Source organism: Rhamphochromis longiceps, linkage group LG18 (assembly GCF_057381845.1).
Source record: "Rhamphochromis longiceps isolate RC_006_pf linkage group LG18, R_longiceps_female_GT1.1, whole genome shotgun sequence".
NCBI lineage: Eukaryota > Metazoa > Chordata > Actinopteri > Cichliformes > Cichlidae > Rhamphochromis > Rhamphochromis longiceps.
Window position 1 is genome coordinate 15,817,045 of NC_140574.1, and position 142,947 is coordinate 15,959,991.

Here is a 142,947-nt window from a genome sequence, read left to right on the forward strand (position 1 = left end):
TTTATTTTGTTTTCGTGTTGGTTTCATTTTGTACATTATTATTTTTACTAAAATAATTTTAATACATGGCAATCATTTTGATACATATTATAATATCAGGGTTTTAAATCTTTTGGTGATGAACATTTATATAGTGCCATTTAATTGCTTCACTAATTTTCCAATCAGAATGACAATTTAAACTCTCCCACATTCTAATTTAAGTGATTTCACTAGTAAAGAACAACAACAATAATTATAATCATAATGACGATCATGATCATCGTTATTATTATTAGTAGTAGTAGTAGTAGTAGTAGTATCTTTCAGCTTCTTCCTTTATTGGATTTCTGCCTTCATTTCACATCTCTTTAATCCTCATCTGTTACACAAACTCTCTGGATGTCCTCCTTCGCTGTTTCTCCCCTGCACATGTCCACACTATCTCAGCCTCTTTGTTTCTCTAACTTTGTCTCCACATTGTTCATCCTGAGATGTCCCTCTGAAGTACTCAAATTACCAATCCTGTCCATCCATTAACATCTTGAACGCTCTAACCTCCAGCTCTGCCTCCTGCCTTTTTGTTAGCCTCCCAGTCTCCAAACCAAACATCATAGGTCTCACTACCATATTGTAAAACTTCTTTCACTCTTGCTACTACCCTTCTGTCACAAATCACCCCGGACACTCGTCTCCACCCACTCCACCCTGTCTGCACTCTCTTCTTCGACTCTCTTGTGCTGTCTATTGCTTTGGATGGTTGTCATTTACCTTCATGCACGTTCAGATTTCCACCTGTCTCCCTCCTGTTCACACACATGTATTCAGTCTTGCTTCTACTGACTTTCAGTCATCTTCTCTCCGGTACCTATACCTCTCCCAGTTCTCTTCCACCTGCTCCCTACTCTCACTACAGATCACAGTGTCATTTGCAAACATAATGTACTGAGACTCCTACTTGACCACATCTGTTATTACTACTGCACAGGACACTCACTGTCTCCATACATGTCCTGCACCACCCTCACATACTTTAGTGCCTCTCCTGACTTCCACATACAAGACCACAGTTCTTTCAGTTTTTTGATTTTTGGTGGGCTTTTTGCAGCCATATGAATTGACACGAATTTAGAACAAAATGGGATCCAACACACAGAAAATGCATAAGTCATGAATGGGTAAGTCAGAGGGCACCTTTTTTAATTGTTTCAACTGAGTAATAATGTATACTGTAGTTATCAAGACACATATTGATTGTCCATTTATTTATTATGATTTTTAGAGTTTTTCTTTCTGTACAGTCAAATACCAAATATATTGATAGGATAGTGAAGAATTACTGAATGAAAACTAAGCTCACCAATAAAAAATGTTAAACTACATTTACCTACACTAGAACATATTTAAGGTAACTTCCATATTCATTGTAAGCAGTTTCAGCCTTACAGGTACTCATCAGCTTATGTTTTCCTTGTATACAAAATTATGTACCAGATTGTCAAACTATTAAACTTTAATCACCCCAGATTACATTTTAAAATGTGAGATTAGATTATTTTTTAATTGTCTGTTTAAAAATTGAAAGGACTAATTCTCATATGAATATGTTCTACTTTATCCCAAAAACGTCTCTCGTGTTATTAGCGCGCTAGCTATTTTCATGGTGATCTAACATTTGTTTGTACTGGAGATTTTGTTCCTTTTTATTTACACTCCAAGTGAAAGAACAATTCTTTAAATGATTGCTCTCTTGGGTCCCGAGAGCAAAGCCTTCCATAGGGTACTGCAAGTAAAAAGTACTGCAATAATGAGCATAAACATGCACAGAAAACACAGCATCTCACACAATATACCAGTACTTTGTGTAAGCACTGTTTTTGAAAGGCTGTTTGATCAGGTCAGTTGCACAAGCTGAATGTACAAAATGCATTTATTCACAGTAAAAACATCTTTCTAAAAAATTTACATCATTTCATTTTTTATTTAAAGGTAATCCAAAAACAATCAGATTAGATTACACTGGTTTCCAATCCAGCTGAATATACATATTCAATATACTGAATGATTGTAACCCTTTGTGTGGCCCTTGGATCAAAAATGCTCTTTAAGCCCAGTGATTCCCTGTTTTTGGACTTGTGAAAAACTGAAAATAATAATAATAATAATGTATTGAAGTTTGTTTGTTTTTTTAGCCCAGGTTGCCTGTCTGTGGGAATAGATTGGAAAACAGTTGCCATAAGTCCCCTCCAATTAAATTAAACTATACAAATTTCCACAAGGTAAACACCTCCACTGGTCCCCATGGAGGTGTGTACCCGCTGGGGCATTTGCCTGTTTTGCTTGGTAAGTAAATTAATTTCACCCTGTACTTCCACAGCAGTAAGTGTATTTTCTGGAGGTCAATGTGCACAGTGATGTTGCTGCTGTTTTTCCAAACACCTTTTTATTGATTTAATTCGCCAGCTTTAGTTTCGCTTTAGTTTTTGGCTGAACCGTCAGCTTTCCAATCCCTGTGCTGCACTGCGGGTCTGTGGACTGCAGGGGGCGCAGGGATGATTCTGAGTTCCCTGTTCTGCATAGCCGGTCAAAGAGCGCCACCTGTCGCTGATACCTATATATCTCTGTCCTCATCGGGTCCCCTTGACTGTCTCCTTCACTGTGGGCTCGCAGGCACACACAGCCGCGTATCACCAGAGCTGGCCGCTGTCCTCGCAGTACCTGAAACACCAGGGACCTTGCAATGATCTCGCTGGACTTAAATTTCAACATTTTGACTCGGGACCTGTCGCATTACCTGGAGAACCAAGTGAAAGTTGGGCTGTTCGGTTCGGGAGTGGGTCTGTCTCTGGTGCTGGGCTTCAGCGCGGCGTACACCTGCTACTATTTGATCTCAGTAGCGAAGGTAATTGACATTAACTTAAGGGTCTGTGTCTTTTGAGGGGAGTCTTCACGGTATACGGCTTGTATATCACATAAATCCCCGTGTGCGGTGTGTGGTCTTTCGCGGAGAAGCATCTTAACTGCCAGGGACTGGTGATGGTACTCGGCGTAGGTGCTGATGGAGGTGTCTGTTAGCTGGCATCAGTTTAACTGGAGGGATAACGCCGCAAAGCAGCACGTGTACGTCGGATGTCAGGCGACGGAGCAAACACTAATCCGTATATAGACCCAAAATGGGTGTTATCCATATTAAAGTTTAGCTCGTATGTAACGAGAAAAGGACTGCAGTTAGACGTCGGCATTAGGGAAGCTAGGCTAGCTTTTACTGTAAGCTAGAAATGCCGGTAGAAGGTGTTATGTAACGCCCGCTGAGCTGCCGCCGTTCATTTGTAAAGGATGGAGACGAACAGCGTTCACTAAATGAATAAAAAGAAGCTTTTCGTCTGTGACTTTAGGGTTTGAATGCATAAATGTGGTTAAAATAAACGTGGATCTGTGAAATTGCCAGTCAGAATCTCTTAAAGCGGTGGTGTCAAACATGAGGCACGGGGGCCAGAACCGGCCCGCCAAAGGTTCCAATCCGGTCTACTGGAAGGGTGGAAGTTTTTCTTTTTGTTTTTTCACTTTCTTCTTCACTGTACTACACAGGGATGAAAAACGTATGGCTGTTTAAGTGTTGGTAGAGCTAAAGTTGTTTAGCATAAATAAAGATTAAAATACTGTAGGTTTTTTTTCTTGTTCCAAAAATCATTATTTTTTATTGTTTATTTTATTCTTAATTTGCATTTATTTATTTCTGCTTGTAGCAGAAGTCACTTGACCTTTGAATACACCAGAAATATTGTAGTTCTGTAACTTTTATTAAGTTTTTGTGACTCACAGTCTTGTGAGTGGCAAAGTTTCAATAAAATGTCAGTTTTGATTTTGTTTGGGTTTTTTTTTTGCCAAACTAACAAACACTAAAACTAAAGATATTGCCTTTATAATTTTATTTTATTTTATTTTAGTCAGTTTTTTTTTCACATCTAATTTTGTTTTGTTTAGATTTAATTACCTAGATTAACATTTGTAAACAACACATAAAAACCAATCACATCAAAATAATGTAAACAATATACACACACTTTCTTCTGCTTTCAGAGGTTTGATGGCTTGAGACAGAAAAGACAGTTTAGACCTATTTTTTGTGAAAGGGGGGGGGGGGGGTAATTGTGCTGTGGAGATGGTAGTAGTTTAAAGGAAGAGGTCTCATCACTCACAATGTTATTGTGAGTGATGAGACACACACACAGTCCGTATAAATGCTTTCTAAACTTGGTAATGCAATTCCCAACAACATGTAATGGAAATGTAATAAAACCTGTAGCTTAAATTGCTTTAAACTGACTTCCCCACCATAAGCGATGTGATACAACCACCAGGTACTATTTGTCAGTGGATCCCGGAGGTTGCTGGCTCTCAGTAGAGGAAAACCTTTAGCAGATTGAAATGGTTGAAAATATTTGTTTTGCAGCACAAGCTGGAATTGGGGAATGTTCGCCTTCAAATAGAAGTTGTGGCTCTCTGCTTTTGCACTGAAGGCAAACAGGATCTGTTTCTAGTTTGCACTACACTTTTCACCGTTTCACTACAGCTCGGGGACTAGCTGGCCAGTGTTTGTGGATAAATCTGCCACTTCCATTCAAACTACACCAGCTACTAAAGAAACACCTATAGCCATTTTTCCTAGTGAGAGGTGGTTGCCAGGGGGTGAGTGACTGGTCTTTAGACCTGCGTTGCCATGGAGAGTACCCGCAACTAGGGCTGCTCAATTAATCGAATTTTAATCACGATTACGATCTGGGCTTTCAACGATCATTAAAAATGACTGAGCCGATTATTAGCCCCTCCCTCATTTATCCGCGACACCTTAAAGGCCGGTCCGTGAAAATATTGTCGGGCATAAACCATCCGTGGCGCAAAAAAGGTTGGAGACCGCTGATTAAGAGGACCCGAGGGAAGCTCGGAAAGCTAAGCAGAAGTTATTTGGAGAGGAGAGTGACTGCTGTTGGTTGAAAAGAGGTAAAAAAAAACTTCAGTGGCGTTGCACACTATTTTATATTATTTTTTAAAGTCATTGTTAACCCTTTAAATCCGGTCAGAGCAGCACGCTCCGTTTTGTGTAACTATTTTTAAATCCCTGTAGAACCTGAACCCTGTAAGCTAGCGCAATAATTTGTTTTGCATATGAAACCAGAGGAGTTGTACTTACATCTGATGCCATCAGCTTGTCCTCGGTCACGGTTTCCTTCCACATATAGCTTTGCAAAAATTGCATAAAAAGCGCTTGCAGGAACAAAAACGTAATATTCCAGAAACACGTTTTGCCGATCCGATCAGCTGTTCGTAACACTTCCCACATTGAAAAAGTCGTCAGCCCGAACTGTTGCATGTCCGCCATTTCCTGGCCGAAACCGGAAGTGACGTCATTTTCGCGGAAATGTAGTTTTTTACTTGTAGGCCTTAAAAGCCTACACTGGTCATGTTTGACTTTTCTGAATAGTTTCTGGGATGCTTAGAGCTCGAATTGCACTGCTGGAAATAGTTTATTTTTGATGCACCTGCTGTTTTCTTTGCAAATTTGCATCATAGGATTGTTTTTTTTGTTTTTCCTGCAGTATATAAAAATTGGTGTATCTCCAAAATAAAACTATGAAGACACTCACAATAAGTTTCCTGTTGTTGTAAACTATTTTTTGCAACTTTTTTGTATTTAAAGTTTTGAGGGATAAACCTCTTAAATTTCTCCAAGTAGAAATATATGTAAAAAAAAACAAAAACGATTTTCAATTTTTTTTGTAATTTATTGCACTTTTTTGCAATTAATGTAGTTACTATGGACTTAATGCATACATATTATTAAAATATGGGCTATAACAGTTATTTAGCAACTTGAAATGCTCCCACAAATGGCACTACAGCATGTAAAAAAATAATATAAGCTCTGGCGGACTTGGTTCTATAGTAGGTCTTAAAGGGTTAAATAAATATCGTCAAATAATCGAGATCTCAATTTCAGTGAAAATAATCGTGATTACCATTTTTGCCATAATCGAGCAGCCCTACCCGCAACCTCCAGCAACCACTTTTATACCCTAAGTCAGGGAATGCAAATTGTGTGTGTGTGTGTGTGTGTGTGTGTGTGTGTGTGTGTGTGTGTGTGTGTGTGTGTGTGTGTGTGTGTGTGTGTGTGTGTGTGTGTGTTTATTTCTTTACATTAAAAGGTTGGTTATTATGCAGTTGTTTAACTAGGCCAGCTCACTTGAGATTATATTGGGCCATGTGTGGCCGATGAGTTTGACACCCGTGACTTAATGCAAAGTAAGCAGCTTGCTATGCTTGAACGTGGTTGTGCACATTAATCATGCACAACTGTAGGTTTATGCACTCATAAAGCAAACTCTGTCACAGTTAGATCTGTATTGGTCTGTATTAGATGTGATTTGATGATAATGAATATATTTAGATTTAGCTTTACCGCATGTGACAGTAAATTTATTATTACAGTAATGGGTCTATTATTAAGACTAAATAACAGCACTTTAAATTAGTCCTGTAGGGAGACGAAGTCTCTTATATGATTTTAACCTGTGCCATCCTACATTCACGTCTGTTTTGCAGAAGCCACAGCTGATCTCTGGAGGTAAGAAGTTCTACCATTTTCTGAGGGAGCAATGTCCAGTAGTGTCAGAGACCTACTACCCCACCTTTTGGTGTTGGGAGAGCCGCATCCAGACTCTGCTGAGACCTTTCGTCACAGCCAAACCGGGGGTCATCTACAGAAAGTAAGTCCCCGCTGTGACTGATGTGCCAATTGTCACTTTCATCCTCTAAGCTTATATTTTATTTCTCCTTTGAATCAATTTTGTTCCGCAAGAGATTTCAGCATTACTAAATGTCAGGGAAAACATTTTGAATATTTTGCTGCTGACTGTGCTTGGCTTTATCAAACTTGCTCACTGAGAAATTGCTGTTGGTCGTTCTTTCCAGTGCCACAACTGGAAACAAATCCGGCTCTTGTTCTTTGTCAATCTCCAAAGCCCAGAGGAGAAAGAGATCCTTTGTGTCACCGTGCTGGCTTGGTCCGCCAGGCCTGCTCCTTGAAAATGTTCATTCTGCTGAAGATTAATTGGCACTGCATTCCCTACCCCCCACATATCTCAAGATATGAGATTAGAATGAGTGAAGACAGATTTGGTTTTAATTATAACACATGTATAACTTATTTATTTGTTTTCACTTGGGGAAAAAAAGACCCTCATTTTTCACGTACATGCGTTTTGCCCAAGTCTGTGTGTTTATAACTGTAAACTGTACAACTGATCTGATGTCCTTATGTTTAGGTGTCTGTACCATGTACTAGACATTAGAGTAAAAGACAAAAATACAATCTTTAATATTCTTTTTCCTTGTTTTCTTAATTCCTTACATAAAACCACAGCTGATTTTGTTTAAATATGACTTTTAATTCAAGGGAAACGGTAAAGAATTAAGAACTGTACACCATTAATCTGCCACAAGGACTTTGACACTGCCTCTGCTTTTCACAGAGATCTTTGTCAAGGAGAAAAATGCTCCCATAATGCCCCTGGGTGTACAGATGCTAGTGGAGGTCTGTGCTACCGCATCAAACCTAGAAAGACTGATAGTTGCATTCACTCAAGTTATTATCACATGGCCTCCGGGGACAGCAGGACACTCCTCCTATAATGAAGTTATACAAGGTTGACCCAAGGACGGACAGCGTGAAAGATGTCCGATGTATCGTAGGCTGTCTGGGTGAAATTCCACTCAGCTTGTTGTCATAGCTGGGGATTAGCACCACGGACTCTGCTGGTTTCTCCGAATTGGCCTTTCTTGACTTTAAAGTCTCGCCTCAGGTGCATATTTCATGGCCGTTCTGTAATTTCACGCTGTCTCTCTTAACCGCCGGACGGCCAAGTTGGGCTCAGCGGCTGTTGCGTGTGTGCGTTTGTGTGTGCGGAGCAGGTTTAAAAATGCACCGAGACTGAATTACATCATCTGCCACGCACGGGTTGTGCATCCACGAAATTGATTAGCTATAAGAACCCATTGGTGCAATGGCCTCCTCTTTATTTGAATTTGCTCTGTGTTGCAGAGTCTGCTGACAAGGTGCTCGCAAGGGAAATGAGGCAGCTGTCAGTGAGTGTTGTGCTCACATATCCAGTCCCCACTTTAGCAGCGTGTGTAACGGATGCAATGAAGTAATCCCGTTACTTAAAAGTATTAATTGTGATGTGAAAGAAGAAGTGGACTATTTCCACTGTTTTTATAGCTATTTCATTAGCAGATATGCTTTTTAATTCAAATTTCACACCAGTGTTGTCCCATGCTTGTGTCTGACTGTATATATACAATGGATGAAACGAAGAAGACGATATATACAGGCGCACAGAGTGATCATTGTCAGGAAGACCGGTGTTGCTGACTTGCGTGTCCTTCTCGTCTCTGCAGTGAGCTCATTAAAGCAGCAGATGGAGGACAGATCTCTTTGGATTGGTTCGACAACGATGACAGCCTTTCTCATCCCGACCCTGCCACCAGGCCCACAGTCCTCCTCCTCCCCGGTCTGACCGGCACCAGCCGAGAGTCCTACATCTTACACATGGTCCAACAGAGCCGGGATCTGGGCTATAGGTGGGTGGTCTTGGCTGAATAGCCTGGCTGACTCAAAGAACTGACAATTTCTCTGCTTTATGTTCTAATTTGCTATCCACACAGACTGCAGATTTCATGTCCAAATAAAGTGAAAGAACTTTCACTGGCTTTCATGATTGCAAAGTAAAATCTGCAACCAGTTCTATAGTGCTTTTGCAAGATTTTTTATACCTTTATATAATGGGTCCATGAGTGACAGGGGCTCGGGGTTATTTGAGGTGAAATCACAAATAAAGTGGGCAGCTAAGCTCCGTGTCGAGAGCTGCTTTTGTAAATAGCCAAATGTAGCCCGAGCTTGAAGAGTTGCAGAGGGAGGCACTTTTTTCCCCCTCCACTTTCCTTCATCTCCAATAGGCCCTGTCTATGTTCTCTCTGCACTCATTCTTTCACACAGATTTGGAAAGGCATGGGAAGAGAGCCGGCAAACTCAGCATCTTCCACCCCTCTCCCCTGTCTGTGTAGCTTAATTAATTACAGCTTATCCGGGTACAAGCTTTGCAGCTTAGCCCGGACCAGCCTCCGAGTGTATGCTGCAGCGTGTGTTTAAGCACTCCACCACCACCACCACCACCTCCTTCTCCCCCCTCCTCTCGCCCAGCACCCTGTACAGCTCTGCCCTGCTGCTGCTGCTGCTGCTGCTGAGTTATGCCGATTATAAAAACAGCAGGTCTGACTCCAGCAGATAATAGATGACTGGCGAGATGCTGATGCCTTTGCTTTGCAGTACAAACACAGTTCCTTCACACAGCTGTGCCTCCCTGCGCACTTCATCGTATACACAGTTCATTTCTTTTATGTAAGAAATGTTTGTATAAAGAAATCTGGGCTGTTGCTTTCATTTGGACGTGAGCTTTTATAGGCTTTTGATTAACTGTAAAATCCTGAAATTGGAAGGAAATGTAAAAAATAAGCCATTTACTAGCGATTTAGCCAGTTTGAAATCTGAAGTTGGTTAGTTTACACCAATCGAAGGCACATTTGAGGATGTTTTATCAGCAAACTTTGGATTTTCTTCTGGAAAGCTGAGTAAAAGAGCTAGTCAGTGGTTGTTTAATGCACTAATCAGTTCAGATCTCCTTATATTACATACACATGTACAACATAGACAATTACTTTGCAACATGCAGTTAGTTTTTATAGTAATAAATCCAAATATTATGTATAAAATGTCAAGAAACAGCACTACATTCTCGACAAACTCAATCTAATATATTCAAAATGTAACATTTACCTGCTGCCCATTAAATTTGACGGTGATTATTAAAATTATATATGTTTTGTGGATTTCAGATGCGTGGTTTTCAACAACAGAGGAGTTTCTGGTGAAACATTACTGGTAAGATCTGTTCCAACACGTGTCAAAGATTTCATTCTTTTTTTTTTCTTCTTTTTCGTCCGTGAGCGCCGTCCATGTTCACAGCGTCAGACACGACTGTTTAGGACAGCTGACCTCCCTGTAGAGTTGCTCTTTTTCTTCTGTTGCACACGTGTCGCAGAGCCCACAGGGAGCCTCAGTGGACGCCGAACAGACAATGTTGCTGCACAGCAGGGATTAAGTTACAGACAGATACTGTATTTTAATGCCGAGCCACAGAAATATGAGCTCGCCAAACACGTGCTGTCCCGACACCTGGCTTAATCTCTCCTCTTGCACTCGGGTATATTGAGCTAATACAAATTAGCTCAAACTTGGATATTGTATTCCATGCACATTGCATTTAATGGCTCCACTCTCTGCACTCTCTGCATGTCTCTGCTTTAGAATAGAGATACCGTCTACTACCTGCTACATTTACTATCACCATTGCATAGAGATTTTAGTCAAAGTGGTGTTTTATCACCTGGAGAGAGTGCACAAAATCAAACCTTCAGATTTGAAACAAGAGCAAAGGATCCAGTGTCACTGTGTTTGATTGGGGTTTACATCCAGAACTCAGTTGGTTCAGCTGTTATTACATTTGAGCTGGACCCTGTAATCCTGGCACCGTACCAGGTCGTTGGGGCAGTTTTCTCCCTCTGTCAGTGGAGAAAATGGTGCGATATTCAGTGCAAATGCTTTAGCACTTGTATGCTTCTCTGTCCAGTAAGTGTGAATATCCTCCATTGTTCAACCAGGCCAGTTTTTCCAAATGGCCCACTGTGTGAAAGATGCACACTGATACAAAGATTATTCCTAAGTGCTATAGCCCTATTTCCAGACCTTGAGAAAACGCCTATTACATTACACTCTCCTGTGGAGTTGCTTTGCAGTGAATATGTTCACTCTGCTAAGTCTGTTCCCCTGAGACATTATTAATTTGTTGTTTTGTTATATATTCAATATAAAAATAAGCATAGTAAGATCTGGTGGCCTATTAAAGTTCTGCTCTTGTCCAGAACTATTAAAGGAAGCATAAGAGAACAGAAAAGCAGGAATATAGTTTGCCTGAGCTTCTTCTTGAATCCTAATGAGCAGCCTTGGAGAGCTGAGAAACTGGACTTGTTAAATAGGCTCCTTCAAGTTAGAGCAGGCTTGTTTTAAATGTTAAGTAGCCTGCACTGAGTGATAACACTGTTTCAAGTCGAATAAAATGTCACCCCCACATACACAGAACAGCATTCTTATCATACTCAGAAATTGCCAAATAAACAATAATAATGAGTCTCAGAAAAATGGGTTATCCTGTGCTGGCCTGCTAAAACATTTTTTATGTAGATACACAGCGTGAACAGGTAAATGTGAATCCACTTTTCATGGCTTTATAGAGAGGAGATTCTCGTGGTCTACTGAGCAAATGACTGAAGGTTTCAATAGAGTTCACTCACTGGATACTTCATTATGTACACCATGCTATTACTGAATTGGAATGCCCTTTGCCTTCAGAGCTACCTTAGATTCAATAAGGTGCTGAAAATATTCCTTAGAGATTTTGGTCCATATTGTTGTGATAGCATCACCCAGTTGCTGCAGATTTATTTACTGCACATCTTTGGTTCCATCACAGGTGCTTTATTGGATTGATACTGACTGTTAAGGGCATTTGAATACGGAGAACTCTGTGACATATTAAAAAAACCCAGTTTGAGATGATTTAAGCCTTAGTGATAACACGGTGCGTTATCCTGCTGGAACCAGCCATCAGAAGAATGGTACACTGTGGTCATAATGGGATGTACATGGTCAGCAACAATACTCTGGTAGATTAGGGCATTTAAACAACACTCAGTTGTTACTAAGGGGCCCAAAGTGTGCCAAGAAAATATCCATATTATCATGAGATCACTGGCAAAAGCTTGAATGATCGATACTAGGCAGGACGTATCCATTGCTTTCAACTCATCAGACCAGGCAACACTTTTCCAATCTTCTGTTGCCCAATTTTGGTGGTCCCAATGGGAGCCTCTCTTTCTAGTTCTTATCTGAGAGGAGTGATAGTCATTGTGGTCTTCTGTTGCTGCTGTAGCCCATCTGCTTTAAGGTTTAACATGTGTGTTTAGAGATGCTGTTCTGCATGCCTTGTTATTTGAGTAGCTGTTACCTAAATGCCAGTTCAAAGCAGTCTGGCCTCTGGACAAACATTTTCACCCAGAGAATTGCAGCTCATTGGATATTTTCTCTTTTGAAGGCCCTTCTTTGTAAACCCTGGAGATGGCAGTGTGGAAAAATCCCAGCAGATCAGAAATTTTTGAAATACTCAAACCAGCCTTTCTGGCACCAACAACCACATCACATTCATTTAAATCACCTTTCTCCTCTATTCTGATGCACAGTTTGAATTTCAGTATGTCTGTGGACTGTCAGCCTGTCTCCATAAAATCCTTTAGAAGAAACAGCTGCTCTACCAAACTAATAAACTGTAATGTCATCTAAGTTTTTACTATACTAAGTTTCCAGTTTTCACTTTTGTTGGGTCTTCATCGTGGTTTTGACAGAGACAAAGAATCAGAAAGCCAGGAGTGACTGTGTTATGTTGCTGTCATACCCAGACCCCAAGGACCTACTGTGCAGCCAACACAGAGGATCTGGAGACTGTTCTTGAACACATCCAGAGGGCCTATGAAGCTGCTCCACTCATGGCTGCAGGAGTGTCCATGGGCGGGTAATGGAGCCACTCTTTACAAGCTAGCTTGCACATACTGCTAATAAAAGTCAGAATAAACATTAAAGCTACTTTTCACGATGCAGCTTTAGTAAACTGTGAGATATTGAACATTTACTGTGTGTTGGGGACATGTCAGTGCTTTGTTTTATTATTTTCCAGTTGTCTGCCAAATAATGTGTTTTTTATTGCACAACGGTAATCCTCTGAATTGGGGGATTGGTCATTCAGTTTCCCTCTGTCCCTTCATCTCTCCCTCTCTCCATATTCAGGATGATGCTGGCAAACTACTTGGGGCGCAAGGGCCGGGAAACCTGTCTGAAAGGGGTCGTGGTCTTCTCAGCGGGCTGGGATGTGTTTGAGTGCACCGCTTCACTGGAAAAACCCCTAGACCGTTTCCTCTTCAACTCCTACCTCACCAGCTGCCTACAAGCCTCTGTGCACAGGTCAGCCAGGGCCAGAGCAGGGATTAACACAGCCACTAAGTCACTGCCAGTGCTAGATTCTAAACAGAGGCTTGAACAACTGGGTTTCAAATATTTATGTTTGGTTTGCTCATTTAAAAGTTGTGGGGGGGAGGGGTATGCTTTATTATTTGTTAGGTGATGAACAAAACATTTAAACAAAGCCTGACTACATATCCACAATATATTCCTACTTGTGTGTTAATATGAGCAATGACATATACATATATATATATTTACCTAGTGCTGCCTCATCATTTTTCTTATTGGATATCACTGAGTTTTTCCTAAGTTATTGTGTTAGAAGAAGAAGTAAAAGAAGATATTTTTTATTAATCCGGTTAGAAAATTTAATTAAAACTAAATAGCTCAAATACGTAGACTAGTGACAGCTCGATAAATTACAATATGACAAAACAAATATTTTAATAAGGTAAAAGCCTAATCGGAAATCAATAAATGCTTAATCATACTTAAGTAAATAATAATTATGATGATGTAGTGGTTTGCGCTGTTGCCTTCCAGCAACAGGGTCAAAGGTAAAGGTCAAGGCTGAACCACCTTTACATGGTGTCACTCTGGGTAATCGAGACTTCCCCTCGCTGTCTCACTGTCATTTGCTGTGTAACCATATGTCAAATGCAGGATGGATAAATAGCTGAGTGTAAACCTAAAGAGCACCTTTATTGCATTGATGATGATGATGATGATGATGATGATAGTAAATCCAGAAATCCAGACTAATAACAGACTAAAGGACTAATAACTGATTTAATAGCCAGGGACAACACAAGGGTGGATTGATAAACACTGAGGAGAAGACAGTGCTATTTCTACACATGAGGGTAATTAGTAGAAGTGGACACAGCAGGGTCATGAGGCACATGTGATTGTAATGAAAGACATTGAGGCATGAGGTGAAGTAAAACTAAACACAAAACACAAGTGAGAAATAACGCCTAAGATAAGGCAGGAAGTGAGAAACAATAAACAGGGAAACGCAGACACGGGACTGAACTAAACGAAGAAGAATTGACACAAACGCAGAAGACGGGAAACACTGAGGAAACAAATGAAACTGGAAAAATAAATTATAACAAGAACTAAAGGCTCCAAAAATGCTAGAGAATAAATTAGGATCAATAGTCACCATTATGAACAGCTAATGAATTCAATGCCAAAAGTTCAAAAAGCCACAGTCCAGAATTAATAGATGGATAAAAATATTCTTATATAATACACAAATGACATCCACAAATGGCATCTTCATGTTGCCTAGCAACTGCAATTTTTTCTAGCATTTGTGCAATTAACATTTAACAAAAGCATCAACTCATTTAGATCCACAAAAGTTGAATTGAAGCTGCCTAGCAACGGGCTAAAACGGCCCATTTTTCGCAGCCTCTACAACCCCCACGTTTTTTACTCCTCTTGATGCGAATGAGAATATCAGTTCATGCTTATTTTAAATAAATATAACTGATATTAGCTTATCATCAAGCCAATTGTGTTCTTTAGAATATTGCTATTTAAGACAAATACTGATGACAACGTTTGCACATCTGAAACCGGGATCATGCTGAGAGGAAATGAAGGCTATGTGTGAGGAGCTGAATTTCATTAGCAGGAGGAATGTTCTCATATCGATGTTGATGTTTTATTGAAAAAAGCTTTTTTGAATTTATCTTTTCTTTTCCGGGGTAGATTATTATATTGTTACAACCTTGTCAGCATTTCTGGGGAATATTTTCAAATGCAAGTCATGTAACCTAACAGCAGTTAGTGACCTGTTTTTTGTTTTTGTTTTAAATCTGCCCCGCAGGCACAGACCAGTGCTCGAAAAATGTTACGACATTGATCATGTCATGAAGGTAGGGGATTATTTTCAGCGGCGTTAAGCCATGCCAATTTCATTAAATAAAGTAGACCGAATAAATCGTTTTACCGCATTCCCACAGGCAAGGACCATCCGAGAGTTTGACGAGAGGTTCACCTCCATAATGTTTGGTTATCCTACCAATGACGACTACTACCGCGATGCCAGTCCTGTCCACAGGCTCAAATCTGTGCAGGTGCCAATGCTATGTCTCAACGCTGCTGACGATGTCTTTTCTCCATCTCACGGTGAGTCTCCAGTCCAAAGTCCAGTTCATGGGTGAAAATACTTCAACTACGTGAACTAATGATAACATTCTGGCATGTCATGTAAAGACATTGCACAGAGATTAAGCAAAAAAAACCAAAACAAAACAAAAAGTGAATTCTGTGTTTTGTTTGCAGCCATTCCAGTGGAGGCAGTGAAACAGAACCCTAACCTGGCCATGCTCATTACCCATCACGGCGGCCATATTGGTTTCCTGGAGGGCCTGTGGCCACGTCAGAGCACTTATATGGACCGAGTCTTCAAGCAGTTTGCAAAGGCGGTCATTGAGCAAAGCAACCAACTCAAAGACCTCTCCTGATAAGAAGATGTAACTGATGTTCTAGTTTTACATTTTTATTATGTCTTCTTGATACATTCTGTCCTTTATTTCTTCCATTTTAAATCCCATTCTTGTTTTTTATACCTTATTCAGCCCTTTCTGCAATACATCTACCTTTTCCTCTCTACCAGACCAGTTCTGCAGTTTTTCTTTCTTCTGATGACTTCTTCTATCCTTGCCCTCCATAGGTCTGTTCTATTTTTGCTGCCACAAGCAAAAAAAAAAATCCTCATTCTTTCTCATTTTAAAGGGCACATTTTATTGAATGCAGCATTTGTGTTGCACTCAGCATTAATTTATTGATTCCATACAGTTAAAAGTCTGTAGTCCTGCAAGCAAAGCTGTTCATGTCACAGCTGAAATACTGAATCTGTGCCCATTTGTGCATTAGCTAGCTAAAGAATTATGTGATTACCGTGTGCAATCATCAGTACTGTACATGAGATTCCAATCATTTTTGTTTATGAAGCATCCTCTATTGCTTTTATCATGAAGACATCTGTAGGATTTTAGCCCTCAGGGATTTTTTTTTATTTCCTTAACTTCATTTTCCTTAACTTCTTTCCCTCCTTTGTACTTTCTCAGTTATTCTCCTGGAGTTTGAGTTTTTCTAAGTTTACGTCCACACAAAGTTATTTATTTTCTTCTAAAGTAATAGTTTCATATTTTTGTCTTTTGAGTTGTGAAGCTTGAATTGACTTTCTTTTAAATATGATGCTAATATCATGAGATGAATAGCTTAAAGATTGGAAGCATAAAGATTGGAAGCAGAGGAAAGCAGCGCCTCTGAAGCTCTAAATAAAATGCAGTGCCGTGAAAAAGTATTTTCCCTCTTCCTGAGTTCTTAGGGTTTTTTTTTTCATATTTTCATACTTCAGATCAGCAAAATAAATTTTAATATTTAACAAAGATAACCAGAGTAAATACATAAAAATCTGTGTGATGATCTGAACCATGTAAGTAATGTAATTTAATAAATGTGCAAAAAAAATAAACAAATCAGGAAGAGGGAAAATACTTTTTCTCTGCATTTTAGTGTAATGTTACTAAGGGATACTTCCCTCTCGTTGCCAGGAGAAGAATTGTCACGGGAGAGGAGTACCCACAAATTAAACATGAAATTGCAAAGCTCTTATATTTTGGCATAATTTTTGTCGCTGTTAATAAATAATCAGAAAGCACTCATAAAGAAACGTAAGTCCTCGAATGCAGTAGTTTGAGCTCGCTGCATAGTAATTACACATTTTAAAGCAAAAAAGTGCAAATTTAATTGGTTTTTATCTTATTTATTTATTTATTTGTTGCATAGTTGACATTTTGCTACATCAGATGGTCTAAAATAAGTATTAAAATATAGGTTTGCCTAAAATCTGTCCAATAATAATAAGTACTCACCTTTACCACACACAGACAGATAATGTAGTGCCTGGACTAAAGCTTTGTTTCTTTTACCTCTGAGTTGTCAGAGGTAGGAGTGACGCCACTCTCGAGTTGACCGTTCCAGCTGTAGTAGTAGTACGTGGAAAATATCGTATTTTGGGTTATTTCCAAATTTTTTGTAGTTTATAATTTTGACTTCTCAGATGCATAACTCATAATTTTTGAGTTATTAAGTAATTTCGCTCCCCCCCCCCCCCCAAAATTAAAAAATAAAAAGCTTGTGTAGAGTTCAAATTGGAAAGTCCTACATCAAAGTTGGGATTTCCAACTCTTCAGTTGGAACACAGTATATTTCCTAGTCTCATGAGTGACTTTAATGTGTTTGGTTACCCGTGTAACCCTGGTTCTCTGAGGTATCTCATGATAGGATATGCCCTCCGACGTAACGAAAAGCTCCACTAGCACAAAGTCCTTCTACGATCTTAATTGCTGATCTATTTGGTTCAAGTCCACTGGATGTCTTTGTCATCAGTGCGTGCGAACATCTGTGTGGGCATCTGCGTACCTGCCTGTTTTTTGTGACTGCACGGAGTCGTCTGTGAAGAATTTAAATAACAGTGGACCAGCTACCCATCTATCCCAGGCAGTGGGCATAAAACAGACTTCAGAGAAGTGTAACAGAAAAAACTACGCAGCTATTGAGTCTCGAACTGTAAATCAATGTCCATCTCTGCAACAGAGTATAATCAATGCTTAAAGCCTAGGTTATGCTCTGTTAGTTCATTATCATGTAAACTGTCTGCAAAAAGAATAGGCAGACACACGGACATCCACAGAAACCTGCTAACCATCTGATGACGAAGGGCTCATTTATAATAGCCCTTGGCCTCAATGTATAAAAGCAATGTATATTTGTCAGTCCGCTAGTTGAGGCTGCCATTTTAATAAAAAAATTTTTAAAAAACAGGAAAAGTCTACCTAAATCAACCTGTTTTAGAGCTTTACAGGGATAACCAAGCTGAGTTAGTTTCCCCCTTCTTTCATTCTTTATGCTAATCAAGTAACCGGCCTCTGGCTGCAGCTTCATATGTAGCAGACCGAGAGTGGAGTGGTGTCAGCCTCCTTATCTATCCCACACTGCGAAATCGAACAAGCATATTTTGAATTGTTCCTGTCTGTATGTCTCCTGCATGCACTTTTATTTTGACTCATTCTTCCATTCATGCACCAAATAGTTTTACGACATGGAGACAAATTCATCAATGACGAGGAATGTAAAATTGCACTATGTAAGTTGAAAAATTCCTTAATGCAAAGCACTTCATTTCATGAGAAAAATGAAAGTGCATCCCAAAGGTTGAACAGAGCAAATGAGAGTATGGAAATTTCACAAGGTTTTCTTTCTTCAAATGTTGAAAACGAGTCCTTAACGTAGGTCTGAGGGTGCTAGACTCAGTGGATGTGAATGAAATAATGCACACGGTGACTGAAAGTGTTAGATGTTGCTTTACTAAATGCAAAGCCTGGTTTCCAGTCATTTTTTGTTTTCTTTTGCCAACAATGATCAAGGGGCTGGCTACCATGTATGAGTTAGTATCAGTGAAACAATCAGATCTGACTGGAAGCCAGACTTTCAGTAATGCACTGCGTGAAGGATTTTTCCTGTTCCTGTGGAATTATTATTTTTGTGTTTGTTTGTCCTACCAAGTGTCCATTGTGCAGCATGTGTCTTATCAGTGTCATCATGTCCTGAACGTTAACACCACTTTGTAATATGTAGCACAAAGGACATGTTTGTCTGTTCATAGGATTCATTTCATTTTTTTACACTGTATAAAAAGAAGAAAATTAAACATTCGGTTTAACATGTGCGGCAATAAAGAGTTTAACTTTAAAACAATGTCTCGATATAAGTACTAGTATATACGGATTATCAACATGAGTGTAATATGCTGTATTTAATAAATAAATAAACAAATTCTAAGTCATTTTGGCTCCTGTCTCCAGATTTGTTTCTTTTTTCTTTCTATTCTTTTAAACTTGTTTTTTCTGTAATAATTACATTTAGAACACAAAGTTGGATAGCCTTCCCAAGAGTTGCGTGAGACTGCCTTCATCATCGTCCTCTGACGCCAGGACATTTGACAGTCCACCATTTGAGCTGGCTTACTGCGTGACCGCTGTGTCACCAAAGGGTCACACTGTCTCTCCTCTCACACCATCGGATTGGGATTTGGGCCTTAGAATTGACTCGCTCCACACTCATGAGCTTAGCCGTTGATAGGATATGCATGACTGCAGTAGTGGATGTGATCCACCAAAAGCCAACTGTAATCCGCCAGCACTCCACTTCCCCACAGACCAAGCCCTCAATAAGCCCACAGACAGATGAGCTTCGGTTATATGAAAACCTGTGATTAATTAGAGTAGACTGCCAAGAAGGGTGAGTAATTTTGTCTATCTATCTAATATAAATGTCCCACTTTGGACTTTACCCTCCGTATCTGATCCAATTGTTGCTTTTTCTTGACATATCTACTGGGATTGCCACCAAAAAAATTTAAAAAGTGGCAAATTTCATATACATACATATCTCTGAAGCATAAGCAATAAGCATGTTTGTGTGTGCTTGTTTCTTCTTCTACACAGTCATGAGTTGAGCCCCAAACTTGGCACACAGGTGCATAATAGTCCCCTGGTGGTTTTTTATCTACAGTAGATATTATGGCATCATCAAGTTGCCTGGCAACCACATAGCAATGGGCTAAAATGACATGGTTTTAGCATTTGTGCACCTGTAACGCCTTATAATAGCATCATATCGTTTTTATTCTGTGACAATAACTTCTCATTTATATCCACAAAAGCCATCTTGTTGCCTGGCAACCACCTAGCGATACTGTACTTATTTTTTGGTCTTTATTCACCTGCAACGCCTTGCAAAAGCAGCTCATCGTTTCAATTTCACCAAAAACATCTCATTTGTATCTTTTTGTTTTACTTTTCTTCAGTTTAACCATTACACAGTCTTCATAGGTCATGATTTAACAAAGTATTGTAATATTCTGACATTATTAACTGGATGACTAATCCTTAATAATATTTCAAAGAGCAGGAAGAGTATATTCTTTAGGTTTTACGATACTGTTTTGGAAAAACAGCATCTATCCCCCAACAGCATGCCCTTTTTTACCTAAGTCATGAAAACACAACAGTAATGATGGCTTTAATATATTTTATTGAAAATGAAACTTGGAAGAACAGTTAGGAGTTATTATTATAACCATCTATAACCATTACAACCATTAAACTCTGTCCTCAGGGCTATATCATAAAAAATATTCATACCTATCATTAACCATTCCATTATTTATATTAATTAAACCCAGAATAAATGCTTTCTAATTTGGGTATTGGTTATTATCTATTGATTGGTATCCATGGGTGTGGCCAGGAGCAGCAAATTTGCATTTAAAGCTACATGCACCTGTGAGCGATCGGTGAGGTATTGCTGAGCTGAAACTTTGAAGATACATTCTGGGAATATGTGAAACTTAATTTAAGCTGATAAAATGGGCTACAGTAGGAGAGAGAAATAATTTAAATGCATTTAATCTTCTGACCTTGCAGAATTTGGAAAAATATCACCTCAAAGCCCAAATTAAACAATGAAACCAAACAAGAAAACTGTGTACCACAGGAAGCTAATAGCACTGTAAATTAATAGCCTTAAAATAGTGAGTTACCCCTCTGACATCTTTGCAAGCATCAGATTTCAAACGCATAAAAATCATTTAAAACTTTTCCATGAAGAACAATCATGAGGTGCCAGAATCAGCATCCCAGGCGCCCTTTCATGCCTTTACTTTCTTATCCAGTCCTGACAGCCGCTGGCTGAAAATAGCCTTGTGTTATATCACACAGAGGTTGTAGGTTGATGGAAAGCCTGCTCTAATATTACCTCACAGGAGCTGAAATAGTAATGTCCCTGGACCAACAATGCCCCTGTGCCCTGACAGTGATGATGCCAGAAAGAGCCCAGCATTCATTATGAAGCTATTTCTCTTCTTGATAGTGAGAAAGGTCATTGTACATTATTCACAACAAAGATACAGAGGTGCTGAGATGGAAAAAAAAAACACATCAGGAGAGATGTTGCTTCGGAAATAAACAAGACCCCGGGGTTTACTCTTGCAGAATAAAAATATCTGGCATTGTGTGGATGAGAGTGAGGATACTGTTAATCACAGGCTAAAGACAGGGAGCCACATGCTTGAAGAACCCTACTTAAACTTTGTATCAGTCCACTTGTCTTCAAAATACAACATGAAAGCATCAAAACCAATGGAAATCAGAGCTTATAGAATTCAAACATGCAGCCCAAATGATAAGAAGTAATGAAGGAGTTATACAGTGATCAGAAGTTTCCATACACTCATCATGGGTATTTCTTTGAACTGTTCTTTTTCCAGTATGTATACATACATATAGGATCAAAAGTATACATACACTCCCAGCAATATATTTGATTAAATGTCACTTAATCAAATGTTCTTGCTGGATAGCTGACGACTCTTCTTGGCAGAATTGGCAGAGTTCATTTCAACTGGTTGGTTTCATTGCACAGACCCAGCTTTTAAGCATAGTCCACAAATTTTCAACGGGGCTGAGGTCGAAATATTCCAAAAGCTTCATGTTATCCTGCGTTATCTATTCCAAAATCAGTTTTGATGTATTTGGGATCATTGTTCTGTTGGAACATCTGATTGTGTCCAAGTTTCAACCATCAAGCTGTTGATTTGAGGTGAAGTGAAAAATCTTTCCATCACTTTCTGCAATGCATCAGTACAAGTGTCAAAAAAATAGTCCCAGACCATGATACTGCCACCACGTTCCACAACCGGAACGCTGAAAACTTTACTCGCTCCGGTCCTTGTTTTGTCTGAGCATAAAACTTTTTGGCTTGTCCACATGAGCAGTGGCAAATTTCAGTTGAGCTTGAAGGTGTTGATTTGGAAGTACGAACTTCTTTCTTAGTCGGCGCCCTCTCAGTCCATGCCAATGTAAATCTCACTTCATTGTGGACAGTGATGCTGGTGTTTCAGCAATTTCCAGTTCATGGCTGGCTTGAGGCTTAGTGGTTCTTTGGTTGTTCCTAAACATCTTAACCAATTTCCTCCAAAGGGTGACAGTCTGGCTCTTTGTCCAGACGTTGGCAAGGCGATTACACATCCATGTCAATGTCAAACAAATCCTTTTTATGCTGGCAAAGATAAAGTTGTAGTTAATCATGATCTGATGTTGAGTTAAAAGACACAGTAGAACTTTCAGGACCACTTTTTAAAAGACTGAAGTGAGTGTATGCACAATTTGGACCCTGCAGGGATTAGAGAAAACACAAAATAACATCAAATTATGCAACCAATTCTTGGTTTTTTTTAAAGTAATTAAAGATACATGCTCCACAATCCCTGGAAAGGGAACAAAAATGATCAAAAGCCCCAAATTTCCATAACATTCCTGCCCATGATGAGTATGTAAACATCTGACAACATGTGTATAATGTCTTGCAACTTTGCTGGAGCTCGCCAATTTTTGGTATGCAACTCACTCTACTGTCTTTGTGTCTGTTAACAGATTAAATCACAGAGTCGGGCACTGAAAACAAAGAGGAAAAATAACAGGATATGTTTAGATGCCATTTTATTACATTCAGACATTTTAAACAACAACAGCATGGCTCGAACATTAAGATATTCACAGCCTGCAACCACAATGGTAAACGTGAGGTAGATCAACCAGGCACCAAGGCTACCACTGTGCTGCACATAGTTATCAAACACATTTCAGTTAAGATTGTGGGAGCAAGTTGCATATTAAGTATTAAAATCAAAGAGGAAAAACACTTTCTACGGACCATTGTTTTGATCATCACTATTACATTAAATCTAGGGGTTAGGGAACATAACCGTCTTCTGGAAATAATTCTTTAAGCTGGCAACTTGTATAGTGCAAGTCCAACATTTGCAAAACCCCCAGTGACATTCAGTAGATCCAAGAATCATTCGTTTGTGTCTTGTGCAAAGCCTTCGCGACCGGTTTTGAAGAGGGCACGCTCCCTTGGCCCAAGTGAACTTAGGCCTCAATCAAATTATACACTCCAATATGATTATCAGTCCCAAATGCTTTTCAAATAAATAAAAAAAAATCCTCATGGACCTGATTCTCATTTTCAAAAAAAGAAAAAAAGAAAAGGAAAAAGCCCCCAAAAAGAATAAAGACATAAAAGACAAATCTAGGTAGATTCTTCTTGCCTTTGCAACATAAAAATGCAGAAAGACATCACCAAAATACACTGGCAAACATTACACAACATTAAACACATCAGTAACCCTCAGTGGGTAAGAGGATGATCGAATATATTAATAATGTAAACAAAGCTTTAAACAGTACAGTAGTACAAAACCCAATTATTTGATCTCTCTACACACAGAGGCAAACAACATTCTTTCGCCTCACAGTCAAAAGGTTTCTTCATTCTCATTGGTCCAAAAACAAAACAAAACCTAAGCAGACACTGTGTGAAACATCGCTTAAGGCATATTCTTTGGACAACCACGTGCAGAAACTTAAAAACATTCAAGTATATGTGTAAACCTAATTTTCGCCCTTTAATTCAGGACTGGAAACTGGGTTAATCAAAGTGGATGGTAGCAAACATCTTCAATAAACAATCAGGACACCATAACAGGAGGTGACATCTCAGGCACAGGCAGTAGCAGGACAGCTGGCAGTGAGAGAGCTTGCCTGTGGTACACTTTGCGCGACTATGTGAAAAATTACTGTCATAACATACGACTAAATCAACTGCTCGGTGTCCATGTTAACAGAAAGCATGTAAAAATAAAAACATTGTGGCAGATCATCTAAAGCTGTGTGCACGCTGGAAACTATTCTCTCATCGAGCATCGCTTGCAGATATTTTGAGCTCTGGTTTCCTAGGTAACCCTCTAAAGTATTTACAACCCAGTAATATGTCAATCAGCAGTATCATACGCTTTCAAAGTCTCTAAATTTCCTGTCACTGTAGGTTATTTTGGCTACAGTTGCAGAACGACACTGACTTCTTCTATGGTTTCTGGTTGTCACATCGCTTCCTGCGTGGATGTTGATTCACAGCGGCGTAGCGACCGCAAACCGTAGAAGAAAGTGAGTGAAATGTGTTATGTGACTACATGTCACGTTTCACCTGCTGACAATGCTAACTGGATGAATCCCAAGATAAACTGTTCTCAACTTTGAGGCAAGGAATTGAAGTAACTACCAATGAGAACGCAGGATTCCATGCATTAGTGGGTTACCTAGGTAACAAATCAAGCAAACTGCTTCCTGTGTGGATGCAGTTTAATAGTGTTTCAGAAAAATTGACCAGCTTCACAGATTTCTATTGAAACTGAAACAGTAAAATACCGAAGACACAACTCGTATGTTCCCGTAGTTTTCCAGTCGCTTTGGATAAACTCGCATGAAATGTAGTCATGTGACAACATGTGTCAAATCCAACGGCTGCTTATTGTTTGATTCCCACAGCTTCCAGTACAGATACTCCTGATGACCTGAAATCCAGTAATGACCAAACTCTTGGGTGTGTCTTTGTAACGTTATGAGGAAACATAAATGGGCTTTGTGGATTATGAGAGGCAAAGCAGGTGAGAAAGGTCAAAGAAAGCAAAGGAAAAAGGAAAAGTGCAGCTAAAGGCGTCTTTGGTGCTTAGAAAAATTAATGGCAAACTTAAACTGTTTTCATGCAGATGCACAAACATTAACAAACACAGATGTTACCATGGTCTCAAACCTGCCATGTCCCTGTTAAAATATATTCCATTGATGCTGGTAGCGCGACTCCTTAAAGCCACCTCCCTCTGACCCCCTGAACATCCAGGACTGGACAAAGTGGGTTCAAAATACATTCTTCAAATAGTCACATTATCCGTCGCGAGTCCAAAAAAAACCAACACCAAAACAAAATAAGTTCAGTTTCAGCTGTGCTTTTTTCCCCTCACAGCAAAGTCTTTTTCACTACGACACAAACTTAACTGAAGACAAGCCGACAAGCGAGCAAAAGTCAGAAACATTCACCGACCCTCTTTGGAGTCGGGCACAGTGCACACTGGCAGTACAGAAAGCTGTGTCAGGTGGTCCTCACACCTCGTGCTCCAGCATTTCCCTGCTGACCTGTCTTCTGCCTGATCAAAATTTGATTGCAGGTCTGGAACTAAATCTCAGTTCTGATTGGGTTTCTTCAGCAGCGGCATAGATTTGAGCAGGTTTAAACGTGGCGGCCGGTCAGAAAGTAGAGGGACCGATCCTCGTTGCAGTTGGCCGTCTGAAACTCGTCCCGCAGGCGGAACTGCCATTCGTCCTCCAGCTCCAGTCGGGCGATTGTCTGACGCAGGGAACTGCGGTCCTGACAGATCACACAGAGGGTGGCACCTGTGAACAAATTCAAGATCAAAAGTTAGATAGTAGGACATGCAGTGCCACTTTAATTATCAAGTTTAGCTGTTTAGTTCTCTATTGTGAGACAGATTGCATAATTCTATCATGTTAGATTTAACAGGGCTAGAAAGACATCCACGTGTGGCATAGTTTGCATCTAAGACACCAACTCATACGCAAGAACTGTCACTGCCTTCCAAACAAACTACAGGTGACCATGGCAACCTATTAGCAACCAAACCAACTGCAAGGACGTTTTTGGTGCAGCATTTTTTATATCTTTGTAACAAATTTCACCTAGCAACAGCGCACAACTTCCAGTAACCACTTACCAATCGGTTCAGGGATACAGATTTTCCCTTAGCAACCACTGGTTGCCAGGCAATCACCAGCTGCTCTCTATGCTTGCATGACTGGGATGTAAGCTACTGTAGTCAGGAACTGATTCTTATTTTGTAGAGACACCCAAACCTTGCCAATGTCCTTTTAACATCTGGAAGCTTTTATTTTGACAGTCTAGCACAGAGGAAGGTAGGGGGTGAAAATCTAAGAAAACAACCAGGTCATTTCCTATAACTATGTGTGGGGTCTTGGGAAAATATGAGCAACAAAGCATCCCGATCCCTTCCTTTAATCGTGACACTGATTTCATACCTTTGAGGAAGTCGAATTTCTTCAGGAGTCCAGAAACAACGAAGGAGTCACAGAGGTAAAGCAGCAGGCCACTGAACACCAGCCCCTGATGGTTCAGGTTGGTGGAGTGTGGACGAGAGTTGATGTAGCACACAGAGATCTGCAACAACAACAACAACAACAACAACAACAACAACAACAACAAAAAAAGAGACAAACTTCATTAATCACAGTCGGGAAAATGAAACTAACATCACGAACTTGCCTCGAAGTAACTGAAAGAAAACATTACGACTCCCTGACAGTTCCTGCTGGGAGCTCCCGAAGGTGTCTGCTCAAGCAAATTTAAAGTCGCCTTGTGGGTAAAAGTTTAAAACAAAAGATGTGCAAAAACTTGAGAAGACTGTGTGTACAGATAGATGGTCATTGCCTCCTATGCACAAATGTGCAGTAAATGCATTGTTAGCATTCACTGTGTGCACATGTGCGTGTATGCAGGTCAGAATGTTCTAAGAAGAACAGATGGGAAAGTCATGCAACATGCTTCTCTGTGGGTTAAAAAAAAATCTACATTAAAGTCGGGGAGCAAGTTTGCCTCATTTCTCTATACTATACAGATTAGAGCACCTTATAAAGTATATAACTCTGCATATCAGACAGAGAAGCACTCGATTTCTATCCAAAATGTGTCTATCACAGTAGTCTGGTATTTAAGCCTTGCCCTAAGTTTGAAATAGAGATTATTCTACTGTTCCTGCTTTCAACTGCAACCTCCAGGGAGCTCTCACCTCCGGGCTGAGGTTGAGGTAGCTGTCAATGGACAGAACTGGGTTGTCTCTGTTCCTAACAGCTTTCGGAAATAGTCTGTGACTGCAGCTCTGGAGGAACCTTTCCAGTAGGAACTGGGCCGGGGCGTCGAAGAGGGTCTGTTCGCTGTCTGGTGCACAAACATACTGCAACGGGCTGATTAGAGCGGGGTTTTCAATTTCCTTTGGAGAGAAGAAAGAAGTTTCATGTGAGCTGGTGTTACGCACAGAAAGACAAGGACATAACAAAGCGAATAATTTTAATCACCTGAACACCCACCATGAGTTTAGGTTTGACCAGGAATTCTTTGTTTCTTCCCCCAACTGGAATGTGCTTCTTCATCAGGAAGAAGTTGTTGAAGCGGCACAGCAACAAGCCACTGCTATTAACCCTTAGATTAAAGTCCACCTCCTCGCAGCCATACCTGCACGGGACAGCAACGTCAGGTAACGGTGACAATGCACACCTCAGACCAACTGACTCACATGGCTTTCTCTGAGCTTACCGATTCAGGTCGTACTGGACGTTCTGCGTCAGGTCCACATTCAGCATGACAAAGTCATGGAGGTGACACCGACTGAAGGGATTGCTGGGAGACCTGCGAGCCAGGCTGCTGCTCCACTTGCGTGTGCCGCACACGGCGTACTGGGAGATCTTGGGCGTGTTCTCCATGTGCTGCAGCACCGTTTTTAGAGACACGTTGCTGAGACATGAGCCTCCATCTGATGTCTCACTAAGAAACCAATAGGGGAGGGCAATTTTACATATTTTGAACATATGTAAAATTGATTTTGAACAGAGCTTCGTTAACCGTAGCAACCAACTCCACTCTTACACTTGGGAAGCGCTTATTACCTTCCTTCTGCTGATTGGTGGGCGTTCCACTGCACACAGGAGTCGTCCATCATGACAATGAAAGGCCATATGTCTTGTCTCTTGACACCTTGCTCCTCCAGTCGGTTCCTCTCCAGCTCGAGGTTATGGTATGACAGCTCTTTGATCAAGAAGCGAGTTGCACCTTAAAACAGACAGGATTGTTTTTGTTAGGTTTTCACTTAAGATTTGATTAAAACTGATGCACCTTTAATTAACTTTGATAAAAGAAGTAATCTTTTCAAATCCCATGTAAGGGATATATTTGCATAGAGCTTGTATACATTTGCAAATTTACAAGTCTGATAGTTTAGAAAGACAATGAGGTACACTCTGTTGGGCTTTTTGTTCTTCTCTGTCACACGAACCCTCTGCATGTCCTCCTACACTACATTCATGAACCTCTTCTGAGGTCTTCCTCTTTCCCTCCTGCCTGGCAGCTCCATTTAGCCACTATCCGTCCTCTGCACATGCCCAAAACCATCTCAACCATTTTTCTCTAACATTTTTCCTCCAAATTGCTCAACCTGAGCTGTCCCTCTAATCTGTCCGTTCTGATAACCGAGTAAAAATCTTAACATCTTCAACTCTACCATCCGTCTATTTATTTTTTCCAGTGCCCCGCTCTCCAAATCCTACATCATCTCAGGCTTCACTACCATCTTGTAAACCTTCCCTTTCACTCTCCTCATCTCTACCCACTCCAGCCTGCCTGCAGTCTCTACACTCTGTCGGGCACTGCAGATAAAAATATGTTTAGGTATTCAGCAGAGAAGTCTATCCTGATTAGAAAGCAGTCACACTGACATAAAGGGTCATCTTTAGCCCAATGCCATCTGCTTATCTGAGAGAAATGTTGTTTAGTTACACCCACTTCAGAAAGGCCTTGCACCTAATTGGCTGCACTACAAATCAGACTGATACAATAGATGGCTGACCTTCTCGCGTTGGGTAAGGCAACAGGTAACCTTTCGCCTAGTTTAAACACAGCACTAAAAACAAGTTGAAAACACAACCATGGTAGATAATACACTGCAACGAATTACTCATTATCAACAGAGTGATAAGCTGTCATGTAAAGGCTGAACGCCACTGTGTGGACTTTCAACCACTAGTAGTGCTGTGGAGAAAGGCTTTCATAAGAGGGTCTCCATTTAGTTATTTTTGCTCATACAAGAGCGAGTGAGCAATGTAACACAAGTTCCTGCTATTCTTTTTTTTTTTAGCATCTGCTGCCATGCAAATCACGACAACAAACACAAGCGAGGGCAAGAAAAAACGATGATATGGGAAAAAAAATTTATATCGACTGCAAGTAGAATGAAATATTTTAAATATATTTTAGTTAGGATCAAAAAACTGTCAGGTTTAACAACAGAGATAGCTCAGCTGCTCACCAACTCCAGCGTTGTTGAACATGGCGGGCAGGACGAGCAAGATGTGGTTGGGCCAGTACTTCCTATAGTGAGGCATCTCAAACTGTTTGACCACGAGGATGTGCAGATGTGCTGCGCCCTCCGTGGCATGGAAAATGTTGAGCAGGCCGTGTTCTTGGCGTCCTGTGGTCGGGGTGAAGATTGGACTCCTGAGAAGGTCGGGGTCCTGCAGACAGATAAACACGGTTGAAGCAAAAGTAAACATGTGACCCAAACGGCGATTAGGAGGATTAAGGCGCGACAGATACTGCTGTCTTGAGCAAACTAACCTTGGTGGAGACCAGAGGCAGACGCATGCTCTCCAGGTGGCTGCCCTGATGACTGAAAACAAAGTGCTCCTCCTTAGATTTGGGAATCACAAACTGGAGCTGGACCTCCTCTCCCAGCATGGACGAGCAGAAGGTGAAAGCATGAAAAGTGCACTCCGACAGCTACAACACAACCACACACACATGTACAATATTAACACAAGGATGGGATATGTGCATCTGTAAGTCTGCAGTAAAGCAGAAGGTGTTGGTGGTGCATCTCACCTGTGTAGCTGCGCCTGCTTCACAGTAGTGATGGCACTGGTCACAGTGATGAAAGGCATTGTGGGCAGCAAACCTACTCTGACGTATCGACTTGGTCACTCGTGTGGCTGGAGTTTGGTTCTCTTTATCTTGCTTACAATCTATATAAACATAAAAAACGTAAGTTCATTTTTTAATAACACCCGATTAAAAAGCTGAACTCAGAGTGGGCAAGTTTGATGGGTTTTTTTTCCATGTTTTTGCTGACCTTTGAAAGACTTTAGCATCTTGTCAGAGTAAACAGGGCTGGCTTTCCTGAATTTAGGATCTCGGAGGTTGGGGTCAAAGGGCAGCTTTCGGACTTCCTCGATGTCCGGCCACTGGGTACTTACTAGAGTTGTGACCTCTGAATTTTCTGTGGAGGGTGATTTGATACATTTGTCACCATCAAATTAACTGCTTCATGTATTTCACAAAATGTGAAGGCCATTAAAAATAAACAAATCCCTATGAGTCTCACCTTCCTCCACTTCATCCTCATCATACACGTCGACCTCGAGCAGCCTGATGAGCATCCGAAACAGGATACGCAGAAACTGCAGGTAGGCGCCAGTTTTTCCCACCTAGCGAAGGAAAGGAAAGAATACCAGTAGAACTACAGTGACACTTAAATCCAGATGAGGAATTAACTGCATAAATTTATATGGATGCCAATAAATTTAAAGAAAATTTTTAAAAAGAATTCTCTGTATTCTATTTTTAAATCAAGTTAGTCACAAATAAGAAAAGGAGTATTTTCCACACGAGATTTGTTACCTGTGGGGGTCCACTGAGCAGCAAGCGTCGAGGATGCGGCACAGACGGCGCTTCATAATCAGCATGATGCTGCCGCGCGATGGTCCACTGGCGGTAGTACATGCTCTGCTCCGTCCCCTGCAGGGTGTGAGTGATAATGGGCCTCAGCGGACTGCTCCAGGCCACGTCTGCGTGAGGGAGCAGCGAGGAGGAGCTCAGCTGACTCCCAGAGTCCCCCGACAACAGATTGTAAGCCGCTCGCGACAAGATGACTGTGCGCGGTGATGCCCTCGTGGGCTCGCGATCGCTCTGCATGGACTGGCTGGGCTTCTGGGTGGAGGAGGAAGATGGTGAGGGGGAGGAAGATGAGGAACTGGAGTAGAGGGATGGAGGAGCCTTGGAGGCTTTCGAAGGGTCGGAAGAGAGCGGGGTTCCCAGTGAGTCGCACTCCTCCTTAATTCCGAGTGTTGATGTGCCCATGTCTATGGTGACCATGCCTTCAGGCTGCGAGGTGGAAGTGGAGGGTTTCTGGAAAGAGTCTGCAACATCAGATGAGCTGACACCATTATCCGCCAAAGAGCCTGAGGGAAATATGAAAGACACACCCGCACATATATGTAACTAACAAGTGCTCACATGTTTGGAGGGTTTTTTTCTCTCTTTGGATTAAAACCAAATTTTCTACAAACCAAACTCATTCCAAAGCTATGACCCGCGTTCATTTACAGTACCCATGTATTATGGTCGACTTGCTTTACTGTAATCAGAAATCAATTAGAGTTAAGCTCATGTCAGTTACACTCTGGGTTTCCTTTAATCCAACATCACAGTAATTCACACTAACCAGAGGTTCTGGTTGCAGCGCTGCCGTTGCTCTGAGGTCTTTCCAGCTCATCTCCATCATTCAAGCTGGTGGCGACCTTCTCCACATCCGATTCCCGAGGGGCCATAGCCTTCTTTGGTTTAGGAACAACAACCCTGGATACGTAGGTGCATGCCAGACCCACCTCCTGTTCCAGGGCTGTACGAGTCAGGTAGCTGGAGTCTATCAGTCGCAGGTCGCAGTATTTCAAAGACCTAGAAGTGCACAAGGGAGTTGATGGGAGACAAGAGTTTTAGAGAAGAGCTAAACGGATCTTTGCTACATTTTATGTTAAAGAAACAGACATACTGAGCCATGTTATAAGCTAGGGTAGTATTAAGTATGATATTACTTGGGGAAAGTCTCTCCAAGAGGGTCTTTGCCCGTGAGGATGACGATGCAGGGCAGCCCTTCCAGATCCTCATAGGTGTGTGGCACCCAGTCTTCATTCTCACAGCCTTGCCAAGCCTGACAAAAAGAGATGAAAATCAAAGTGTGCCCTCTTCAGTTACAGGTTATTTATAAAAACTAAAAACAAAACAAAAAATGCATGAGACTTTAATCATGCAGACAAAGTATGAGGCAAAACAATTTTTTCATTGTACAAAAGTGCACAACAGATTCGCAAAATCATGTAAACTCCCTGATAATGACTGATCTGCAAAAACGCAGAAGGATCCCAACACTCTACATTCAGCAGAACACACTTCACACAAAGAAATCAGTCGTGTGACTCTGATTTTTCCTCACCCTGAGGCGACTGATAAAATTTCTGTGCAGGTTGAGCTCAGACGCAGGACTTCCCAGCAGCACTGCAAAGCACAGCTGCAGTCCCAGCTTGTCCCTCACGTCCTCCAGTCTTTCTCGGGCCAACATTGCCAGCTGCAGCGAGGGGATACGGACCAGCAGCATGTGGCCGTGGCCCTGGGAGCCCTCTCTGCTTGGAGCGTTTATCAAGTCCTCCACCATGGCCAGGGTCTCTGGAGTTATGTGGTCTCTCAGGGACGGGGAAGAGGTGAGAGCCATCATGGCCTCAGTGTACTGCTGAATCAGCAGGTAGCTGCGGATCACCATGCTGTGTAGGTGGGGATGTCTGGAGGTACAATCAGAGCTTTTTAACTGATTATAATGTCTACAGTTATTATGAGTTACCCACTCAGTGGAAGTAAACACAAAACTCTTCATGTTTGATTCATCAGTTTCACCTTTCCAACAGAGTGTGAACCATTTTCTCAAACGCATCATCATAGCGCAGGATGGGACTGGCCATGCCCCACTGCAGGGATCTGCTGTAGTCCCTCAGGCCAAAGTAGACCAGCTCGTCAGGAAACTGCTCCCTCTGCTGGACGATAAAGATACCGACATCAGTTTAGACAATGTGTCCTGACTGTTCTTAATGATACACTGCACACTGTTGAAACGCTGTGCCTAGTTACAAAACATGGAGTAAGTATCCTCATATATAATACTGGATAAGAAAGTGAGCCTAATGTGTTCTATAATATATTGGTTCCCTTTCTCTCTGACTTGTAACTCCTTAACACGAGGCTCGAGTTACTTTAGACCCTTTTTAAAAAATGTCTAAAACTGTAACTGCAGTTTCACCACAGCAGGGGGAGTAGCTAAACCACAGCACAGGAAATATGCCAGTGTGCTGCAGTAAAGTCATTTATGATAAATAATTCACATAAGAAATTAGCATTTGCCATTCCAGTGACTGCCTATCGTGGTGTTTTGTAGACCATTCTGCATAACTCATAACTAAAGAAACGTTTTAGTGTTAAAAAAAAAAAAAAAAAAGTGGGGATAGGTTAATTGATTAATCTAAATTGCCCATAGGTGTGAATGTGAGTGCGAATGGTTGTCTGTCTCTGTGTGCTAGCCCTGTGACAGACTGGCGACCTGTCCAGGGTGTACCCTGCATCTCGCCCTATGACAGCTGGGATAGGCTCCAGCGCCCCTCGAAACCCTGAAAAAGGGTAAGCGGAAGCGAATGGATGGATGTAAAAAAAAAACCAAACAAACAAACATTCTCACCAGATTGTCGTTGGACGGCCAGTGAACTTCATTGTGGATGCTGATTCGAGACTGGCGGGTCTGCAAAGTGTAAGGGAAACAGCTGACCTGCAGGACCAAGAGGTTCATGGCATCTAAGACTTCTTGACAGTTCACCACCCGGTCAGCCAAACCCTGCAGCTCCCCGTGGCACACAGAGCCTGACAGGGCACTGAAAATAGATCAGGGTGGGGAAAGTGTTTGAATGAATTCATGGATATTTTTTTACTTACTATGATTATCCTAGCACAGCACTTAATAACACTCAACATGGTTTTGAAATAACAACTTTGTGCAAAAAGCTTTGTATGCTGGTCTAACTGGCTGATGTGTGGGAGGTCGGTCCAAAGATAATCCCCTCTGGGAAAAAGGAAGTGATCTGTTTTAGTGTTCTGGCAATAACAGAAAAAAATTCTTGGGAGGAAAAAAAACAACCTCAAAACAAAACAAAGAAAGACAAGTTATAATAGTTAGTTAACTAAAATTAAAGACTGAAACTGACATGTAGCATAAAGCAAAAGACTAAAATATACTACAGCTTTGCATGTTTCTAATCTTTGCAAAGGGGATCTCACTGGGTGACGACCAGCAAGACTGAAAGATTGAGCATTTCCCCATCATGATAATAAAGGGAATTAAAAAGAACTTTAACAATAAATGGTGTTTTGTTGTAAAATTACATGCCACAATGAGAAAAGACAGCACCTACTGGCCGTCGACAGTGTTCACATGACTGAACTTTAGTATTTGCACAAGCGAAGAAAGATTCTTACAATAACTTTAAGAATGTTTGACAACAACTTTAGCAAAACTCTCATGCTTTCATTGAAACATCAACATTTCTCTTCAATGGTGAAATAGCTTGAAAAGTCAGTTCTTCTTCTTTAAAGGCTGCTTTAAATTATCAGCAGAGCAAAACAAAGTGAGCCATAATGGTTTTAATGGGAGAATCTGTGCTGTCGGAGTCGCCTTTACCTTGTGAGGTCGACGTGCGAGTTGTCGTGAATGAGGACAAACAGAGTGTAGGGGTTCTGTTTGACTTTCTTCATGAAGGCCTCCATCTTGGCGTGAACATCACCGTCAAGACGCACCACATATTTGTCTGACTTCAGGTGGGCCGTGGAGGGGTCTTCATTTCCCAGGTCCACAAGTACACCTAAGGCGAAAACGTGAGGATTCCATACAGCACTGCAACAAAACAACAACAGTTCTTCCTTTGGGTTTGTACACACCTGATTGTCGGATGCGTTGTGCCGTCTGGTGGACCAGAATGTGAGACGGTGGGACCAAAACCAGGAAGTCCACCTTGCAAAAACGCCCTAAATCGAGGTTCTGTGTCCCTGAATCCGCGATGGAGCACACTTGAGAAAGAAGGCTACGAGCCACATTAAGCTGGGCCGGATAGATCTGGAAGCCCTTTGTAAAAAGATCTGCAAGAAGAAATACAAAAGTTAGCACCAGGATGATTATATGTGAAAAGCAGATCCTAACCACAGCAAAGTATCACTGCTTGCCTAAACAAACCTCCCCAAAACAAACTATGATGAAATTTAATTTAATTAATTTCGATCTTTTTTAAATGGTGCCAAATCACAACAGCAGTCACCTCAACCTGCACATGTACCGTAGCCACCCTTTTGTCAACAAATTACAACGAGATGAAAATAATCTGGAGAGACGAGATCCAGTCAGAACGATCAAACTGTGCAGTAAGATTAGTCACACACACGGTAACGAAAAGGAAAATAAGTGTAGATCTACATGATTGATTTTATACACCTGTGATAATGGGACTTAAAAAAGAAAAAAGACTGAATTCAAAGTTTAAGAGGTGTGGCTCGCTGTGGGATGAGGTACAGGGCCAAACAACACTCCGTAGCTCAAACTAACCTTAACTGATTTTGTTCTGGACACTGGCCTGACTTAACATTGACACTGAATGAAGATCCACATGCTGATTTAGACAGATGTTGCTGCCTAGTCTTTGATTTGCCTGCTAAAAACTGAAAAAGACTTTGACAGCGAGCATGAGAGCGGTCTAACCTGAGTCTGATGGTGGTGACATGCTGGCAGCTTCCTGGGAGTGGATGTTGTCGGTGACATCGCCCTGAAAGGGCTGGATGACCTGTCCTTTCCGCCTGCGCTGGTATCGCACCAGCTGTTTGTCGAGGTTGTCCCCTGGAAACAAGCAGTCACCAAAGTTACACAGAGCGAGGGACGGGAGCAGGCTGTGCACTCAGTATCAAACATATCAGAGTGAATGTGTCACCACCACCACCGGCGTGCTTTTTATTATTAGCAGCGAAGGTTTTAGTTGATGTTTATCTCAATTCTAAACAACATTAATTCAAATATAGGAATTCCTTTATTTATTTTACACCGTTGCGTTTTCTGATCATGCTCACTTTTAATGTGGTTCAGTAACTGTCGTTTTGCTGCTAGTAGAGACAAAAATGATTAGTAAAAGACAAATTAGTATTTTTCTCAAGATTATTTTAATGAACACAACTTATGGATACTCATCTTACCCAGAGAGGTGGTTCTGAAATGAGATGTCAAGATGCTGACTTTCCCCGTGATGAGCTCGTAGCTGATTTCCTTCAGAAATTCATTGGTTGTGAGCATCCCTTCTGCTAAGGCCCGCGCTTGATACTTTCCTGAATCCAACAGGTAAATTTACATTAGAGTTCAGTCTAGATACTGCATCCCACACAAGTTTCACCACAAAGATGACACTCACCCAACACAATCACACAGAACTCGCTGCCGCTCATCTTAGAGGCGCATATAATGACCACATAGGTTGGCAGGCACTGCTGTTGAGGAGGACCCTCAGCCAGAGAGCGCAGCGACTCAGAGATGCCTTCGCCCAAAGAGTTGTTTGTGACCACCACTTGGACGCTGCCGCCAGAGACGCTCGCTTCCAGCCGAGCCAGCCAGGGTAGTTGGAGGGGGGAGATGGCAGGTCCCCCGGGACAGCACAGCATGGCCTTCAAGACTATCTGCTCCAGCTCCTCCCTCAGAGGAATCTGCTCTGAACCTCCAGAGGAAAATTCAAATATGAAAATCTAAAAACACTGGCATGAATCATTTCAGCAACACACACATCTAGCAGTGATTGTGTAGGCTGCTTACCTAAACGTGCAAAATACTGTAGAGTGAGCAGAATCATCGTCTCCACGCTGAGTAACCGGCTGTTGTTGAGCCCCAGAGCCTCCAGGGTTTTATCTGACAGTTGGCTGCTTTTATAGCAGCTGACCAGCAGGGGGCTCACCACTATGTCCCCAACATTTCCATAGAAGTAAGGTAAAGTGCCATGGCCTAAAAACAAAAACTTGGCATTAGATGAACCAGAAAAAAACCCTAACAAACAAACAAAAAAAGCCCACTTAAGATGTGTAAAACATTTAACATTTGAGCTATAAAACTTTGTAAGAAGCTAATTATTATTTTTGACTGAGTCGTTTTTTTGATGTAACATTGCCGTCTTGGTCAGGTCTCCCTTGAAAAATAGTTGTTAATCTTAAGGGGAATTTGTCATTAAATAAAGATTCAATAAATACATAAATAAAACTAAGCAGACCTTATTCCCACTAGCCACTTTATTAGGTACACGTGTTCCACTGTTTAAGGCAAAAAAAAAAAAAAAAAAAAAAAATCTAACAGGCCATCACATGGCACCCGCTTAAGTTCAGACTGATCCGAAGGGGGAAGAAAAGGGATTTAAGTGACTGAATCTGGCATGGTTTTTTGGTGCTGGGCGTGCTGGTCTGAGCATTTCAGAAACCTACAGAAATTAAGTGTAAATTTTCCACACAACCATCTCTAGGGTTTACAAACAATGGTCCAAATAAGAAAAAAACAAAACAAAAAAAAAAAAAAACCACATCCAGTGAGTGTATGAATTTGAGTAAAAAAAGAAGACAGTCCGCTTCGAGCTAATAAAAACTCAGAAAACCACTCGTTACGACCAAGGAATGCAGACGAGCATCTCTGAACACTCAACACGGTGCACCCTGAAGGAGAAAAATATCTGAGGAATGTTTCCAGCACCTTGTTGAATCTATGCCAATAAGAATAAAAGCAGCTCTGAAGACAAAAGACGTCTAACCTGGTACTAGCAAAGTGTACCTATTTACTTGACGAAAGTGTATTCAATCGGATTAAGATTTAAAAAGATCCACAAAAATGCATCACACAGATTTTTTTACTGCCTTTTACAGTTTAAGCAAACAAAAAATACAATAATTTGCATTAAAATGGGTTTTATATGCGCTGAAAGGTGATGTTTAATATGAAGAAACATATCAGTGAATTAAAACTGGTACCAATGAGGATGACAGGTCGGACTCCTGCAGAGTTGAGTAGGTTGTCGGGCACGATGACCGTCTCTCCAATGGTGACAGGCTGGGGCTGAATGACGCCTATTACAGGTGGTTGAGGAGAGGCTACTCCTAATACCGGCCCTTAAGGATGATAAAGCAATTACGTGTCAGTACAAACTTTAGCCATAGTTACAGTTTAGGAGATGTTTCAACATGTTTGACATGCAGACAATGCTTCTGAGATACCAATAACAACAAGGATGCAGAAACACGCTGACTGGCTGTGAGTCAAGAAAACATTTTTTAAAAAGTCCCAGTTCCTGTTAAGGTAAGAAGGTAAGAAAAACATATTTTTGCTCATTGTCTTTTTCAGTGTTGTTGTATACTTTAACGCTTCAGAGTATGTGTCTCCAGTGCATCTAATGTCAGAACTATTAAGTCCCCTCAGCTCCTCAGGAGTCAGGAGTTGTTCCATAGTGCAGGACAAAAACCTCTGGGGAGGCAGCTTTTAGCTTTCATGGCCTGAACTGCCGGAACAGTCTGGTGACATACCTGAAAGCAGCTAGATGTACTGAAGTCTTTAAATATAAACCTAAAGCCTAACTTTTTGACTGCCGATGCTCTATAGAGATTCGTTTAATTTACTTAATTGTATCTATAACCACAGACTTTTACTCTCAGATTAGTAAGTCAATAGTAAGGATTGCGTGATTATAAACAGTTACTTTATCGAATATTTATTTATCACTTGCTTTACTGACTTCTTGTCAGCATTTTTTTTTCTAATTTATTAGTACTAGTTTATGATGCTTTGCAATTACTCATCTTTCTAACTGCTTTTATTTCACTTATGTACACTTAGGGGACACTTTTTAAACTTTGTCTTAAATTGGTCTTCTCTTTTTACCAGTTGCTGTCTTATTATCTGCCTGCTAATTATCTGTAACTAGCCTGTATACAAATAAGACTGATTGTTTTAAAAGGGAAAACTTCAAATTAATTGACTAATATTAGTAAAATAAGCTCCTTATGCGCTGTATACTTTCTTTAAAGAGATGTTTATAGTTACATGTAAACTGGAGAGATGTGAGACATTTAGTGAAGACATAACATTATGTTCATATTTACAGACACATACAGCTGGATAGCTTTATCCTGGTGATCTCACCAGGACACAACACGGATTTAATGATGCTCCTGTTATGGAGAAAAAAATGTGCACATCCTAATTCCTGCAGTGGCTGATTTAGTGGAACAAAAGAACAATTTTTGTTGGTTATTTTATTAGCAACCATGTACACCCTGTTCATTCTGGCCCTTCTGCCCAGATTGCCTTTTTATTATTTCTGTCAGCTCGCCTAAATACACGATGTGGCAGAAATCTCTAATCGTGCAATTCTTTTAAATTCACTTGCCCTACAAACTGTTCAGCTCTATCACCATGGCAATGCTGGGTGAATCATCCTTAACAACCAGAGAGCGTCAGGGACATTAGTGCATACTCATCCTCAAACAGAGGCATGGGGAATGAGGGTGTGCAGACACTTCTCTGCACACACTCCTTTGCACACACATGCTCACCAATCCAGCGTTAATGGATAAAAAAAAAAAAAAAAGGAACACTTGGTATAACAGGATAAATTTAAAACCCAGAAGAAAATAAACTGCTCAGCCTCCCCCTCCCCCCATCCCCCTGAAGGTGGCTTAACAAACAAACCTGGAGAACAAACTATTGGCCGAATAGCTGGCACAGGGACAGCTGTTGGCGGGACTGGCACCAACGAGCTGGGATGCCAGCTCCGGTGGCGCTTCTTTGGAGGGCCAGAGTTCATAGCAGACAATACTAAACATTAAAGACAGACAAGTAAGAAAAAATGTCAATACAGAAAATAATTACAAATAACACACTGTACGTATTCAGAAAGGATCCTACCGGGACTATCTCCTAAATCAGCAGTGCGATACCCCTGACCTTGAGGCCCTAAGGACATCTGGGAGGGGCTGAGTAATGGAGGGCGCCCATCAACAGCCAGGCTATTTGTTGGCACATTCACCCGAAGAGCTGTGGGTACTGAAACACAGATTACGCATTAATACAGTTTGTGAAACTGCAACATTGCCGAGATAATAAGCTCACAATAACAACGCTGACACGTTGTTTCTTTTTGGTGTAATGTTTAAACTCAAAGCACTGATTGACTCATTCTAGCCATCTAGTTATAAACTAAAGCCTCGTCTGTGAATGAATCACTACTGAGATTTCTTTACTCTTTAAGTCGTCTGCATGCAGTCACACACCAAATCTACCTTACATGCTTGCAAATCTCACCTGCTCAACTCTATCCATGCTTTTAACTCCTGCAACATTTATGCTACAATCTGTAGATTATCTTTGTGTGTTTTGAAATCATCCCCAATCTGTTTTGACCTGTACCTGACCACTTCCATGCTTTGTGGACTCTGATCTCTGCTCTCCCGTCTTGTTTTGTCTAACTGCCAACTTGCCTGCAAACTTCAGCTTTGTGCTTTTATCAATAATCCACCTTAAAACTGCTCCTGCCTTTCCAGTTTCTGTCACTATGCTGGTCTGCCTCCCTGCTCTCCTTACACAATGGTGCCATGTTGCGATATTTCAGCCTGCAGCACAGTGGCTAACTGCCAGCATGCTACAAAAAGTTGAATGGATAACGAAAAAGCGAACAAGTGATATGCAAATATAAAAATATTTCCCCCAACTATAACTGTCTGCAGAGTAACCAATGAATGAAAATAAGTCAGTACTAACGGCAGGCTATTGATTTCCTATACGTACACTCTTGTAGCAATTGGCCATGTTTCCATCTCATATTCACAGTGTATGCAACACACAAAAACATCAATTGCTATGCGTACCCTTAGCTTGTCAATATAGCAACCTTGTAAAGGAGCTAATAGATAGCAAGGCCTTAAAAAAATCATTATAGCATTTCTTCCTCCAGCATTGACTGGTAAGTAAGCACATGCATGTATCTGTGTGTTTCTAAGCAGTCTGTAGCATAAATCAATCTTATATTCATGAAGTTTTTTTTTTGTTTTTTTTACACAAAGCTTGAGGTAAAGTTTTGCCAGGAGCTAAATTTTAAATTCCAGCACTGAAGCATGGATACATCAGGTATGTGGGACTACAGTTTTTATGTTATCATGTTTATTTCCTACCACATACAGAACAAACTGACATGCACAGCTATAAATGTACCAATCAAACTCTTCACCTATTGGTAGAGTCTTGTTTCCAGGTGTGGAGGCCAGTGGTTTGAGGAAACTACATTCCTGGTTCCCAAAAAAGACAGAGGATGCTTGCGTTGTTCTGGTAGGTGGAGAATCTGTAGATAAAAAGAAAAGCATTACAATATCAAAACACAGCTACTATGCACCCAATGATGCATGGTTCCCTTGTCCACCGACTTCATACGAATGTTTCTGATAACTCTGGATTGTGGCTTTAACACACACCTTTCCTGTGATTGGTCATTTTGTTGCCTTTGGCCTTCAAACAAATGTCAAACTATCAGATCTGTGTCAGTATGAACTGTCAATTGTACAATTATTAACAGACCAGAATTGTCCTTCTCACCAATCGCTCTAGAATACAGTGACCTGAGTTGGAGACAGTGAAGTGAATTATTATGAATTCTACCCTCTGGGCTTTCAAAGCATGAGTGTCAAAAACCTCTGAAGGAGAAGGATGTACCTGAAGGTCGCAGTCACGAGACATCAGGCGAGAGTAATGCCGATACATAGCCCTGCAGCACAGCTGTCTATATTAACGTGCAAGAGCTATGCTTACAAGCAGCATCCAGGTTAAGAACAAATCAATACTATAAGCCCAGGAGGTTTTCCAATCATAGAAGGAACAAGCTCTCGCTGTGAAAGGTCAAAGAAGAACAACATCTCCTTGAAGAGTCAACATGGTTATTCTATAAATAACCAGAGCTTTATTTAATTGTGTTGCTTTTAAATTCCTGCATTTATTTTCACCTGCATTACCAAAAAAGTAGCCAAGTTGATAAGAGGATGCTTTTCAAAAGCATAAAATAAACCAAGCCTTCTCCTTGACTGTCTCCGATTTGAATACTATTTTAGGGCAGAAAATTCGAACACTTCCAAAGATTTCAGTGAAATTTTAGCTTCAGATATTAAAAATATTATGATTATGAAAAATAATCCGAATCAAACAAAATTTATCAGAATCTGTAGACTGGAACAGATACACTAACAAAAGTAAGCATTGGCTAGTTAGCCATCGTGGTAAACTGAAAAATCTGGTTAAAATGTACTAAAAACTAACAAACTTTTACTATTTGTAATTTACTTCTAATAAAATGTCACTATGCAGCCAGAATACACATCAAAGCACTGCCGCAACCAAATGCAGTGGCACACGACCAACAAAGCCTCATAAATAGCTTAATGCAGCGAGATGGTGTTTCAAGCTCAACTCTTATATTTCAGAGCTTAGCAACCAAAACCTATAGCAACAGCACAAGCTGTCAGCATATAATCAACTGAAACAATATCACTTTGGTGGAATAGATAAATGTATACTGTCATTATTACGCTACACTTGATGACTTGAAGTCCAGACTTATTTACACAGTTTATAAACTTCCCTGAAAGTGCGACAGATTATCTTACTGTGAATTAACATCTATCCATCCATTAAATTTGAAACTCTAATAGATCTGTTTGAGTGTAAGTTTGACAGGACCAAAAAAACACAACAAACCATGCCCAGCTATGGGAGATGAAACTCTCTGGGTGGCCTTAGCATCCTGCTGGGCTAATTAATCTTTCAGTTTAGCCACATCGTTCAAGTTTCTCTCAGTTTCTGTCTCTTTTGCTGTCTTTGTGCCAAAATAATGATTATACATAAATAAGCAAAACAATAATAATTGAGTAAGAAGCAAGGCTTGCTGACTTGGAGTTTGGGGTGAGATTTAAGCTGCTAAATGAGAAACATCATAAAACATCTTTGTATTGTATTTTTTTGTAAAAGGGGGTAATAAAACAACTGCCTGTGTGTATTTATTTTTTTAAACATACATAAAATCTACAAGAGTTCCTCACTGGCTTTAATTTTACAGCCATTTTTACATGTTATACGATCATAGTGTAGTGCTTTAAACACTTGCCTAAGATGCCTGGATCATTCACAGGAGGAGACAAAAGGGGATGAAAAAAAAGGAAAAACAACCTTATTAAACAGGAGTAGGTGAAATTTGTTAACTTCTTTTGTAAACTTTACACACTCACAATTAATGCAACTTACTTGAGTTATCGTTAAATTTCAGCTGCTGACTTGCAGGTTTAACTCTGCTGTGTAAAAACGTAGGCAACACTGCAGAGTATAATCTCACCTGAAAGGGAAAAAGGAGAGGAGCTGTGTCCGCTGGCACCTCCATTTTCTTTACTGCTAAGAGAAGACGACGAGCCGGGTTTGGAGGTTGATGCGCTGCTGAGAAACTGGCGCGTTTTACCGTCTAAGAAACAGAGGAAGGAGAAACAAACAAACAAAACTCATCAAACCCTCACAAAATGCAGTGTAAGATAAAAGTTTGATATACTTTACATACATCTTTAGAAAGTCTGGAGTCTGTAGTGTATATTTACCTTTCCAGCAGATGAGGGGTCCTTTGCACAAAGCACCCTGAGAATTCTTCACCAGGTAGTATTTTAAGTGCTTCTGCTTTTTGGGCTGTGTGGAAAGTTTCAGGTTGATGTGATTGGAAAACTCGGTGAAGTATCTGAATCCCTTTTCACCACAGCCCACACAGTTTCCTGAAAAACCTGCAAGACATAAAAATGCAACAATTACATTGCTTTCCAAACATTTGCAGGCTAATGCATGACCTGTGCCAGCTAGCAACAGAGCGTGCTCAGTTCAGCAGGAACTTGGCTCATTACGTCAATTCTGGCTTGTTTACTTGATCCGAACGCTCGGGAACACACTGACCTAAAAGTGCATTTTTCCCATTCTCGTCAGGCAAAAAACGCCGGTCCACGGCGCACACCAAGATGTGCTCAGGAACAGTGGGGGACTTGGCACCGACCAGCTCGAAGCCTGCTGGGACTTCGATGGGCTCTGTTGCTATGGAGACTAGGCGGAGGTCTTTCCCGGCCTGACAGAAGCCTGAGAGATGAGGAGGAGGAAATTTTTTTTAAGTAAACAGTAGATTAAGAGATGTAATAATAAACAAATAAAGTTTCTACAAAAATTTAATACATCTGGCATGCTTGTTAAAAATTCTGGAACAGCAACACAACACAACACTCCTGAGATCATACTAATGAATTCACAACGTTTGCATTCACATGCCAGATTAACACCTATGAGTAATTTCGAATCACCAATAAACCTAACCTCACTAACTGTTTGTCTTTGGATTGTGGGACTAAGCCAGAGTACCCGGACAGAACCCACACAGACACGGGGAGAACATGCAAACTCCACACAGAAATGCCCCAGGGGGGTGGGATTTGATAAGCAAAAGAGAATGGATGGATGGATGGATGCATAGAGGTCATACCATCCAGGGTGCAGCAGCCATCCGGTGCAGGAGCTTGCAGGTAGGGAAGTGGAGGGCTGCTGGTGTCCGAGTCGTCTTCGTCTTCCAGCTCCTCCAGATCGTTGGAAGAGTTGCCATTCACAAGCTCGTGCCCTGGGTGCTCCCTGCCATGGAGTGCTACGCCAGCTTTCGACTTCATATCAACTACAAAAATGTAAGATTATTTTTACTAAAAATTTAACTGCATTTTAAGAAATACTTCAACAGAAAAGTGGAATGTTTAGTGAACCCTCTGACAAAATTTAAATATATGCTACATAAGGCTAAGTCTCTAAAGCACTAGCTGTCCAATGAACTCAATATAGTTCAAACTGATTTTTTTCCAGCTTGCTGTGAGCTTCTTACCTTCCATGTTACCAGGATACGTCTCAGGCTCTAAGTACAGCTGTGTGAAGATGGGTTGTGGATCCCCGCTGCTCGAGCGCAGGGACGCCTCAATTGAGTTGTGGAGAGCCTCCTCAAATCGGGCAGACTTCAGCTGCCCTGCGTATGAATTCCCCATTATCTGTGGGAGCAGAGAGAGGGGGAGAGAAAAGAGGAGCATGAGGAAATGAATACAGTCATGGTTTTTCTCATCTCAAGTTATTGATTATTTCCTGTGTGCTAATAGCAAGCTCAACAGAGAGCCAAAATCTAAAAAGCAACAGATCTCTGAAGAAAATGTACTCATGTTTCAAATAAACACTACTGTGCTCTGATGGTGTGAGTCAAATTTTGTTTTTATTGAAAACTGCTAATCAACTACCACCTGGCGCAACCAGCTTAAATATTTCAGAACCAATATGGGTTTATGCATCAAGCTGCACAAGCCTAAAATGCAGGATGAATCTCCAAGCTCAGATCTCATCACAGACATGAAGCATGACCCACGTTTTATATTTTAGAACTTTATAAAAGTTAAATCCAACAGATCCAGGCTCCATCCAACCACAAGCCCGAACTGGATGCTAAAATCTACATGATCTCATGTGAACAACGTTCATTTTTCTACAAAAATGTGCAAACTTTGCTCAGTTTGGCTTCTCAGAATTTGAACTGTTGGTCAGAAAAAACCTACATTTGAAGTCAATCATTAAAAAAAAAACCTGACACATATGAAATGTTAAAATAATCTTTAGTTGCAGTGATCTTTCCTGTTAATGATAAAAATGTTTAGTCTACTAGACAGTGTCAGTAGTAGCACAAAGCACAAAGCACACACACACACACACACACACACACACACACACACGCACTTTACTTTGTCGATGTCAGTCAAAACATAATGGCCAAGGCCAATCCTTTTTTCCTATCCCTTTTTGGCCTCGCTCTTTTGCTCTTTGCCGTTACTCTGCCTGCACTCCCACCCACCCCCTTCCTAGTGTCCACTCAGTGACATCTGCTGAGGTCGGCCGCGTGGGCCCGTGGTTGGCCGACTCTTTGCTAGCAGGTGGCAGCTGGACAGAGGGCTGAGCATGTGGTCTCAGAGAAGCCAGCAAGAGAAGAAAACAGAGGGCAGGAGAAACAGAAAGCACTCCAAGTGTGGAAAAAAGAAAGCTTCACTTACTGAACAGCACTTCAGTGTCCATTTATTAAAGACGCCTAATCAAACTCAAAGCTTTCAGCTTGTCAAAACATCTCAGCAGAGACAAAGTTTTAATTGCTGCATTCTTGAAACACGGGTTTGGCCTGAAATGCCTCATGTTTGTCCTTGGACTACATTTGACCAGTTTAGCCTTCAGCTGTTTGGAGGAAAAACTCCTCATTAATTGTGTGGATGCCTTAATAGGCATCCACACTATTGAGTTCCTGTTTCTCTTTATTCTTTATTATTCCGGGTGTTTCCGTACACTTTTTGCCGTGGATCTACTTCCACAATTTTTGTGCTATTTTCACCGTTCAAACTCTAAACTGTTCTGCTCTTTCTGCTAATGCCGGCTATGACTTTTGGTGTTTATTGTGTGGATGCCTTAATAGGCATCCACACTATTGAGTTCCTGTTTCTCTTTATTCTTTATTATTCCGGGTGTTTCCGTACACTTTTCGCCGTGGATCTACTTCCACAATTTTTGTGCTATTTTCACCGTTCAAACTCTAAACTGTTCTGCTCTTTCTGCTTATGCCGGCTATGACTTTTGGTGTTTATTACTATTATACTTTTTAAAATATTACACTTTTTTCCTTTAATTTGTCCCATTGAAATGAATGGGAAACTTCCACAATTCTGCTAAAACTTTCTTGTCTTTGAAACTTAACTACTGCCTCATACTTTCACCTAGAAACTCCATTCAAACTTTAAAACGTTCTCAAATGATTGGGCTATTCCTGTGTGATTCAGCTTTTTCAGATCTTCTACTGTTTTCATCTTATCTCTCTTTAAGTCTTCAGTTGCAAAATTGTGATTTTTCAGAAAATACATGCGTTGCTATGGTTGCTATGCAATTAACTCAGAGGGGACAGTGAAACTGTGTGAATTTTCTCTTCATGTCCAAACAACTTCTTGCTACTCGCTCAATTTCCACTCAAGCCCCACAGATTATACACCAAAACGTAGGTATTTTTGCTGGCTTTCAGAAAATGTCCCTATCATTGTTGTGGGACTCATAGTTATTTTGCAAATCTCCTCAGAGTAACACAAAGTCAGAAAACTCTCCATATAAACTCAATGGAGAGTTTGTTCAAAATCACCGCTGGATTTCTCTAATGAGAGGCATTTTCAAATTGTCATATCTCCTTAACGAAGCGAAGTTAAGACATGAGGCTTGTCCCGGTATATCTTCAGACACTCCTGATGCTCACAATTCAAGAATTATTTTCTCACCTATTACCGTTCTGAGATGAGTTAGACTTGTTTGAGGGTAGGAAATTTGTCCCTCGCTCAGATTTCATCAGATTTCAAATTCTGGAAATGAGTCACTTTTTTCTCTCATCATATCTTTTTGATGGATTTCCACAGAGCCCTGAAAATTTCCATGACTGTTCACCAAAGCCTGCTGTTTCTTACGGTGAAAGAATGATTTTGATGCTCCATATAGATTTAGAGTTACCAAAGGTTGTTTGAGAGCAAGTCAAGGCAGTTTTTGCTTCGCCTCTACTCAGTTACAGTGTATTACAAGTCATATATCTTTAATAATTTATATTTTATCTCTGAATTATGAAGACCTGAAGATTCCCCCATCTCTTCTGAACAAAACAATGTCTGAATGACCGTTCTAGCCTCTACGGTTAGGAAATTATGGCCATTTGTTCAAGGGGAATCCTGAATGTCAGAAATACACTGAAGAAAACTCACACCTCTCTCTGTGTCTGCGTGTGTAAGGGCTGACTACAGCAGGTGCAGCTAATTTAACTGACCTACATATACCAAGCCCAGACTCTCAACAGCTCCTGTTCCCTTTACTGTCTGTGTATGTGTGTCTGTGTATCAATATTTCTCCTATGTTTAGGTATTACTCCTCAATCATAGTATTTCTGCTAAAGCAAAGTACTTCTACTACATCTTAGTACTTCTGCTAAATCATAGTATTTTTTGAAAAATCATAGTATATTTGCCAAATCATGGTATTTGTGCAAAATCATGGTTTTGGGGCCAAATCATAATATTTCTGTTATGTTATAGTATATGTGCTGAATATATTATATGTGCCAAATCACAGTATTTATACCAAATTATAGTATTTATGCCAAATTACAGTATTTCTGCTAAAAAGCAGAAATAGTCCTTTTTAGCAGGAATTTCTGCCAAAAGATAGTATTTATGTTAAAACATAGTATTTCTGCTAAATCAGAGTATTCCTGCCAAATCATAGTATTTGTACTGAAACATAGTACTTCTGCCCAATCACATTATTTGTACTAAATGATAGTACTTGTGCCAAATCATAGTATTTGTGCCAAAGCATCGTATTTGTATGGAGTCATAGTATTTCTTCTAAATCATAGTATTTCAATCAAATCTCAGTAGTTGTTGTTAAAACGCAGTATTATTGCAAAATCATAGTATTTGTACCCATTCATAGTATTTCTGCTAAATCATAGCATTTGTGCCAAATCATGGTATGTCTGCAAAACCATAGTATATCCCTTATGTTATAGTATTACTACTAAGGCATAGTATTTCTGCCAAATCATAGTATTTGTACTAAATCATAGTACTTGTGCCAAATCATAGTATTTGTTGCACATCATAGTATTGGAACCAAAACATAGTATTTGTCCCAAAGCATCGTATTTGTATGGAGTAATAGTATTTCTTCAAAATCATAGTATTTCAATCAAATCTCAGTAGTTGTGTTAAAATGCAGTATTATTGCCAAATCATAGTATTTGTACCCAATCATAGTATTTTTGCCATGTCATTGTATTTGTGCCAAATCATAGTATTTTTGCCAAATTGTGGTATTTGTGCCCAATTAATAATTCTGTTATGTTATAGTATTACTACTAAGTTGTAGAATATCTGTTATGTTATAGTGTATCTGCGGAATATAGTATTTGTGCCAAATCGTAGTATTTATACCAAATCACAGTATTTGTGCTAAAACATAGTATTTCTGCCATATTGTGGCATTTGTGCAAGAACATTGAACTGTTATGTTATAGTATTACTACTAAGTCATAGTATTTCTGCATTGTTATAGTATTTGTACTAAAACGTAGTATCTCTGCCAAGTCATAGAATTACTGCAATTTCATAGTTTTTTTTAGGAAATCTGTTATGTTATAGTATTACTACTAAGTCATAGTATTTCTGCCAAATCATAGTATTTGTGCCAAAGCATCGTATTTGTATGGAGTCATAGTATTTCAATCAAATCTCAGTAGTTGTTGTTAAAACGCAGTATTATTGCCAAATCATAGTATTTGTACCCAATCTTAGTATTTCTGCTAAATCATAGCATTTGTTCCAAATCATGGTATTTGTGCAGAAAACTTGGTTTGTCTGCAAAACCATAGTATATCTCTTATGTTATAGTATTACTACTAAGGCATAGTATTTCTGCCAAATCATAGTATTTGTACTAAATCATAGTACTTGTGCCAAATCATAGTATTTGTTGCACATCATAGTACTGGAACCCAAACATAGTATTTGTCCCAAAGCATCGTATTTGTATGGAGTAATAGTATTTCTTCAAAATCATAGTATTTCAATCAAATCTCAGTAGTTGTGTTAAAATGCAGTATTTTTGCCAAATCATAGTATTTGTACCCAATCATAGTATTTTTGCCAAATTGTGGTATTTGTGCCCAATTAATAATTCTGTTATGTTATAGTATTACTACTAAGTCGTAGAATATCTGTTATGTTATAGTGTATCTGCGGAATATAGTATGTGTGCCAAATCGTAGTATTTATACCAAATCACAGTATTTATGCTAAAACATAGTATTTCTGCCATATTGTGGTATTTGTGCAAGAACATTGAACTGTTATGTTATAGTATTACTACTAAGTCATAGTATTTCTGCCAAATCATAGTATTTGTGTGAATTTGTATACTGTAATATCACTGTAGTATGTAGTGGCTAAGTAGGGGGTGTTTACAGTGTAAATAGGTCATCTCTTGTGTTGGAGTGCCCTCTTGTGGCGCCTTTTGGGTAGTGCCTTAGTAAACGTGAACCCTGTAAGAAGTGGTATCAGACTGATTTGTAGTGGAGGAATTTGTTGCCAGTGTTCTTAATCATAGAAACCACACCATATCACCTCTCCACATCCTCCTACTGTATGCCATGCCTCCCTGTACCATCCATCTGACCGCCAATAAACTCCACCTGTGGTAATCTAATCCCTGGATGTCAGCCTCTCCTTCTGACCGAGGATAGTTACTATTGCAGCACCACCCAGCATTAAACTGACGTACACCATTCTGTACAATAGTATTTGTGCTAAAAAGTAGTATTTCTGCCAAATCATAGTATTACTGCTATTTCATACTATTTAAGCGAAATTACAGTGTTTCTGCAAAAACATGTTTGAGGGGTGGAAATCTGTCCTCCTCTCATTTTTCAAACTCCGAAAATTAAGCCATTTCTTCTCTCGTCATGTCTCCGCGACGGAGATACAAAGAGCTATGTAAATCGTAGTCAAAGTACACCAAAGTCCGCTGATTCACCCAGTGCAAGAATTATGCTTCTATCCCACCTAGTTTTTGAGTACAAATTTATACACTATCACAGACCGGTAATTCATATTGATAATTTATTACAATTCTGCAAAGTTTTATGATTTTAGCAGCTTTTCTAATATGGACCTCACATTCTTGTTAACAGTCTATGGCAGAAATACATACAAGTACACAGCCTGATGAAGCAGACAGAAGCAGTACCTCTGATTGGTTCAGCATTTTCACCTCTTATCAGCACAAATCTCAGCCTCTTCTGCTGTTTTCATTAGAATTGTAAGCTTTTCCACCTTTTTTCAGTTACGTGAGAACCAGTTTGGCTCAATGAGTAGCTGAAAAATGTCAGCCTCTTCTGCTGTTTTAGCAGGATTTCAGAGTTCAGCTTTTTCACTTGTTTTAAGCACAAATTTCAGTTTCTTTACCTCATTTCACAACAAAGTTCTTCCTCTTCACCTCTTTTCTGCTAATTTGAGCTTCTGCTCCACAGTGCACATTGTCCCTCTCATCATATCTTTGCTTGTGACCAGAACTCATTTGGCTCAGAGGGTAGGGCATCTGCCGTGAGACCCGGTGGCAGAGGTTTGAATCCTACCTGTGACAGTTGCTACACATGTTCCCTGCTTGCATGCGCTCTGCTTTCTTGTGTGTCACTGCTCTCCAGTGTGTCATTACACATACAGCCATCTTCAGCAAGTACTTCTGCTTCTACACCTCTTTTCAGCTCATCTTTTTGCTTCTTTGCCTCTTTTCAGCAGAAATTCTTCTGATTCACCTCTTTTCTGCCAAATGTTTAGCTTTTTCACCTCTTATCAGCACAATTCTAAGCAGCTTCTGCTAATTTCACCACAATTGTCACTCTCTCCACCTCTTCTTTGTGTGAATGAGTTTGGTGCAGTGAGGTGAATTGCCGCCTTTAGACCAGAAGGGCCAGGTTCGAATCCTGCTCAGGGCAATGTTTTTTTTTTTTTTTTTTTCTTCAACTTTTTCAGCTTTTTTCAGCAGACATCTTCAGCGTTAAGGCATCCACACAGCATTTTCGCAGGAAATGCAAATTTTTCTAGTTACTATTATACTTTTTAAAATATTACACTTTTTTCCTTTAATTTGTCCCATTGAAATGAATGGGAAACTTCCACAATTCTGCTAAAACTTTCTTGTCTTTGAAACTTAACTACTGCCTCATACTTTCACCTAGAAACTTCATTCAAACTTTAAAATGTTCTCAAATGATTTGGCTATTCCTGTATGATTCAGCTTTTTCAGATCTTCTACCGTTTTAATCTTATCCCTCTTTGAGTTTTCAGTTGCAAAATTGTGATTTTTCAGAAAATACATGCGTTGCTATGGTTGCTATGCAATTAACTCAGAGGGGACAGTGAAACTGTTTGAATTTTCTCTTCATGTCCAAACAACTTCTTGCTACTCGCTCAATTTCCACTCAAGCCCCACAAATTATACACCAAAACGTAGGTATTTTTGCTGGCTTTCAGAAAATGTCACTATCATTGTTGTGGGACTCATAGATATTTTGCAAATCTCCTCAGAGTAACACAAAGTCAGAAAACTCTCCATATAAACTCAATGGAGAGTTTGTTCAAAATCACCGCTTGATTTCTCTAATGAGAGGCATTTTCAAATTGTCATATCTCCTTAACGAAGCGAAGTTAAGACATGAGGCTTGTCCCCGTATATGTTCAGACACTCCTGACGCTCACAATTCAAGAATTTCTTTCTCACCTATTACCGTTCTGAAATGAGTTGGACTTGTTTGAGGGTAGGAAATTTGTCCCTCGCTCAGATTTCATCAGATTTCAATCTCTGGAAATGAACCACTTTTTTCTCTCGTCATATCTTTTTGATGGATTTCCACAGAGCCCTGAAAATTTCCATGACTGTTCACCAAAGCCTGCTGTTTCTTACGGTGAAAGAATGATTTTGATGCTCCATATAGATTTAGAGTTACCAAAGGTTGTTTGAGCGCAAGTCAAGGCAGTTTTTGCTTCGCCTCTACTCAGTTACAGTGTATTACAAGTCATATATCTTTAAGAATTTATGTTTTATCTCTGAATTATGAAAACCTGAAGATTCCCCCATCTCTTCTGAATAAAACGATGCCTGAATGACCGTTCTAGCCTCTACGGTTAGGAAATTATGGCCATTTGTTCGAGGGGAATCCTGAATGTCAGAAATACACTGAAGAAAACTCACACCTCTCTCTGTGTCTGTGTGTGTAAGGGCTGACTACAGCAGGTGCAGCTAATTTAACTGACCTACATATACCAAGCCCAGACTCTCCACAGCTCCTGTTCCCTTTACTGTCTGTGTATGTGTGTCTGTGTATCAATATTTCTCCTATGTTTAGGTATTACTCCTCAATCATAGTATTTCTGCTAAAGCAAAGTACTTCTACTACATCTAAGTACTTTTGCCAAATCATAGTATTGCTGCTAAATCATAGTATTTCTGCCAATTCATAGTATTTTTGCAAAATCATGGTATTTGTGCAAAATCATGGTTTTGGGGCCAAATATTTCTGTTATTTTATAATATATGTGCTGAATATATTATATGTGCCAAATCATAGTATTTATCCCAAATTATAGTATTTATGCCAAATTACAGTATTTCTGCTAAAACGCAGAAATAGTACCTTTTAGCAGGAATTTCTACCAAAAGATAGTACTTCTGCTAAATCAGAGTATTTCTGCTAAACCAGAGTATTCCTGCCAAATCATAGTATTTGTACTGAAACATGGTACTTCTGCCCAATCATAGTATTTATACCCAATCATAGTATTTCTGCTAAATCATAGCATTTGTGCCAAATCATGGTATTTGTGCAAAAACATAGTATGTCTGCAAAACCATAGTATATCTCTTATGTTATAGTATTACTACTAAGGCATAGTATTTCTGCCAAATCATAGTATGTGTGCCAAATCGCAGTATTTACACCAAATCACAGTATTTGTGGTAAAACATAGTATTTCTGCCATATTGTGGTATTTGTGCAAGAACATTGAACTGTTATGTTATAGTATTACTACTAAGTCATAGTATTTCTGCATTGTTATAGTATTTGTACTAAAACGTAGTATCTCTGCCAAGTCATAGAATTACTGCAATTTCATAGTTTTTTTTAGGAAATCTGTTATGTTATAGTATTACTACTAAGTCATAGTATTTCTGCCAAATCACAGTATTTGTGCCAAAGCATCGTATTTGTATGGAGTCATAGTATTTCTTCTAAATCATAGTATTTCAATCAAATCTCAGTAGTTGTTGTTAAAACGCAGTATTATTGCCAAATCATAGTATTTGTACCCAATCATAGTATTTCTGCTAAATCATAGCATTTGTGCCAAATCATGGTATTTGTGCAAAATCATAGTATGTCTGCAAAACCATAGTATATCTTTTATGTCATAGTATTACTACTAAGGCATAGTATTTCTGCCAAATCATAGTATTTGTACTAAATCATAGTACTTGTGCCAAATCATAGTATTTGTTGAACATCATAGTATTGGAACCAAAACATAGTATTTGTCCCAAAGCATCGTATTTGTATGGAGTAATAGTATTTCTTCTAAATCATAGTATTTCAATCAAATCTCAGTAGTTGTGTTAAAATGCAGTATTATTGCCAAATCATAGTATTTGTACCCAATCATAGTATTTTTGCCAAATCGTGGTATTTGTGCCCAATTAATAATTCTGTTATGTTATAGTATTACTACTAAGTCGTAGAATATCTGTTATGTTATAGTGTATCTGCGGAATATAGTATGTGTGCCAAATCGTAGTATTTACACCAAATCACAGTATTTTTGCTAAAACATAGTATTTCTGCCATATTGTGGTATTTGTGCAAGAACATTGAACTGTTATGTTATAGTATTACTACTAAGTCATAGTATTTCTGCGTTGTTATAGTATTTGTGCTAAAACGTAGTATCTCTGCCAAGTCATAGAATTAATGCAATTTCATAGTTTTTTTTTTAGGAAATCTGTTATGTTATAGTATTACTACTAAGTCATAGTATTTCTGCCAAATCATAGTATTTGTACTAAATCATAGTACTTGTGCCAAATCATAGTATTTGTTGCACATCATAGTATTAGAACCAAAACATAGTATTTGTCCCAAAGTATCGTATTTGTATGGAGTAATAGTATTTCTTCTAAATCATAGTATTTCAATTAAATCTCAGTAGTTGTGTTAAAATGCAGTATTATTGCCAAATCATAGTATTTGTACCCAATCATAGTATTTTTGCCAAATCGTGGTATTTGTGCCCAAATAATAATTCTGTTATGTTATAGTATTACTACTAAGTTGTAGCATATCTGTTATGTTATAGTGTATCTGCGGAATATAGTATGTGTGCCAAATCATAGTATTTATACCAAATCACAGTATTTGTGCTAAAACATAGTATTTCTGCCATATTGTGGTATTTGTGCAAGAACATTGAACTGTTATGTTATAGTATTACTACTAAGTCATAGTATTTCTGCGTTGTTATAGTATTTGTGCTAAAACGTAGTATCTCTGCCAAGTCATAGAATTACTGCAATTTCATAGTTTTTTTTTAGGAAATCTGTTATGTTATAGTATTACTACTCAGTCATAGTATTTCTGCCAAATCATAGTATTCGTGTGAATTTGTATACTGTAATATCACTGTATTATGTAGTGGCTAAGTAGGGGCTGTTTACTAAGTGCATCAGTGTAAATAGGTCATCTCTTGTGTTGGAGTGCCCTCTTGTGGCGCCTTTTGGGTAGTGCCTTAGTAAACGGGAACCCTGTAAAAAGTGGCATCAGACTGATTTGTAGTGGAGGAATTTGTTACCAGTTTTCTTAATCTTTAATCTGTATGCATGTTGTAATGCATACCCTGTTCTTAATCATAGAAACCACACCATATCACCTCTCCACATCCTCCTACTGTATGCCATACCTCCCTGTACCATCCATCTGACCGCAATAAACTCCACCTGTGGTAATCTAATCCCTGGATGTCAGCCTCTCCTTCTGACCGAGGATAGTTATAGTATTTGAGCCAAATCATAGTATTTGTGCTAAAACATAGTATTTCTTCCAAATCATAGTATTTGTGCCAAAGTATAGTATTTCTTCCAAATCATAGTATAACTGCACAATAAAGGTTCTTGAGCCACATCAGTGTTTGTGCCAAATCTTAGTATTTCTTCTAAATCCTAGTAATTCTGCTTAATGATAGAATTTCTGCTATGCTTTAGTACTTTTTTCCTAGATTGTAGTACTTCTGCTAAGTCAAAGTATTTCATGTAAATCATAGTATTTCTACCAAGTCCCAATGTTTCTGCTAAATCATAAATAATGTTTTAGTACAAATTGTATGATTTGGTGGAACTTTCTGTGTTCCAGCACAAATGCTATGATTTGGCAGGAAAAAAATATTATTTAGTATAAATACTAAGTTTTAGCAGAAATGCTATGTTTAAACTTTAAAAAATTCTGCTATTTCTGCTGATGTGTGTTATGACTTTTGACCATTGAAATGAATGGAACACATTATCAATGTGGTCACTGATTTTGCATGATGGGCTGAGCTGTGCTTTACCTCAGTGAGATAAGCATCCGTTCTCAGACTGGGAGGCCTGGGTTCAAATCCAGCTTATGGCAACATTTCTTTCACTTAACAGTTAAACTTTTTTTTAAACTCTTTTCAACACAAATTTCATTTTATTCACCCCTTTTCAGCACAATTTTCAGTTTTTTTAACCCCTTTTCAGCACAAATCCAAACTTTATCAGCTCTTTTTCAGCAAAAACCTCTTTTCAGCAGAATTCTGCTCATTCAACTCTTTTCAGCAAAATTTTCAGTTTTTTCTGCTGTTTTCAGAAAAAAACTCTTTTCAGCAGAATTCTGCTCATTCACCTCTTTTCAGCAGAAATTCTGCTGATTGAACTCTTTTCAGCAGAATTTTCACCCCTTTTTTTTTTTGCCCAAATTCTGCTAGCACAATTGTCAATCTCTCCACCTTTTCTTTGTGAGAAAGTGTTTGGCTCAGTGAGCTAAATAGCTGCCCTTTGATCAGGAGGGCCAGGTTCAAATCCTGCTCAGGGCATCTTTTTTTTTTTTTTTTTTTTTGTTTCAACTTTTTCAGCTTTTTTCAGCAGATATCTTCAGCTGTTAAGGCATCCACACTGCATTTTCGCAGGAAATGCAAATTTTTCTAGTTAAGGTCTGAGATCCCACACAGCTGTGACATGACAACAGTATGTGCTTTAGATGTGTGTGTGTGTAAGTAACAAAATAAACAAAAAGTACTAATTATGACTGACTGAATATATCAGTCGGTGAATAAATATCTACAGTTTTCACACAAAACAAAGAAACTCCTAACGTTGTTTATAATATTGTAAATAAGAGGTAAGGTGGAAATTAAGCTGATCACAGTTTGCCTTGAAGGTGCAATTTTGCCCGTGCCTGGACAGGTTTCAGACTCAATGTTTACTTAACAACCTTCCTGGGGAGGAATTTGACCAACCCAGACAAAAGACAAGATTAACAGTGCCTGACTGTGCTGTGGAAGAGATAAGCAGCTTAAGAGAACGAAGCTACAGTACTTCTTGCTTAACTGATGGAGGAAGGTGGCTGCACAGAGAAACAATGACTAATGGCTAAATGAAAAAAGAAAGAAAGAAAGAAAGAAGCTGGGTGCCTGAGGACATTTGTAGCCATTGCCTGTTCGTTTTGAATGTCAAAACAGGCTCCGGAGACTTCTCTGCTTGGCTGAGTGTGAAGCCCCACTGGACAGATTTGTCATTAACCCAGCCTGGGCGAGGTGAATCCCAAAAATGACCTTTTACCACCTGTGCAACTTAAAACAAAGCGTGACTGTGGTAGGGGTCACTTAACGGGTGTTGTAACTCAGGTGGTTGCTAAGGTCAGCTGCAGTGGTGGAGGGTATTTCAGGTCAGCAGCTGAAGTGTGCCTGATGGCTGGTTAAACATAATGAGCAGAAGAAGCAGTTTAATGTTCAAAGACTAATGGCCAATGCTGGGAAGTCACGTCAATGAATGGTGACTTTAAAACTGCCTTTCAGGCTGTCAGATGGTCAGTCAAGGCCGTTCCACAGCTCCTGGGTGGCATCAACAGATTGCATGAATGTGACCCTGGGTCAGAAAAGGCTAATCTAATCCTCACTCAGAGGGTTGGAGAAGACCACTACGGACAAAATGAGCTGCAGAGAGTGAAATCTGAAATTCTCAGAGAGGAAACATTAGCATCACATAAAACCCCCCCAAAAAAACAGGCTGACTTACGCAGTCAGACTGTTCCCAGGTGTGACAGGACTCTGCTACATGCTGGATCGCTATCACTCGGCAGAAATTTCCATCAAAGGCATGTCACTCCCTCGTTGCTTGAAGACCTGAGGGAAAGCAGCAGGAAGATTGAAGATTAGCTCAGAGTGTTTAACTATGCTAAGGGTTTCTCCAGATAGTTGAAATTATACTTTCTGTGCTTGAATGTTAAATCAGGATGTTCATAAAAAGAACGTGCTAGTTACAGACAAAACCCCCCACAAAACATCTATAATGTTTAAACAAACAAACTAAAAATAAACAATTATATCCAGTGTATTTACTTTATACTAAATAATAAAACATAATTGATGAGTCTACTTTTTGGCCATTTGAGGGGGAAAAAAAACTACAGCTGTTTGGAAATCCCCCCCAAAATGATTTAAGCTGCAACTAATACCCACAGTCCAAAGGGCATGCTTATTCACAAAATGAATGAGGGCACTTTTAACCACTCAGACATTAAGTGCAGCTCAGCCTGTGGCATGTGTACATGTATAGCTGTGTAGAAAGCCCACTATTACGTTTCCCCGGCCCCGAGGCCATTTTCATAAAGTACAACTGGGTGTTGCTGCAGCACTCAACACACAGTCAATACCCTCTGAATGGCTTTAAGTTACTTTGACCCTTTGACAAAGTATTGTTTAGCCAATCAGGCTTTGATATAACAGAAGCAAAGTTCCTTTCAAAACATTGACAGCCAAAATCTACCCAGTCATCACCTCTGACTGTACAAATATTCTGTTCAAAAAAGAAAAAAAAGTAGTAGCTTGTCTGGGGTCCAAGTCCTTCAAATAGAAAGTGCACACAAGCTGGTTCAACTTGTATTTACCCATTTAGTGAATGATTAGCCAGCGTGATGGAGTGCATCAGAGACTTAAAAACATCAGCGTGTCACAAAGCAGAAGCGTATCCGCCTGCAACACCGATACAACAGAACTGCCTACCAAAAAAGAAAAGAAAATTGAAATACAACTCTGGTTTATGTTTTGCCCTCCCACAAGTGTTCCCGCAGCTGTTGATGTAAAACTCAAACCTAAGCTCTTGCAACCGGCTAATTACCCAGGGAGCAGAGTCTTTAAATATTTTGATGCTTATCTGGTTGTGACGGGTAGACATCACAACAGGAGGCAGAGATGACTCTGGAGATGAAGCTGAAGAAGCCATAAATTTAGACACAAAAACAAGACAAGCCCGAGGTGCTGCATAATAAAGTTCTGTTTTTCCAGTGATGTAACGTGAGAAAATATTCAGACTTAAGTGCTGTTTTAGTTTGTTTCTTAAGCAAATTTCTTGAAAGTGGGACAGGATTAAGCTAATGGTTAAAGACAATGCTTCTTAAATGCATGCAAGCACAGCCCAACTATAAAATATACATCCATTATTAATACAATGGCAGTATGTTCTGTTTAGATAGGTTGATACAAAAATGCATATATATAAAAAAATAATAATTTAGGTTAAAAAAAAAATACACAATTGTTTAAGAAATTTTACTTTGATCTGTCAACATGTGCAGTCTTGAAAAAATGTTGGGGGAAAAAAATTGCAGCCAAAACTTTTTTTAATCTTGAAAATGAAATCTTGTTTACTACATTCAGTTTAAAAAAAGGGAAATTCAACATTAACTAAGAGGTGTGAATTTTCTTCAATTGGTGAGTACACTACAAAGCTAAAATGAGATTCTCCTCTTGACAACTTCGCACAAAAATAAGTAAAGCTTGCTTAGAATTAATGTTCCCATCTCATATTTTTGTTGTAGCTGATGCGCTATTTGTGAAATCTCTTCTTACACAATATGCGATCCGTTAAAGATCAAAACCATATCAGAGCTTTACCCTGAAAAGAAGTCAGATCAAAAGTTCATTAAATTGAACCAATCTTACTTTTGACCCGGAATTTTCTTTCTCTGCAGGCTCCTTTTGTTTCTTGCTCAGCTGCATAATTACATTACAATGTTTAAACAGAGGGAAAGAGGCAGGATTAAACTTGCTTACCCTCCACCCATTTTAATAACATTGTGATTTAGCATATGCTTTGCAGCAAAGTCAAACAAATGCAAGGTAATGTGTTTTGTCTAACATTGCATTTATAAAAAGGAAAAGATGTTGATATCAAGCAATTAAACTTGACACTTGGCCTTTATTTGACGTTTGCTAATCAAACAAACGCAGCTAGCTGAAAATGAGTTAATTCAGGGTTTGAATGAAATTAGCCAGTTTTAAGGGGAATTTCATAAATATATATTTACACCTCGCTGTTGCACAAATTCGGGAAAAATTTCAACACACACTTAACATTAAAAAGGCCACTTTCTCTGACATGAGAGAAAAAGTGATGGGGGCTGGAGAGGGGGGCGGTGAGAATAAAACAAACTGAATGAGGTGCTAAAAAAAACCCGTACCAATAATGCTGAATCAGGGCCACATGTGACACACAGCACAGTTTTAAGAAGCTTCTGCTGTACCTTCCATGACTCCTCGAGCAGCTTAAAATTCCAATCAAGTGTAGTAAATCCCAAACGTGAAGCCACCTGTTTAAATATCATCCATGTTAAATAGTAAATCCTTTTATTTTTTGATATCCAGGCAGCATATGGAGTTTCAGTCCTTTCTGGTAGCCACCTTTGTCATTATCCTCTACAGAGAACTGGAAATCCCACTCTTTCCCTTGTTGCAGCAGAAACCCTCCCTCCTCTTTCTCTCTCTCTCTCCCATGCAAACAAACACACACACACAGCGACCTCCCCCTAGGCCTTCCTCCGTCCCACGCCATTTGCCAAAGAGGGAGGGTATCCATTGGGGGCTCATTCATTACAGCCCTGCTGACCCCCCGTGGTGACAGATGCTCTTGGAGGCCTGCAGAGCTCTCTATGTGTGTGTGTGTGTGTGTTGGGGGGAGACGACAAAGGAGAGGGCCTACATTTCCCCGCTGCCACGTGTGACCCCCAGCACGTTAAGACATCCTGCATGGGCACTGTGTCATGTGGAAGTTTTCATTTTCAAAAAGAATGAAGCAAAGAGAGGGGAGGGGGGCACAAGTCTTTAAATCAAACTTTCTATCCTATGCTCAACTCAATCTCTCACGGCCACACCCAGCTTTTTATTGTTTTTGTGTGTGTGTGTGTGTGTGTGTGTGTGTGTGTGTGTGTGTGTGTGTGTGTGTGTGTGTGTGTGTGTGTGTGTGTGTGGGAGAGACTCCAGAACCAGAAAGGATCTGTCCCCGACAAGAATGTCAGGTCAGCTTTGGCATTTTGTCTCCATAGCCCTTACCCAGGATTGACCCCACATTAGGCTTTTACTCCTGCTATAAATACCAGGAGGCTCATCTGGTCAAAATAAATAAACAGAAATGCACCACAAATCAACAGGCGCTGGCAGATGTTGGGGAACTGTATGTCATTACAGCCCAGTGATCACAGTTGGCATGACATTGTCAAGAGAGGAAGGACTTAAGGCCAACATGACCTCAGTCTACACCGTATTTTCTTGAGTCAGGTTGAAAACACTCCTCAAACTTTCTCTTTCTGGGGTAGCGGAAATTCTGCAACACCTTTAATTACCTGACTTTTAATGGGAAAGACAATTGGCTATCTGTCTATCTGTAGTAGCAGGAAACTGTTCACCGTTTCTAATGGGTGGAAAATGCAAGAATATTTTGCTCTGGCCTTCAACATGTAGAGTCAGTATGATTTGTGCAGCATCCAAAGGCTTCTGTGTTTGTTTTCTTGCTGAAATGTTTGCAAGAATTTGTCAGGTAAACAGCAAGTGAACTCACATGTACTTGCCAGCAGGGAAGAAACAGTCGACAGTGACCCTAGGATTCTAGGTCTCTTGCTTTCATACAGACATTTGATCATTTTGGCTTAAAAATGCTATTTTTAAGACGAGACGACTTCCAACAAGTCATAAAATACTAACATGGTTTTATCATAAATGACTCCATTATCTGATATCTTCCTTTACTGGCCCGGGTTCCTGCTTCACTGAGCCATGTGACTGACGTTCCAGTTCATTACCACAGACACGGTCAACAGTTGTTTTAATCAAGTTGTGTGGAGCTCTTCTCACCTCCTCTCCATTGCAGCGCATTCAGTGTGACGGCTGCTGTAAACCACCACACGAACCAATCAGGGCATTCATTAGTGCTTCATGCACTCATTTCACTCAGTCAGACATTTGTCTAAATGCTGGGTTTGAGTTTGACTGTGAAATTTTCCAAGCAACTGCTGATTTAGACCAGACTTAGTAAATCAGAGTGACTCACAGGCGTTTTATTAAATTATAATTGGCATTTTTGGGTGGTAAACACAGACTACCTGCAGTAGTCCATCCATTGCAATGAAAGTGAAATTTTGACAAAGATCCAACTGACACCAGCACAACCGCAAGTTCAACTGGGGGAAAAGAGCTGTCAGCGTGATTTATCTCTAAGCCTCTGACTTTGACATGGCCTGTCCTAAATAGCCCATTTAAAATGGAGATAATGAGTAAACCCCGCATTTTCTTTGGCCTCAAAAGACACTGTGCTGCAAAACAAAAGAGTGTGGATTGAATGCTTGCCCGCCCCTGAGCCCATCCTTCACCACTCTAAGGGGACAAAGGGGAAGTATTCCTGCCACTGCCACCTGAGGAAAGACAAGTCACATGACCAGCATTAATGGGAGATTTTGGGCTTTCTGGGCTCTTAAATTTGGAAGGGGGTAGGGAAGTGGAGCTCTTCCTCTCTTGGATTCCCAGAGGAGTGCCGGAGCTTTGACTTAGCTGAGTCAGCAGTTGCCGAACCCTGGACTGAGCTACAAGAGAATCATTTGCCTACACTTGTATCTGCTCCATTATATAATCTAATCAACCTGTCTAACCAAGTGCATGCATGACTGATGGAAGTACATAGGATGCCTGTCGTTACACAGCAGCTCAAGGCTTCAACTTTAAGAATGAAGCGAGATCCATCAGATGTATGAGCGGACACGGTGCTAATAACCCTGTTATGATGACAAAACAGTCCTATACTGTCAAAAAACAAACAAACAACCCCCAAGTAAGAAAACGACAAAACCGCCACATGGAAATTCCCGTAACAGAATACCCATTTATACTAGCGGCAAGTGGGCTACCTGTCAAAGGTGTTACAAGTTGCACTTTTGTTTGCTATGCATTTGACAGTCTGCCGGTCTCATTTCCTTATTAAAACCCCCAAACCTTCTTTCGAAACCTCCCCCTCTTCCTCCAAATACTACTCCTACTCCCCAGGGCTACCTGCTGAGCCCTGAAGTGCAAATCAGTGCTAGTGAGGATAGCAGATGAGCTAAGGTCATTCATGGCTTTCCAGTGAGTCAAACAAACAAAGGCAAACATTCCAGTTGAATGCCATTGCTGAAGTCAGCAGCAACAGAAAGAAAGACGTTGAGAAAGAGACAGAGCAGGGCTCAGTGCAGAGAATAGCCCCAGGGTCCGTTTGTGTGTGTGTGTGTGTGCGCGCACGCGTGTGCACATGCACATTTGTGCGTCGTAGGAGATTATCTGCGCATCTATAAAGTGGGGTGAACCAAGGTTTAAAGCCTGGTGTGACCAGAGGGAACGGGGGCAGGGTCTTGGGCAGGAGGAGGGGTGGACAAAAGGAGCATTTGGGCAGATGAAGAAGTCATCATCATTAAGCCACTGGAGGTTTACTGTCCAGTTATAAAACTCATTTAAAAATTAGGGGCTAGGGGGTGCGTGTGAAAGGCCAGCAGGGCTGGAAAGGCCTGCGAGGGTCTGGAGAGAGGTGTATTAACTCGCTGAGAAACTGTAGAGCTAATTCATTAGGGGACAAGCGGTCTTTGTGTTAACACTAGCTTGATTGGAGTGGTGACCTTGCCACACACTGTGGCCCAGAGGAAGAGTTTAAGGGCAAGGTATTTAACCTTAAACTAAATCTCAGCCATGGACAAAGGGCCAGCATCATTTCGTGCCGAAGGTCTGCCAAACTGATAACTAATGTAACGCAAGTGGAAAACAAACTCAAAAAGTGGAAAACACTGTATACTACAGCTGTTTGTTTATAGAAATAACTACCGTAATATTTTAGCATGCTCTTTATAGGATATAACTGAATATGCATCTGAAACTGTTGACTGATTGGCTAAAATTGATTATTCACTCAAATATAAATTAATCTGCAACAACATTGATAATTGATAAAACTGCTTCTTAGAAGAAAGAAAGAAAGAAAGAAAGAAAGAAAGAAAGAAAGAAAGTGTACTTTATTGATCCCCGTGGGGAAATTCCTCTCTGCATTTAACCCATTCACTCAGTGAAGCAGTGGGCAGCCATTGGGCACCCGGGGGAGCAGTGTGCAGGGACGGTACCTTGCTCAGGGGTACCTCAGGGTAGCTGTAGCTTCCGATCATGGGGCCGCCACTACCTACTGAGCTATCCCTGCCCTTAGTGGATGATAAACTAAAACTTTATGGACTTTTCTCTGTTTGCCTGATAAAAAAACAAATTGTGTGACTAATAATCGCCACCTTTACAGACCATTTGTTGCCGCTCAACAGGAAGCAATATGCCAAATGTAGCATATTAATGTGGATTAATATTTTTTCCAATTGATTCGGGAAGTTTAGTATCACCCGTCCTCCCAGTTTTGATATCAGTTCCAGTAAAAATCCAAGCGAGATGCATAAAACTACACTTTTTTTGTCATTAAGGAACTGTAAATGAAGGACACACTTATGAGAATGTTCTACAGCCTTTATCAAGCAACAAGTCCAGGCACTTTGATTCTGTGAGAGACTGCACATATTTAATTTTCTATCATTTACTAAGTAACATGTCAAATTTAAGTTGTTGGGCATCTTTTTCATGAGCCCACATAAAAACAAATAGTAGCAACAAACGTTTAGACTTTCAGGAAGCATCATCACTTGCAAAAAATATCTGCCACCCTCTAGATTATGTAGCAGAAGATTTTCCCAGCTAGCATAATCAAATGAAAGTGAAGGACAAGCGAAAATTTACAATGCTGTCCATGACTGTGTAATAAAACAGGAGGCCTGCTAGTGAACCCAATCTGCATTTTACAACACTGCTGGGTTGAACGCCAGTTCACCTAAACTGAAACAACAGGGAGAGAGACACAGGACCATAATACATTTATAGACTTATTCAGGGAAGCCATATTGAATAAGGCAACAATAAGTTCTATTGCATACTGTAAAGCTGTCACTGGCAGCAGTCAAACACCGGTCAATGCTAAAGGGCAAGAGGACGAAGGAGACAAAGATTTGTTGCTTTGAATTTAAAGTGGTTATAATACATTCTCTAAAACATCATTTTTTTACTCCAGGACTGGAAACAAGTCAATCATTCCTGACCTTGCATAAAAGAGAGAAAATAAAAGCTTTTTATAGTCAAATTCATGTAAATAGCCATATTCCAAGACTGGCCTTTATTTCATCCAATTGAGCCTCTACCATTTTCACAGCTACTTCTAACATCTGGTCTGAACACAATGGCTCATTTGAGATTAGATCTTTGATAATGGTTGACCAGGCCTTGTCCTGGCTATAAAGTGCTGTTTAGACAGCCCTGTTTGTTATGGGGTGTAAAGGGAGATCCATGGATCATGGTGAAAGGGCCAACGCTATCAAAACATTTACGCTTATCAGATGACAAACCAGCAAAGGGGTCATGTTCCAGTTCCAGGAGCTGGCCTGGGCTGCCCTCCATCCTCCACGCAGACCAAACATCAGTCAAATGGAGGTGCTGAAGATGTGAGAGACTTCAGAGGTGATCACTGGAAACTTGAAACACAACTTGAAACTACATCCTACATCATTCTACAACATATGCATGTACCTGTAGACTATACTTTGGAAAATTAAACTAAAAAACTACTGAAACTGAAATGTACAGAAGAGAATAAGAGCCACTGGAAAAAAAAATTGGGGGGTCATGACCCCCTTTGGATTCTAAGACAAAAAACAAACCAAAAAAAGTCAGCATTAACCGATACAAAGTTCTAACTTTAACCCAGGAACTCAGACTTTTTCAGTTAAATTTATCCTCATAATTTGTACTTTATTCTCAATTCTAACTTTTTACAATTCTAAAAGTGATATTTATGAGAAAAAAGTCACAATCCTGCTTCTTGTTCTTTGAATTCTCAAAAACTATTTTTTAAATTTAATTCATTATTATTATTTTAAACAGAGGTCTTCATCTTTTTTCCAAATGAACTGCTGAAAAATTTGTACTAGGTATAAATCTACCCAAATTCATCTTGACGATTGATAAAGTAAATAATGAAAAGAAATTAATTGTCAACCTTTCTGATAATTAATCAACTAACTAATTTTACAAGACTCAAAGTTCTAGTTAGAGTTTCTCAGCTGTGATGCTTCAGTTCCTCGACTATTTAAATATGTTAAACTGTTAAATTCAAAATAAGACGGCTGTTTGAGGTTTAAAAGACCGAATCCATGTTCTTGTATTGACAGATAATGATAATAATGAAGACAACTGGCAAGTTAAATAATAATGAAAATAATTATTAGCACTCCACTAAATCTATCTTTAAACCTTTCCCCCCCTTTAAGGACAACTCACTCTCTCAAAGGTTCACACATCCAACACACTGACTTAATTTCAGCACACACTCATGGAGAGCACATAAGAAAGAGGTCTGTTGTGTTTATCAGGCATCCAAAGAGATCCACTTTTCACAATGGGACCTCTCCTTTCTTTTCCTTCCTGAAAAAGATCTCGGCCACCTTGAATCTATTTGACTGACAGCATGACAAAGAGGCTTCTTAATGTCCTGGAGAAAGAGCCTCCTCCTCTTTCCCTCTAAACTTCCTTACAGGGCGATCAGCTGTATCCATCATACCCCTCTTCCTGACCCCAGGCGGAACTGCTGCATCGGCAGCACCCCACCCCCGTTACCCCCTCACTCTCTCGCCACATCTCCTCCATTCTCCACCACCCTCCCGATTAATAGGCACCAGGTTGCCCTCGGTGACGGGACACACACTTAAATCCCATCAGTCGTCCTTACAGCAGCAAGAGCCGCAGCATCAGCAGGACTCTTTTTGTCTTAATCGGACAATGGAAGCAGTCCAGCCTTTGTTTGGGGCTTGACCCTGCACACAAACCGTGCCGATTTGAAAAAGTGACAGTAAACCTATTCAGAGCTGTTATCACTTCATCCTGCCCAGGGTCCCTCCACCAGAGGAGACATTTTACCAGCCAAGAGCCTCTTAGTAACTTTGGTATGTGAGATTTAAAAAAAAAAAAAAGGTTTTACAATCATTCATGAAATCAACCTTGTCAGTAAAAGAACTACATAAAGACAATCTGAATGAATTTTAAAACTTTCTACTGTAGACAATACACGCCTCAATTGCACTACAAGCACAGCTAAATGTAGTTTTAGAATTCCCCTTTGCTCTGATATAGTCATTATAGGTAAACATATAGTATTATTGTAGGGTTTATATTACAATATAAGGCATCTTGAGGCGACTATTGTTCTTATTTGACACTGTATAAATAAAACTGAATTTAATAGTCAGGTATTTTGTACTTTTCTAAATTAAAGCCTGATATGCTGCAAGTGTTTTGTAAAAACATTCTGACATGACAAATTAAAGGAAAACCCCCCCCAAAACATTTCTTTAAATCCCTTAAAATTATTATGATCAGCATGCTTTGGGAAAAGTTTTTCTTTGAATAGGGATGAAAATGTAATAAAAAGTCTCTAAAACATGTTTTTGTGTTAAAGCGAATGCACAGATCTACTTATAAAATAGTCTGTTGAATGTCTGCATGTTTTATTTCTGGCTGCACTCAAGCTGAAATTGTGCCTCGCACAGATAATGGAGAAGAGAGAGCGAGGGTGCTACAGAGAGTGAGAGCGAGACAGAATGACCTCCACCTCCACAGAGGAACGCTGAGTCCTCGCAGCACATGGCTGGGTCTTGGTCACCTTAGCCTTGGACGGGCTGCAACAGCCAATGGTATAGCCTTCTGCTACAGTCAGCCCTCTCCCACACAATCCTGGCTGCAGGAACGCTCACTGACCTTGTATTTCAATATGAAAAGGGAGAGAGAATGAGTGAGTAATGTCCTGTTTGGGGTCGTGTTTGTGTAATTAAGGTTATGTGTGCATGGGCAGCAGCATTTTTTGGAAAAGCATCTATGGGCTAAGGCAAAGATGCTGCCAAGGTGACGCGGGAAATCTGGCTGAAAGCTTGAGTGTTTCCAGCTGCTGTTAGCATACATCAAGTTCTCTCACATTAACAATTATACACAAATTATACACATAGAAAAAAAAGAAAGAAATGTGCATCAGTGTTGCAACTCCAACATCTAAGAGAGATTACACCAAATGGGTTGTTAAAATGATTTTCAGATGTCAATTGGAGCAAAAATAATGTCATGATTGATCAGCCCAAACCAATAAGCAAAGATTATTCACACAGCTACAATTTTCACAGCTGGATTATTAAAATAAAATTAAATGCTACTTTTAGCTGTTCTCTTATTCACAAGAGATCTGATTGGTGTTTGATTTGGTGCTCGTCCTGACCCAACCCTAAAAGCAACTGTGCCACCTCGCAGAAAAGACGAGGTGAATGTGTACATCACTGCAGTGTGGAGCCAGCAAATTGGTGATGGTCAATTAGTTTTCTATTCCACAATCAGTCTTAACAATCACAAGAAAGACCTTACACAAAACCTCCAAACCCACACAGACTTAGATTAAAAAAATATGTATAAAGTTCAGCAAGGCTAAGAAAATCCACTTTATGTGTATGTGTTTGTGTAAAACATGTTTTGGTGTTAAAGTGAATGCACAGATCTACTTATAAAATAGTCTGGTGAATGTCTGCATGTTTTATTTCTGGCTACACTCGAGCTGAAAATGTGCTCGAGTGCTGAACAGCGAGCTGGTATATGCTTTAGTTCTGCAGTGCACCTAAGACACACACGCATGCACATGGTTGGATGGCCAGGCTAGAAACATTAACCAACTATAAATGACAAATTATTTATTAGACTATGCTAATGGACAGTTCACAAAGTCCTCAGTCTCTGTGACCTCAGCATAAACATATAGAAGTTTTTAACATCATTTAACTGAATCTGTGGTTTGTTTTACAGGACTGGAAACTGATTACCCCAGCACTTCCTTAGCCCATTATTTTTGGCTCTTGTTCCGCTAATGTGTGCATACAGAAATATAGAGAAAACACTTTGTGATTGTGCCCCACTGCCCTCCCCGAAAGTGTCCTCTTCACTCTGCTAATATCCCTGTGGGATGGATAATCACTCTCTCCCTCTCTGAAGCCCTCTCACCCCCCTCATTAATTTTACAAGGTGACAGAATAACACGTGAATTAGTAATCAGTCATCAAAGGTCCGCTGGTTAAACCCATAAATAATTCCATACACCCCATTTTCTCATATTAAAACTGGGTTGAATTTTTGACACAGGGTTCCTGCAATTGTTTCACAAGAAAAGCCTTGCTGGGACAGAAATGACTTCTGTCTTACAAAGCTTTTAATTTGGAAGAGGACACAGGAAATTCACAATGCAGCAACAAACAACATAGTGGCTCAAAAGTACTAAAATATGAACAACTTATTTGATAAAATTAGTCCTCGGAGAAGCCCTATAATCTAAATAAAAAACAAGAACCAGTTACAACTGAGTTAAAACAGTCTTTTTTGATACTCTTTACTGTTACTGTACCAACAATAACAGTAAAGAGTGATGCTAGTTTCAGCTAGCATTAGAGGAAGCTAGCTCATCATTAGCTACCCGACTCAATTACATTTTTAGCATTTCAGTACACTACGCCATGGTATACTTTTACCTTTGTTGTTGATCCAGAAGGTAATCGTCGCCAACTCCGTCCTCTCGTTATAAATTGAAAATAAACCAAATGGCTGAAAGTTGCAGAGCAGTTGAATACAACCTGGGTAAATAACTAAAAAACTTTTAGCATGCTAAACTGAAAAATTGAGACTTCAAGAGGAAAAATTTATACCAACCTAACCCACTGCCTGTGTGTGTGTGAAGTATTTTTTTTCTTGGTCATAAATATTAACAGGTCAGTTTTAGCCTACTGAACGTCTGTCAATCGAGTTAAATCATTTTAAACAACATTAGCCGTATAACAGTGCTTGCTAACATAGCAAAAGCTCACATTTTTGAGCCAGCTAATATTAAGCGATCTTATTTACTTTTTGGGCCTCGGTTGCAGTGGGCGTGGCTTTCAGAGTACCACCCGACCCCTGGCCTTTGTCTCTAACGGCTCTCTCCTGATCCATGCGGGTGATTGCATTTTATAGACTAACTCCGATTGTTTTATTTCCTCATCTGGAGGGGAAAAAAACAGCACTACACCCAAACCCATTAACACTGCAGTTAAGAGACACACTAATAATCATATGCAATGCTGTATGCCATTATAGCTGTTGTGTCACATAAAATGTGACATGCAGTCAAAAACAGAGCACTTCTGTATGTGTTAAATGGGCTTGGTGGAGCTGAGGGAGTAATAAGAAGAAATTTTTAAAGCTAAACTGCAATGCCAATCAAAATGTAAAGCAGTAAATGCTAAAAAAAATAAATCTTTTGCTTGCTTGTGTGAACAGAACATTCAGACAGATGAAGTGAAATTGCTTTAGTTATGACATAATATAGTGTTTTAGACAATCGCCTAAAGCCGGTTCGATCCCAGGTAAAGATACAAATCCTTTTGGGGTTGTGTGTGTCAGGAAGAACATTCAACAACAAAAAAATCTGCCAAATCAAACATGCAGAGCTACCCGCTGTTCTTTCATCTCATTGCAATGGTTCAGGCTCAGGTTACTTTATTTGTACCCATAGGTAGATTTACTTTGCAGCAGTGAGTCATCTATACTCACATTTTCAGCAGAGACACAGACACATGTAGCAAAGCTATGATATGTTTATCTGACTAATGGCTGCTGGAAAAAAGCAGTTTTTAAACAGTGTTGTTCTGTTCAAAAAGTTGTTCAGAAGGAAGAAACTGAAGCTCCTTATGCATTGTCAAGTAAAATTTAAAGTGTTGCACAAGGATGCTGGGCTCAGCTGTGGCTCACCAATCAGCGTCTTAAATGCAGACAACCTACTGAGTGGATTTCTGCCAAAGTCCCTTGCCAGACACCAAAAGCACCTCCAGAGATCATGTTTCCATGCTATTTTAGCAGGACGCAGTTGGGCCAACATACTATTAGACAGGAAATTTTAATATGTGGACAATTGGAAGAATAGTGTCATAACTCAGGCAACTCAAGCCTTCAAACGTGTTGATGTTGTGAAAATGTCTAATCTTTTACTAATCCTGCCCAAGTGAAACTGGTCTGTAAAGATGAAGTAAATCAAAAAAGAAAAAAAAAAAAGATTTAAAACAAGTGACATTAACAACTCTCCCTTTTTTAAAGTCACATGCTTGTGCTGCCAGCACTTACTTTATTGCCCCTTTAAACTAGAAACACTCCAGTTTATTGTTTCAAGAATGCTTAAATGGCTTACTTCAAGATGTTATGAGCAAAAACACAACAAGATAATTTTATCTGGAGGATTTGGAAAGCAAAACCGTAAATTTTCCTTCACAGTATTGTGCTGTGATCCAGACTGTGGCACAGCACATGCTGTGATCCAGACTGTAGCACAGCACATGCTGTGCTCTTTAAAACGAACATGAAGCTGCTGGCTGAAATTTCTGTCTGCAGGTACTGTACCGCTGGAGCTGGCATCTGTGCATGGGCAGGGAATACAGCAGTACACCCTGTGAGAACACACTGTTCTATAACACTGCTGTGCAAGAAGGGATTCTCCGCTGAATGCTTTCGAAGTTTCAGTGGCAAGAATGAGGATATATTATGACTGAGTGATCTCAGTGGAGACACACGCACAATTTGCGCTTCGTGAGTTCATATTGCTGTAATGGAGTCCACAATAATCTGAGAGATTGATCTTAAAAAAAAAAGGAGGAACAGTGTAGACATGAGTCTGTACTTCGTGCCACAATCCTACTGTGATGTGATTTGCAAGACACAACCTAATTTCTTTTTCCAAGGTTTCAGCGAGAGTCTCTCCTTCACCTTGACATGCCATCACTCCCCCACAAACACGTGCATGAACTCCCGCTTTCATGGTGAACCTTTGACACACTTCCTGGCGATTGACTCGAGGGCACAACCAGCTCGTTTTCATTCATTTCTCGGGGTTCATGTGCAGATGAAAAGAGCGTAAAAGTCTGGATGATAATATTCTGTAACTGCACCACAAAAAGGAGTGTATGAATAGAGGTTGAGCATGGTAACAGGAGGCTTAAATAAACTAAGGATTAGGTTCACTAAGTCATTTGGTTAGTCAAGCACAAAATCCAGCAGTGACAGATAAGAGCCTGCCCTGCATGTCAGAATCATAGATAACAGGACAACAGGAAGTGGTGTCTACTGTGGTTGCGTAGCAGTCATGCATAAATGTACACACACACACACACACACAGACACACCACCAAGATTAGCATCATAGATCTCCTTTTGCAACAAAGAGCAGGATGTTCAGCCCAGCGTTTTTGGCTGCACCTCTACTAGTGATGGGTCGTTCGCGAACGAAATGGCTCTTAGAGCCGACTCTTTGAAGTGAACGACGCGAGCCTTTTTTTTTCCTTTCTCTCACCCTCTCTCTCGCCCTTTTTCCGCTAAACTCCGCACGCGCGGCCTGTACTTTGCGCTGGGCAGAGGGGGGAGGGGCGTTAGTTACACTCGCAGTAGCACAGGAACAGAGCCAGAGAGAAAAAGAGCAAGGGACAACAACATCACATTAGAAAGGTATAGTAATCATCCACTATTTTCAGTTGCAGATGATAAAGGATTCAGAAATCATGCCGGCCCATATGACAGAGAATGTGCATCTTCTTTTTGTTTTTATATTTTAATTTATATTTAATTGTGTTGTGGTTTGCAGTGTTTTGTGTTGTTTCACGTTAAATTTGTTTAAAAGGAAAAAGCTGAAAATTTAAATAGTTAAAAGTTTAAAATGTAAATAGTTGTTTTTTGTATTATATGATTTATTTATTACATTTTATGTGGAGTGAATAAATAAAGTATATTTATGGTGGCCCTTAGAGACAAAGCACGTACAAACTCCTAAGCATGTACAAACTCCAAAACGCGTAAAAACTCCAAAACGCGTAAAAACTCAGACGCACTTACAAACCCCGAAGCATGTACAAACTCCAAAACACGTAAAAACTCAGAAGCATGTACAAACTCCAAAACACGTAAAAACTCAGAAGCATGTACAAACTCCAAAACACGTAAAAACTCAGAAGCACGTACAAACTCAGAATCACGTACAAAAGACAACAGAAGTGCTCCAGGATGCTAGGGCGCAGTGTTGAGCTTTTGTTACCTAGTGGCTACACAAGCCAGGAAGTATCAACAACCGGATTTGGTGTGTGGTAGTAACAGGTACAAGAACTTTTTTTTTAAATTATTTGAATAAATATGAGTGCTTGTCTATAAATACACAAACAATACACACATGCTTTCAATTGTGTAATTTAAGTGATCTGAGTAGCTCTGTTTTGGAAGTTTAGTTAACGCTAGAAATGTGTTTTGGAGTTTGTACGTGCTTTTTGGAGTTTGTATATGCTTTAGAGTTTGTACGTGCTTTGTCTCTAGGGGCCATATATAAACATATATAAATAAAACCACTTTTTTTACATTAGTAATTCTTTTTCTGCATAATTTTATATTATTGTTAATGATAAATTAATTAAAGCAACAAAACAACCTGAAGAGCCAGTTCGGAGCCGAAAGAGCCGGCTCTTTTTAGTGAGCCGAGCCGAAAGAGCCGGATCTCTAAAAAGAGCCGGAAATCCCATCACTAACCTCTACATTTTACATGTCCTACATTCTTGACTATAAGTTCCTTTCATCCATCCCAAAAAGCCAGATCACTCTAGGACTGAGAGAGAGGAAAAAAAAGGGGGCATTCTTTCAGCTCAGAGGAATTTCATCCTTACATCGTTTCCGTTTCCCCTTTGCTCCTGAGCAGGCCGTAAACACTGAGGTGTGAAGCAGACTCTCACCCAGAAGCACAAATTCATGGTTGGCTGAGGGGATAACGTTAAACAGTTAATTATCTGCATTTTATTTAAGGGGTGAGTTAAATTAAGTTCAGCCTAAGGCTATGTCCACACTAGTGTTTTTAGTCGTTGTCAGAGTTGTGTGTCCACATTGAAACGGCCGAAAACGCTTACGTTCCAGTACTGTGCATGCGCAAAAGCGAATGAGAATTAAAGAACTTGAACAAAAGCTATCTGGAGCATGTACAAACTGATATTAATCTTTTTTAGGGCTGTCAAAATTGAGAGCAATCAAAACAACTGCTGTATAATGCACTCCACTATCTTTGTTTAATTGGTCACATGACTGCATCACATGACTAAAATGCGTCATCGTTTTGGAAAGTCTGCGTTTTCGAGTGTCCACACTGTGACGGGACAGATCCGTTTTGAATGTTTGTATGTTTTCGAGAGCGTTTTCAAAATGCTGCGTGTTTCCCTGGGGAAAAGGCCGTCTCAGTGTGGACGGGAGGCCAAAACGGAGAGAAAACGATGCGTTTTCAAACAGAAACGCCTACGTCCACACGTACACGGGTATTTTTGAAAACGGAGATTTTCCGTTTTCGTTTTAAAAATAATCCCATCCACACGTAAAGGCAGAAATGAAGGAAAACGCTGCTAGGAACATGCCAAAGCAACAGGTGGCGATATATTCCTAACCGTGCAGAAATGTTGGCCAATCAGAAGTCTCGAAGCCTCGGTGGGAAAAAGTAACAAAGCTGGGGCATAGAAGCTAGTGATGTGCGATACCACTGATTTCCTTTGCGATCCGATACCAAGTAAAATTCAGGGTGGTATCGGCGATACTGATCCGATACCGATACTCTGTACAAAAACTTAATGTTTCATTGCATTTCATAATACAATATATAATTGTATTATGTAATTGTAATAATAACATAACCATATTGCTTCATAATGATTAGAGGACATCAGACAACTTGTTTTTATTGCTTAATAATGCAGAATAATCATATAGAAATAAATAAAAAAAACTGACGTTGTGCGCTATTTGAGCATGTTGCCTGCCTGCAGCACTAAAGGACTCTGCGAGAGACGTCTGTTTCGCCCTAGCAGCACCTGTCCCTGTCCTCGTCTTCAGTTCGCCTCAACATAAGCTTATCATATTCTGTGATGTGATTTACTCCGGGGTGTTTGACGAGGTCAGTGGTGTTGCAACAACAACGTGTCCACACAGGACTCTGTTTGCGCTCAGCCATTGTTGTGAGTGTGCACGCCAGGGGCTGCCACACATTTATACAGCCGTATTCCGCATATGACTATGAAAGGCGTAAGAGGAAGTAGTTCCTTCCAAATTAGACGATCCGAATTGTATAGTTTCTTTCCACTGCGTTCATTTTAATGGAAGAACTACAAATTTAACCCAGAGTACTAAAATATCGATATTATAATATGAGAATCGATTCTAGAACATAAATTGCTGGTATCGGAAGAATCGATATTTCAGTATCGATCCGCACACCACTAATAGAAGCAGAACCAAGTCGTATGTGTGGAGGGACAGTAATTGTGTGTGTATATGTAAGCATTTAAACACTGCAGAGAGTAAAATTAACAGTAATAGTATTGTAGAAATTAATTTCACCGAAACAATAACGTGGCGCACAGTGTGACATCAAAAAATGCGCACACCTTTGACGCTGCGTTTTCTCCGTTTTTCTCGTCCACACATAAATGCAAAAACTGAGTTTTCAAAAATATCCACCCTGGCCGGAGTTTTTAAAAATCTCCGTTTTCAGTGACCAAAAACGCCGTTTACGTGTGGACGAAAGGTACAAACGCATAGAAAAACCTGCATTTTCAAAAATACCCGGGTACATGTGGACGTAGCCTAAGTTTTAAATTAAATTGCTCTGGATTTTGATGCCCACTTAATTTTTTGTTCATCAAACCTTATAGTGTGCTACTGAATACGTACAACCCTCCTTTGCCATAAAATCCCAGGTTTGGCTCTAAATAAGTACTATGTACTAAATTCTGTTTACGTGTATGACAATAGTTGGTAAAGAGAGAAGAAATGTGTACTGAAGTAAATAAAAAAACAGATATAATTGCTCAGTTTCCTGCAGGTGAAACTAAGACATAACAGCTGATGGTGGAGGGCTTAGAGGAGGAAGCCCTCCCCCGGTAGCGGGATCAATGCACATAAATGGAAGAGGTCACAGACCTTTGACATCTCCTTTCAGCCGGGGGAGGGGCACAGGCCTTTGTGAAATTGGCTTTAATGATCCAGTTGTCAGGCGTGTCATACACCAGCATACAGTACATACAGTTTCAATTTACAATTTTAGGTCTTTCCTCTTCACACTCAGGTTTTACACATTTAACTAATCCAACAGCAACAAGTGTCAGGTTTGGATAAAGAAAAGTGATATTCTGTCTGCATCCAGCTGCCTTGTTTCTAGCTTCATCACTCCCACTTCTTTTTTCACCCTTTTCTCCCATCTCTTCCCCTCTGGAGGCTCACCAGCTCTTCTCAAACCTTATTTGTGCTTCTCCTCTTCTTCCTTTCATGATGCATTTTTCAAGAGACAATCATTAAAAAGGAAACATGGAGGACCACTTTCTACAGTGTTTGCTGTTTCCATGGTTCTGCAGAGATGATATTGAAAAATTAAAATTAGCAAGATGCCAAATATTAAATATTCACTCGGATGAATGAGAGCTTCAAAACACACGGTGAACTGTTCTTTCTGCTGCTTTTTAAGTGAATAGAATGGGAGACAGATGTGATTCTCTGCAGAAGAAAGAAAAACATACAGCCCTTACGTGGCCCCTGTAGTCTGAATATTTGCTTTCATTTATTTAGACTCACAACATTACAAGTGAACACAGTGTTCCTGGCATTCTTGGCCCCCAATAAAAATAAACACAAAGACAGGTTAAAGGTTTACGAGCATCCATGTGGAACACGTTTGGCTTCGCACATCATGGCTGAGATGCTCTTTGAATTTTTATGTTTTGCTGAAAAGGGCCAGTTAATCTTTGATATACAGTGACACGGTAAGGTTAGCTAGTCACATCAGACACAGTTACTGCTAAAAAGCACTAAAGAGATCTCATTAGGAATCAGAAAACATCTTCTTCTCCTGAAAGTGAACCTCGATTTATCTGTAATTTATTTGCATTTACCAACAAGTATTTTTTTTGTAGGAGATCTGACCTCTGTTTGCAAGAAGTGGGACGTAATGCTTCTTTACGAGGGAGGGATGGAAATTTACTGCATTTCCAGCTTGTAGTCACACTACAGAACAACATATGTGAGACAAATGCATTAAATTGAATTTTTCTTTAATTAAAAAAGCTACAAAATAAATATAAAACAATATCAATTAGCTTGAACCTCAAACAACGGCAACAGTTAAGCTGCCGAGATATTAATGCAGATGCAGTAATAATTTCAATAATACAAATAAATGTAAAAACACACATTTTATATACTGAATATTTTAACTTTTTATATTTTTAGGATGTTCTGCTGACAAAATTTACACACTTTTGTTTAAGTAAGCAAGTCAAATTTTAGTGCTTACTTTTTCTTGCTGTGGCACTGATGGAAACACTGATATTTTAATGAACTACGTTTTTGATGACAGAACAGGTTTTGGTGACACAATCGTATTGACAACACGGGATATGAGGATAAAACCTGAATAGAGGGTCATGACTCCTGCCTCAGCAATTTGATGAATGGCGCCTATATTGAGGACCACCTGTTTTCTGGGGCTTGTCACACTGCAGCCGAAGAAGTGTGAAAACAATAGTGCTGATCTCTTTAGTTGGGATTTTGTCCCTCGTGCCATCTGCACTCGTGATCAGAAAAGGGCACATTCACTGAAAAGTACTTCAGAAAGGATCAACAGAAACATCTGCTGGTTACCCCCGGAGGTGTTTTTGTGATCTCAAAACTGGTATCATGGATGATCTGATTTAGTTTCATTGATCAGTATATAAAATTTGCTTGAAGCCACCGTGGAATCTGAATCCACTATGTTACTGATTAAATGGATAGTCAGTCGGTTTGAATCTTTTTGTTATGACAGTGAATACAACCCTCAGTGATCTGACAGAGCCCGGTTTATCATAACAGCAAATGAACACAAATCTTCTTTGTGAAGGAAAAAAAGAGAAAGGCACAAGGCCAACTGAGTAAACAACACGACATGAACACCAAAAGCAGAGCCCCAAAAATTACAGTGAGAGAATAATAACAGGAAAATAAATAAATCTGTTACCCTGGTGACAATTGTCTGAGCACGAATGGATGTGACATAGTCATTTATCCACAACCTGGTTAATTTTTTTTTTTCACAAGCGAAATGTCATGCTGCATTTTTGGAAAACCTCTTTGCCTCATAACAGGTTTCCAGCACAATAAAACAATGGATGAGAAGATGGGGAAGAAAAGGAAGGTAGACCAGCATCGTAAGGAAAGAAAAGGTCGGATAATGCTCCGCCCAAATAAGATGTGTTATTATTTTAAATAGGACATCGTTTGAAGGCAAACAGAAATGAGGTGCATCTTACTTAATTTGTAGTTTTGAACGATCCAATGTGCATGGTTTTATGAAAAAGGGAGGGAACCTTCAGGTGTTTAATGAAACAACAGTTTAGAATTTTTTAAAGCTTTACTTGAGACTGCAGATTAAAAAGTTAAGATGCAAAAGTCACTGAAAGCAAGCCAGTCAGAGCCTTCACAAAGCAACATGAGAAAGAGATATCTCCTTCAAGGCTAAAGAGAGAGACCTGTCCTAGTGCACGAATGCTGTCATGGGGCCTTAGTTATCTCCACCAAGATTAAGTCCCAATTGTTCACCAGGAACAAAGGCAGCCAGTGAGGAAACCAGCCCCCCAAGGGCCAGATGGTCAGCGCTCAGAGCCCCCCTGACCCCTCCATTCCTTGTCCTCTTTGACAGGGCTGCGCGTGCTCCACGCAAGACAGGCCACCCAGCTAATTGACAAATGAATGATTACTCATGTGATACTGTACTCATTTAAAGTTCCTGCTGTGAAGCAGTAAAAAATAAGCAGAACGTCTACTGTAAGCACCCCCGTGCATCTGGTACAGTGCCAAATGTGCTGTGGATGGAAGAATGTTGTAATATGCACAGGCTCCAAATAAACCTGCTGCTCACTCTTATCTGATATGACTTTATCTAAGCTGTTGAAGCTTGTTTCAACACCAGGCCTTAGGCAACTGTTACAGTATTCAGCAGACACACAAGTATTAGTGACCTGGCTCCAGGCATAGTCGGCATGGCTTTCCTAACAATGAATAATTACCAACAAGTACTGAAGCAATCACAGTGGATAAATGGACTGATTGCTAAAATGATCATGTTAAAGCTTGGCTGCACTCTCTCTCACACATCTTGTGGGGACATCTAATTGACATAATGCTTACCCTAGCCCCTTACCCCAATCCTAACTATGAAAAATGAATGCCTAACCATATCCTTTACCCTAAACCTAACTATAACCCAATTGTAACCCCTAAAACCTATAAAAAACAAACAAACAAAAAAACAACAACCTTCCAAGCTGTGAGGACAAGGATTATGGTCCAAGGGCTGTTGTTCCCCACAAGTATAGCAAACTTCCAATTTTTGGTGCCCACAAAGATATAAACACACACACACACACACACACACACACACACACACACACACACACACACACACACACACACACACACACACAGAGAGAGAGAGAGAGAGAGAGAGCCAGCGTTTACAGCTGAACATCAATGACATCCCGATTTGCACCAAAACAAATTAAGGCCTCGAGGAAAATAAGAAAAAAAAACGCAGTTCAAACGCAAGCCTACCTTATATGTAACGCAGAAAGTCACATTTCCACGGGGATTGGGGTCCGTGTGTAAACTTGCGCTCTCCGGTTCCGACGCCAGTATCAACGTTGCTGCTGCTTTGGGCGCTCGGCTGCTCACAGCTGATCACAGCCGACGAAGCAACAACGTGACGTCAGGAAGCTACAGTACGTACCGTTTGGTTCAAATCAGCGGAAGTTCGGCTAAGGTTGTTCTTTGTGATCGCTTGTTTATCAAATGGGAGGAAAAAGGCAAAAGAGGTCGTCCAAAGCTAGTAAATGAATAGTAACCATCGACGACATGTATAAGTAGTTTTTTGTTTTTTGTTTTATTATAGTTTAAACGTGCAGTAAGAACTATATTAGGTACTACTAACTTTACGTTACAATATAGCGTCGACAGCATGATATTTGCTCGGTTGATTCGCAGATATAAGAAAAATAAACAGTTTGCACGAAAGACTAATGATAAACATGCCAAGAAAGTGAAAAGAACGAGTCAACAATCTCACCGAAACACGAACATACATCTACACACACCTGAAAATGAAGGTTATGTTTAAGTTGCATTTTTTTAAACATGCATACTTATACCTTTAGGTGATTGTATGGTGATTGCGCAAACTGTTCAAAACCTGCTTTTGGTTTTCAGATCAAAATGCTGTCAGATCCCTCTGTATGTACAAATCATTAATACACTGGGGGTACACGAAAGCATGGTCTTTAATGCTGCATAGCTTTGATAGATACTTCTGGTCATATAAAGGAATATGAATACGAAACATACGCGACATGTGGACTTTGCACCCCTTGTCATAAAGTCAAGCTCAATGGGCTTATTCAAGTTCTTGAAAACGAGTGAGCTCTCTCGATAAATTGTAAAACATCGCCCCCTGTCGTATGACATCAAGAAGAAGTTATTACGCAGTACAGCAAAGAATTCTTGTGCAATAGATGCGCTTTTAAAAATGTGCAGCATTTACAGGAAACAAATGAACAGACATTAAATCAGAGAGAGAAGTATGTGCTTCACTGTATTCCAAACCTTTCCAGGCTGTAGCCTTGGTGGTTCTTGTTTGGCTCTTTTGGTTGTTCCTGGACATCCTAACCAATTTCCTCTCATCTGAGGGTGAAAGCCAAAGTCTGGAAGATGAGCCAAAGTGATGATACATCAGTATATTGGTTTGAACTGCAGATCTGAGTTTGCAGTTGTTTAGAAATAGCTCCAAGAGACCTTCCCAGATTATGTCTTTTAACATACTGCTGAACCTCAGCACCACTTATTAAAAGATTTAACTGAGTGTAAGTATATATTTGAGCCTGTATATGTACTCTTGACACTGTGTGGAGTAGAGAAAATCTAAAATAAATTAAAATTTGCGCACCCAAGTGTTTCTTTAGATGTATGCTGCTCAACCATTGCACCCTGGAAAAAGAACCATCCAAAGAAATAAGTAAAAGTTCCAAATTGCCATGACAGTTATGGGCAAGATGAGTCTATGTAAACTTTCATAACTGACTGTACATGTTAGTTATGAAAGAATAATTTTGAGAGTGTGTGGTTTTGTTGCACATAATGTAAGCCAGTGGAGAATAGATTAAGCTAGTTAAAGCTCAGCTTTAACTTAAAAATAACATCAGGAATTAAAAAAAAATATATAGATTAGTAATAATATAATCATTACAATTAATAATATATTATTCTAATATATGCTGTTATTATTATTATTATGTAATTGTCATAACATTTAGACACAGTGTTTATAGTACTTCCTATGGATATTCGGATGAATGGTTTTGCTGTTTGTGTCGTGAACATTATTTTTTATTAACAGTCTAACCAACAGTATTTCTAAAAGTCTTTAAAAAAAAGAAAAAAGAACCAAATAGAATCTCTATATATCAACATTAAAGATAAATATTTTTAAACTTAATTTAAGTTTATTCTTCCTCGGATGGTAGATTTTCAGTGAGATCATAACGTTTAGGCAACTTTTTAACGTTTGGGAGCAGCAACGTGTTGCCTTCCAGTTTGTGATGTAGACTTGCGCATGCCCAGTACCTGACATTTGAAGTATCTTCTCAGGGGTGTTTGAACAGGAAGGCGGACATATTGGCGAGACTGTTGGAGAAAATCGGGCATCGTCTGCGATTGTTTTCTGAAAAGTAACACACATCAAACCCAATCTGTCTGTATTCCATCTGAGGGATAAAGCAGTTCGGACGGGGAGGCAATCGAGGCTCAGTGACAGCGCACGCAACGCTACGGATGGAGTGCCTTTAAACGTTGTAACGACTCCGTCTTTACACTCATCGAAATTTGGAAGAAGCAGAAGTTTTTTTTCCCACCACTTCTACTTTTGAGCTGTCAGATTGGTTTGTCATTTTCTGCAGGGGCCTGGCATAGATATGGGAACGGCACAGGACTAGCTTTCCAACAAATCGTGCTTTTTTTCAGACAGACGGTGCATTCACGTTTTAACTGCCTTTTGTTTGGATGCACCAACATTTTAAGCCCTTATCCTCAGCGGCATCCCACGGAGGCTGACTAATCTGTCGCCGCATTTATCTTTGCCACTAAAGTTGTTTGCCACTCGTACCGGGGACACATACTTCAAATCCGAAAATGTGGCTTTTGCATGTTCAATGCAACCTTAAAGCGTGTGGAAGCTCCAGGAGAACGATGTGTTTTCTTTGAAGTGCGGCGGAAAGTTCAGAAGAAGAAAGGGACATTTGGCTAGCTAGCTAGCTATCGCTAGCTGCTAAAGCTAGCTAGCCACTCGCCATTGGGCTGTTTTTGTTCATAACTCAACGTCGGGAATGAGTTTTGCAGCAAAAATGTCTGCTGGGGATACGATGGAGGCTCGATTTGAAAAGATCGATGCCATGTTGAAAGACCCAAAGTCAGAAATAAACACGGATTGTCTGCTGGTAAGTTTGTAGCATAGTAGCGGGCTAAAGTGGCTAACGTAGCGATTCAGCCAATTTCGGGGTCAGTGTAGTCCTTGGAACAGAAATTCTTTCCGAGACCAGCACACTTCATCTTGTCACTGAAGAATTGCTGACACAGAATATACAGACATTTAGTTAGCTGGAACACCTGTGCACTGGCATGTAAAAACTAGGGGTATTAATTTTAACACCTCCAGATACTTTACAAAATCGAAGGCAAAAACGCACACTATAATAGGGTGGAAATAACAATCTTTAACTGCGGTATTCTGCTAGTTTAAAATAAAAATAACGAATAATTGTAACGTAATGACTAATAAGCTGGACAGATGGCACAGAGACACACACTTCGTTACAATATTTTTGTTTTAGGCAAGTTAAAACCCATCAACTAGTGAGTTTCCTGCCTTGCGCTGCAAACCGATTGTGATATATATATTTTTGGTCACCAGTGTGCAGCTTAGAGCATTTAAAAGGTGACCAGTTAGATGTGTTGTTTGTTTCAGCTTCATATAAAGTGATAGGCCCTCTTCAAGCCTGTTCTAACCTGCAGAGCTTCAGCTGCATCAGTACACCTGTTGGCTAGAGTTTTTCCTGGCTGCTTCCTGCCTGTGGATGACAACTCACGAAATGACTCCTATCTTAAAAGAAAGGCGGCTGTTGCCACGTGCTTCAGCCTGGAGCAACACCTTTATTGGTTTTTATTACGTGCAGCAGTCCCAGAAACTGACTCATCGTGGAGGGGATGTTGTTACGTCGAGGGTGTGTTGATATGAGGAGCGTTTCAGGTTCAGTGACAGCCGTGCTGCGTGTTTTCGCACGGATTTGCGTCTTTGTGACTAAAGGGAGCGGTTGTGCTCAGATGTTTGTTGTGGTAGAATCAAAATGAGTGTAGGTAATCGGCTGGGGGGACGGATGGACTTGCCTTGAATTTCCAGTTACTGACTTAAAACCTATGTTTTGGGTTTTCGTGTCTGACCTACTTTTTCGCCTTGGGCACACCACTGAAGTGGCAAGAAATAAACAGTTCCCATATTATTATGTATATCCTAATAGTTCTTGAGGCTACGTGGCTCTTTGATTGATTCCTCTTGACTTTATGATATAGGAGTGGACTAATTTCCTAAACAAATGAAGTAAGGAAAGCCCTATAGGAAAAGGGGCTTGTCCCAAAACCCCACCCACACATCCCAGAGTGTTTGTGTTCAGGGTGCTACAGATAGTGGTCTTTAGTTAAGAAAAATTGCTTAGCACTGACCTCCCATCGTGTTGCAGAAAAGGGGCTCTTAAACTCACCTAGAGGTGCACATGCTCTGCATTTCTAATGGCAAAAAGCTGTGGGGACTGTTCCCACTGGCAGCCTCACACACAAGGGTGTTGTTCGTTTTTTTTTCTCTTTTTTTTTTTTTTTTTCTTCCCCTCTCTGCAATCGCCCCTGATCAATGAATGGAGGCCTTTTGCTGAGGCGCTCTCTGCCACCATGCAACTCCACCCACAGCTTAATAAAATTCCATGCTAATCAAATAACCTCTTGTCTTTGACTGGCCTGGAGTTCCCTGTGTGTCCCAGAGCCATTCTGCATGTCTGGAGAGTTGAGCCCAAGCAGGCAGCTCTGAGGTAGCTGGGTGTGGGCTCTGCTCTCTACCCATAAACCAAAATTATGTGGACTGAAGACTCATGTTTCTGAGGGCTGTGAATCAGGACATTTAACGCATGAAGCAGCCAACATGCTTGGCTATGAGTAATAGGCTCCATCAGAATGCACAATGCAAGCCTTTTACTGGCTGTGTTTCTGTACCTGGCATAGCACTCTGAAGTATAGGACCGTTGGGATTACACTTTTCCCTTATAGGAGCTTGGCCTGTGATATGTGTGATGGTGACATTTGGCCTGTACCTTAGTGCTCAGCTCTGGGCTTGCATAACCATTCACTGTTCTCCAGTCCTGCTGCCCTTATCTTCACCCGCTAAATAAATCCTGCTCAGAGTGAAGAGAGCCTTATCTAGATGGGCAGCCCCCTCCCCAATCATTGTGCTCTACATTGGCTTCTACAGAGCCAATCTGAACGGACAGAATTCCTGACATTGTGATGTGAAAGCTCAGTTGCCATTAAAGGTCTAAGCATTGTTAATATATTTTATTCTTCTGTCAACCAGCAATGATCGAAGTCTTTAGAAAAATGAAAATTGGTTGTGTATTTGTCAAAGTACTGAAAAATGTCCCAGGTACCCTTGCACTTGGCGCTAGAGTATTAAAGTGGAGTCTGTTTATCATCTAGTGCATTATAATAAATGAATCGATGTGTTAGGACTCGCTGTGAGCGATAATTGAGGTGCACTACATAAAGGCTTCCTGCCATCATCTTTGTTCTTCCTTTGACACTTGGACTACGTCAGCGCCTCTGAGTTTGATCCCTCTTTCATCTGTTATTTGGGCTTTAAATCTGTAATAAGAGTAATTACAGGAAACGGCAAGGCCAATAAACCAGATTCATACGATGGCGACTGTGCGAGTACTGCACGTCAGGGTGGATGCTCTGACTTTGATTTAGAGTGTGAGCTAAAATCAGAAATGCTGCATATATTTCAGTTCGTGTAGGAGATGGCAATAGATAAATTAGCTTTGTGGTGAGATTCCTATACATTTAGATGAGTATGAGACAGAGATTTATTTTGTTGAAATCACATTTGGAGGTCAACATCAGCCAGTTTTTTCTACTTAGTTTAGATTTAGTCTTAAAACATCAGAACTGAGTGAGTGATTCTTATGCCTTATAATGAAATGATAAAGAAACTTTGCTATAAAAACAGCTGGTGTGAAAACTTGTATTTATTGTTTAAGTCCAATTCGGACTAAGGTCTAATGCTGGATATAGCCCAATTAAGGGAAACTATCATACAATAAAACAAGGCCTCATAGAAGCTTACCTTGAAAAACAGTTGTTCTGAGCGTCTAGCATAAACATGTTTGCGGCCTGCGTTCTGATTTCCTTGCATGGTTGAGTTGCCAAGGCCCAACTTTTGAAAAACAGCCAGTGAATCCTTGTCCTGCCTTCACGACCTTTGCCTTTAATGGACCTGCCCTGCCTCTTAAGGTGTTGTCTTGCACTGATAATGTAGCAAAATTCACTGTCGTTCTAGATTTACCAGAGATTTTTTGACAGGAGGACATAATACTCACCCTTTTGTGGTGTTCTCAGTTAGCATATAGGCCTGTGTAAGGGGTATATGACAAGGCAAGATTTTCCAGGCCATTGTTATCAGGATATACCAGTCCTCTAAGCTACTTCTGTTTTGTGTTAGTCAACCAAAACAAACTGCACTGCGTAATGACCTTTCATTCTAAACCACAGCATCACATGTGCCATTTATCTGTTGAACATTTGTTAATTGTGACAAATATATACTATGAACAAAATCAGTCTTTTCACCATAAGGGCGACACTGGTGAATGCAGGAACCTTGAATGCACCACCGGTTGTTTTTGCATCTGCTCTTTCTCACAGCTGCATCCCCTGCAGGGCTAATGTAACTCTGACAAAAAGTACTGCAGTGGCCGTATTTTTATGGGGGCAATCACCTACAGCACTCATTTAAGTTTGATTTGTCCATTGCTCCCCGGAAGTAACAAAGGTATTTACCCATATGGAAAAGATATATATAAATCTTATAAAGTTTGTATCTGTCTTGTGTGAAACTTGTATGAAAAGCATACAAGAGTGAAAACAGATATAAGATCCCTTGAAAAATTATATAATGAAACTTGTATGTTTTGGATACTTAGTAAAACAATATATGAAAGTAATGAGAAATTGGCCACTTTCATGAGTAAATCATGTAAGTTTTTACTATATCTTTTCCATATGGGTAAGTAAGGTATGTAATACTTTGGAAGATGCACACGAAATGTGTGGGCTCTGTTGATTTGTTTTGAATTTAAAACAAAGCAACACCCGTCTGGAGCTTTTTTGATAATGAACTGTATCGTCTTGATTTGGAAAACATTTGTGGTGAAGGTTACGGTCAGCATTTCATCTACCCCTATTGTCAGAAGGTTCAGGGCTGTCAGTTGTAAACTGCTCTCCTCAGCTATTCAGTTATGGGAACAACAATTGACTGAGCTATTTGTAGCAGTGCTTTCCCTCAACTGACTGATTATGTGCAGGAATGCATACTAAAATGGTCCAATCTTTTAAAAATGGAACTCCTCTTTCTTTTTTTTCCTTCTTTTTTTTTGAAATGAGCCCATTCAGAATCTGTCTTGTTTACTAAGGGCTAAAATGCCCGTTGGGCGCTCCTGCGTACATAATGGTCTATATTCCCTCCTTTAATGAACTGGTCATTTGCTGGCGTGTGCCGTGCAGGCAGAGGAGCACAGTTTTGCTTGAGAATCCACCGCTCAGTCATTGGAAACCAGTGAGCGATGGCCACTGTTGGAATTACTCCATTCTACTTTCACATGAAAGCTTTTGTGACAGTAATTCTCGCTCACTGGGACCTCATAAGAAACTCAAATACCCCTGTTTTGCCACTCCTGGGCTTACTGTCACAGCCATTTATCCAGCAGAGTTGTTAGATATGCAGTCTTTCAAGGCACATGGGATTTCCTGTCAGTAGATATTATCTGCAGCCAGAGTGTGTAAGAAGTAGTCCAGACAAAGTGCTTGGCTAGAAAAACTCCAGCTAAAGTCTCAGTGGTGGTTTCTAAGTGTACTAGAGGGATCAGCGTTAACTCTCTTGGAATGTCTTTACCTGAGAGGAAGTGATGTGTTATTTCATGCTTTGAATGGCTTCACTGGTTTGTATGATCACATTCACGTTTACACGGGCACACCCCGCTGTGGAATAGGCTGTCTGCTCAGCTGCTCACATGTGGAAAGCATATTGTCTTGAAGAGGTGGCAGAAAAGGACGTGAGAAGAAGGGCTCAACTTAGGCCAGTCCACATGCCTTGTGCTGGCATGCTGAGAGGGGATGATGTGGCCGAGTCTCTCATGGAAATTTTAACTCAGACTTTAATGTCTGGAAAAGAGCTTGTGCTTGTGTGTGTGTGTATTTTTATCCCTTAAGGATTAAGATATAAAGGAAATAATTATCATATGTAATGTCAGCCAATGCATTGGTGTGTTCCGTATAACCATACATTTTTTTTTAATTATTTATTTTAAACATAACTATCGCATTTCATGAATAGGGCGATGAGGCGGTTTTTCATATGATTAGTTAGTAATCCCAGGGATGTGTCACCCACTGGCTGAAGCAGCATCAGCAGAAACTTCAAGCTCTGGTTTGTTTTCCTTGCAATTTTTCCCAAGACTGCCACATAATAAAACATCCTGTGCACGGCTACTGCCCAGCCCCTTTCGAGTTGAGTTAATCGTTTTTGTGATTTTCCTTATAACATAGATTGCAGGCACATCTTGTTAAGTTCATAGCAGCATATAATCTCAGTAATTGTATCATTTTAATTAATAGTGTCACATTTTTGCCTTTTGGCTGAAGGCTATGATATCAACTTGGATCCTTGGTGTTAATTTATAGTGTGTGTGCACCTTTTTTCATTCAGTTTGCCTGGAAAGTGCTCATTACTGCAAAGTATTCTAAATTACTCATGATGAAAAAGTATTTCAAGTATTCCTGTACTAACAGCCTCATATTTGGTACTGTAGCCTGGAGCAGAGTTTGCAATGAAAACTGTATTGCAAATAGGAATTTAATATGCAGACACCAAACAGGCAATAGGAGCTGGTTGAAATCCACTAGGTGGTCTTTGTGTGTCTGTTGTTTGAGTTGATGATTTTCATCTGAAAGAAAACAGACTCGCATAAATGGGTTGATCCATGATGTGCTGACATGTTCAAGGGATATCTTCCAGCGGTATTTTCCAAACTCTCCATTCATGCCAGGCGTTGCAGTCATCTTGCAGTGTTTTTTTTTTTTCTCTCCTCGGCAGCACAGCTGTGTAGGTGGAACGGTGATAATACTTTGGAAGCATTACAATCCACATTAGTTCAGAGAGCTGGCAACAAGCCCCGATAATGTAAAGCACTTCTCAGATTCTGACAGTTTTCTTTGAAATTGCCTATCATGACATGCACTGTTAAGCTACACAAGTCTGGATGCCTCTCCAATGTGCAGGAAGCTGCAACTGGCTATTGGTATTGGCTGAATATAAAAATCACTGGTGGTCCTCTTGATGCATGTTATTAAAGGTTGTGACAAAATTGTGACAAAAATGACTCCTGCTTGGCCGTCTTACATGTATGTGCAGGTGATCTGGATGCTCTGCTCTGCTGTAGTCGGCACAGTCTAACCTCTCTACGCTGCTTCCCACCCAATGCTGAATTTTGCGGTGATAATCAGTTTCCCACAGATTTATTTTCTATCTGTGGTATAAATGGTTATGTTAACGTGTGTGTTTGTGTGGTGTTGCTGAAAAGCTGAATAAGTGAATAAAAAAAAATCTGTTTAAGTTTCTATTCTGCAAATATTTATATTTCCCCAAGTTCTTCTGTCAGCGAGTTGCGTATTCCATTTCAACCCTGCCATATTGGATTAAATCCGGTGGTAGTGTGGTTGTGTATGAAGTTAAGGTAGCCCTCTAGCTTATAGTGGATCTTCAGAGCAAAACAAGTGCCACTGTCCACGCCACTATCAGAATAAAACTGAAGCAAAGGGCTCTTAACAACTTTGCTCCTATTAAAAGACAGCTCTCAACTTCTCCACTTTGACAGCTGGCCAAGAAGCCTTTTAGCTCAGCAAACAGACTAGGGCTGCAGCGATTCATCAAATAAATCGATTTATAACAAAAAATTCCTCAGTGTAAATGTTTTTGCTTCGATGCGCAGTTTAACTTTGTAGCCCTCAGCTGTCACCATGTAAGTAGTTAAACATGTAGCCGAATTTTGTCTACATACACAAAGCGCATAGCCGCTACTGAGACGGTAAACTCGAATGGAGTGAAACAAAAGTGTCTGAAACTGCAGCAATTGCCAAAATAACCTTTACGGGGAAAAAGTTGGCAGGAGTCACATGGCGAGAATCAAACCACCTCTTCAGCAAGCTCTAATGTGAAGAAAAGTGAATTTTGTAGCAAACCCCCATTTCCACCACATTTGTTTTACACAGTAAAATATCTGCAGTAAAGCTGTAGAAATTAAAATTAAAGTGTATGCAGATGAAATTTGAACTATGTCTAATATGATGTTTAAATTGCTGAGAGTAGACGGCAGTCGTCCTATAATCGATTACGAAAATAATCGGTAGCTGTAGCCCTAAAACTGCCGTTTGTTGTTGATAGGTTGTTAAAGTAGTTCCATTTTTTTCCCTTCATGGTACGTGCAAAATCATGCATACAGGAAATCACTCGTACACTGTTTTGTTGCTTTACAATTTTATTTTGACTACACTTAACTGGTTGGTCATCCTACTTCCTCTATCGCTCATGAGTGGAAGGCCATTAATTCTAGGTTCTGTTGTATATCAATGCATAAACATCCATTAGGGGTATTTAATGTTGCTAAGCTACCTTATTTATTAATAGTTTGCCAGTTGATTAAAATGCCATCTATATGGTTCCTCCTGGTATGTCTATATCAGCTTGCCCTCAGTTTCTCTCTATGAGGATAGGTGACACCACAGCAAACATGCAAATGCCGAAATTCAGACACCGATGCTCACAGCCAGTACTTTATCAAACTGACATTATTTTGTTTGTTAATCGGTTAGCTTTCACATTCTTGTTTCATGATTTTATCCTATATTGTATTTGTATTTGCCCTACCTGGCTCTGTTATTGCTCTGGTGTTTCCTTAGGATGGCTGGCTTTTCTTTGTTGCTTCCTTTATTTGTTCTCCTATTGGGCTAGCTAGCACAACATGCACCAGCTCTCTCCACTCCCTCTGCCTTTCCGTCATAGTCTTTTACAGTTGTGCTGATGATTGAAAATGAGACTCTCTATGTGACTCTGCACTTGGGATAGATTATTATTATTTTTTCTCTTTCCTCTCCTTCACTTTTTTGTTGAGAACTTGCTTGGCCACATAACTAAAATAACTCTCTGACGTGTACAGTCCTGTTGAGGAATGTTACTGTGGCTGTCCAGAGTTTTCTGCGGCAGGAAGTTATGCAAACGTGCATTGCTGAGCGCAAAGCCTTGTGATTAAGGTCCTGAAGGACTCAGTTCTTCAGCATTTTTTTTCCCAGTGTAAGCTGGCTGGATACTATATGGCTCAAAGGGCGTCTTTCTTTTCCCCCTCCCAGCCTCTTCTGTAAATACTCTCTCCTGAATGTTGACTTCTGAAGGTTTCTAAACTGAGCAGAAGAGCTTCCAAAGTATTAATTTTCCAGTGTTCTGTCCTGGTAAATTTTGAAGTTGTTTTTCTTCTTCCTAACAACAATTCTACACCTTTTACTTTTTCCTTTTCCCCTCCCACCTGCGTTTTCCTTGTACCGCCCATCCTGCAGGGCACTTGCTTGTTTTATGTCTGTCCTCCACTGTTGAGCAGAAACAGCAGAGTGACTTAAGAGGATTCCCAAGCTGCTGATTCACCATGTGTCATCATTGCTTTGCTCAGAGAAACACAAAGACACTGCTGGAATGACAAGATTTCATGCTATGATGGAAAGTTCAGAGATGATTTGGCCAATAAATACATTTTATTGCATATTTTAATTGTAGCTCTTACCAGCTTTATAGTGGAACATGTACCTCTGACCTTTTTAAAGGAAAGCATATGTAGGTTAGCTCACCCCTTGAAAACATCTGGCTCACACCTGCGCGAGGGACTTCATAACAGTTACAGGGCATTTCGTTGCCCTGTACCTGTGCATGTGCAATGACAATAAAGTTGAATTCTATTCTATTCTATTCTAACAGTTGACGTACATTCGAGGGTTTGTGTGCCCGTGTTTTTTCAGCCATTCTGGATTAGATTAAACCCTGCCAGTGGCACTTGTGCTGTAGCCTAGCCGAAGGCAAGACTGTTTCTCTCCATGTTTATAGTTCTTGAAATCACAAAAATTGTACTGTAAACAAAATGGCAACAAATACTTTATGTCTGTTTATTTTATTTGCTTTCAATCATTGATCCAAGTCGTACCCTAGCAGAGATGATGGTAATCAAGTTATGACTCCGTGGAGGGCCAGGAACATCGCTGTAATGCCTATGATAGGGAAGTGTGCAGTCGTCATTACTTACCATATATTTCTTAGGTTCTTTTGACATGCTGCTTATACAAACTTGTGATGTCAGTTTGGAATAATATACTTTTTGCTTGAAAAGACAAAAGCTAAAAAAAAGTCATTGCATTCATTTATAGATGGCAAAAATTGTATTGACCAAAGATAATGTTTTTGAATGCACTATGTTGGTGCTAAACATTATGGATGCAAAATTCTCGTCTGATTCCAATTCTGATGTTTAAAGTTGCAATTTGGTAGAGAGCTCCCTGTGTCTTCACATTTGAGGCTGGAACAGAAAAGCTCTCGGCCATTGGTTGATGTCATAACATGTGCAGTTACTGGCCGATAACCTGGTGCATCCCCGTCATAAGTGTCATGCAATATGCAAGCCATGCTTTTTAAAACTTTTTTTTTTTTAAATTTGTTTTGTTTTTCAACAAAATGCTGAAGTGCTCCCCAACAGTAACATGATCCAGACTGGAAGCCAACTGCCAGTGTTATGCAGACATTTTTGCACAGAGCGGTTTCACAGTTCGCTTTTCTCATGCCGTGTGAGATGACCGATCTGTGACGTTGTAGCAGTCTTTTAATTTTGCTTTCATGCATGGTCACCCTTCTGCTTTTCTTCCAGGATGGCTTGGATGCACTGGTATATGACCTTGACTTCCCTGCCCTGAGGAAAAACAAGAGTATTGACAACTTTTTGAATAGATGTAAGTACACTGCATCAAGCTTTCCCCCTTATGAGAGCTCCCTGTGTCTTTCTCATTAACTATTTGTGTTCACAGTTATGTCTGGGTATAAGCCTAGACTCAGGGAGGGGGGAGGAGCAGTTTTTTGGGTCACGGCGTGTATGTGGGCTTGGACACAATAGGTGTCTGCTGTTTAGTGTCCCCAACAAAGGGGCTTTCATAAATGGTTGGTGACCCGCCTGATGTCTGTCAAGGCTGGCTTCTCTTTTTCACTGTGTCCCCAGAATGGGGAAGCTGCTATAAATATGATGAAAAAAAATCTATAAATCAAAGGTTTCTCGCTTTCCTTAATGTATCTGGTCAAACTGCTCAATTTCCAGCACTTAATATATGGGACAATGGTGAGTTATAGCGTGTACCCCAGAATTTGCGCTCAAATCTGTACTCATACTGTATTGATCATGTGGTGGTTTTTATGGGATCTCAAGTGTCCATCTTAATGCATCAGAAATGCATGAGATACTGCTAAGATTGTGCAGGATATTAATGTCATGGTGCATGTTGTAACTTTTTGTGCATTCTTAACAGGTTTTTTTTTAAAAGTTTTGAGGACAACTAGAATATAACAGGTCATATTTGAATATCAAGTGACCTACTGTAAACCCCTAGGCAAAAACTGCCATTAGGCATCTTCTCAATTACTCTTGGTTCTGTATTTTCGTGAAAGGCATTGATGGATATGGAATAATGGCGCTATATACCAAGACAGTGATCTTCAGTAGCATGACTTGCCTGAAGCACTTCTAGCTCTAAATCCCCAGCCATGCATTGTGGTTTGCACCACAATCAAATAAGCTGTTTGCTCTACTGTATGTATGCCAAGACCTACTGACATTAATCCATCACCCGGCCTCGTGAGCAGATATACTCACATGGTATATTATCTATAACAGTAACTGGAGTTCCTATTTGTTGCATTTCTAAACATGTTTTTTTTATGTCTTCAGGGTTGCCTGGGATTTTTCAAGTAGGGATCATGATCCCAGGAACTCATGTGTGGTGGAAATGACTCACAAATGTTCTTATTCTAATAGCTTAGTACTTTCTTTTTATTTTTAGATCACTTGAACTTGGATGCCCCCCCGCACCCCGCTTTTCCATGCATTCCCGTGCTAGTTGTGAGTCATGTGAATTGAAAATGATCCCACTAGTACTGCTTTGACCAAATTTGGCTGAACAGTGGATACTGACTCCCCAAGGGGAGCTAGAATTATTACATCAGGGAAAGGCCAACTCTCAGTAAGCAACAAACTTTCCCTAAACGGCGTCACTCAGCTGTGCAGTTGCAGTACGCTGTCAACTTGTTCTGCTTTGCTTGCCAACAATGTGGATGTCCTATGAAAGTAACCCCTGAGATTGCATAAACAGGGAGGCTGTGATCCCTCAGTGATGGAGATACACCTTCTCTCAAAGGTCAACACCATAACAAGAGCTTTGTGCATTTCTCCTGGTAACTTTGCATGTTTGTTTTTTTTCTTCCCCCCCAGACAAAGAGACGATTAGTAACATTCGTGATCTGCGAATGAAAGCGGAGGACTATGAGGTGGTTAAAGTTATTGGGAGGGGTGCATTTGGAGAGGTGCAGTTGGTAAGAGTGCCATTCTGTCTTTTTATTTCTTTATTTCTTTGAATAGCACAGTAGCTATAAATGTAGCACATTGATGAATAAGTCTGACTTGATTGCTGCCTCATTATCGTTTTTCAGGTAAGACATAAAGCGACAAGCAAAGTATATGCCATGAAGCTGCTGAGTAAGTTTGAGATGATCAAGAGGTCAGACTCTGCTTTCTTCTGGGAGGAGAGGGACATCATGGCCTTTGCCAATAGTTCATGGGTCGTTCAGGTATGATGGGACAGAGGAGTGTCTAAACATGCAGTTATTAGTCAGACATTGTTCAGACCACATAAATCCAGCCTCATTCATGTGTCTGACATAAATTGTTGGGATACTTTTGAATCCTTTTCCTAATTGTTTGAATTCTGTCCTTCTACAGCTCTTTTTTGCATTCCAAGATGACCGCTACCTCTACATGGTGATGGAGTACATGCCTGGTGGTGATTTGGTAAACTTGATGAGCAACTATGACGTCCCAGAGAAGTGGGCTCGCTTTTACACAGCCGAGGTAGTCCTGGCCCTGGATGGAATCCACTCTATGGGCTTCATTCACAGGTGACAGTACAACATTTGTATTTTTCTCTGTTTGTGGTGTTCATATATGTTGAAAAAGAAGCTATTTTCGTTATTTAAAAAGACTTATTAACGTTACATCGTCATTTCTAGTTCTGTTTTTTTTTTTCCCCCACAAGGCATTTTTTCCCGTTGTAATTGTGTGAGATTTGTAGCGGGATCAAAGAGGTTTGGTGGCAACCTGTGATCTAAGGAAGCATTGTAATAAGCAGGAAGTAACGTTGCTAGGTGCTATCGGTTTTAAGAGACTTCACAACTGCTTCTCAGAACTTTGGAAAAAAAAAAACCAAAACATTTTTCCACACTGTCAGCTTCATTTTTCTTTCTAATATGTAAAAGATTGCTAAAGATAAGTTGGGTAGACATGCACTGTTTTTTTTTTTTTTGCTTGTTTTTTTTTTTCTCATGGCATCCAGTGCAACAAACATGTTTGCCAATGTGTGAAATGGCGTGGGCCAGAGGGAGCTTTATATAGTCAATAGCAGAGCAACAAGTATGGCATGCATCTGAACATCAAATTGTTTCTCCACACAACAGCCCTGAAGCACTTTTAGTTCATAACATTACTGGGTACAGTGGTGGAATTTTTTTCCATCAGTTTTCTTCTAATTGGAGTAAAGCATTTTTTAGATGGATATATCCTTTATTAATCCTTTTGCAGGAAATCACATTTCCACGGCAGCTTTAACCCAAACATTACACAACACATCCCAAACAGCAAAACAATGTTAATTTCTAATAAAGTTAACGTTATTGTGCATTAAATGGTCTTATAACAGCTTGTATAAAGGATTTCCTGACGCGCTCAGATTTGCACGATGTGCAGAGAAACATGAACACTATTCTCATTAACAGCTGCCCACATACCTCATGCCATCTGATCTGTCGCTGCTACAGCGTTCAGACAGATCTGACTGTGTTGTTTTTTGTTTTGTTTCTCTAACCTTAACGCTAATGCCCATGCATCGGCTCAGCATGAGAACGCTGCTGAAGCCTTTGAATGTTTTGGATGAGTTTAGTTTCCTTGTGATGCGTGTGTTTGATTTGGATGTTTTTATTGGCGTCGTGCTTGAACTGATGTCTAACGATGTTTTTGTTTCCTCAGAGATGTCAAGCCTGATAACATGTTGCTTGACAAAGCAGGCCACTTAAAGCTCGCAGACTTTGGGACCTGCATGAAAATGAACAAGGTATCAGATTCACTTTCTTTCAACACAGCCATATTGTCAGATGATGTTGATAAGATTATTTTAAAAATTTCTGTGTCTCAAGTTAATGCTGCTCAGTTATAGTGAGAATCCCAGTCATGATTATTCTGGTCTGTATTTTAATCTTGATTATTGAGCAATATTAGACATTATCTTAACAACGAGTATGGAGTTACTGAACTTTAAGAATGTGTCCTTGTATAAGGAAAAATGAGGTGGAGGTGTCGAGGTGGTTTTTTTGGGGACCAGTTCTGAATTTATTGACAGATCTTTAGCTCAGCTCAGCACCTGTTGATTAATTGTTTACTTAGAGAGAGGGGAAAATTCTAACTCGGAAAGCTGGGAGGCGGTTTTGTTGCCAGAAAGATGTGAATAATGCTTTAGATTATTTGCAGCTCATACTCGACACCTCAACATTTTTATAAAAATCTCATAAATCTACTTTAAGAGTTTTACTTCAAGATAGATCTCGAGGAGTTAAAGATTAATAGCTGAGTTTAAGTGTCTGGACATAGCTGGCATATAAATAACACTGCAAGAAGAGTATTTGTATTATTATCATAGTTTTATTTTGATCTAATTGTTGAAAGCCAAAATTGTAATTTAGGTTAAAATCTGATAAATCACTTAGTCGTTGTTTTCATCCACTTTTATAGAATTAAATAAACAACAACATTAATAATAGTAATTACTGGGATGGCAGGTTGGCTGTAGCTCAGTAGAGCTGGTCATTTATTGATTGGAAGGTTGGTGGTTTGATTCCTGGCTCTCCAGTCTGCATGCCAAATATCTTTAGGCAAGATGCTAACCCCATATTGCTCTCTGACGCATCTATCGGAGTATGAGTCTGTGTGAATATTAGCTAGAAAGTACTTAAGCATAGCAAAAAGTGTTTAAGTGCTTATATGAATGGGTGAATGAGGCATCTTGTGTAAAGTGCTTTGAGTGCTCTGGCAAAGTGAAAAGGTGCTATATAAGAATGAGTCTATTTACCATATCCCTGTAATAATGATAATTTTTTTGAAGTAAAGTGTTGGAGTTGTTAATGTTTATGATGCTCGTGCCCTTCAGGACGGTATGGTACGATGTGACACAGCAGTGGGAACTCCAGACTACATTTCACCTGAGGTACTGAAATCCCAAGGAGGAGATGGCTATTATGGCAGAGAGTGCGACTGGTGGTCAGTGGGAGTGTTTCTGTACGAAATGTTAGTTGGTGAGTATTTGCATTGAAAGATGACTTATTTTACATATTTAGAGCCAGACATATTACTTACCTGTTGCTCTCGTTTGTCCCGTGTATAGGCGACACTCCTTTCTATGCAGACTCACTAGTGGGGACCTATAGCAAAATTATGAACCACAAGAATGCGCTGACCTTCCCTGATGACAGCGACATATCCAATGACGCCAAGAATCTGATCTGTGCTTTCCTGACCGACAGGTTAGATGGCCACAGACCGAGCAGCGAATCACGAAGCTTTTTGTCAGAAATCCTTTTCTTTGCATAAATTGTTTTCAGATGTAGAGAACCCTCTGTGAAAAACAAAAAATCTTAATAGCAGAGATAATGGCTCTCTTTGCATTCAGATACTTGCTGTCTTCTGCTGACATTACCATACAGAATTGCTGAAATTACTAAATTTCTCCTCCTGACCCCCACAGGGATGTTCGACTCGGCCGTAATGGTGTAGATGAAATCAAGAGGCATCCCTTCTTCAAGAATGACCAGTGGACGTGGGAGAACATCAGAGAGAGTACGAATGTTTTCACTCTTAATGTTAAGGATTATTTTCACAACTCCCTTTTAATTTGGCTGCGGCTCACTGTTATTGCAATCATGGATCCTGCGATCATGTTTTCCATTTGACCTACTGCAGACAGTTGCAGGAAATTCTTGTAGACGAGCCATTCATTCAGTATCCTTTCTAAGACTAAACGTGATTCCTGCTCAGAGTAATAACTTGCAGCGCAGCATTTTTGAGGCCAACAATGGGGAAAGCAGTTTAAAGCAAATGTTAATGCGCTGGGATTGACACTGGAGCAAAGAGAGATTAGAAATGTAGTGCTAAATCCACTAGCTATAGTCGGTTCTTTACTGGCTTTATATTTAATACTTTACTAGGCTGAAGTCAGCACTTTGTTGCCACCGCCACCCCCATCCCGTTCGTGTATCAGGGGCTGACCAGCTCTACTAGCTGGCTGCTTTCCCTTGTTTTTAAGAGGGTCTCCAAAGAAAGAAAAAAGTCATTCCGGAGGGGGAAAAAGATAATTATATCATAATTACAGCAGATTTAAATATTTATAATATACCACAGTGATAAGAAGAAGCCAAGAAATTTTTTTTGGTTTGGGCTAACTGACTATATAAATGACTTCGTTTGCATGTATTATTTAAAAAAAAAAGAACATTTTAGTTTTTAAGCTTTTGCACTTAAAAAATAGACTTACTTTGCTTCAGTATGTACTAGCCATAGGATATCAGAAATATGGTTGTCAGTAGAAATTAATACTGAAATATCATGATTCCTAACAGTTAAAACATTAAATGCAAGCTCTTTAAATACTGATCATAGTGTTAACATTGACTTAATCAGCTTTTTTAATCAGTTGTACAGGATAAGTCTTTGTGAACATTATGTGTTTATAGCCTGAAACTATCATTTCAGGTTATAAATGTTTTGGCTTATACAGGGTGGGCCATTTATATGGATACACCGTAATAAAATGGGAATGGTTGGTGATGCCCAAGATGGCATGAGGGTTAAAGTCCTGTTTGTGGCACATTAGTATATGTGAGGGGGCAAACTCCTCAAGATGGGTGGTGACCATGGTGGCCATTTAGAAGTCGGCCATCTTGGATACAACTTTTGTTTTTTCAATAGGAAGAGGGCCATGTGACACATCAAACTTATTGGTAATGTCACAAGAAAAACAATGGTGTGCTTGGTTTCAATGTAACTTTACTCTTTCATGAGTTATTTACAAGTTTCTGACCACTTATAAAATGTGTTCAATGTGCTGCCCATTGTGTTGGATTGTCAATGCAACCCTCTTCTCCCACTCTTCACACACTGATAGCAACACCGCAGGAAAAATGCCAGCACAGGCATCCAGTATCCGTAGTTTCAGGTGCTGCACATCTCGTATCTTCACACCATAGACAATTGCCTTCAGATGACCCCAAAGATAAAAGTCTAAGGGGGTCAAATCAGGAGACCTTGGGGGCCGTTCAACTGGCCCACGACGACCAATCCACTTTCCAGGAAACTGTTTATCTAGGAATGCTCGGACCTGGCACCCATAATGTGGTGGTGCACCATCTTGCTGGAAAAACTCAGGGAACGTGCCAGCTTCAGTGCATAAAGAGGGAAACACATCATCATGTAGCAATTTCAAATATCCAGTGGCCTTGAGGTTTCCATTGATGAAGAATGGACCCACTATCGTTGTACCCCATATACCACACCAAACCATCACTTTTGTTGTTCCAGCAGTCTTGGAGGGATCCATCCAATGTGGGTTAGTGTCAGACCAGTAGCGGTGGTTTTATTTAACTTCACCATTCACATAAATGTTTCATCACTGAACAAAATCTTCTGCGTGAACTGAGGGTCCTGTTCCAATTTTTGTTTCGCCCATTCTGCAAATTATGTGCGCCGATCTGGGTCATCCTCGTTGAGATGCTGCAGTAGCTGGAGTTTGTAAGGGTGCCATTTGTGAGTAGCTAATATCCGCCGAAGGGATGTTCGACTAATGCCACTCTCCAGTGACATACGACGAGTGCTACACTGTGGGCTCTTGCTGAATGAAGCTAGAACAGCCACTAGTGACAGTTTTCTTGCGTCCACGTTTTGGCAAATCCAACACTGAACCAGTTTCACGAAACCTAGCAAGCAGTTTGCTAACTGTAGCATGGGAGATGGGTGGTCTCGTAGGGTGTCTTGCATTGAAATCTGATGCAATAACCCGATTACTGCGTTCACCAGATATCAACACAATTTCGATCCGCTCCTAGCGTGTTAACCTCTTCGACATGTCAATGGCTGTGAACAAAGAGAAACTTGTAAATAACTCATGAAAGAGTAAAGTTACGTTGAAACCAAGCACACCATTGTTTTTCTTGTGACATTACCAATAAGTTTGATGTGTCACATGGCCCTCTTCCTATTGAAAAAACAAAAGTTGTATCCAAGATGGCCGACTTCTAAATGGCCACCATGGCCACCACCCATCTTGAGGAGTTTGCCCCCTCACATATACTAATATGCCACAAACAGGACTTTAATATCAGCAACCATTCCCATTTTATTACGGTGTATCCATATAAATGGCCCACCCTGTACATCTTATAACATAGCTTAAATTCAATGTGTAGTTCATCTGTTATGATGATCTTCATCATTTCCTCCATATAAAATTTCCCACAAGTCACACCACACCTGTTGCTGCATTTGCAAACTATTTTATGTTATTACTAAGTAATCACAGTGTTGGCTTTGACTTGTTCTGAAATATCAGTTTTCATGACATCCCTGGTGTTTATTAATTAATATTAAACAAAACTTGAATGGTATCAGGACATTGACTGACTTTGTGTTATGTTATTCCCTGTAGTGAAAGACCTGCCAACACTTTTAGGAGTGTTTTCCAAAACATGTGCTCTGAATTTTTGTCATGCCCTCTAACACATGGAGGCTTTTATGTATAATAAAATTTGGTGTGTTCCCCCCCCTTTGCCCCCCCCCCCCCCCCCCCCCCCACTCTTTGTTGTCTCCTTTGCTGTGTGCAGCGGCTGCCCCTGTAGTCCCCGAACTTAGCAGTGACACTGACACCAGTAACTTTGATGACATTGAGGAGGATCGGGGAGAGGAGGAGACCTTTCCCATACCAAAGGCCTTTGTGGGCAACCAGCTCCCGTTTGTAGGCTTCACCTATTACAGTAATCAACAGTAAGTCTGCCAGACTTGTTCTTTGTACCACTAAATTATGTGTGTGTTCTGCTTTTTTCCCTTCATCTTTCTTGAATTTTTATATTTATACCTGTATATATTATGTCAATACAGGTTTTTAATTGTGCATCAAGGATGCTTTAGCCATGGAGCCAAACAAACAACAACAAATTTCAGAGTAAATGTCACAGACTTATGAAAAGTTCATTGTCTGTTAACGCTTTTTTTCCCCAGCCTTTTGCGAAGGTCCGCTGACACGAAGAGCAGTGACAAGCGTAGCAGTTCCACAAAAGAAGATAAGAGTCATGTGAGTACAAGTCTTCAAGACAAGGTCTTTGACACGTTGGATGTCTGCGACTTTATCTGATCAGTTGAAATGGAATGTTTCTGTTCAGTTGGAGAACCTGCAAAAACGAATCTACCAGCTAGAGGAGCAGCTGCACAGTGAAATGCAGTTGAAAGATGAGTTGGAGCAGAAATGCAGGTATGGAATAATCCTTTGTCTTACGTTCATAGCCACTTTCCAAAATACAGATTAAGACAAAGCCTCGGCTTGAAGGAAAAGAATGAAGATGTAAATTTCTTAATCCATGATGGGAAAATGAGTCTGCCTGTTAGTCTGACTAAAGACATCTTGCAAAAACGTTGAGCCTGATGAGAACAGAATAGATGAGTTGCAAACTCTAAAAAAAGTTTTGTTTCGTGGGAGGATTAATGCTTGAATGACACTTAATAACGACATGGTCCCAAAGTGTCTTCTGTCCCTTGGTGCCTCTGTGATTTTATGAGGAAACTGGAGTTTTCCATGAAACAATTTTCACAAGATTTTACAAACTTCAGCCTCATTGTTTCATCTCTGTGAGAGACATTCAGAGTGTTTATTTATTTATTTTTATTTATTTTTTCTCTTGTTGCCCCTAGGACATCAAACAACAAGATTGAAAAGATTATGAAAGAGCTGGATGAAGAGGTAAATGCCTTTTTAAAATATTTCTTCCTCGCATTATAAATTCCTGTTATCAGCTTTGCAGTACACTCCTTTGATTTTGTTAATATAGTGTGGTGTCGCTAGCAAGCTATGAAGTTAAATATATTACTGTTTCAGATCAGTGGCTAGATTAGAGCTTGTTCCCCATCCACATCAAAGCTGCTCTTTTGTTCCTCGCTTTAGGCAAACCTGAGGAAGAGCGCCGATGCCAGCTTGTCTCTGCTGGAGAAGGACAAGCTTATGCAGCAGCACAGATTCACAGAGTACCAAAGAAAAGCCGACCAGGAGTCAGAGAAGAGACGGAATTTGGAAAACGAAGGTGAACTTAATGAAATGCTGCTGAGGTTATGAGTTAGACTTCTTGCAAAATACACACACTGGTCACTTTATTAGGTACACATGTTCAACTGCTTGTTAATGCAAATATCTAATCAATCACATAGCAGGAAGTCGGTGCACGAAGGCCGGTAGATATGGTTAAGATGACCTGCTAAAGTTCAAACTGGGCATCAGAATGGGAAACAGAGGGGATATAAGTGACTTTGAAGATGGCTTGTTTGTTGGTGCCAGATGAGCTGGGATGTTTCAGAGAATGGTCCGCAAAAGAATGGCAGGAAGTTCACTGTACTCCAATGGCCTCCACAGTCAGGAGGACTCAAACCAATAAATGCAACTTTGGAATCTGATGAATGAGGGATTCTTAATTTGGATGTCCAGGCGACAAAATTGCAGAAACTGTGTGATGCTTTCGTATCAATATGGAGCCAAACGTCGGAGGAATGTTTCGAGCACCATGAAGAATGAAAGAAGTTCTAAAGGCAAATTGGTGTTCAACCCAGTACTAGCAAAGTTGGGGAGAATTTTAATCGTTGAGTAAGATGAAGTATGTACTTTTTTTTTATCAGATGAAGCCTAATGTGCTGATTGGATTACCTGATAACCTCGTACCGTCTTCATCTTCCTAACTGCTGACTTTCTGCACATGGGCTTCTGACTTGAAATTACTCTTATCAGCTCTTTTTTTACATTTAATTTAATTTATTTTTGAAGAAAAACACAAAAAAAGTCACGAATGTTCTTTGTGCTAATACTTTCTTTCAGTCCTTTAGCAGTAATTTGCTGTCCAGAGTTAATAGTTTTTGTAAACATAAAGTCTAAAAATGAAGAAAGACAAACCTGCCTCAGACACTCCTAGTCTGATCACTCTGGAAAAAAAATGAATTACTGAATAATGAATTACTAAAAGGCACCTCAGCCATGTCACAATACATTTATAAACACACCCATAGCTAAACAAGCAGCTGCTATTATGTAGTGGTAAAATCTAATGTTCATATAATAAAGTTAATGATGTGTGTTGGCTCTAGGCTGCTGACATAAAATAATTTATACTGGGGAAACTAAATCTAACTCTGCTGTAATTGGAAAGAGGAGCTTAAATGAGGTTGAGTTTTTTTTCTTATTCTTTATTTCCTTTATTTCCCCTTAGTGTCAAATTTGAAGGAGCAGTTGGAAGATATGAAGAAAATCAGTCAGAACTCGCAAGCCTCAAATGACAAGATTACCCAGCTTCAGAATCAGGTATACAGCAGACACATGCATGCACACTCTGGAAACTGAAGGACAAAACATTAAATGTTTTTTCCCTCCCTTTGTGTTGGATTTTTTTCTTTAATTTTTATTTTGGATTGACAGCTGGAAGAGGCCAACGACTTGCTGCGTGCAGAGTCAGACACGGCGGGGAGACTGAGGAAGAGCCACACAGAGATGACCAAGTCAATGGCACATTTGGAGAATTTGAACCGTGAGCTGCAGGAGAGGAGCCGCGCAGTAGAAGGAGAGAAGGCGCAGCTGGAGAAAGAGCTCCTGCTTCTACAGAGCACCCTGGACTCTGAACGGAGGAACTACAGTCAGGACTCAGAGGAGATCAGGGAGCTGCAAGGTGACACTGATATATCACTTCGAAAACAAGTGAAATCTGCGATAGCTCGACCAGATTACAGTTTCAGTTATTGATAACTGAAAAAGCAAGTGTTACCATACAGTTAAAATACATATTTAAAAGTCCAAAGTAGAATTGAATTGGTATGAAATAATTACTTTAAAAGGCTTTAAAAAAAGAGGAAAAAACCCAGCTTCATGTCTTAACTGTCTGCCTTTATCTTTCACTCTTAGCGAGATTGTCGGGGTTGCAAGAGGATAACAAAAACTTGAAGCTTAGTCTGTCCAAGATGGAGGCGGAACGCAAACAGGCCCAGGAAAGAAGCAATAATTTGGAGAAGGTATGCATGTCACACTGAGTAGTATTTGTGCATCCAATTTGTAGACGTGTGCAAGTTGTTTGATTTTTTGTTGTTGTTGTGTTCTTTTGTTGTTTTCCCTCGCCACAGGAAAAGAACAATTTGGAGATAGACCTGAATTACAAACTGAAGACCTTGCAGCAGCGTCTGGAGCAAGAACAGACGGAGCACAGGGTGACGCGGGCACAGCTCACTGACAAATACGAGTCTATCGAAGAAGCCAAATCAGCTGCCATGTCTGGTATGTCAGGCCTACGTGCGCTCATGCCCTGCTTCACTTCTTGTGTTTCCCCCCCCCTCTAATTCAAATCATTAAGATTCTTTTTTTGCTTTGACTGTTCTATTTGTCTCAAATATTATTACCTTTTCTCTCTGCCTCATGGTTATTTTCTACTATCTTATAAGAAGTCACCTCCAGGTTCTGTTTTCGGTGAGAGGAATTCATGGTGCAAAGCAATGAGCGTGTTAGGACATTGCCTTGTTGCATATTCAGGTTTTTTTTTTTTTGCAATAGAATGATACAGCAAAAGATTCACCCAGACGGCTCAGCTTGGTGATACATACAAAAAAGAAAAAATTAAAATGAGCTTTTCTGTATCAAATGTCTCTATGCAATTTTCGAGCTTTGAACAGACGCCAGTTGAAACCTGTTGCCGTCTTTCTGTTCCCTCATTCCTGCATATATTATCTGAAGTGAACTTGAAGAGTTGTTAAATGGTAGTTATCCCCGAAAACCAAACAGCCATTACACTAACTGCTTTTTCAAATATGTTCTCCAGCTGTCCAGCAGAAGATGTCAGAGGAGACGGGAGCAAGGATGAGGGCAGAGAGCCGGGTGGTGGAGGTTGAGAAGCAGTGCTCAATGTTGGAGTTTGACCTTAAGCAGTCTGTGCAGAAAATGGAGCAGCTGATGAAGCAAAAGGAACGGCTGGAGGATGAGGTAACTGAGCGATCCTCACAATGGAGTTTTGTGTGTCATTTTATTTCTTTCAGCGCCGTGATTCCTAGAATTCTTTCCCGCCCTCTCGTTCTTCTCCAGGTGAAGAATCTGCAGATTCAGGTAGAGCAGGAGTCAAGCAAACGCATCCAGATTCAGAACGACCTGAAGACCCGCATGCAGGAGATGGACCGTCTTAGGTGTTCAGAGAAACAGCTCAAACAAGAGATCAACACATCACTGGAAAGTAAACGCTCACTGGAGTTTCAGCTGGCACAGCTGTCCAAGTAAGTTTCACCTTTTAGTTAGAAAACTCAATGTTTGTTTTTCTCTTAAAATGTTATCCATGTTGTCTGCTCACTAGTTATAGAGCCTTAAACATTATCAAATATGATGGAGATAAAATTGATGATTAATAGTTATATATACATGAAATGGGGCATTTGCACCATTGTGTCAGTTAATTTAACCTGGAAACAAACTGGCAGTAGCTGTAGCCAGGAGGGCTTATTTTCTCTTACTGCTGCACTGGCCAGTAATGCTCCTTGGAAGTCGGGGTGTAAATTGCCCTATAATTGCCTCCTATTTTCATAAAAGTGCTGTTATTCCAGCTTAGAGCGTGACTCTCAAAGCTGTTCTGCTACAGTGTTTACACCACAGGATTAGCGTTTACTCTCAGTCCAGCTCCATCTACTTGATTGCTAATCCTCTGGCTAGTTTGCTCTACTGCGTCGGCTGACTAGGCTGAATTAAGATGTCAGGTCTCTTTTTTGTTTTCCTGGCTGAAGTGTTTTGGTTGCTGTGTAAAATATGATACATGTTGGATTTACTAAAGAAAAAAAATCAAACACCTAACATATTTGTTTTGGCGTGCTAACAGACAGTACAGAGGCAACGAGGGACAGATGAGGGAACTTCAGGACCAGCTTGAGGCTGAACAGTATTTTTCTGTGAGTATATGTCACAGTTTCTCTGTCGTGCTCATTTAATGTGAAAAGCTCCAGCTAATCTCGTTTTTTTCTCCCTCAGACGCTTTACAAAACTCAGGTCAAAGAACTAAAAGAGGAGATTGAGGAAAGGAACCGGCAGATACAGGAGGCTAATAAGAAGGTGCAGGATTTGTGCAACGAAAGGTAAGAGGCTCGGTTCTCCTCATGCATATTGCAGCCTTCTTATATATCTAAATAACCTTTAACCTTTTGTAAGTATTCCTCATTTCTTTCAGCTTTTGCTGTTTGATGGGGGGAAAATTCAAGTGATGAGGTTTTTTCTTTTTTAAAATCAAACTTCCTTTATCCTGCACACAGGGATTCCTTGTCTGCACAGCTGGATCTGACAGTGACCAAGGCCGAGTCAGAACAGCTTGCTCGGGCACTTCAGGAGGAGCAGTATTTCGAGCTCAGCCAAGAGAACAAGAAAGCAGTGACAAGGCATAAGCAGGAGATTGGGGAGAAAGAGGCTACTATTGCACGGGTGAGCCTTCAAACACACACTGACAGCATTTTCTTTATTCCCACACTCATATTCATTGCTCAATTTCTAATTCTGTTAACTTAAAGTAGAGAAAATAAACATCTTCATATTTTTGCACAGCTTGAGGAATCCTATAAAACTCTGACCAAAGATGTGGAGAATCTCAGCAGAGAGAAGACGGAGTTAAGTGAAAAGCTTCGTATTCAGGATGAAGGTACTGTGCTTTTCATGATGCGCACATCTCCGCGTTGTAATTAATGTCGATGTACAAGCTTATTCCCCTTGTCTCTCTCAGAATATGTCGCTCAGAAGGAAGAAATTGAAAAATCAATCAAGGCCAACTATGAGAAGATCCTCTACACAGAGCGCACACTGAAGACTCAGGTAAGAGCCTCTTACTTTTCGAGAAGTTACTCCATACTGTTCCTGTAAACAAGTGGAGAGATGCGGCCGATGTGTTCAACTGTTCGGTCTTTTCCATCCGTCAGGCGGTGAACAAACTGGCAGAGATCATGAATCGTAAAGACATGAAGCTGGACCAGAAGAAGAAGGGTAGCACAGCTGATCTGCGGAAAAAGGAGAAGGAAAACCGCAAGCTTCAGCTGGAGCTTAATCAAGAGAAGGAAAAGTTTAACCACATGGCCATCAAATACCAGAAGGAGCTGAGCGAGATGCAGGCGGTACGTGAACGTCTGGTTGCGCTGCGGCCCAGTATGATGATCTGTGGACTATTATTTGGTTTTAACCTTTGACCTTCCTACCACCAGCAATTGGCAGAGGAAAGCACGTATCGCAACGAGTTGCAGATGCAGCTGGACAGCAAGGAGAGCGACATCGAGCAGCTCCGGGAGAAACTGAACGACCTGCAGCAGCGCATGGATAACTCCAGCGTCACCAGCCTGCAGACAGACGAGACGGACAGTAATATCGCAGGTATGTTCCCAGCCCGTCACAGCTGCTGTTGCCTTTATCGATCACAGTGACAGTTAAAAATCAAATAAACTTATACTCGTGAACTTTGATCTGGTGACGAAGTTATGCGGTGTGGGATTTTACTTGGTTGAAAACTTGACTTACTTTGTTTGTGTCAGTTAGCGTAGGTACCACGAGGACTCGATTCCTGAAGTATAACCTTCTGAATATGATTTTTGTTTTGGTTTATTTGACACATTTGACTTTTGTCTCGTCTAAAATAAGTCTCCCTTTCAGGTTTTATTCTTTTAAATGTGTTGTTTTTAGTTCATGAGCCAAAAGATCTGAATCTGTATTTAGAGCATCATGTGAATGATTTTTTTCCAAGCAGTTTAAGTTTAGTACAGTAAGGTGTTAGAAGGCAGGGAAGCAGCTGTACTGACTCACTTAATTCTCTTTCTAATGCATCACCTTCTTAAATGACATCTAACATGTGTATGAATATATGTTGTGCTGGCTGTTTTCATGTTTGTTGGTAGCTGTGGTTAAATCAATCTCTTCTTTATTTCCCTCATGCCCAGTTGGTTCTCCTTGCTCTTCTTATCTTTGTAACTTCCATTCCTTTTCCTCTGTGAGTAACTCGGTGAATCAGCCCCTTTTTGCCCGGCCTGCGTTGCTGCTGTTGTATGTGTGTGTACTGTAGTTTTTTTTTTGTTGTTTTTTTTCCCCTCCACCCAATTTCTCAAGTATTGTTTTGCCAGAGGTGTGACAGCCATATCTGCTGGGAGAATTCAACAGCACTTTTGAAAGAAGCCTGTCAGAGTGTGGGGAGTGAATCAGCTCTAGAGGAGAAAAAAATAATGTAATGACTAACAGTGACGAGATATTACGAGAGAGCGCTGGGAGTGAATTTGCTTAATGTCACGAGGCCGACCTGAGCAGTGAAGCAGCCAAATTAGAACAAAGTTTACTGACACAACACCCGGTGTGAGGTCTGCCGCGTCACTCTCAGCACCTTTTAAATGTCTCCAAACACTGGAACAAACGTGTTCTTCAAACACGCAACACCCTTGTGTCTGTGTCGGCATGCTCACCACAAATCGCTGCTCGTTTGGACACGAAGACCTCCCTCACGACCTCACATGTAGTAGACAAATCCCACTTTTTTGTGGTTTTTTTTTTTTTTCCCTACTGAACCTGTTTAGATTGTGTTGTTTCAGCTGCATGCACTTGCATTTATGATTTAATTTTTGAATAAAGATAACACACATTTGTTTCTGTGAAAGGAGCGAGTGATCAAGCTAATTGAATTCCAGCTGCACAAATACTACATCAGGATTTTTAACATACTTTTGCAGTCTTACATGCTCTCTTAGCATGCTATAAGAAGGCCTTACTCATACTAATATTCTCTTCTTGCATGGGTGTGTGAAGTTGCAGCCTGGGATAGCTACAGTCTTCTCTTGTCACCTACTCCAGTGCACTTAACCTTAACGCTGGCAAACTCCCGAGGAGTTCACCAGCGTTTTATTTATTTATTCATTTATTTATTGACTTGTTCTTTATTTTTCTCCCCAGTTGAGTTTGGACCTGATTTGCTGCATGGCCTTCATCTAGTGTCTCTAAATACTTGCACAGAATTTTTCTTTTCATGTTTTTCTTCTTTGCTGCTTTTCAGAGTCCAGATTGGAGGGTTGGCTGTCTATTCCTAATCGTGCTAACATCAAAAGATACGGATGGAAGAAGCAGGTGTGTGTCGCACGGTTCCTTTGCTCGCTCACATTTTTCATTATGCAGAAAGAGGTTTCACCAACCCTCTCATTTGTCTCTGCAACATTTGCAGTATGTGGTGGTGAGTAGTAAGAAGATTCTGTTCTACAATGACGAGCAGGATAAGGAGCAGTCCAACCCCTCGATGGTACTGGATATCGAGTAAGTGTTTTTCTTTGTGGCATCTTCTTCTTGCTAGCTCGGTCTTCTTGAAAAATGTAGAGAAGAAAAAGTAACAAAGGTTAATGGATTTCTCCTCTTTTTATACCTTCTTGTGTAGCAAACTGTTTCATGTGAGGCCAGTCACGCAAGGAGATGTGTACCGAGCTGAGACTGATGAGATTCCAAGGATTTTCCAGGTAGGCTTTTTTTTGTTGTTGTTTTTTAATGTGCAGTTTTATTTTTATGTTCACATTTCCATGCAGTCATGAATAGAGTTTGCTCAGCCACAGAAACAAGGCCCTGTCTATCTCTCTCTAACTATTCAGATTTTGTATGCTAATGAGGGAGAGTGCAGGAAGGAGGCGGATCTAGAGACAGTCCCTCAGGGCGACAAGACCAACTGTCTTCCACACAAAGGCCACGAGTTCATCCCCACGTTATATCACTTCCCTTCAAACTGCGAGGCCTGTGCCAAGCCTCTGTGGCACGTCTTCAAGCCGCCTCCGGCCCTGGAGTGTCGCCGCTGCCACGTGAAGTGCCACAAGGACCACCTTGACAAAAAGGAGGATGTTATTGCTCCTTGCAAAGGTAAAACACAAATTCTTATCTCTGCAGGCTAAGCTGGTATCACGAGCATTTTAAGACAATAAACAGTCCGTATCTATAAATCCTTGAAGGTGTTTTCTAGTTTATGTACAGGCTCTAAGTTGGAATTCACTGACGAAGCATTTTAGGATACTCAAAGTAAACAGGACAAATTGGTTATTGTTGCAGCTAAACTCAGAGGTTTCTAAGGGAGTTCTTGTTGTTGTTTAATTTCAGTATCAGTCATATAAACATTGTTTATATCCTTGAGGCCTTTTTGTTGAAAGAAAGTATTTTAAAGCGTTGTTTACATCCTTGTTTCGTCCTCCCTTGGCAAATTCCAGCTTATGTTGACACGTCACTGCCACTTGTTCATCAGTGAAATAGTGTGAAACCACTGGCACGATCAGGTTTTGTACCACACATCTGCTAATGTGTAAACAAAGTCATTTGGAGGACTTGGATAGTTCGAGGTCATGTTTTTAAGGCTTGATTGTGTCATCCTGTCCAGTAAACTACGACGTGACCTCTGCCCGGGACATGCTGCTGCTGGCTCTGACCCAAGACGAGCAGAAGAAATGGATCGGCCACCTCGGAAAGAAGATTCCCAAGACCCCGCCGTCGACATTCACAAGAGCCTCGCCGCGGTCCATGTCCACTCGCTCTGGACCCAACCAATCCTTCCGCAAGAACCCTAAAAGCAATACAGGAAAGCTGAGGTAACTTGATAACTTTGAAATAAAACCCATCTCGTCAGACCTTATTTGTATTTATTTATTAACTCAGATTGCGTTTACATATTTTCACTAATGGTGAAATAACTTTAGATAACTAGGATAAAACGTGAGTATTTTTTCTCTTCAGGCAGTCAGTCAGGGTGTGCTGCAGTCAGTAGCCTTTTTTTTTTCTCTCTCTCCTCAAACCCATCTTGTGGGCTGAGATGTGGTCAAGTCAGTCATGTGACCTGCTGTTTGTCTCCTGTGTTGTAGCAGAGCGCAGTCCACCCTCCAAGCAGCAGACACAACATCGAGCACTTGTTGACAGGAACTTCTTCAGAAAGTTTTTGTGTGTGTGTGTGTGTGTGTGTGTGTGTGTGTGTGTGTGTGTGTGTGTGTGTGTGTGTGTGTGTGTGTGTGTGTGTGTGTGTGCGTTTTTAAAAAACAGACTTTTTTCTATGACTTTAAACTTGTCTATTTATTAATTGTGTTATTGGGTGTTTCAAACTCAAGAGACACTTCCTGGTTGCTTGGTTGACTCTTGGGCTCTGTGCAGTTGGCACTTGGGATTTTCTAATTGGCACTAATGTGTTGTTGGGGTCAGTTACTAACTTCATATTCTTACATGGCAACTCTCATTAGACCAATATTCAGGATTTTTACATTACTGGTCAAACATCATGAAAAGGTGTTATAGTGTCTGTAAGCCAGCTTTTCTGTTTCTGTTGTTAGACTGGGTTACTAACGAAGGTTTTTTATTTTATTTTGAAAAGGCCTTTCTTTTACTGGACACCTGTCTCTGTTCTTCTTTCAGCTAACCGTCTGAACCGTTGGGATTTTTCTCTGGACTCTAAACTTTCCCTTCCTTCCTCATCCTCAAAAATGGAAAGAAACTGTATTGCATAGATAATTCATTAAAAAACAAAAAAAACAAAGCTAAAAAAATATATGTATATTGACAAATAACCAACGCTGGAGAAATTGCAACACACTTCAGACACAAGGCATCGTGGACATTAAAAAAGCAAGGGGAGGGAGTCACTTGACCAACTCAGCAAACTTGCAGCTCTACGTTTTCACCAGAAGATGGCGCACACGTCTTGATCTAAAGATGGACAACAGAGGGAGAGAGGGACTCCTGTCATGTAGACATCCTGTGCTTCATATCATGTGAGAGTTGGAATGGAAACTGGAAGGTAAAAGGGGGTTTTGCTGGGACTGCTGCATGTATGTGTTCAGTTTAAGGTACTGTCATACAGGGATTGCAGATCTGCGGCGAAAGGTTGTGTCTCAGGGGCGGAAAATTGATATCTATTTAGTAATTTCTTTCCCCCACCTGTCGGATAACGTGGGCTTTAATGCAACTATGCTTTTGTTTTGTTTTGGTTTTGTTGTTGTTGTTTTTTTTTTTTTTATGACTGATGCCTTCATCTAACGTCTCTGGCCTTTTTGCCTTTATTCTTATCACTCTGCAAGTCAGTTATATCAGGTTTGGGACAACGTATTGGGACATGAGTATTAGATGTTTTGAGTATTGAGTGAGGAGCATGCAAGATCATCATTTAAATCTATGCATTGTTTTTATTATAATTATTTTTATTGCTCCAAGCCATAAGGAAAATTCCATTGTAATGGTATATAGGAGTCCTAAAACTTTTTTTGTTTATTTGGTACATTGTCTGTAATATTTTTTTTTTTGTGTATTCAGTGTATTTTTTCTTTGTAATGTATTGCCTTACATTGATTCATAGATAAGTGGTTCAAAAGGAAAACATTAAGTTAACAAATGTAAAACTGCACTGTTTGACTTGACTGTAAATTATTTGTAGAAGACTAAACAGGTGTGTAGCATTTGGCCCACCTAGTGCCTTACCGTTTGGATATTGATTTTACTGCCATATGTTTTTCTTTCCTTTTTTTTTTTGTTGTTGAAACAAGACAAATCTGAATTCTTCCATCATTTTTTTTTAAGAATTTGCCACACGTGTGTGGTTTTATCAGAACTTGCTTTGTCTGGTTTGAATATATATAAAAAATTATATATATAAATAAATATATTAGATTACCTCTTTATGAACACATAGCAATAGAGTTTGTGTAAAAACAAAGTCCCCGTTCTTGGTTCATATCATAAATTTGAGGAGGATGTATCTTAAAAACAAGCCCGTGTCAATGATTGTCCTCGATTGCAAGTCATTTTCTCTAACATGGTAATGTCCCGCTAATGCAAACACCCCCACAGTGTATAATATGAGAGAGACATAAGGATTATGGAATACCTCCACAGTCTTTTTATGTGTAACGTTTTGTTCAGTTAAAAACAAAAAGCACTGGAACTATGATCTACTCGTGTCTTGGATAATTTGCATGGTTAAATTGCATTGGAATCCGCACTGATGGATATGTCAATAAACATATCTCTGTCATTCATTGTATAGTAGTTTTCACTTTAGATGTCATTTATGTTTTTGTATCAGGCCAGCTGGGACAGATTCAAGGACCCCTAAGCACATCTTTACATGCTAATTTAACTCTGCTAATCTTGACACTTTTATTCTCACCAGGTTTATTTTTGGGCCTTTTTCACTTTTATTTTGAACAGGACATCAGAGCACACATGCAGGAAATGTCCTATTGTGGGGTCAAACCCAGGCCTTTGCACAAGGGTTCACCATATTGGTCTTCTGCTTAATCACTAAACTATAGCGGCACAATTAATTGTAGTTTTGTGCTTTTATATTCTAAAAAAAATAAATAAATACTTGGTGTTTTTTAATCATATGGAGTGGAAGGAACAAAGGGGTTCCATCCCCAAAGTTGGTCTATTTACGGTGTCACAGTGAGAGCAGTGCACTCTTTAATGTGAGATAACTATCATTCACTCACACTTGGAAATCCGTGTAGTTACAGCCTTATAAATACTGTAATTAAAGAAGTCTGAATGATCTGGGTGTGTGTATCTCGGATGTTGCTGCAGGCCAGCAGGGCGACTAGCAGATGTCAGAGCGCATCGATAAGTTCCCAGCGTGTTGTTGCAGCGTCATTCTGTTTGAATGAAGTTCAGTCCGAGAACTAGCAACTCTTCATACGCGCCCCAGTGGACCGAAACAGGAAAAATAGCGAGTTGAGGATATTAAAGGTTTCTAAATATGCCGGTGTTTACAGGTAAAGTACTTTTAATACAGCATGATTATCACCAAGGAGAAAATACTTTAAAAACGGGAACCCTTACACGTGTTTTTAGTTTTAAATTACATTAGCATGTTAGCTTAGCTGTGTGTAGCATGATTTGCATTTAGCCTACAACCGTTAGCATGCTATCTTGACAGCATCTTGTTCTTAGACTAGTGGTAGAGTTATTTCAGAAGACACTTTTTTGAAACAGGGAAGCGCACAGAATTGTTACACCACTGTATCCGGCTTGCTGTTTGTTAACGTTATTTACTGAGTACGTGAAAAAGCTGTCCAAGCTAACTGAGCTTCTGCTGCTGTCAGCTAGCTTAGTTACCCAGTTAGCAGGTAATAAGTAAGGTGAGTTAACTAATTATGTAAAGCTACTGATTCTCACCGCAATGTCACCACTTTAATTGTGGTTTTACTCGCTGAAGACATTTCCCTATAAATTTTTTAGCAGAATTGGGAGCACTTGTGCCTTTTACTATAAAGGATAGCATTGCTAACAAAGCTAGCTAAATCATAGTGTACAGTTATACGTCTTTACTCCAACTGCGTCTTGAAGACATGCGATCACTCAGTTTTTCTTTGTGTCAGTGATCTTATACTGATTTCTATAATCGCCAATGAGCGCCTTTATTACGGTTCATAGACATTCAGACTGCTGCATATTTGTTGGCTCCCACTTTGTGTTTATTCACCGACAGTCAGCTTGACTAACCGGGTGCCTTATTCCTTGGAGCACTACCCTGATGCTAAGAAGGTGCTGTGTCATGTCACGGTTTCCCAAACCAGGAACGGCTAATATTTTGACACTGAGTGCTTCTGTTTCTTTTCAGTAAATGTGAAATGGGGCAAAGAGAAGTTTGATGCAGTAGAGCTCAACACTGAGGAACCACCCATGGTGTTCAAGGCGCAGCTCTTTGCCCTGACAGGAGTTCAGCCAGACAGACAGAAGGTCATGGTGAAGGGAGGCACTCTCAAGGTACTAATATAAACATCCAAAATCTAGAAAAGGAGATCCTCAGAGAACCACACCAGTGCATATAGTTCCTTTAATTTAAACATGCTTAGTTTCGGTTCAGTTTCAAGGTTGTGCTATGGCTCTTACAAAAATGAAAGGGACTTTTTGATTAATTATAGGATTGGTTTTGTCTTTTCATTTGTTTTGAAACAAATAAGGTAAAGTTAAAGGTAAGATGAGTAAACCTTATCCATTTTAAGGTTGCTAATCAATGTTTTATCTGAATTCTAGGATGACGAGTGGGGAAATATTAAGCTGAAAAATGTGAGTACCGCATATACCAAGTGGTTCTTTACGGGAGCTTCATCACAAAATTTTCACATAAATTACTGAAATGAATATTTCTCTGCTTTTTGAAGGGAATGACCCTGCTGATGATGGGCTCAGCAGATGCCCTACCTGAGGAGCCTGCAGTCCGACCCATGTTTGTAGAGGACATGACTGAGGAGCAGCTGGCCTCAGCGGTGAGTAATCCTGAAAATTACCACTGTGGGGTGAACAAATATAACAATTACAGCTTTTAGTGTGGATGTGATTGATTGAATTGGGCTTTCATGTACTGAGTATAAAGTATAAAATGGTAAACTAAATGTGCAGAATCATTTAGTTGCTAAAAACTTTTTTTGTGTGTGTGGCTCAGTGAGACATTTGCAAGCTAGGTGTTTTGGTGTAGTAATGAATTTATAATTTATTTACTGAAGAGAAAATATGCAGCAGACTCAAAATACAGTATGAATTACAAACTTCCACATGATAAATACTGGGTAAATGTCTTTAAGATGGAAATGGGCAAACAAAAGACCCGCTTTCTCATTATGAGTTTGTTCATCTGTGGATCCTCGGTTCCTCTCATCAGGGATGTGAGCAGAATTGGCGAGGAAGAGACATGAGGAGAGAGAAGTTGGTGGATAAAACAGCCATTTAAAAAAAAAAAAAAAAAAAAAGAGAGAGAGAGAGATGCATCCTCTGGAGCCCCATTTTTAAGGAGATTTTATTCAAATCTCATGTTTGGCACAACTGCATCATAGTGCAACTGTATTTTACACTTTCAGATGTAGCAGTGTTCTTTATATTTGTTTATGTTTAGGGCTGCTCTGAATTATATTTACTTATTTATTTAGTACTTCCTAAAAAGGATACACTTGTGCGTCTTTTATTAAAGCTCCTCCAGCAACATGAAGTACTGAGATTGATGTCTTGGTCACAGGCAGGAGGGAAGAACAAATTAAAGAAATGAGCAAAGCCTCTTTAGTGGTTCATAGAGTTTGACGTGTGAACTTATTAACGTTTCTGAAATTGGACGCGCCAAAAGAATTGAAAGGACAGAGTTCAACAAATTTGAGCTTTTAAAAAAAGACAGTTTATGTATCTAGAACAGATCAGATGACCATACTTGATAAAGAAGAAGTGGACTCAATGTGATGTGTTGATTCTGTATTGTCCCTTCTGCACAGTCCCAGATCTACAATGAAACTAAATTTATGTATCCCTTACCTACACGTAGTGTTATACCTTGAGATGAACCAATGCCACTGTGAATGTTGTCATTGTCAGATGGAGCTGCCTTGTGGACTGACGAACTTGGGCAACACCTGCTACATGAACGCCACAGTGCAGTGTCTACGCTCTGTGCCAGAGCTCAAAACTGCACTCAGGAGGTCATTTTTACTGCTATTACTGTTTGTCGGTGACGTGTTCAGATCATTACGAATAATTTCACCACCACTGGTTTTAGTTGCCGTTCACCTCACATCACTCTCCCGCTACAGGTATTCAGGTGCTCTGCGATCTTCAGGAGCAAATGCACCATCTCAGTACATCACAGCAGGTGTGAAGCATGCCAAAAAATAGACATATTAATGTCGTGAATTTACTGATACAAATAAAATGGTTTCTTTGTTTTTTAGCCCTTCGTGATTTATATGAGACTATGGATAAAACCTCGTCCAGCCTCCCTCCCATTATTTTGCTGCAGTTCCTCCATATGGCCTTTCCACAGTTTGCTGAGAAGGGGGATCAGGGGCAGTACCTCCAGCAGGTGAAAAACTCTTAATTATAGTTCTGCGTTGTTAAATTTGATTAGCCATGTGACGTGTCTTTAACTCAGTCTCATAATGGCAGCAAATTCATGACATTTATTGTGCTTTGTTGTTTATTCAGGATGCCAATGAATGTTGGCTGCAGATGATGAGAGTGCTTCAGCAAAAGCTGGAGTCACTAGAACCAGAGACTACCATGGAGGTAATGCTTAAAACCCCCACCAAATCTATTATTTTGTAATCTAATTATGGCTGTCTCATAAATTCATGAGAAAATTTTGTTATTTTTAATCTTCAGACTGAATCTGAGGGTGGAGCTGCCTCTGCCTCTGCAAAGAAGAACTTCATTGACCAGTATTTTGGTGTAGAATTTGAAACTAGGTATCCTTCTGTCTTTGTCAATCAAATCTTTGTGCACTTTAATACTTGAGAGATATATATATACAAGTATAAGTTTCACTTTAAAAGACTGCACTGTTCTTTCATAGTTGTTGGTAATGAGATAAAATCTAGAGGTGAAACATTAATGAGCCGGGCTTCTTCTTAACTCTACTATTCAGCATGAAATGCACAGAGTCTGAGGAGGAGGAACCAATCAAGGGCAAGGAAAGCCAGCTCCAGCTCAGTTGCTTCATCAACCAAGAAGTGAAATACCTGGCAACAGGACTAAGGCTGGTAAGTATCATGAAAAGGCTGAGGTCTGTGTGCAAAGCATAGATGGTATGAAAGATGCATATAGCCACCTTGAGATCACACAGTGGTTTTGGACTGGACATTTTTAACCTTTAACATTTGTGTTTTGACTATTATGGTTACAGTTAGGAGCTAATGCTAAGCTTGATTCATTCACAAACTGTATGAGTGCAATACACAGGCACATAACAAGCCAATAAGACAGACAGTTTATTGAACCCGCAAAGGAAATTACTGTGTTACAACAGCATGAAAACAATAGAACACAATACGATAAAAGCAATGTTGTAAAAGTATTAAAAAGTAGTACCACAAGCTGACAGTGAAGGGCTTATAATGTGAGGTAGTGCAAAATATTTATATGCAACAAAACAAAAACGTGAAGTTATGCTGAGATGGGTGGGGGCTGAGCCTCCCTCCATTTCTCTATGGAAGTCGCTCATCATTGATGTTATGACTCTGATCAGGTTGGGACATTATATTGATTGGAGCTCCCGAATTTTTGTGGACAAATGGAAGAAACCACTGGAAGCACTGGGAGTAACCTGTAAACTGGATGCTAATGGACATAATGTTATAATACTCTAGTGCTGTGCAGTGTTGTTATTTTGGATGTGAACCAGTCTTGTATTTGTTGTGGAAAAAAGTTAAATAAAAGTTGGGAAAAGTGGAAAAACAAAACCAAAACAAAACATGAAGTTAAAGAAAAATAAGACCAACTGCAGATGTCATTAATAAATACCGGTATGTAAACACAAGAAACTGCAGCTGGAAACTATAGTATAGAAATCTGTGTTGAAAAATGTGATTTCTTGCATGCTGACACGTGTGTTTACCTGCCCAGAACAGGAACTGTTATACAGTCTTGTAGAGAATAGTAGGAATGCTTTCCTGAAGTGGTCTTTATGGTAGCGGGGTTGAATCAGTCCAAATGAGAATGAGCTCTGCTGCCTCTGTAGTGGGGAGCTGGTATGGTGGGTTGTCCATGGTGGACAGCAGTTTGTCATTGACCTCCCGTCCTTCACTGACTCAGACACCTGCACATTCTGACCAGCAATGGTTCGAGCCTTGTGAATTAGTTGTTGATCGTGGGGGCATCTCTGGCACTGATGCTGTCCCCCAGCAAAGTACACAACAGCAAAGTAAATGACACTCACTACCACAGGATGGTAGAAGATCTCCAGCATTTTGCTACACATACTAAAGAACCTGAGTTTCCTCAGAAAGTAGCGTCTGCTCACCCCCTTTCGCACAGCATCACTTTTGGTTCTTAAGTCTAGTCTGCCATTCAAGTGAACACCCTAGTGCCTGTAGTAGTCCACTGTTTCAGCCTCCTCACACATGATGGTAATGGGCTTAGTCACAGTTCTTTTTTTCACATTGGAAATCAACCAGCATCTCTTTTGTCTTGCTCATGTCCACAAAGAGGTGATATCTACCAGACCACTCCATAAAACTCCTCAACAGCTCCCTTTACTCCCACTCCTGGCCATCCTCAATACACCCAACCCCTGCAGTGTCATTAGAGGACCTCTGCAGGGGGAAGGACTCACAGTTATGCTTCTAGCAGATGCTGATCCACTCCAGCTGTTTGGGCCAGGACGCCTGTCAATCAGCATGGGTTACAACATGGATGAGTTGGTCCAATCGTACTTCATCAGAAGGAAAAACCGCACAAACTTGGAAGATTTGTGCAAAATGAAATGGCTTGCAGTGGACAGGTGCAAGGATACTGGTGGTTACGCGCTCGTGTAGTAAAGAGGATATGTTCTATCACAAGACATGATAAGACAGCTGATCAAGTTGGTTTTTTTTGTTTTGTTTTTTTAAATTCTGATTTTTCTGCCCCAACAGAGACTGCAGGAAGAAATCACAAAAATGTCTCCGACCCTGAACAGAAATGCGCTGTATATAAAATCCGTAAGTCCTCTTTTCGCTCTTATATTCCTTTTTGTCATTTGAAACTGCCTGTAGGACTGTGTGAATGTAGGACTTGAGTATGACATTCATTTCGGTTTTCTTTCCTCCTGTTAGTCAAAACTTAGCCGCCTGCCTGCTTACTTGACTGTTCAGATGGTCAGGTTTTTCTACAAAGAGAAGGAGTCTGTCAATGCAAAAGTTCTAAAGGTTTGTCTTCAGCTGCAGTTCTTTCTTACAGTGCTCACAGTAGCTGAGGATCTAAAGTCTCAGAATTTGTGTATATTTTTTTAGGATGTCAAGTTCCCGCTCATGTTGGATGTTTATGAGCTGTGCACTGCCGAGCTGCAGGAAAAGATGTTACCAATCAGGTCAAAGTTTAAGGAGGTCGAGGACAAGAAGCTAGAGAAACAGCAGCAAAAGGTAAAGCAGATCAGCTCGCCATGACATTTACACACATTTAGGAGTAGATGAACTCCTATTTAAAGCATAAACTCTATTTGATTTTCTTTTCTAGTTGATAAAGAAGGCAGAAGCAGCAAAAGAAGTGAAATATGAGCCTTTCTCGTTCTCAGAGGGTATGTACCTGTGACAGTAGTGCAGGAAATGTTACATGAGTAGAAAAAATACATTTACAATATAAGTTAAAGAAATCAGGTGTTGGAAGTAGATGGGGAAAAAAATGTAAATGCACTACAAATTCACCTGCCTTACCGGACAAAGTCTCGAGTCATCACCCCTGTTTCCAAGGAGCCAGGCTGAGCAGCAGTTCTCCAGGCTTTCTGAAGGTCTTTTATCCTGGCTGCTTTTTCACTCAATTTACACATAGAAAGAAGGACATTCAGTACAGGACTTTTACTTTTATTTATTTTACTTTTTTTGTAAGACTGACTTATGAATCATTCGAGCATAAAAAAGGTGCCTAACTCATGTGATGAACTAGTATTGTCAACTAAGCAAAGTTCACTTGAATCTGCAAAAAATGCCAAAGATAACATTTTGACAGGTATAAAATAGTATTTTTGCACCAACAGGGCGTCCTGTAAAAAACAAAAAAATAGAAAACTGGACAAATGCATGACAAACATGGCAAGCTTCAAAACACGATCTATCGTCTGGAAAGGGTCTGATAGCTTTGTCGCTATGGCGGTGAAAAATACAGTGCAACACTATCAGTAGGGCTGGGTATCGTCACTGATTTCTATAACGCGATCTGATTCACAGGGCCCCAACTGGATTTGATCTCCTCTTCGATTCGATTCAATTTAGACTCAGACAGAAATATTATAATAATAATCATTAATCAGTACATATCTATATATATCTATATATAGATATATATATCTAGATATCTAGATATAGATATCTAGATATAGATCTATAGATATCTCTATAGATATCTATATATAGATAGATAGATATAGAGAGAGAGAGAGAGAGAGAGATAGATATAGATATAGATATCTATAGATATATATAGATATAGATATCTATAGATATAGGATATTTTATCCTATAGGCTATAAATAGAAAGCTGACACTTCTGAGACTTCAGCAGAGATGTGAGCATCAAGCAGATGCCTTTGTGTCAAAGTAACTGAGGATAAAACGCAAAAAAAAAACATGAAGAAAATTTTCCTGGTTTTTCTGGTTTTTATAGCAGTTAACCTTAAAAATATTCTGCAGAAGAAAACCATGAATCAACGTATGAACATTACCTGATGCTGCTGAAGTGAAGCAGAGCAAAGTTACAGAGGTTTTATTAGAGGCACTGCTAAGCATTTTGCAATTTGGCAAAATTTGTAAAAGTTTACACTTCTTCTGTATTGAACAGCAGAAATTAGGCTCTCTTGTCAGGTCCTTTTTTTTTTTTTTTTTTTTTTTTTTTTTAAGGCAAAAAACAGCAGGCGAAAATACTGTACACAATGGTGAACTGCTATATAATAAGCAAGCAAATAATGCAGAAAACAGATTGTTTTTATGGTAAACTGGTCTTTCTGAGAGAAAGAACTGTACAGGAAGTGTGGCTTTTTTTTAAAAATGTATTTATTTTATTGTGGTGGAAGCAAAATGGCAAAAGTAAGAGGGAATTCATGACAGCGTTTTCTAAACGTGAAGTGTAGTTTTGATCTTCTTGCTGCTGGTTCAGTGAATTTTGGTCTGAGAGCAACGAAACCTGCAGCTTCAGGATCTGTGATACGTCAGCTTTCAACACCCGGGATGTCGGCATACGTGCCATCGGGGTGGATCCGTGCTCTGTGTTTACATATTTTTGCAGACACCATTTACCTGCTCTTTAATCGTTTGCTGTTTTAGCTGTTTGGCGGTTGTTGAAATGGTTTCGTGAGCTTTAACCTGAGATTCTGGCTTTTCTGGCAAAATACATTTATTTTTAAAAATGGATTTCATAAGTCGATATTTCATTATTCAAACTAAAATCAATTTGAATCAGGGAAATCAATTAGTTTTAAACCCACCCCTAACTATCAGTCATGGATCGCCCTCCCCGGAGTCCAGACCTCAACATTATTGAAGCAGTGTAGAATCATTTTGACAGAGAATCGAACAAAAGACAGCCAAGATCGAAAGAAGAGGTGTAAATGTCCTTCAAGAAACCTGGAAAACTATCCCTAAAGACTCTTTAAAGAAATTACAATAGAGCTCCAAAGACAGGTCAGGCTGTCCAAGAATAAAGGTGGTCATACCAAATATTTCAAGCTTGTTTGAATGGTACAAACTCTGTTTTTCCACGTTTAAATAAATTGCTGGACCCGTCTTTCATTTTCCTGTCAAAACAAACGCGGTTATGTTTTTTTGTCATGAAATCTTTGGAGTGAAATTTGAGTATGCTTTTTTTTTTTTTTTTTTTTTTCTCTCTGTGTGGATATTTTTCTTTTGCTCACGAGTCAGAATTAAAGGTACGGCACGTTTTCTTCTTGTAGACCTTGGTTCCAACAACAGTGGCTACTACGACCTGCAGGCTGTGCTGACGCACCAAGGCCGCTCAAGCTCCTCAGGCCACTATGTGGGATGGGTCAAAAGGAAAGAAGGTAATCGCATTTGTGTGACAGTAATCGGCACGCACCTGACATCAGTCAGTCCCAATTTATACTGTGCAAGCGCTTCATGTGTCGTGTCTTCCGGTGTCGTTCTGACAGATGAGTGGGTCAAGTTTGACGATGACAAGGTGAGTGTGGTGTCTCCAGAGGATATCCTGCGACTGTCAGGTGGCGGAGACTGGCATATAGCGTATGTTCTACTGTATGGCCCCCGGCGGCTGGACATACTTGGAGAGGAACAATAGCTGTGGCAGACTTCTCAGAAGACAAAGACAACATCCAATATACACACAAATTGCCATTTCAAAGCACTGTCTGCATAGATGTGCAATAAAACTGGTGTCTTTAAAGATTTGAATACCTTAATTTTTTTGTTTTCTTTTGTAACCAACACAGATGCTTGTAAACAAATTCTGTCAAATGGTGTTAAATATTCAACCACAGTGGGCTTTGAAAATGGAGAGATGATGAGAGGCAATCTCTGGACTGGATCCTCAAGAGGTTTTTGAGTCTAGCGCTGCAGTTTCATTAAATGTTTTATACACATTGTATATTTTTTAAAGCCTTTGATGAGGTGCTCATATCATTAAAGCAAAATGTTTCTCTCTAGTCATTTAATCTTGTACAGAAATGCCTAGCCAAGCTGTCTCTGACGTATTACAAAACACTGTAAAGACTTGCCCTTGTTCACCTGTTGGCCCCCTCGGGGTAATCTGGGTTCAATCTCAGGTCTTTTAAGTGCTTGGCTCACATCATCTCCTGTAATTGTTCTGAAATGTATTGACAGATGAGGTTCTTTCTGCCAAATCTTCACTAATGCTCTTTTCAGGGAGGTGTGTGGGGAAACTGTTCAGAACATGTTGCCCTTGTGGTGAACTGTGTGCGGTTTAATAAAGGCTTGAGATTCAACCGTGATGGTTTGCTCAATAAGCTTTTGAACGTCATTCTTGCTGATGCGGATCTCAGACTTTAATCTATACCTTTACAAAAAGAAAAAAAATGCTGTGCTTGACCATGTTTCTCTGTGCAGCTTTCCCGATCGCCCTGCCACAGTCTGTAAGGCCTGAACATCAACTCTCTGTAATAACTTAATTGACTGAACTCGTTTCATAGGTGGTGAAAATAAAGTGTTACACCAAAATGAGATTGTTGTGTATCAAAACAAACGTGCTTACCAAACTTTTTACAAGGCGAAAACATTTATTGAAATCTCTACAGTGGGGAAAACCAATATCTGACATATAAAAACTAGTTTTCAACATTTTTGTATGAAAAAAGTGGAACAATGTTATGGAAATACAGATTTTAAGCCTCACTGAGGCCGTCTGCAATCTGGGAGAAACCTGTGGCGTTCAGAGCTGCGACCAGGTTCTCCACAGTAGCTTGTGTTCCCTCTCTGTCCTGCCAGGCCACCAGCAGCAGTTTGGCCTGCATGTCGACGTCTTCGCTGTCCGTTTCGATTTCTCGCAACTCTGCCGCCTTCATCTCAAAATGAGAAGCGAGGTTCTTCCACTGAGCGCCCAGTTTGGCTGCTACGTCATCCATCTGCTGGTTCGTCACAAGTTTGCTCTGAATGCTCGGACCTTGAAGAAAATGGAATAGGAAGGACATAAATAGCTCTCTGCTCCAGGCTTGGAACTGCGCTAACACAATAAACTCAATTCATTGTGGGAAGTGGGAGCTTGTAAAACACAGAGGTCAAGTTGGGTTAAAGACATTAAGATGGAAATATGTGTGAAGTTGGAACTGAGGGTCATGCTTTCATCATCTTAAATTAAGCGTATGAAAGAGGGAAAGCAAACATACTGATAGTTAAATTGAATATGCAATGTTATTAAGGGGAAAGGTACAGAAGCAAATTCTGTTTCAGTCCAGTATTTTCTATTTTAGCTCATTGATATCACTTTCATATAGTAGTACAAGTTAAATCAGTAACACCTGCTCTTTCTGGTACAGTCATGTCCATAGATACTTGGACAATGACACAATTTTTGTAATTTCACTCTCTAAAGAAACCACAGTGGGTTTAAAGTCAATCAAAATGTGATTGAAGTAGAGTTTCAGCTACAATTCAAGAGGTTTAACAGCTATTTTTATGAATGATCCCCCATTTGCTCCTTCCCTTTCTCCGAGGCTCAAAATTAAATCAGACAAACTAACAATTTTAAATTTACTGTTTTTAATACCTGGATCTCAAACAGGCATCACTAATTGCTACAATTTATTTTGCCTCTTCATCCTAATGATGGCTTCTTTCACTTGCATTGAAAAATCTTTGGCTCTTACATTAAGGCTTTCAGTGATCAGCTTCCAGGGAACGGGCCGCTCCAGTTACATCTGAGCCTCTATTCACTCTATTCACTCCAGGGGTTAACTACAGTGGATGGAATATTTTTGTCTTCTGCTTCAATCACATCTTGATTGTTTGATTTAGAACACTGACCTCACTGAAATCCAACAATCGACCACAGGTTAGCGTAACATATGAAGCGTGTAGTTGCTCGAGAATGAGAAATAATGAGAATTAAAATCTACTGAGAAGTCAAACAGTCACATCCGGGGCAAATTAAAACCATTCTCCACCAGGTGAAATTGTCAGGAGATTTATGACAACACGGTCAATAAATAAAAGAAATGAAATAAAAAGCATGAAATCATGTGATAGCATTGGCCATGTCACTGATAATGGTGACAGGAAGTCCCCAACCAATAGGACTATTTCCTCCATGATCATGATCACTAAGATCCTGATCATCACCTCCTAACATCACACTACTGGTTTGCAACATGTGTGCCAAAGTGATTCTTTCTCGTTCATTTTGTGCGTGCAAAAATTTACCAACATCGAGAAACCTCATGCTGGGTGATATCATTCTTCATGGGAACCCAATGTAACCTAAAACTTTATTAACCCAATGACAGAATTTGTGTCTAAATACACACAAACACTCAATTTATAATCATGACAATCAAGGTGTAGTGATTCCTGCACCTGTGTAACAACAAAGGTGACCTTGACCTTAAGCACAGCTGAAGACACATTAGTTGATCTTTAACTGTAAGTCTGATTAAATTCTAAATAATAGGAGGAGTAGTGATTCTTGTGAACTTCACCATGACATAAGCTCACTGGTCCTTCGTTTGGATGATCTAATAATAATAATAGTTTCCTTGTCTAAGTGCTGACACACACAAACATATGTGAAGTCAGAAACATCTAGAGTGAAATACAGAACATGTGATGACTTACTGTCATTGCTGTCTTTGAGCAGATTGTCTCCATTATCATCGTCATCCTCTTCTCCTGTCTTTATTTCTTCAGATGGGATGTCCTTCTTCATGAACGGAGAAAAAAAAAAAAAGAAAAAGGATGGGTTCATGGACTTATGGAAACTCAGTTTGTTTTTGCTTTTTTTTAATAAAATAAAATCCTTACTGGTAGCTCTTTGGCCAACTTGCTGACCATGCTGTCGAGGTAGTCTGCCAGGCTCTTAAACTTCTGGTTTGTTGGCTGAAAGAAGTGTGGACTTCTCCTGGACAGCAGTCTCAAAGCCCGCCAGCCATAGTTTGCATTTCGCACAACCCTACAAGGAGTTACAGGATTAGACATAAAAGACATCAGGAAAATAGTAAATATATGGAAAGTAAATAAAAGAAATACAATTAAAAATAAGTCTCAGGTAGGAGATGGAATAGTGGATTTTCCCCCTCCATGGTTAAGAAAGGTTTTGTAAAAGCCATCTTACTTGTACTCCTCCTCGACCATGTTGGCTGGGTCGGCCTGTTCAATAGCTTCTGCGAAGAATTCATCCAATGACGGCATGAACTCTCTGAAAGAAAGGCCGCAGTTGTAAAATAACAAATGTAGGGTGTATATACAAAAAGCCGAACGTGAACTCATTTCAGGACTTTTCTAACCTGCTGTCTGACTTGCAGGCCTCCATGTTGTCATGATTGAGGTTCCACAGCCGGGTCAACTCATCACTAGCAAACAAGAGAAGAGCTTGAATGACCAAAATTTACAGTTTCACTAAATTTCCAACAATACTTCAGCAGGATGGACACCAATACAGAGAGAAATCTAAGACCAACGAAAAAACCAAACCACACTTCACACCACTCCACCATCCCACCCCCAGATTCAAGCACATACTTTCCCATAAAAATCTTCCGGTCTGGCCCTTTTCCAAGGAAGTCTTCTGGAGCTTGTCTTTTCCTTGTGAGTCTTTTGGGCTTGTCATCTACTGTTCTGTTAAAGAGGCAAACAAGTGGGACCACCTGTTATTTTGGCATGCTATCCAGCATTCCATGCTGCTGTAAAAACTGACTAAACCCTAAATCAAATAAAATGATTATCTGGAACGGCTACTTCAAAACATTACACTGCTGTACCTCTCTTTCACAAAGCTCGGACATCCTTCGTTTTTCCAGGCATTCCAGTTCTCCTCTGTGTTAAGGATGTGCTGTCAGAGATAATGAACATTTATAGTGGGACCAGTGTATAGAGAACAAAAGACTTGACAAGCTGTGAGCGCGTAAACAAAAGCTTCATTTAATCATACTGGTATTCCCAAAGCATGGCTTACCTCAACCATGGCAGCAAACTTGTCCCCATCAGGAGGAATCTCCCTCAGCAGCTGCAAGAGCAGAGCACAGATTAAAGGGGATTTATAACAGAAAGTCGTGATTCACCACCGTTTTGTTTTTTTTTTGTTTTTTACATAGTAGGTAGGTGAGCACAAAATATGAGAAAGGACCATTTCTGTTTTTTTCCTTCACAGAACAGAAAATTAGGATTTACAGCTTGTTGTGACATCCACTTGGATTGAACCTATTAGGGTTTCCCTAGTGTTTTCATATACCGTAATTGTCGGGCTATAAGCCGCTACTTTTTGCACAAGCTTTGAACCCTGCGGCTTTTAGTCAGGTGCGGCTTTTCTATGGATTATCCATGATTTTTGTGATATCGTAAGACGATTTGTTTTGTTTGTTCCGCTGTTGTACGGCGCTACGTTGCCTGGAGGAAGGGCATGTGATCAGACACACAGTATCGGGGTTCAAGAGTGGTATGTTGGTCACATGTCCATCCGCCAGGAAACATAGTGCCGTACAAGTAGCGCGAAAAACAAACTTCAAAGTAGCGTTACGCGTTCAGCGGGAGGCGTGGATGACTAGCGGCGATAAACCTGCGAAAAGCAAGTTATGCTCAACTCCACCGGTGGAATATGACAGCGTGAAAAAGTGTGAAAACATCCATGATCACCAACGGATTTCGAAGGGCTGGACTGCTGCATGATGGAGAGGAGGACACCGCCACGGCCCTTCTGAGGGTGTTCGACTCTGACACTGACAACGAGGATTTCTTTGGTTTTGAAAGTGACAACGAAGGAAAGGAGCTGAGAGTGGATGACGAAGCCACCCTGAACCTGTTTGTTTCCGACACTGGAGAAGAGGACTTTGGTGGTTTCAGTGCGCAGGAAGAAGAGAAAGATGGTGAATGACTGACTTTTCTTCTTGTTAAAGCTGTGTCACTGCACCTGAGCCTAAAAGGTAGGCCGAATCTATTTTTCTGGTGTGCTGTAGGTTATTGTTATGTACTACATTTGTTACTCATTTATGAAGCACAGTACATGTTTCGTACTTGTAATTACCGGTACTTGTACATATACCTAAAAAGTTATGCAAATATGTACCCAGAACTTGTTTTTCAAAATATTAATAAAAGTGATGTCCCCAAACAGCCGTCTCTTTCCTGACAATTCCCTTTGTGCATATTCTCTTACATATGATAAGTCAACATTGAAACACCTGCGGCTTTTAGTCAGGTGCGGCTAATGTATGTACAAAACAGGATTTTCCCCTGATTTTAGCTTGTGCGGCTAATATTCAGGTGCGCTTTGTAGTCCGGGAAATACGGTATATACATATATTGTAACAGTGGTGCATGCGTATTAAACGTGGCCAAAGTTTAAATACTAACTTCACACCAGTAATTCTTGCGAGCAAAAAGCTCAAGGCTTCAGTGGGGCCAAATGACAACAGTTGCCTCAAGGTGCTTTATATTGTAAGACACTGAGCCGACAATAACACAGAAAACCCCAACAATCACCAACTGTATGAGCAAGTACTTGGCAACAGTGGGAAGGAAAAACTCCTTTTTAACAGGAAGAAACCTCCAGCAGAACCAGGCTGCCACTCTTTAGGGGTGGGGGAATGAAGACAGGACAAAACACACTGTGGAAATGCAGAGTAGTGTATAAACACAGAGGTGCTTATATAGCACTAGGTAAGTGAAAAAGAAACAGTGCATCATGGGAAGCCTAAGCCTATTTCCGCATAACTAAAAGAGGATTCAGGGTCACCTGATCCAGCCCCCAACTACAAACTTTATCAAAAAGGAAAATTAAGTCTAATCAAGGCAGAGAGGGATAAAAACAAGAAAACTGGCTTAAAAAGAGGCCAGCCTACAGGAAGCTGAAATGGTTTGTTGCAGACAGCGGACCCAATAGTAGAAAAAAAAAAATGCATTTGGGAATGAACACAGGGGCAACACTTTAAATTCCAAATGAACAGCTGCAGTTTCCCAGAGTCATTTCCTCTCAAGAATGAAAACAAGTCAGATATGAGGAAATCATGCCAAATGTTCTGCTGCTGGCTGCAAGAGCAAACTGAAGACCCAGTGTGTTGGTTTCATTTCTGAATGACAATGCCCCAAAACAATGTGGCTAATGTTTACAATATCTGGGATCACATGCTTGCAGGCAAAACTGGGTGGACTCGGCTGTCACCTTTCATGCTTGAGTGCAAACTCCCTTTGTTTTTGTTCTACCCGCTGTGATAAAAAACAAAACAAAACAAAACTAAATGTCAGTTGTGAAATGAACGTGCTGTGTCTCTTTTGCCTGTCCCACACAGGGATTTTAGCTCACAAACTGAGCTATAATCCCAAGAATATATAAACAACATACAACAAACAATCTGGGAGGTATTCAAATTAACACACACACACACACACACACACACACACACACACACACACACACACACACACACACACACACACACACACACACACGTTTAAATGTGCTATCCACCTCTGATTCATGAAGCTCCACACAGATTAGTACCAGTGTCAGACACATAAACACAACTGCACATACAGACAAGCCCACACATGAACATAGACACACACAGGGTTATTTGTTTGTTTGATTCAATACTTATCTGAAAATGAACTTGATATTTGTTAAAATAAAAATGAAAACTGGGAATAATTTGCTTGTTTTCTCCTAAACTTACAACATGAATAATTTAATTCAGTTTAATTCAATAGCGCCAAATAACAACAACAATCACCTGAAGGTGCTTTACTTTGTAAAGACCCAACAATAATTCAGAGAAAACTCCGAACAATCAGACGAGCTGATATAAGCGAGTGCTTGATGACAGCGGGAAGGAAAAACTCCCTTTTAACAGGAAGAAACCTCCAGGAGAACCAGGCTCAGGGAGGAGCAGCCACCTGTTGCAACCAGTTAATACTGTGACATTTTGGTACCTATATAGCATACTGTTGCACAAACCTCAGGGTGGTTTGTTGGGTGACCTTTTTTTTCTCCACTAAAATTAAAATTCATTCTATAGAGAGTTTGGCCATTTTATTTCTTATAGATTTACATTTGTGTGTGTCAGCATAACTTAGGACTCACCTGATAGACCAGTTTAGTTGTCTCTTCAATCCACGCAGCCTGGTCATCATTCAGAACACAGCTGGAACTGCAGGAGGAGAAAAATATTAAAAACAATACAAATAAGACTTCAGAATAACCAATACTTTATCAGACAAAGTTTATTTACGAGGTCAGCACTGAGACACTGCTCACCTTTTGAACTTGACCTGACCCTTCAGGTACTGGAAGAGGATGAGGTACTGCAGCAGTATGTGCCGCCTGAAGTTGCTGTCGCTGAGCTGCAAGTCCATCAGCTGGAGATAAAGACGAAAGAAACAAAGTGAGGTAATGTGCAACTCCGATCTTTACAAATATTTAATGGAGATCAGCGACATGTAGATAAATACAGCAAACTCAGAAATGTAAAGCAAATGACACAGCATGAGCAAAACAAGCAGTAAATGCCATGGATATGGAGCCTGCAGTGCAGCAGTGAGGGAACAAACGTTGTCAGAGCGCCACACGTTGTTAGCCATTTCAACATTTGTTTGTGTCTATGTTTTATCCTACGTGTGTTTGACAAGTGAAGATATGACTAATGTTACTCAAACTTACAATAACTCACTGTAGAACTCCAAAGGCAACAAAACCTTATCAACATGTGTTAATATTTGATGATAGTTTTGTTTAGAGGCAAACAGCTGGCAGCCGTTACCGTTTTCCTCCTCCTACCCAGTGCTCTGTTTTGGTCCAGAACTTTGAGGTTTACAAACTAAGTGTAGCATGGAAATTTAAAATGAAGTCTTCTCACCTTCTCACTTGTGAGGAACTTGGCAAAGTAAACATGTTCTCCACTTGATGCTCTCAGCTCTTCCAGCTTCCTCTTAGAGGCCTGCATGTCATCCAGCTTATAGCTTTTGAATACTGCTAGAGTCTCATCTGAGAACTGCGTAGGACAAAAGAGTGATCGTTGACTTTTAATCATCTACTTGGATACTTGCCATCTTAAAAATGAGGAGGAAAGGCATCTGCGGTAAGGTGCATTACCTTAAGGAATGTCATCCATGAGAATTTATCGTAACACTGCACTGGATTTCTGAAGTAGTCCTGCAGTGTCCAGAACTTTCTGTACAGGTTGTAGTCGATTGGAATGGAGCTGCAATAACAATTAAACCAGATAAAGGGCCGATCAAAATGTTTACTTCAACAAATAAACAAAAGAAACAAACCTTGTGATTTATTCTTGAGAAAGCCTTTAACTTACCTCGGTGCAGGGCCATCATCCTCCCCCATTTCTCCTTCCTCCACTTCCATACCATCCTCCTTTTCTTCTGTGTGCTATAAACACAGTAACACATTTAACATTCACAGTTTTTGATTACTTCTAAAGTGCTCAGAATCAGATCTTTACCTTCTGGCCGAGAGTGCTTTCTTGTTCATTTTTGTTGAACACTGTTATATTGTCTAGATTAAACTGGCTCTGGAGATTTAGGCCTGGAAAGCAAACAAAATAAAAAAGAACAATCACTCGATCAGAGAAGCTGTGAATGCGGTTGACAGAGTGCCATGAATGATTGCAAACCTCATCTTCAAAAGGCTTGTGTTGGTTTATTTATTTATAATGATAAAATACTGCTGTTGTTACCTGATTTTTCAGACAGAGGGAAGAGACGTGCCAGAAAGAGCTGGATTCGCCCGCAGAAAACTGTGTTCTGTGATTTGGACAGCCTCCTTAAGAGATCTACACAGACAGGAAAATACACTGCTCTGCATTTTAAAGATAAAAAGCTTCATATGTCACAGAATGATGAGATAAGCTCTTTACCATTGCACATCCTCAATAAATAATTCTTCCCTGCAGTGTAAAAGGAGTTCTGTGAGAAAAATAGAGCACAGCTTTGGTAAACATGTGATCAACGCAGGGCAAATTTGTCGGGGGCTTTACCCAACAGCTGGAATTTATTTACCGATTTCCAGGTGGAGACGTTCTCTTCGACAAAAGAGAAGATTTTGTCACACAGGTCCAAAGGAAGACAGTCCAGCACGTCTCCCAGCAGGACGAAAGGGGTCGTAGCAGAACAGATACCTGCAGTGGAACACAAGTCTTAAGTTTCTTCATACATGACACATTGTCTCTAAGACTTACAGAAGATTACCCGAGCAGTCTGCTTACAAAATGCATGCTTTTCATAAATAAAAAGGGGCAAGTGGATCAGAAGCATATCTGTAAACACCCCCCACAGCATAACAGACCTGCCAAATCGCCTCAGTAGATGTGCAATAGGGATTTCTCACACATATATGTCCAAAAAGGATTTTCTTTGGCTATAAAAGTATGGTATACATATATCAGCCACATGCTACTATGTGCTCATTTTGAGTGATGTATGCTATGAGACTAATGGGAAATAACTTGGCATTCACAAGGCAGTGGCTGATGTTCATATGCTGTGTCACAGATTTTTGCACTGGCTGAATGTTCAAAGATAAAGAACTAAAGAGCTAAAAGACTAATCCAAAAGTGTTTTTGTTTTTATTTATGGTACAGGTTTTGTTCCCTGGCACAAAAGGAATAAGCTATTCATTTTTTTTAAATCCTAAAAATCAGTGTATCACCTGGATCTACTTATGAGACCCCTAGATGAGTAACATACCTTCTGTAACGCCATCAATGCTCAGGTAAATGAGAGCTAGGTAGTCATCACACCTCGCCTTCTGCTCAACCTGGAAACATTTGAAGATATCGTTTGAGGATTTTGAGGGTAATTTCATTTTTTTAAAAGCGAACAAACGCGTACTAGAAACAAACAAACAAAAAGCATTTCTTACAATCAGATCACCAAGAACTCCCCTCAGAGCCTGATCGAGGGTTGTCTTCTTTTCCGCCTCACTGTAACATGAGAAAAACAAGCGATCAGTAAGGTTGCATCCCTTCCTCCATTATTATAGGTTATAATAGCCAACAGAAATGATTACAATACAATAAGTAATTACATTACAATAAGTTAGCAAGAACTAACAACTTCACTTACTTGCCGGGGATCTGGTTAAAAATACTGATCAAAGGTTTGATGCTTTTTCCAGTCAAAGCCTGGACGGCAGACGCCTGAGATTGTGTGAAGAAGAAGAAGAAGAAACATTTATGAAACAAACGACATCGTTGGTTAGCATCTGCGTTAGCTTAGCTTCATCTGTTACCTGCTATAGTAACAACATGCGACATGCTACATTAACAAACCCAGGCTAGGATTTCAACTGTAATCTAAAATATATGACTGCACATATATTTATAAGTTGCTGAGGTTCTGTGTTTTCTTACCGTAAATTTGTCTTTAGCGTCGACAAAATTAAATGAAGACGGCGACATCGTCTCTTTTTGGAAACCGGAAGTGCCGATAAAGTTGTTCCGGTTTCTTTGAGCGTGGGAAAAGGTCGAGAGCGGTGCAGGATTTAAAATTAATTACAGTCAAGGTGCCATGTAAAAATTTATGTCTCCAGCGCACTTTCCACCATTAAAAACAATTGCAGTCGTATCATGCAAATTATTATGGTAATGGTGTAATTTTAAAATATTTTCCTCACAGTCAGTACATCATATTTGCCTAGTTGGTAAACTAACACTTTTTAGTGTGCATGAGAGTCATAACAAGGACTTAAGAAATAATGGAGGTCCAGGAGCCTTTGGAGAACATAACCAGATGAAGATAACATAGGCTGTTCACATGAATCTCATGCATACACTGAGTATGTAAAAAGTTCTCCTCTGGCCTTTCCCTTTTCTCCTTTCAAACTTTCATTTATTTGTCTCCTCTGATTTGATCTTTTTTCTACATTTTCGATTATTTTTTTTCACATTTATATGAACTTTTCTGTGCTATGAAGAAAACTGAAAACATACAAGGTGGTTTACCCTCTACATGCTTGAAAGCAAAGGCAATATGTGTCAGTACTGGCCACTACAAAAAGGCCTAGTAACCATGAAAGACTAGCTATTGAATTTCATGCACATATGCTAAAGTGGGCATGAAGATGTGATGGGGAGATATGTGACTTTCTTAAATGTCATATCAAAACCAAAATGTATGAAAGAAATAATTTAATATTTCTTGCTGAATGCAAAATTCCAGATAAAATAGAAAATTTACCTTGTAATATACACTTTATCTGTTTCTTCATGAATCTAGTCTGAGCAAAAGGACGAAAACCTTTTCGTCCTTTTGCTCAGACTAGATTCCTACTAAAAGTGGCACAATGCAGAAACATCTCTGGGTGCATGTCCTTCTGTGTGGTATTAGGCAGCTGGTGGATTGTTGGGCGACCTGGGCACCCCTTTTGCTTTAAGAAGCCATGAAAAAAGCTGTTGCACTGATGAAAATGTGTCATCTTTTTGGCTCGAACTGAAGGGTTTTGCAAATCCACTGCAAACCCTAATGAACACATGAGCCTTGCTGTAGCATTGTTGGGTGCAAGTATGGTACAAACAAAACCTCTGACCGTACCCACTGTGACTGAACAACGTTCAGTTATTCTCTCCACTTTCAAACTGTGTATGCAGACATTAAAAATAATAGCTTAGATTTATACACTGCCTTTCAAGAAACCCAAAGCCCCTTTACAAAAGAGTCTAAATAAGTCTACATTAGTATTAGTTTAGGAAAAAAGCAGGATGGTGAGTTCAACTTTTCCAATGCACAACATTATTTGAAAACTATATCTGAAGAGTGCATATGCCATGGAGATTAGTGGAAACCACTTTTTGTGATTCCTCAGAATCTGGAATAGAAAGACATTTTTTTGGTGTATGTGTTTAATCTTTGTGTCACAGATTGCCCTCAGTATAGCCATGTGGGTTAACCCAAGTTAGTCCAGAAGGTGGCAGTGTTTCATACCATTTAGTCCCACGTTGCAGTTAAAAGCAGGGGGGTGTCAAGGCAATTTGATCTCAAATGGGCCAGAGCAGTAAAACAATTGCATAACAACGCGCCTTTAATTCAAGTAAGCAAAAGTTCCAATTTGTTAGACCATCTATTTAGAAAACATGTTGAAGCGGTTGGATAAAATAAAATAAGTTCAGATTCAACAGTATGTCTTATTGCATGTCCATTACAGATCACAGTGAGTCTAGAAATGCATAAAACCATCAGATGAAGAGATTTGAGGTCTAAAGTACAATATTATTTTTCTCCGTATGACTCAAATAAATTTGTCAAGAACAACAAACATGCTTTATACTTTTATATGTGCATGAAAATAATAAAATAATAATAAAATAAAATAATAAAATAATAAAAACTTCAATGAAGTTTTTAAACTTTGTAAATCCATTTAAATTTCTAAATTAGACCCTTTAAAAGATCAGTTTCCATTTGCATACACGGACCATAAGGTGCATGTGTATATGTGTGTGCTCTTAGCCTATATGTTTGACATTCACTCTCTCCTGGTCAAAGTCCCTTTAGTGTTTTTTTACCCTAATTTCTATACCTGAAGCATAGAGGTGGTACTGAAATTAAAATTCTATTGTAGACGTCCTGCGTAGTTAGAGTTCAGGTCAGGGACAGGCCAGTGTGTTCAGGTTTGGCATTCAGTGTTAATGAGTACCTAACGGAGGTCACTGCAGTCATGCTGATGTGTTTTGTGCATGTGTGTCTTTGTGAAGGAACATTTCCGTGTGTTGTGGCCATACAATTGACATTGCAACTACTGGGCTGCGGGACTTGAATGCGTTGATATGATCTACTGTTCAAAAGGTCACACAGAACAGTGAGCTGTTATGTCAGTCATTAATGATCCAGTCTGTCATTGTTTTATTCATAGATTGAAGCTGCTTTAAGTATTACTTTGTGGCGTAAAATACAAGACAGATTTTATTCTGTATTTACATATATCATAAAGAAAAATAAGCATCCGGTTAATGCATGTGTATCTAATGTAATGTGTTTGTGCAATAAAAGATGATATAATAGAGCAGGGGTGGGCAATATTAATAGCCACCCCTGTTTTGGAGTTATAGCAAGCCCCTGCACCTTGGGCATTCAGCGAGCGTTTGGTGAATTTCTTCTGCCTTCATTTCGTTCATTTCAAGTTGCATGAACACTGTGTCCTGTGTTGATCTCTCGTCTTACATGCCTATTTACACGCCAAAGACTCTACACTTATGGAGTTCTGTAGATGCGGGACCAGCCACTCGCTTCGACAAAACCCTGTTGTTATGATGTCTGTTAACTGGTTCTACGATTGTTGTGCTGATGTTTGGAAAAAACACTAAAAAGCTGTGAAAATGTAGGCCAGCAGTGTCACGTAGAAAGAGCTGAGGGATCATTTTAATCACTGCGTTGTCGTACTGGTCATGAAAAGGGGAAGTGAGAAGTGTGCTCCTCTGCAGTTTTCATTGGCACCTTGTTTCTCACACAGGCTTCTGTGCACAGTTCCCCAGATATCTAACTGCAACCCCTTTCCACTCCCTCTCACAGCAACACCCACTTTCTGACACAGCTGTGTTTTTTTTTTTGAATGTTTGCCAAAAAAGCAGAAAGCACTGGTAAGAAATTCTTCGCTTGAAGATTAGAATCCGGCAACCTAATCTACAAGCTTCACAAACTGACCAGCACTTAGTGACAAGAAAGCTTGTGAACACTTGAATTTGTAGGTTTCTAAATGTTTCCTGATCTTTGTGAAAGTTACTTTAAAAGACACACTCAGACTAAACTAATAACCTATAAACACTTTTACATTTATTGGTAATAGTAATGGACCAGTTCTTATATAGTGTTTTTCTACTCTACTTGAGCACTCAAATTGCATATTTCATGTCTGTATTGCAAGTGAAGGGCATCACATTGAAATTGTTTGAAGGAATTTTATAAAATGATGGTTTTCTCTGGGTGCTTTTGGGCTGAATATTCATTTTGCACTCTGAAATCAGTTTAAACCAGGTCAGACATTCTGTCTCTGTTGTTTATTTTGTCTAGATAAATATAATTAGAGGTCTGCTGAATGCTCGCCAATGCCAAGAATAATCGGGGCAACATGGGAGCCAAATAATTTGCAGAACACTTTCAGACAGAAATGCCTGAGGGGCAACAAAAAGAGCTTTGTCTGTGTTTTTGGGGACAAACTTCAAAACAAGAGGCTAAACACAATGCTCTGACCCCCGAGGTTAAGCACACAAAGGAAGGAGATTTTTGACTAGCTGTGGTCATGTGACTAGCCTCTGCGATTTGACCATAAAAAAGAAAAATGTGAAGAAGTGCCATCATGTCATACAAAGGAGACAAACCCATCAAGGGAGTTTTCCACTGATGCACGATACAAGCTTCACGAAAAATGAATGTGGTTGCTCTCGTATACATTATGTAGAAGAATAGTATTAACTACTGTTTATAGTGAGGAAGGCCATCGACCACATACTGAATACAGATAAATATTTTTTATCTGATTGTTGCATTTAAATCTAATGAAATACAATTACTTTTGCAGTCTATGCAGCTTGTGTAGCTATTTCCCCTTCGCTTGTGACGCCAGCATTTGAGTTTATTGAAATCATGCATTATGCTGCATTAAGTATGTTGTCTTGTAATCATCATGGTAGTGATTTTCCATCATGGCTTTCACCTGCCAAGTGCTTTACCACTTCGCATGGCATTGTAAAATTATTTGGGACAGGGACACTTTGTTAATGATCATCCAACACAGAGCAAGAAACGAGGGGATGTGCATCCAAACGCATCAGTCATCCAGACTGGATTTTAAGCTTACAATAATTCACGCATATATTTATACAACTTTGGCTGACTGCCCCCACATTACGGGGTTCCTGTTGGGAAACATTCACCTGTGGGGTTTAAAGTCATATGATGGTTATTCAATGATTAGCCCAGGGTGTGGGGACCACCAAATATCTACGAGCCATAAAAAATGGGATGTGAGAGGGGCGCATGCACAGATGGAGAAAGGACATTCTTATGACACAGGCAAAACAGGAAATCTCCATTATGGCCACATGTTATCTAATCAAGCTGCGAGGAATTTTAACGTGCTTGTATGTGCAATTAACTGATCCACATCCTTGTGTTGTTTCACGGGTGCAACGAGATGATTTTGGGATTGTTGCCAAAAACCTAAATTATGTATACAGATTGGAATGCATTGTAAAGGAAGCACTGATGAGGCCAGCGGGATGTAAACATACACTGCGTTATTTTGGTGAATACATATAACAAATGAGGATGCACTGACCTCAGTTTGAAATTTGTCCAGTACCAAACTGTATGAATATGAATACACAGAGAAACTTGACTAAAAAGCATCTTTATTAAAGGAGTCATTGTTCAAACAACACATAGAACAGGCGATTGTGAAGACACACACTGCAAAATAAGAATAAAACTGATGGCCTTTTTAAAGTATAGTAAAAAAATAAATAAAATGCTGACAGATAGAAAAGCTAAAATTTCACATTGTTCACTGTTTTGGCCAGTGACTTGGCCCCGGACTATTGTTTTCCTCTCCATTTATCTCCACATATTCTTCTTGTGGACCGTGAACCAGGATGCCAATGCGACTACTAAAGTTGCGTGTTTGCGGATACAGAAGGAAATCATAGATAAGAGATGCCGCTATGCCACCACACATCGGTGCCAGCCAGTACACCTGGAACGAAAGCAGAAATGAGTTTTATCTTTGACAAAATGAAATGGATAAGGAAAATTGCTCTTTTTTTTGGATAAAAGGCGTTTTGATAAACGGCTACCCAGTGGTTTTTCATTTTGCCCAGTATCAAAGCCGGCCCAAAGGAACGAGCAGGGTTTATGCCACATCCAGTGAAACTTATCTGTAAATGTAAAAACAAAGCATATCATTTATAAGTAAATACACTCATGTGATGGAATAATTTTTGTTATAATTTAGAATGGGAATATCTTATCCATACACAAAGACGATGGTAGGGGGCTAATCTTGCATATATCTTTTTATAAAATGCATAAGAAATGCAGTAGCTCTACAGAAAATGAGTTTTAGATGTGCCGGATTTACCGCAATAAACTTTTTTTTTTTAAAACTGTGTATTAAATCACAAAGATATTGAAAACTGTTAACAGCCCAAGAAGCTTCATTGAACTACTTTTTGCACCAAAAACCAAGGCGCTGACTTGTTTATCTGCATCTGTTATGTTTCCAGGCAAACACTATTTAAAACGGTTATTGGCAGACTTTTATTAAAGTCGACATATGTTGCTGACTTGTGTTCGACTCAATGTGACACTTGTGTAGCCGCCTTTGAAACTGTGATTTGCCGAACCCCTGCCACACCACCCTGACGCACATAGAAATACTCTGCAGAATTGGGTAACATAGTGTAGGGAAAATCTTGAATCGTAAATTGAGAGAAACTGTGACACCCACCAACGCTAACTGTACAGGATATTTGATTTACAACAACAAAGCTGCTTTAAAAATGATCAAGATGCTTAAATAGTGCAAAAAGGTTCAGGCATGCTTTGACAAACAGTTGCTATTTAGCGATTTATTCACCCTCAACTTGATATTAAATAATACCCTTTAATGCTCTGCTCTGAGCAGTTTTATATAAAATGAATGCACATGTGCCTGATCCTTCTAAGATGACAGATTTCAGGAGGATGGATTGCAATCAGCTGACTGCTACTCATATAAAAATTCATACAGATTTTGATTGCGATTCACTTACAGCTGTTAAATGCCCAAGTCCCACCGACAGCCCAATAGCCAAGGGTGCAGAGCCTGTAACATCAGTCCTTCGCTTGTCAGTCACTGCTATGATACACAGAACCAGCTGAAGGGTGGCAAAGAATTCGATGGCAAAACCTGCTCCTACACTGACATTTAGCTGCAAAAGACAATTACTGCCCATTAGTCCAACTAGAGTTAGGCTTGATTAGACTGAATGTGCTGGTTTATGTGTGAAAACCAAAACGACAAGTGCAACCTCTTACCGCATTAACACCAAGAGACTCTCCAGGCTTATATCCATTCACAACAGCGCTGGCTGCAATTGCCCCAAGCATTTGAGCGAGGATGTAGAACGCACATCTGAGTGCACTGATCTGGCAGTTGACCAGGAGGCCCAGGGTGACCGCAGGGTTCAAGTGTGCTCCACTGATGTGCCCCAAACTCTGAGCCAGTGTGGCAATGGCTAGTGCAAAGGCCAACGAGACCTTTATTTCCTGAGCAATCATCTGATTTTTATCATTGCCCAGACCTATTCCAACAATAGAGGATAGGCCAATAAGTATGAACAGTAACATACCAACAAACTCTGCAGCCACAGCCCTCCAAAATGCCCAACTCTTTACTTCGGTCATCTTTACCCCTTAAGAATCTGTTAAAACATGTATATGCGTCACTATTTATAGTTTGTGGAGAGGGGAGGGGAAATGACAAAACAGGAAGATGTTGTGCTGTGCAAGATTTCATGTAACACCAGAAAGACAAGTGTAGCTTTTCTCTTTTTATTTGATATAGCAGAATTTGTTTTCAGACTGGCTCCTTTGATTATTCTACAACATCCTCCAGCAGGGGCTCTGTTTCACGTTCCTGTTCCTGTTCCTGTTCCGGGGCCCAGCAGAGCAAGATTTTAGTTTTTTCTTTGAAGCTCTCGTCACTGGGTGCCAGCACATAATTATACAGAAGCGCTGCCACCACTCCAGCACTCATCGGTCCAGCCCAGTACACCTGAAAAACCAAAGAAACCACATCAGTTACAATCTGAATGACTTGTAAGCCCAGTGACTTAGAAAAAGGTCACATTTTCAGCTCGTGCGTCACCAATACATACCCAGTGATCATTGAACGCCTTCTGTATAACTGCAGGTCCAAAGGATCGAGCTGGATTGATCCCACATCCCGTGTAGGAGATCTGCAACCCATAGAGGAAAACACCACTTGCTTGCCTGGCTGTACATCAGCTGATTACATGAAAGGCTGATGTACAGCCAATTCACTCCGAGCCAATCTATTGTGTTGGCTTCTGCAAGATGGAGAAACCATCTGCCAAATTAATGACATGGGAAATAAATGAATGTTTTCATGTACTCACCCCAGCAAGATGTCCAAGCGTTACAGAGAAGCCATATGCCAGAGGTGCAAATCCGCCAATGTCACGTCTTTTGTCATGGAGTGCCACCAAGCACAGAACCAGCTGCAGAGTGAGCATGAACTCCATGCCAAAACCTTGAGCTGGGCTGATACCATTTAGCTAGAAATAATACCAATGGGATTAGAGGATTTTTATACCCTACAGTGCTTCCATTATTTTAAGCATGATGCTCATCATTTCGCATGACTGTTACAAACAGTTAAAATGTGACATTAAGACTACAAACAGACCTGAAGAGTTAAAATTGTCACTCGAGCAAGGCTGAAGGCAATTCTTTGAATGCCACTTAGTCCAAGTAGCAAATATCATTTAAGGCTAATATTATTTAGGAAAATCATGGACTCCACCTTACCTCATTAACTCCAAGTGAATCAACATGTTCTGCCCTGATACCATACACAATGGCACTGCCAACCACTGCCCCCAACATCTGAGCCAACATGTAGAAGAGGGCTCTGAGAATACTTATACGACAGCTGGTCACCAGGCCCAGGGTGACGGCAGGATTCAGGTGTGCACCGCTAATGTGACCTATGCACTCGGCTAGCGTGGCGATGGCCAGGCCGAAGGCAAATGCCACTTTGATCTCACGATCAAGGTTGAAATCATTTGGATCTCCTACTGCAGCAGAGAGGCCCATGAAAATAAAGATGATCATTCCCAAGAACTCCGCCAGAACTGCCCTCCAAAACGACCACGACTTAATCTCTGACATGGCTACTCAGATAACGTCCAGTGATAACAGACAGCTTTCAAAGGAGCACCTGCGTGCTACAGAATCTGGCAACTCAAATTTTGCTCCACCAGTGAGCCACCTGAAATTGTGAGTGACATTCACAGGCATTTATCAGGTGTGTGCCTTTAACAAATCAGGCCTAATTAGAAGCAGCTGAGAGATGTGGGCTTCACCCAGTGAGCGTGACCTCCAGGTCTCCTGCTCTGCTCATTGCTTTTCTAGTGTTACTGAAGGAGATGCTACGTTTCTCATTTAAGACGGCAAACCACAACAGCAGCTCAAAAGACAGGACTTTGAATGGAATTGAATGGATCTGATGGAAATACAAAGAAAGTGTTTAAATAAGCAAAATGTATCAATTAGTACAAAAATATCACATGCAGTAAGGGGCAGCTTGGAGATTATAATTTTATCCAGGTTTGAGTCATTTTAAAATTTTCATTTAAATACATTACTGCATTAATACAATAATATAATTCTGAGCAGGGGCACGGTGCTTTGAAGTTAACATCT

The 142,947-nt window shown here is 40.0% G+C and overlaps 7 protein-coding genes across 14 annotated transcripts; 3 read left to right on the plus strand and 4 right to left on the minus strand.

Annotated features, from left to right (window-relative positions):
• Positions 1-2,643: 2,643 nt before the first annotated feature.
• Positions 2,644-19,025, plus strand: abhd3 (abhydrolase domain containing 3, phospholipase). Its single transcript, XM_085390165.1, has 9 exons — positions 2,644-2,881; positions 6,580-6,743; positions 8,434-8,616; positions 9,928-9,973; positions 12,604-12,716; positions 12,989-13,162; positions 15,003-15,051; positions 15,139-15,304; positions 15,461-19,025. Exons 1-9 carry the CDS (start codon positions 2,720-2,722, stop codon positions 15,640-15,642), a joined length of 1,239 nt encoding a protein of 412 aa, XP_085246291.1. The 5' UTR covers positions 2,644-2,719; the 3' UTR covers positions 15,643-19,025.
• A 3,704-nt stretch (positions 19,026-22,729) lies between these two features.
• Positions 22,730-80,065, minus strand: greb1l (GREB1 like retinoic acid receptor coactivator). Of its 7 annotated transcripts, none has more exons than XM_085390274.1 (34): positions 79,913-80,065; positions 57,867-57,973; positions 44,791-44,950; positions 44,407-44,589; positions 43,833-44,009; positions 43,490-43,666; positions 43,237-43,359; positions 41,092-41,202; positions 39,774-39,911; positions 39,558-39,683; positions 37,844-37,981; positions 36,651-36,836; positions 36,256-36,555; positions 36,044-36,172; positions 35,559-35,693; positions 34,748-34,945; positions 34,491-34,671; positions 33,498-33,687; positions 32,666-32,802; positions 32,211-32,553; positions 31,813-31,928; positions 31,443-31,675; positions 30,620-31,179; positions 30,324-30,426; positions 30,072-30,218; positions 29,825-29,964; positions 29,561-29,722; positions 29,253-29,457; positions 27,838-28,000; positions 27,488-27,715; positions 27,250-27,406; positions 26,964-27,164; positions 26,197-26,335; positions 22,730-25,536 (listed from the first exon to the last, which is right to left on the minus strand). In XM_085390274.1, exons 3-34 carry the CDS (start codon positions 44,945-44,947, stop codon positions 25,373-25,375), a joined length of 5,847 nt encoding a protein of 1,948 aa, XP_085246400.1. In that variant the 5' UTR covers positions 44,948-44,950; positions 57,867-57,973; positions 79,913-80,065; the 3' UTR covers positions 22,730-25,372. The 7 variants fall into 7 exon arrangements, with proteins under 7 accessions (XP_085246400.1, XP_085246403.1, XP_085246401.1 ...); XM_085390277.1 differs by lacking the exon at positions 79,913-80,065 and adding an exon at positions 60,373-60,615 and having other exon boundaries at positions 27,262-27,406; positions 32,666-32,799; XM_085390275.1 differs by lacking the exon at positions 79,913-80,065 and adding an exon at positions 60,373-60,615 and having other exon boundaries at positions 32,666-32,799.
• A 1,930-nt stretch (positions 80,066-81,995) lies between these two features.
• On the plus strand, positions 81,996-113,414 carry rock1 (Rho-associated, coiled-coil containing protein kinase 1). Of its 2 annotated transcripts, none has more exons than XM_085389780.1 (33): positions 81,996-82,842; positions 92,677-92,758; positions 94,285-94,385; positions 94,503-94,640; positions 94,792-94,967; positions 96,091-96,175; positions 97,265-97,409; positions 97,499-97,637; positions 97,859-97,950; positions 100,986-101,145; positions 101,380-101,452; positions 101,541-101,629; positions 102,067-102,115; positions 102,317-102,452; positions 103,623-103,714; positions 103,829-104,075; positions 104,309-104,415; positions 104,524-104,674; positions 105,213-105,373; positions 105,473-105,657; positions 106,251-106,320; positions 106,400-106,503; positions 106,678-106,843; positions 106,964-107,057; positions 107,139-107,227; positions 107,332-107,523; positions 107,611-107,776; positions 109,434-109,504; positions 109,599-109,687; positions 109,806-109,884; positions 110,014-110,275; positions 110,784-110,991; positions 111,262-113,414. In XM_085389780.1, the coding sequence occupies exons 1-33, from the start codon at positions 82,732-82,734 to the stop codon at positions 111,311-111,313; spliced, it is 4,161 nt and encodes a 1,386-aa protein (XP_085245906.1). In that variant the 5' UTR covers positions 81,996-82,731; the 3' UTR covers positions 111,314-113,414. The 2 variants fall into 2 exon arrangements, with proteins under 2 accessions (XP_085245906.1, XP_085245907.1); XM_085389781.1 differs by having other exon boundaries at positions 111,803-113,414.
• Positions 113,415-113,999: 585 nt separating this feature from the next.
• On the plus strand, positions 114,000-123,254 carry usp14 (ubiquitin specific peptidase 14 (tRNA-guanine transglycosylase)). The gene is made up of 16 exons (XM_085389783.1): positions 114,000-114,153; positions 115,002-115,147; positions 115,418-115,450; positions 115,546-115,650; positions 116,741-116,844; positions 116,956-117,014; positions 117,094-117,224; positions 117,347-117,427; positions 117,524-117,606; positions 117,786-117,900; positions 119,773-119,838; positions 119,953-120,045; positions 120,130-120,258; positions 120,353-120,413; positions 122,778-122,885; positions 122,994-123,254. Exons 1-16 carry the CDS (start codon positions 114,138-114,140, stop codon positions 123,137-123,139), a joined length of 1,476 nt encoding a protein of 491 aa, XP_085245909.1. The 5' UTR covers positions 114,000-114,137; the 3' UTR covers positions 123,140-123,254.
• Positions 123,255-124,074: 820 nt separating this feature from the next.
• Positions 124,075-133,991, minus strand: thoc1 (THO complex 1). The gene is made up of 21 exons (XM_085389782.1): positions 133,881-133,991; positions 133,594-133,667; positions 133,391-133,451; positions 133,216-133,285; positions 132,529-132,647; positions 132,387-132,435; positions 132,207-132,302; positions 131,973-132,055; positions 131,826-131,899; positions 131,609-131,717; positions 131,373-131,507; positions 130,775-130,875; positions 130,601-130,667; positions 127,481-127,531; positions 127,287-127,357; positions 127,048-127,143; positions 126,813-126,878; positions 126,641-126,724; positions 126,331-126,478; positions 126,145-126,229; positions 124,075-124,477 (listed from the first exon to the last, which is right to left on the minus strand). Exons 1-21 carry the CDS (start codon positions 133,926-133,928, stop codon positions 124,200-124,202), a joined length of 1,965 nt encoding a protein of 654 aa, XP_085245908.1. The 5' UTR covers positions 133,929-133,991; the 3' UTR covers positions 124,075-124,199.
• A 1,920-nt stretch (positions 133,992-135,911) lies between these two features.
• On the minus strand, positions 135,912-140,918 carry LOC146647984 (aquaporin-1-like). The gene is made up of 4 exons (XM_085388460.1): positions 140,536-140,918; positions 140,271-140,429; positions 139,314-139,394; positions 135,912-139,213 (listed from the first exon to the last, which is right to left on the minus strand). Exons 1-4 carry the CDS (start codon positions 140,902-140,904, stop codon positions 139,025-139,027), a joined length of 798 nt encoding a protein of 265 aa, XP_085244586.1. The 5' UTR covers positions 140,905-140,918; the 3' UTR covers positions 135,912-139,024.
• A 16-nt stretch (positions 140,919-140,934) lies between these two features.
• LOC146647985 (aquaporin-1-like) lies at positions 140,935-142,826 on the minus strand. Its single transcript, XM_085388461.1, has 4 exons — positions 142,051-142,826; positions 141,639-141,797; positions 141,378-141,458; positions 140,935-141,274 (listed from the first exon to the last, which is right to left on the minus strand). Exons 1-4 carry the CDS (start codon positions 142,411-142,413, stop codon positions 141,095-141,097), a joined length of 783 nt encoding a protein of 260 aa, XP_085244587.1. The 5' UTR covers positions 142,414-142,826; the 3' UTR covers positions 140,935-141,094.
• Between the last annotated feature and the right edge of the window lie 121 nt (positions 142,827-142,947).

Excerpts from the sequence above, each read along its gene's own strand:
- greb1l (XM_085390274.1), bottom strand. The coding sequence starts at position 44,947 with ATGGGGAATTCATACGCAGGGCAGCTGAAGTCTGCCCGATTTGAGGAG. Across the intron at positions 37,982-39,557 it reads GCCAATAGTTTGTTCTCCAG|GGCCGGTATTAGGAGTAGCC; the intron begins GTTTGTTTGTTA and ends ATCATCCTTAAG. Across the intron at positions 26,336-26,963 it reads ACCTCAACCTCAGCCCGGAG|ATCTCTGTGTGCTACATCAA; the intron begins GTGAGAGCTCCC and ends TTGTTGTTGCAG.
- LOC146647984 (XM_085388460.1), bottom strand. The coding sequence starts at position 140,904 with ATGACCGAAGTAAAGAGTTGGGCATTTTGGAGGGCTGTGGCTGCAGAG. Across the intron at positions 139,395-140,270 it reads GACTTGGGCATTTAACAGCT|ATAAGTTTCACTGGATGTGG; the intron begins GTAAGTGAATCG and ends TTACATTTACAG. Across the intron at positions 139,214-139,313 it reads GCAAAATGAAAAACCACTGG|GTGTACTGGCTGGCACCGAT; the intron begins GTAGCCGTTTAT and ends CTTTCGTTCCAG.
- rock1 (XM_085389780.1), top strand. The coding sequence starts at position 82,732 with ATGAGTTTTGCAGCAAAAATGTCTGCTGGGGATACGATGGAGGCTCGA. Across the intron at positions 94,386-94,502 it reads CATTTGGAGAGGTGCAGTTG|GTAAGACATAAAGCGACAAG; the intron begins GTAAGAGTGCCA and ends ATCGTTTTTCAG. Across the intron at positions 110,992-111,261 it reads AGCAATACAGGAAAGCTGAG|CAGAGCGCAGTCCACCCTCC; the intron begins GTAACTTGATAA and ends CCTGTGTTGTAG.
- abhd3 (XM_085390165.1), top strand. The coding sequence starts at position 2,720 with ATGATCTCGCTGGACTTAAATTTCAACATTTTGACTCGGGACCTGTCG. Across the intron at positions 8,617-9,927 it reads AGCCGGGATCTGGGCTATAG|ATGCGTGGTTTTCAACAACA; the intron begins GTGGGTGGTCTT and ends TGTGGATTTCAG. Across the intron at positions 9,974-12,603 it reads TTTCTGGTGAAACATTACTG|ACCCCAAGGACCTACTGTGC; the intron begins GTAAGATCTGTT and ends TGTCATACCCAG.
- LOC146647985 (XM_085388461.1), bottom strand. The coding sequence starts at position 142,413 with ATGTCAGAGATTAAGTCGTGGTCGTTTTGGAGGGCAGTTCTGGCGGAG. Across the intron at positions 141,459-141,638 it reads CGCTTGGACATCTTGCTGGG|ATCTCCTACACGGGATGTGG; the intron begins GTGAGTACATGA and ends TATGGGTTGCAG. Across the intron at positions 141,275-141,377 it reads AGGCGTTCAATGATCACTGG|GTGTACTGGGCTGGACCGAT; the intron begins GTATGTATTGGT and ends TTGGTTTTTCAG.
- usp14 (XM_085389783.1), top strand. Across the intron at positions 117,428-117,523 it reads AACCAGAGACTACCATGGAG|ACTGAATCTGAGGGTGGAGC; the intron begins GTAATGCTTAAA and ends TTTAATCTTCAG. Across the intron at positions 119,839-119,952 it reads ATGCGCTGTATATAAAATCC|TCAAAACTTAGCCGCCTGCC; the intron begins GTAAGTCCTCTT and ends TCCTCCTGTTAG.
- thoc1 (XM_085389782.1), bottom strand. The coding sequence starts at position 133,928 with ATGTCGCCGTCTTCATTTAATTTTGTCGACGCTAAAGACAAATTTACG. Across the intron at positions 133,286-133,390 it reads GAGTTCTTGGTGATCTGATT|GTTGAGCAGAAGGCGAGGTG; the intron begins GTAAGAAATGCT and ends AAATGTTTCCAG. Across the intron at positions 131,508-131,608 it reads CATGGATGACATTCCTTAAG|TTCTCAGATGAGACTCTAGC; the intron begins GTAATGCACCTT and ends TGTCCTACGCAG.